Source organism: Haemaphysalis longicornis, unplaced genomic scaffold, assembly GCF_048455015.1.
Source record: "Haemaphysalis longicornis isolate Haplotype H1 unplaced genomic scaffold, Haemaphysalis longicornis Haplotype H1 scaffold_7, whole genome shotgun sequence".
Taxonomy (NCBI): Eukaryota; Metazoa; Arthropoda; class Arachnida; order Ixodida; family Ixodidae; genus Haemaphysalis; species Haemaphysalis longicornis.
Genome location: NW_027526422.1, coordinates 108,013,638 through 108,157,816, shown reverse-complemented (window position 1 = coordinate 108,157,816; position 144,179 = coordinate 108,013,638). Strand labels below are relative to the sequence as shown.

General features: G+C 46.3%; 2 long non-coding RNA genes across 2 annotated transcripts; both read left to right on the top strand.

The window, feature by feature from the left end:
• Positions 1-93,490: 93,490 nt before the first annotated feature.
• On the top strand, positions 93,491-106,103 carry LOC144146799 (uncharacterized). The gene is made up of 4 exons (XR_013317707.1): positions 93,491-93,623; positions 95,638-95,696; positions 103,293-103,382; positions 105,911-106,103. It is a non-coding gene; the product is annotated as an uncharacterized LOC144146799 (long non-coding RNA).
• A 14,120-nt stretch (positions 106,104-120,223) lies between these two features.
• Positions 120,224-125,884, top strand: LOC144144793 (uncharacterized). Its single transcript, XR_013317338.1, has 3 exons — positions 120,224-120,278; positions 122,611-122,688; positions 125,155-125,884. It is a non-coding gene; the product is annotated as an uncharacterized LOC144144793 (long non-coding RNA).
• The last annotated feature ends 18,295 nt before the right edge of the window (positions 125,885-144,179 follow it).

Below are 144,179 nucleotides of genomic sequence, written 5' to 3'. Positions count from 1 at the left end.
TTCATCGAGTCGTTCATTTCAAACTATGTACAGAGCTCGTACGACAACACCAAAGTACCCGACATCGGGAATTAGTATTGTAAGCGGAGGGACTGCCTCAAGCATGAACAATAAATCCACTCAGCCATTCTCCGGCACGACAAGAATCACTGAGATTACAAGAAACCGCAACCGCCAGACAGCTACAGAAAGCACTTCAACATCCCCTAGCTTCGAACCGTCGGAGCAGCACGCAAGTACTCGTCCACATTACGACGAAAAACATACTGAAGAACCAACTCGCACAGAAGATAGATCCAGGGGTCGTTCAAAAACGTTGGGCAGACATTTAACTACTTACCCCATCTCAGGCAGCGACGCCCCGAGCGCCACCCACGTAACTGAAAAACCAACTCAAGGTGAAAGTGGCTCCTCGACCCGTTCAGCGTTCAGCGGGCCTCTCACAACACCCACTGTGCCAGCCAGCGAAGCCTCAAGCACCATCCCCGCCGACGCGTCCCCCAGCGTGCTCAGAAATAAAACACCTGGAGTCACAGCGGCCGGAAGTCAACCTGCAGACAATTCAAAGGGCACCACACCAACTCCGACAACAGACGCTGCATTTTTATCGGTGCGGCATGGAGGCACTTCTGCATCACCAGACACAGATCGGGCTGCGACCGTAGTTTTCCACGAACACATGTCCGATCGTCACCCCAGCACGACCTGCAGCGATCTCGGCTCTAACGTTTGGTCAACCCGTTATGAGTCCAGAGCTGTTTCTGGGGTCCCTGGAGTAACTTCCAGCACGAAAAAAGATATAGCAACTGAGACTACTCAGGGCAGCAATGAAGTCGCAGAAAACGGCTCTGTCCCCACGGCTAGCATGTCTGCTGTCACCCCACCTACGAACAGGGTAGCTCTACTTCAGACCCGAGACCCGTCCTCGTTCGAGTTATCAATCGAAATTAACGTAAAAGGGAGGCTCCCTTTTCTGAAACACCAGCAGGTGTAATTATAACGCAACTATAAATATGAGAAAGCATGCAAGTGAAAAACGATATGATAGTACTCGTGGGTAAAGAGTAAATAGCAGAATACCATAGGTTAAAAACCCTTAGTAATAAAGCAGAACGCCAATATTTGTAGAACGTGCGAATGAGTGACTAACGCTAGGACTAAATTTACGACCATTCGCTGTAATAGAGGTGTGCTATGTTATTGTGGGTTACGACATTCATCCCATCGACATAAGGGGAATCCGTATTACAAAAAAAGAACAGAAAGAGAAATAAATAAATAAATAAATAAATAATCAAATAAATAAATAAATAAATAAACGGGCTTGAACACCAAAAGCCTCAGGATTTGTGGTGGCCAGAGCTCAAATTTTGTTCTTTTCTTCGCGAATATTCAACAACGTTGAAGATTAGCGTCGTGTGTGTATAGTATATGAAGACTGTCAACGAAGGGCGCATGCCATTGAGACTCTGCCGACCGCCTTTGCATTTGAAGAGAGCCAGGTATCTCGAAGGTCTGAAGGGGTGCTCGCATGAGAACTGTTCTCCATGGCTGACTACTCCATAATGACGTTTGTTTTTTCCCGACGAAAATAAATAAGGCGGTGCTTCAAGTCGACCACTATGCCACACAGCCACAGTGTTGCACATAACAACGGAGGTGTACTTTAGAACGCTTTATAAAATTTCACTGATTTAACAAGTTTACTCGATAAATCAAATGACCAGCCATGTCCAATGGAGTGTGCTGTCAGGAGATATATATTGTGGTGATTTAATCCTCAACAGGCGACGGCACCAGCCAAGAAAGCGCGCTAAGTGAGCATTCGACTCGCATCGTCTGCTACTGGAAATATCCAAGTTGAGCTCTCCCCGATCGATTATTGGTCGTCGGATTCACCCATTGTAGAAGGATTGTAAATTTTACCCGAGTGTGTGCCTTCCCTTACGTCGGAGAGCCACGCGGCGGGTGGATGAACCTCTCCGGGAAAAGTTCAAAAAGGTGCAAGACTGAAGACAGCGAACAACAGCCACGGTGGAATACTGTAAGTAAATGGGCTGTCTTGAAGCAGGCATAATTACGATGCACCGGCTACGGTGGCTCAGTGGCTACGGAGTTGTGCTGCTGACCACACGGACGCAGGTTCGATTGAAGCCGCTGTCACCGCTTTTCTGATAAAGGCGAAAAGCCAGAACGCTCGTGTGGTCGAGATCTCGGCGCCCGTTTAAGATCACCAGGTGATGAAAAGTATTCCTCAGCCCTTCACTATCGCCTCCCCTAGCGCCACCGCATTAAACCTCAAAAGCAATCAATCAATCAATCAATCAATCAATCAATCAATCAATCAAAATCAGGATTGTGAAGTCTCAAATCGGCCGCAGGAATTCAGGAAACAATAGTAAAATAATTATAATCAATGATGACAGAAATAACATAAAGTACCCGGACGCGAAACACGGGTTCACATCGTTGAGCGACATTTAATTTTTTTTATGCAGAAATGCATTATAGTCGGGGGTTGTCGTGCGTCCCTTGGCCGGCGTGCGCAGCGCGTCTGATGATGATTGTGGCATGATGCGCCTAGGGATTGGCCAACCAAACAATCCATCACGAGATAGTTTCGCGTTTAACCACCATCGTCATCTTCCCGTAGGGGAACCGCTGAAGAAGAAGAAGGAGAAGAAGACAAAGCTGCGAAGAGGAGGGCTGCGTGAGTTTTGGCTACCGTTATCCTCCTCGGCCGGCGCATCTTCCCGATCTGAACCCGGTTGAAGAGCGGCTCATCGCGCCTCGATTCACCTTCATGAGCACCAGGTGGCTGACTCGAGGCAACGGGCAGTTTGAAATCAAGGGACAGGCGGTGAACGTGCCCATCGACGTATCGAAGGTTGTGCGGTGCCTTCCCCGCATGGTACCCGAGGACGTTGCGTTCGACGTTCGCATTTCTGCATCCTCACAATCCCCCTCGGGGAGGTGCGGGGGAATTTTTTTGTTTCGCCCGCTTTACTGTTGAGCATTGCTTGCCTACTAATCGCACTTCCAGTAGACCAGCTGTCTTGCTTTCTAGCCTAAAAACTGTTGGAGTTCATGGCAGTAAGACGACTGTTAGTATTATGTGCAGTTGATTCCTACAACTTACACTTCTTGCACATGCATTTTGAACTCTGCTGGATTATTTCCCTGTAATCCAACGATGCTGATCTTTAGACTCCCGTGACAGAACAGCGAGTGATTTTCTCAAGTTAATGGATGCTTTCAATTCAGAGACAATAGTGGATTATACTTCTCACTACAATAGTTACTCAAACGAAAGAAGGCCATACTGATATGCCTTAGGTAAGCTGTCCAAGCTCCGGTAACAACTTCACCAACGAGTAAAATTATTTTTGTCTGGATTGGCGGAATGAATAGGAAACATTTCCCTCCCTTTTAATTTTCCGGAGAGCAACTCGTGGAACACCTGTGTCATCAAAACGAACCTGAAGCCTCGGGAGCTCCCGGAAAAGGTACTGTAATGATTCAATGTTGTATGGAAACACAACTACTGAAACTATCTTAGGCAGCTTGAACCTTGAGAAAAAGACAAAGTTAAAGTTTAATCACTGACTAAGACAGGGGCTTGGTTTGAAGCATTAGAGAGCCTTCCTCACTCCAAGGACCATACAGGTGCGAATACTACTCACCGAACAGAGGACAAAGCAAGAGGCGGTTAGTCTGCTCTGCCTGTCTCTGAATTTTTCGCCTTTTCTCGCGTTCATTGGAAGTGTGCTTAGTTCTGAAGTTTGCGAAAGCAAGGTAATGACCTCCGAGACGGGCGCGGCACCACACGGTCCGCTGCCTGGTTCTTCGACTGGCCAACCACCTGGGACACTGCCGGCCGGCCCCGGCCCCCTACCCGCTACCGTGCCGTCAGTGCCTGCGCTGCCTGTGATTTTCTCCGCAACGGCTTCCTCTACACCGGTGATTATCGGACATGCTCCCGAAGCTGCCCTGGACCTAGTAATACGGCGTCAGTGCCGATACCTGCTGGACAGGTGTCTCATGTATCCGCCGATTCCCCAGCTAGCCTCCCTCTGCCGGATGGCGACGATGCATTCTCTGACATATCGGATACGTCTGCTGCCACAGTCATGTCTACTGAAGAAGCCCACGGTACTGCGGAGGCCTCCTCGGGCTACCAGCTCGTGCTTCCACGCAAGCGCCGCCGTGAATCTAAGAAGCTACAGTTGACTGGAGATGGCCACTCCGCGATACAACCTCCGAAGCACGGTCTTACAGTTATCTTCAAGCCAATCAAAGAAGCTCAAATAATAACTAAATTCAATCCGCTTGCAATGAAAGACGGTCTGGAGTCCATGGCCCCCGAAGGAGTTCTCCAGGTAAGCCCGAATCATCGTCTCAACCTCTTAGCCGTGGACACGCGGAATATTGACTCCACCAAGTGTCTGCTGAAAGTGACCAGCATTGCCGGCATCCCGGTGAAGGCGTACGAGCCTCGTCCTAGCAATTGTGGTGTGGGAGTCATAAAAGGAATACCGGTCGGTATCACTGGTGCCGATATTTCGGATGCCCTACTCCAGAGAATACCTGTGAAATCTGCCCGGCGGCTAGGGGGAAAATCTGAAAATGTGAGAGTTGTTTTCGCCACGGAAACGGCGCCTGAGCACGTCACTGTGGGTTATACGAGATACCGCGTCTTTCCATACGTTGAAAAACCGCGACAGTGCACAAGGTGCCAGCGATATGGACATGTGGCCAGCACATGTAACCTACCCGAGCGGTGCCCTCGTTGTGGTGGTCGTCATGACCGTTCAGCCTGTACAGCGGAAAACCTCCAATGTCCCAATTGCGGCAAGAAGCACGAGTCCACGTTCACGCACTGTAAGGTTCTTCAGAAGGAAAAGGCTATTTACAAGATGAAGAGCATGAATAACACCGATTACAAATCTGCGAAAGCTGCTTTTGAAGAACAGCGCGAGGACAAGTCCATTTCTGCGAGGGCACATGATCGTAAAAAAGAGCCTCCTAGCGGACAGGACAAAACACCTATCAAGTCTTCTCCCGGTGTGAATATGGACAAGGAATTCCCACCACTGGTAACGGCAGTACATACGCAAGAATCAGCGTCGACACCTGTTCCTCTGTCTGCAACCACACCTGCAGCCGCCACCTCACGTTCCCAGGCATCAGCGAAACGACAGCGTGAACGGCCGCCAGCAACAAACAAACTCCGTAAATCTCTGTTCAGTTCTATCCTCACTTGTGGACACACTGCGTGCCCTTCTAACCCCCTTTTCGTCCTTCCCTATCGCTCGGGCCATCTTGAGAATCCTGGACTTTGCCGCTCCCCTTCTGTCCCAGTGGCGGTAGAATGCAAGATATACAGAAAAAGGCCACCATTCTCCAGTGGAACGCTTGCGGACTCCGCCAGCGCCTTCCAGACTTCCATCACTTTGTGTATAAGCACCGCTTGCCAGTGATTGCAATTTCTGAATCACGGCTGCTTGACGACATCCGGCTTTCCGGCTACACGGTATTTCGATCATCAACTGGTGCGGCACTCACAAGAGCTCTACTCGCTGTAAGAAACGACCTGACCTTCTTACAGCATAATCTGCCTCCAGATGCCTCAAATGAGTACGTGGCAGTGACTGTGAACACCGCTTGCCTTTCATTCACCGTAATTGCTGCATACGTTCCCCCTCGAGCAGGCTTCGACACTTACCGCCTCCACGACATCATCCAGGCTACTCCGCCCCCCCATATCCTGACTGGGGATTTCAACGCGCACCATCCATCTTGGGGAAGCCTTAAAATATCAGTGAGAGGAAGGCGCCTTTTTGACCTTTGTAATCAGAATGGACTGGCGGTAATTAACACCGGTGACCACACCTTCTATCGCGGCAAAACATCAAGTCCTCTCGATCTTTCCTTTGTTTCGCTCCAGTTGCTGCCCGCGGTGCATTGGCACGTAGATGTGGAGGCACATGGGAGTGATCATGTACCTACGTACCTTTGTCTCTATGGTGTCCCTGGTTGCCATCGAAGGCGCGAAGTCAGCTGCATTAATTGAGGGATGTATGCTGCTGCTATTGATGAATCGGAACCATCTCTCACGTCGTACGAAAATCTCATATGCGAGATGAAACGTGTTCGGAGTGCCTCTACCAAAGTTCTACAGCTGCCGAAACCACACTCCGTGGCCGACTCTGAGTACGAAAAACTCCGCGCCTTACGTCGTAGAGCAGAACGACGTGCTCGGAAAACGAAGTCATCAGAAGACATACGCGCTTCCAGGCGTGTGCAGAAACAAATTCAAAGACACCTACAAAAATTGGCCAAACGAGAATGGCAGAAATTCTGCTCCAAACTGGACCCTCGTAAGACTCTTTCTCAAATATGGAGCCTGATCCGAACCCTTCGCACTCAGCCGACACAGCGGCGTCCCTTTGAGTCTATAGCTCTCAAGCGGCGTGTTAGTGTTGTGAATGTAGCGGAAGAATTTTGCGTCAAAATCACTTCCGCACCAACCACCGCTTCAGCACTTCGTCCACGCTGCATCGACACCTCACCATCTAATGCTGCTAGCACAGACGTTCTATTCACAATGGCCGAACTGTTAGCTGCGCTTAGGTCGGTTAACCGAGATTCGGCTCCTGGCCCTGACGGCATTACGTACGCAGCACTGTCTCACCTGGGCAACAAGGCCAAAACATTCCTACTTGCCATTTCCAATCGTTCCTGGGAGTCCGGTTGTTTAGAGGCTAGCTGGAAATTGGGTCTTGTTGTACCTGTTCTGAAACCCGGAAAGGTACACACGGACATCACCTCTTACAGACCGATTACTCTACTGAGTTGTGTCGGTAAACTTTTGGAGAAAATGGTGCTCCTACACCTAAATTGGGACTTGACGAACAGACACATATATCCTCAGCAGATGTCTGGTTTCAGAAAAGGCAGGAGCAGCATTGACAATGTCCTGGCCCTCGTGAGTCATGTCAAGCGAGCCAAAGCCTTGCGTCGCATCACCATTGCAGTGTTTGTCGATGTTAAAGCAGCGTTTGATTCTGTGTCGCACGAAGCTATCCAGATAGCCTTGAAGTCCGTCGGAGTTCAAGGCCGAATGTATGCCTGGCTCTGCAATTATTTATCCGACAGGTCACTGTACATGTCTACTAAGGATGGTGACACTGGACTTCACACTGTGCGTCGAGGTGTCCCCCAGGGAGGAATTTTAAGCCCGACGTTGTTTAACATTTCCCTAATTGGAATCCAGCAGTGCTTGCCGCCATCCGTTCAAATTTCTCTTTATGCTGATGATATATGCATTTGGTGCTCAGGAAGCAACCGGCGGATTTTGCGTGCAAGGCTTCAAGGGGCCATTAACTCAACGGCAACCTTTCTGGCAGCACGTGGCCTCGAAATATCGGCGGAGAAGTCTGCTGCGATAGCTTTCACCAGGCGTGATCTCTCCCGGTATCTTCTTGAACTCGGAGGCGTTCCTATATCTTACGTTGACAGCCACAAATTTCTAGGAGTGACTTTTGACAGGAACATGACGTGGTCCCCACATATACGACAACTGAGGCACAAGCTTGAGGCGTACGCATCGATCTTTCGCATGATCTCCAGCAGTGCGGGAGGTTGCTCGGTGGAGTCTCTCATCAAGCTCTACAATGCACTCTGCGAGGGATTGCTTCGCTACAGCTTGCCTGCCCTCGAGCCTCTCACAAAAACGAATTCACGGCTACTAGAAGGCTTACAAGCGAAAGTGCTTCGTGTGTGCCTTGGGGTACCTAAAAATACTTCAACCCTTGGGACTCTCAGGGAAAGTAGGCGCCTCTCTCCAACGGTTCTCTGCCAGCAAGAACTCCTTCGTGCACGCTTGCGGTTTGTGACCAGGACTGTCGGCCATCCGCTGGCTTGTGACTCGGAAGCCGAGGTACGTGCCTTATTACCAGCAGTGTATCAGAGCCCACCAGAGCATACCCAGCCACCATGGAGATTTGCCTCCTGGAAAATAACATTAACCGTTCCCGGCATCCAGAGCAAAGCTAAGTTGCCTCTGCCTGCTCTTAAATTCTTTTCATTGGAGCACATTGCTACTACCTACCTAAATTACACTCACATTTTCACGGATGGATCAGTGATGGATAAGTCATCTGCCATCGGAATATGGATCCCATCAACCCACACAAAAATTACCGCAAAACTAGGTCACAAAACTTCGTCGATGGTTACTGAACTCACGGCCCTACGTGCTGCATTGGAATACATTTTAACTGCTCCAGTTCAGGCATGGGCAATCTTCACCGACTCTCGAGCAGCCCTTCAGCACCTCATGGTGCTGCCACAAGAGCAGCTTGCTCAAGAAATTAATGGCCTGCACACGCAGGCAATAAACAGCCACCACGTCGTTGCTCTGCAGTGGCTTCCATCTCACTGCGGTGTGGCTGGCAACGACGAAGCCGACAGAGCTGCTGCATCAGCGCATTCCAGCCCAATTATTACGCCAGTGCCTTTCACAAGGCGAGACGGAGCGACTCTGGCGTCATCGCTTGCCAAGAGTTCTCAGCGATTGCTGTGGACCGACCCAAATAATACCTACGATCCGTTGCACACAATAGACCCAGAGTGTCGATTTCGGATGCCAAGCGGTCTGTGCAAGCGAGATGAAGCTGTCCTGCATCGAATACGACTGAATGTGGCGTACACTAAGCATTTCCTTTTTAAACTACGTCGAGTTTCCTCACCTCTGTGCCTTACCTGTACAGTTCGCGAGGACCTGAAACACGTTCTCTACGCATGTCCTCGCTACGAACTTGAGCGTACCACGGCAAAGCTTTCTCTGGGCCTGCCCGCGTCCGCCCAGATCTCTTCGAGTCACCTCCTTGGGCCCTGGCTTACAACCGGCATGGCAAGTCGCGCAACAACAGTGCTCCTAACGTTCCTCCGAAGCACTGGACTTGTCAGTGAGCTATGAACTCTCAGACAAATAACTATATCGCCTGATTGTGCGTGTGCTTTTTGTGTGCGTCTGTGTGTTTGAGTATTCATGTGTAAGTGAGAGTTTCCATTAATCTTCATCACACCTTCACCCCCATTTGGTGTAGCAAGTCGGGCGCCCCGCCTGGCTGACCTCACCTGTTCATTAAAGATGTTTCTCTCTCTCTCTCACCGAACAGCATACGTGACTGCTGTACTTGTGAGCACATGGGCACGTTACGTGAGTTGCGAAAAATTAAACAAAAAGTTTATAGCTTTAATATCGGTTTTACGTGCGGAGATATAACATTTGCTCTCGAAAATGCTCCGTAATGAAACGCGGAGGAATTTCTTGGACAAACTGGATATGTTTTACGTGCGACACAATAGCGACACTGAAGCTTTTTTGCTTCAAGCCTCCATGATGGAAACGACACTGGCGGCCGCAAACGCAACCAGCAACATCGTGCTTAGTCGGCAAGTTCGCCTCAGCCACTGCGAGCCTAGCACACGCGGAAACAAACACGAAACTTTGTACAAGTGGCGTCAGCACCATGTACTTGAATACCATTTTTGCCGGCACTAAATATCAAGGAGCCTTTTATCTTTAACGCATCGAAACAGTGGAAAAGCGCTGGACTACGTCGGGAACCGTAGATAACTTCGCCCAACGCATACCCTATGCTGACGTCGTGTATGAGGAACGGCGAGTTAGCGAAGCGGAATGTCTACCTGTATTTTATATTAGGCATACTTTTTAAGCATGAAATGTGCGAGTTGACTCCCCGCTTCGAAACCAAAAAGGGTTCAGATTTTGGAGTAATACTCAGTTGTGATTGTTTCAGAGCCTGCGCTTGGTGCGGCTTTGATTGATCACCTGGCTTGACAACGCGAAAAATGCGGCCGTTTGGACGCCTACAGTGCAGTTACGTGGTTGGCACTTGGATACAACGGTGTTTCTCTTATCTCACAAGAGCTGCTTTGTCTGTAAGTAGGAGGGTTGAGATATGCTTCTGGCTTAGGGATGAGCGAGTGTTCGGGATGACTTGCTTCAGATTGTGTAGCAGGGCGGCGATGTTTTACGGGGCTAATCTCATAATTTTGGAAAGAAGGCCAGATAAAGCGGATATCTTTAGTGCAGAAAAAGCTAGCACGAAGGAGTTCACGTATGAGTTGTGCAAAAGCAAAAATATCCTAACATTCTGTGGACTTGCGCTCACGAATCCGGAACGGTTCAAAATGCAGACCCGTATATAACCTGCAGTTTGCCTTTTCTATACTTGTCCGTATAACCTGCGTGGGCCTATCGCCCAACTTGAATCTTAAATCCGCAATTCAAGTTAGCGTCCCCACTTCAAACTGTGCACTGTTATCTTCGTTCGACTCGAGAGAACTAAGACGAAGTTTGCGTTTTTTAGTTTTCAGTTTGCTGTTTTTGTGGCCTCAATACATATTTGAACGATAAAGTAAACTTTTCGCTGTGAAGCATCAGGTGCCGCAAATACTTGTGCACTAGAAAGTCTTCAGAATGAGGCATTGGACGTTTCGCATAGGTATCCAATGTCCGTTTGGCAACAAGGCGTCGTCGAAACGGAAATGCGGGGCGGATCAGCTCTCCTTTGAAGTTCTTTAAATACAGCTGACGGCTCCATCGCATGCTCTGAGCAGCCTATTAAGTTATGTCTGACATCACTAAGTGCGCCGTGCCTTAAACTCAGGAGAAAAAAAGATGAGACTACACTTTAAATCCACATCGGTGTTCATGCTAAAGTTTTCTGGAGGCGGAATATTACTGAACGTTCTGCCCGTTTTATTTCTTTGTTAATGAAACGTTGTTACCATGGGCTCCAAAAAGACCAAAAATGGTTGATAATCACCTATCCCACAAAGTAACTTTTCTGTGGTTCCACTTTTAAGAATCGGGTGTGAGCTTCTATGCCCACTTATCAGACGGTGGGCACTGGGCTGAGGGGTTGGGCAGAACCCAGATGAGTATCCAATGGGTGGCCACCGCGAGGTTGAAGAAAACGTTTGTCTCTCTATCTCTGACCTGAGCAAACACGGTTTCGTGCCCACGCAGCTATACCAACTGCACCCACACGTCTTTCCTAGGGCATAAAGCCTGATAATTAGAAGCAGAGACACCGATCTTATCAGCATTCAGCCAGCCACCCCGGCGTGAGTATCCTACTAAAACAATATTCTACAATTCATAATGAAAGATGAAGTAAGATAAGGCGTCCAAAGCGGCTGGCTTTCACGCAATTGAGCGTGGCAGTTACTAAGGTCACGTTTCTCGGAAGGGATCCCTTATCATGCTTTTGTGGGTAGTATTTAAGGCTTATTTAAGCAGAAACGATAGCTTTGTCACGAGGTGCATGTTTTTAAAGCAGAGAAGAATAAAAAAAGTTCTCATTGTTCCATCACCCGTGCAAAGATCAGGAATATCCCGTGGCCGTAGCGTTCGCATTTTCCAAGTGTTGATTCGGTGATTGCATGCTAGGCTAGCATAAAACCGACTCACTGAGCGTTTTCAATCGCATACGGCGGGGCTGCCCCGAAAAAAATCAGAAGAAATGAAACGTCTGGTGGCAGTTCTGTTTGGCGCAGCGCACATATTCTGCACCCTGGCTGGGCCAGGTAAGAGTGTTCTTTTTTGCGGAAACAACGGCCGCGTTTGCATGGCTGCGAAAGAAAATTATACTACGGCAACATAACGTGGACAAGTTTGGTGACGCCCTGACTTACCTGCCGCTTCCCATATCAGCGTGCCGCTTACAAAACGTCGGCGTGGCAGAACATGGGCTCGTTGTGATTGTGTCTCAGCATGTAACCACTGCCATCGCTTGGCGACCCAGACTAAAATCGATTCCCCGTACGTAAGACTCGGTATTAATACCTTGGTTGCCCAAGTAAATGTTTTACTAAAAGTGGCCAGGGTCTTGATATTTTGACATAAGCACGCTTGTATTGTCTCTTAGAAGATCCAGCCGCGGAAATCAATTTGTGTATAATGGTTGGTGCCGACATTACCGGGGTTCAATACAAAGCGCTTCATACGGATATATACATCAATGGACTATTAAATAGCAAAAGGCGCTGGGCCCTTATACTTATGTCAAACTTCTTATGTTTCCTGTAAAATTTATTCCCAGAAACACAGTGTATGTATAAGTGAAGCGTGCCAATCAAGGGTGCTAGCAAATTGCCCATAGTGGCTGCCGAAAAGCGGCCAGAAAGAATGCCCACGCGTTATACAATTAAACCTAATATCACGGAGTTGAAGAAACTTCTCAAGGTTTCGTTACATGGACGGTTTCGTTACACGCAGGTTTCGAGTTAAGGCTCGCGGGAACGAAGCAGAAACAAAAACAGAATGCTAGATATCAGTGCAGAGGAACTCGCCCTTCAAGGGTTTATTTAACGGTGAAAAACTGTGTAACTTGCGACTTCATCTTTTGAATGAGCTCCCCTACACGGCGCTCCAAAGGAACAAGGGGTCTCACTCCCGTATATTTACAAACAAAACTTTGGTGTCACTTATGCATTGTGACACTTTTTGGTCACAAACGCCTTTCAGGAGCCAAGCGTATGCTGAAAATCCCCTTTTTCCCGAACTTCATGCTCTTTTCCGTCCTCATAATTGTTGAAAGAGTGCTAGATGGGATACTGTACCAGGTGGCGATGGCATTTAAAGTTGCGAGCCTGTCTTGAAAACGTTTTTTTTTTTTTCGTGTTCTGGCAGCAGAACTCATCCTTGCGTAACAGACCCCGCATAGCATTAGAGACGCGCGACTACACGCCGACAGGCAGGCCTAGCTCCTCAGGCCTAGCACCTCGAACCGACACCGCACTCACACGTTAAAACGCGCGGTACTGTCCAGTAAGGCCTAGCACCTCGAACCGACACCGCACTCTCACGTTGAAACGCACGGTACTTTCCAGTAAGGGCGGAAAAACACATTGATGTGTAGTCACCTTTTCCACCTGGTGTCACTCTATACAATCAAAAGCTACAGTTGGTTGGGTTCGACGTTAGCCATGGGATGGCTCTAGCCACTCCGTTCGTCACCATCATAATGACAAATTATGTTTTTTAGATGCAAAGCATCTCTTAGTCGACCCTCTGTCCGTCGGCGTCCGGCGTCCGCACCTCTCCTTCTCGTCCCTCTCTCCACGCCAGCTGTGATAACGCCACTCTCCTCCTCGCCGCTCGGCTCGTCTCGTGCCGGCTCAGGAAGACACCGGCAACACTGTCGCTCCAGGAGCGCTAACCATCTCTGATAACGTAGCTGTCCTCCTCATCGCTCGGCTCGTCTCGCGCCGGCTCAGGAAGACACCGGCAACACTGTCGCTCCAGGAGCCCTTAAAGGGGAAGCGTGCTCGCTTCGTGCCGGTCCAGGAAGACACCGGCGACACTGTCACTCCAGGAGCCATCTCATGGTCGGGGCTATGTCCCTCCCTTGCTGCGCCGTCCACACCCCCACTCCGCATGCGCGTCTCTCCTCCATTCTCCTCTCCTCCATCTGTATAAAAGCAGGTGCGCCCGCTGCGCGGCGTTTAGTCTGCTCCGAGGCACCGCCTGCGCTGGTTCTGAGAGAGAGAATGCTCTTTAATGTGAACTGGTGAGGTCAGCCCTGCTAGTGACAAGGCTTGCTACACCAGATGGGGGGTGACTACGTTGATGAGTGGTGCATATCAGACATCAGGGTTACAGTAGGAAGAAGACAAACATGAAGCGTTAAATAAAAATGAAAAAAAGGACAAGAAAAACAAGAGATTGCTGCTAACAGAGTCCGGACAAAAAAAATACAATTGAAAAGAAAATCGTTAATGGAAACGCTCAAAAGCGCTGGTTCTGCTCCGGTGTGCAACCTACACGGAACCCCCATGTTTTGCATCACCACATAGTTCCCTTCGGGGAGATGGTGTAGTTTTTTGGTGATTCTAGACGTTTCATAACTGCTGGCTTCTTAACGTAGTGCCAGTGTTGGGTGGATTACTGCATTTCTCCGGCCGATTTTTCAGTAAAAGTGCGAAAACCAATGGCTGATGAGCTTAGCGAGTTCGTTACATCAAAGTTAACCGCCGCAATGGCTTCGTTACATATAGGTCTCCAACACATGGGCTTGAATGGTGCTCGCAAGGGGGAATTTAAAAACTTCGTTAAATCCAGGAATTTTTTGTGTCCCCAGTTAAATATACTGAGAAACTGCCGAGCGCGCGTACGTCAGCCCGGGCCTCGCGGCGACCGCCCGGCAGTTACAAAATCATCAAAAAGCCTAGCCATCGTGTGTACGTTCCTCCCGAACACCGCCCAGCGTCCATTGCGCACGTTTGTCAAACCAAGCATACGCATTTAGGCAGATTGACCAATAACAGCAAAAAAAAAGCTACAAAGTTCGCCGTAATCGCGGCAACACTTGCTCGGAACGAGAAATACACGTCATGAGCCCCTCCAAGGTGGTGTCCAAGGATTATCACTTCAAAAAAATTAAACAAGTGCACACTTACAGCAACAATGCAATAATGCAATAGCAATATAGCACACTTAAGCAAAGGCCGTTGCGGCAGCGAAGAAGGAGAAAATCGGCTGCAATCGTGGTCTTAAACCTTCGTGATAGTCGTGAAGGTTGCGTACAGCTCCGCTAGCTTCAAGCCTTACGCGTTAGTGTGAGCTTCCGTCATTGTTTATGGTATTATTCACATACAAAAACATTTGAGGTAGTTTGAATTAGATGAGGCAGCCTAATTTGTGGCCCGAAATAAGTCCTTCATAGCTACGGAGCGTCCGCTATTAAGAATAAAAAATTAAGAATGGATTAATTAAGAATAATGGGAATTTAAAATATTAAGAATAAGGGAAATTAAGAATAAGAACAAAGAATATTAAGAAATAACAATGCCCCCTTCCTTGTTTCATTAGCCCAATAAACTGTTCTTTTCACAAATTTCTATGTTACATGCAGGATGATTAACCGGGCTATACATAACGGGTCTGGTTACCAGGAATCAACACAAGAACAGACACCACGCTGTCTAAAATAGATGCTTTGGCTACATTTGCTTAGCGTTTTAATGCGGCGCTTCAAAAAGCCTAACCAGTAAAATTTTGAAATTGAAAATACCGTCCTCTTGTATCATCCAAAGAAAAAAAAATCTGTTGGTTGCATAAAACGCGAGCGAGATTCACAAAACAATTATCACATGGCTGAAATTGGAGTGAATGAATGAAGGAATGAAATCTTCAATCAACACAAGGCGGTGACCCTGTGGTCACCGGGCGTGTGACCACAGGGAACGGGCACGATAGAGGGGATTCCGAGTCCGGGATCCCTCGGCTGCGAATGGCTCCACGGGCTTTCTTCAACAACGAAGCTGTAACGTGGATCCTTGCTGGTCACTCAGGCACTCCACTCTTGTAAGGAGGGGTTGAGGAATGGCTGCAGATGTGTTGCCTGGCACCACCATACCTGACGGTTTACGTCGCCACGTGCTGGGCAGTAATTGCAAGTAGCTTGATACTACATTTGACAGAAGGCATGAAGGAGGTGCGGTGCGGATAGGTGTCAGCCTAAGGTCGTCCAAGTTTGGGGCTTTAACTGTTGTAAGTTGGTGCGGTGGGTTCGGAAAAATTCGCCGTTAGTGGCGGTAGTCCGTCAATATGTCCGTGTAGCGCAGGAGAGCTTCTGGGCTAGGAGCAAGGAGTAACGATTCCGCCGTCCCGGTGTATGTAAGAGTCAGGCGTGCCGCCTTGTTCGACTCAAAAGACTCGTGTTATATTGTATAAAGCATATAATTACCTAAACCTGTGGGATGGTCATCCTCGTTCGAAACAAAATGCAATGGCGTTTTAGAAATGAGCCATCGTTTGCTGACCGAACTGGCGAAGGACAAAATCGTGAAAGCATAAACTACCGAAAACAAAACTACGCGTTCAAAGTATTCGGAAGCTTGTGTCCCTGTAGAAAAGGAACCGCATAAAAAACGTGAGCACAGCGGTGATCCAAGAAAAGTAATTTGTTTTACAATTGGATGTCAAATGTAGAGGTCATCAGTGTGAACGTGTGTATATTTCGCAAATCATAATTCTGGCGATGCAATAGTTCTTAGCCCATGGCCAGTGCGCAAATTCTGGAGCAGTCGGTTATCACGCACAAAAATTTCTGCTTCCATACTGTTTAGTGTGGGAAATTATTTGATTTGATGTTTTTGGACATAACAAATGCCTTCCAGCTTTGCTAAAACCTTGCAGTTCAAGTTTGTTATAGAAGCGATATCTACAAACCTACTGCAGGCCGTTGAACCTCCTGTGGAGGAGCAATTTTTAAACAACCAGGAAATACTTAAACGCTGCTGAGTCGACCTTCTCCATAGCTAAGCTGGCAGTTGTATATCGGGTGTCACTGGCTTTCCTTTTTCAGCGCATCATTTTACGCAAGTTTCGAGCCTCCCTTAAAGTTTTCTAGGCAACTATTTGAAATCGTGAAAATAAATGTCATTGCAGCAGAGGTTAGGAAAGGGCGATGTACCTGTTTAGGTAGTACGTAAAATGAATCCCCTAGCGCCTTTAAACATAAGGACGTCACATTTGCTTACCAACGACGCCTTTAGAGGATCATGACGCTCTGTTTATTATAATGAATGTTAATAATCATTTTTTTATATTGCAGTTCAAGAAGCTCCTGTACTTTCATACACGCGGAGAAAGTGCGCCAGGATGTTTCCTTGGGTAAGAAATAATTATTTTGTGAAAAAACACGAAAATGCAAATGGGGCCATTAGGCTCCATGAGACGCCATCCTCACTCAAGTGACCGGCCTATGTACGCCCACTGCCCGACAAAGGCTTATTTACTTGACTTTCAACTGCTCCGATGCTCTGCTATGTGAAACCAATAGCCCCACCCCGATTTTTTGTTTTGTTTTGTTTTTTACCTCAGTTTCCGTTCCTCACAACAGTGGACGTTCTGTTATACGGATGGTTCAGCTATTTCAATCCTCCGCATTGCATGACCCACCAAACTGCTGCTTCGACATACATATTTGGATAGGCAATCCACAACTCTACTTTTTTCCCCAACGCATCATGTTTCCTTTCCATTCCTAATCATTACTCCGATCGGCCTGTTTTCTTATTTTATTATGGTCCCAGTAGCAATAAAAATAACCCAAAATATGGTTTTCGAAAATCCTGAACCAGCAAGCTATCGCGGTTCGTTGGGCATACCTCAGAGCCTTTCGACGTTCCCCAAGTTCCTGCATTGTATGTAATCACCGGGAGGTTTCATTAGTTGCATGCCATGCTTTTGAGTGACACAAGTAGCCTACTGTTTCAGTATTTAAACGCCGCTGCAAACACCAGCTCCCCCCCAACCCCCGACCATACAAATTTGGAACGTGATTTTTGTTTTGCTGTTTGTATCAGAACTGACAGCATTTCCAGCTTATGTATATTCATCAACCTATTCGAGTAGTCTTTTCCCGAAACTGAAGCAGAGGTTCTCCGCAAGCTTCTTCAAATTGCTTGGGATTTCTTCACCCTCACTATCTTCCCAGAGGCTGACACTGAAAGCTCAGAGTACAGTTCCTGACGCATTTCTTGAAGTTATTACCTCGACAAACAGAATAACACGATGATTTGTGCTTATGTGAAGTGGAAACCATATTTTTTTAGTCGTATGCCCGACTTCCCTCCAATGAAGGTTCAGAAATACAGCAATTCCAAGGGCACCAAGAAATTGCGGGGATTTCGTCGCTCTCTGCGCATATCCAGGAACCAATTTGGGCGTGCTTTTGAATATAAAGCCTCCACTAACACTGCTTCTTGCAGACCAGCGGGGCCTACTATAGTAAATATTTTTATGTTCTCTCTGAATGGGATGGAAATCACTTGACCATACTTTGTGTTTTTCTTGATTACTTGGTGGGTAGCATCATCATTATCAGCCAGCCTACGCCCACAGCAGGGCAACGGCCTCTTCATAGATTTTAAATTATCCCGGTCCCGTGCAAACTGCGACCAATTAATTTCGATCTCATCTGCTTGACAATTATTGATGTCATCTAGACCAATTCTTGATCTCATCTCCCATCTAAATTCTGCCGCCCCTTGCCACGCTTGCCTTCTCTAGGGATCCACTGCGTTGCCCTTAATGACCAAAGATTATTTCGCCTTCGCAGTACATGTCCTGCCCGCGCCCATTTCTTCTTCTTAATTTCTACTAATATGTCCTTAACACGTGTTTGTTCCCTGACCCACTCCGCTCTCTCCTTTTCCCTTAATGTTACACCTACTATCTTCCGTTACATTGCTCGCTGAGTCGTCCTCAGTTTAAGTTGAACACTTTTAGTGAGCCTCCAAGTTTCTGCCGCGTAGGTGACTACCGGTAGGATGCAGCTATCATACACTTTCTTCTGAAGGGACAATGCTAGGCTGCTATTCATTATCTGAGAATGCCTCCCGAATGCACTCCACCCCATTCTTATTCTTCTGATTACCTCTGCCTCGTGGTCGGGATCCGGTGTCTCTACGTGGCCTAAGTAGTGAGCCCGGAGGTTGGCATCGGTGTGATCAAACGTTCAGAAGGCGTTCCCAGATAGACGCTGTCTCCTTCGATCTATAAGAAGCGCCGCCTCTAGAATGCCGCCCGAAGAAGAAACTCGCCTCCCTTAACAAAACTTAGAGTAACCTCCGCTGACTTTATCCAGCCTAACGTCGCCTACCCTAACATAACCCGATTTACAATAAGCTCACCTATACCAAGAGAACCAATTCGACGAATCATCTGAAACAAAAACAAACCAAAATAAAAATTTTCACAACGACAAAGACTAAGAAATGAGAACCATGCAAGCACCGCTTTCGAACTTTCGACCTACTCATCACGAAAATAAGATGTAGACGCTACAACAAAACAGTACGCCAGATATTCTATAACATGCCAGGCCAGCCTTAAATTTCGAAAGCCGTCGTAGGGCACTGTAGCCATTGCTTTAGCGCTGAGCTAGAGGGCGGAACATGGAAGTATGAACATTGCGTATTTCAATTCTACCGCGTAGCTAGGCTGGTTGAATTTCAGCTTCATATGCAAGTTGTATACACAAGCGCGTAGGCAGATGGGTTTTTAATTAGTTTATTTTTCATTTAGGCTCTTCCTCAGTTAAAACCAAATGAGAATTCTTTAGGATAATGGTACCTACAATTTCCTGGTAAATTCTTCGAATATTTTAGGATATTGTCTTGTACAATATAGCATTATTCTTTAGTAGAGCCCTGGTAAAACCACCGTTTTCTGTGAATTTCGCGGTACTCAACCATTTACATGCCTTTCACGTCGTCTTCAATCTATGTTGGAACTTTCACCACTAGGGTAGTCCTTTCAGTACTGTATCTTGTCCAAGAGTCGCGGCAGCGCGCTAGTCGGCGTAGAACCTTTTAGAAACTTTCGCTGTCTCAATAACATTTGTTATAATGTGCCTTTTGTAACTGAGTGCACAAATTCCATTTTGCTTATGACAAGTTAAACACGGAGCAAATAATAAAGGTTTCTGTATGCCTTAGGCTTCTTTTCCTTTTTCATCACTCTTTAATTTTTAGAGTGTTTTAGGTGCAAACTTCACTACCCATTCTGCTTTGGAATAATTTTGAAACTCTGAATTTGATATGATTCCTCGAGCTCGTGCTTCATATATACATATCCCTGAGCTTCTCATAGTCAGTCTCCGATTCTTACCACTTATTATACTAGGTTCCCCCTATCCTAGAGCTCTGCAGCTACTACCCCTTCTGCGGATATGCTAATGTGGTTATTAAGCATGTCTGATATATTTTGCGCCCACACTGGTTAGAACCGCACATCCACCATTAAGCATTAGCTTGGACATATACTGCATGTCTCTTTATCACTGCGAATTTTGTTCCATTTTTTTGCTTCAGTCAATTCTCTCGTAAAACCTCCTGTAATATCTTTTGTCTACATCTTGTTAACGCTGCTTTTTAATTTTCCTCGTATCTTACTATCCCGCCCAATACGTTAATTAGTTATTATAATAAAATTGACTCAATTTTTCACTGTGTCATTGAAGATTTTTCGAGGCACTTTCACATGTTGTGTTCGCTGAAAAAATGCACTAATTGTTTTCCGCCTAGCTCGCATCAAATTGAACGCACTGTGACAACAGTATACACAATTGGTTTCTTCTAGCATTCACTCGGAATTTGAAAACTCCATACCAATGACTAATGAGGGAATAAGGGTGTTAAATTCATAGTCTTAAAATTCTGCCAGTCTGCATAATTCCAGGGAGGAGATTTCGTACTGGAAAAGCCTGCTCCACTATTTTCTGAATGCTTAACAAACTTCCAGTACTTCCTTCGCGCTCATCCCTGTCATCGGCTTTTTATGATCTTTTTGCAACACATGGTTTTTATCAATTCGTGGAGGGACCAACACGACGCCACGGCAATGCCGCTTCCACCTTAGATCTTCTGATATCAAACTCTCCTTCGTTGCTTCAATCTGTTTCCATAGTTCCCGGAATAAGCGACCATGATGCCGTGGTTGCCCGTCTCGTTGCTTCCAAGCCGTACATACCGCCTCCGAAACCCAGGAAAGTTTATTTCTTTGATAGTGGAAATTACTCTCGTATTTCTGAAGCACTTGAGTCAAGCTTCGATAGTTTCTCGGAACAAAGCAGCACTGTATCTGTCTATGAGTTATGGCTGCTGTTTAAAGAGCAACTTTTAAAGCTCATTGACTTGCATATCCCGTCTAAGCTTCTTTCGGCGAAACACCGAAAAAATAAACCTTGGTTTGATAAACCCATAAAGGTTTTGCTTAATAAGAGGAATCGTATATTCAAACTGTATAGAAAAAATCCCGATCCACTGCAATTTTCTAAGCTTCGACAGCTTGGTTCCGAAATCAAGGTCAAAGTCACAGAAGGAAAAAAGCGGTATTTTGACTCTCTTGGTTCTAGAACTAAAGAAAATCCAAACTCTGGAAATTGGTGAAATCTAACAGCATAAACCATGTTGGTATCCCTCAGTTAATTCACAATAGTGCAGCTGTTACCAATGATAGAGATAAATCAAGCTGTTTTAATGATTACTTTGTCTCAGTGTATTCCACGCTAGTAGCTCAACATGTTGCAGTCTTCTTGAGCAACGCACTTCATGATATGCCGGATATCGCTATTCGCTACTCCGGAATAGTCAACCTTCTCCAAAAATTAAAACCACACTCGGCACCAGGTCCAGATAGGATACCCAATCTTGTTTTGAAATCCTGCGCACATGTCATCTCAAAGTATTTAGAAGTACTGTATCACAAGTCTACTGAAACCTCAGAATTACCTGAAGACTGGAAGATGGGCGACATTGTTCCGATTCATAAAAGTGGGCCCCGTGACAGTGTCATGAACTATAGACCCATATCTTTAACATCTGTGTGGAGCACATAATTTACACTAACATCTTTACCCACCTTCAAAACGACAGTTTCTTTGTTCCTTACCAACACGGGTTTAGAGCTGGTCATTCATGCGTAACTCAGTTAGTGTAATTTACCCATGACATATTTACATCATTTGATAAAGGTTTACCAACAGACTGCATACTATTAGATTTCCAGAAAGCGTTTGACAAAATGTCCCATGTTATCTTACTTCATTAGCTTTCACTTCTTGGTTTACCAGATAAGATCCTTTTTTGGCTCAAAAACTATTTGACAGGTCGTTTACAAAGAGTGGTAATTATTGGCGCAGAATCAGAATATGCATGCGTATCTTCTGGCGTTCCGCAGGGTTCCGTCTTAGGTCCTCTTTTATTTCTTATATGTATAAATGACATTGGCACAGGAATCACTTCAAAAATCCGGCTGTACGCCGACGATTGCGTCCTTTACAGAGAAATTAATAACGATTCTGACCGAGTAGCATTACAAACAGACTTAAATAAAATTTCTTCATGGTGTGACAGGTGGCTTATGTCCCTGAACATCTCAAAATGCAAGCATATTTGCTTCACGCGCAAGCGTCAACCAATCGGTACACAGTACTGCTTGAACGGCTCCCCATTATCAGAAACAAGCGAAGCAAAATACCTAGGTGTCACGTTTTCCGCCGATCTGACATGCAATCTTCACGTTCAAAGCATCACTTTAAAAGCAGGACGAGTACTAAATTTCATTAAACGGAACTTTAAGCACGCGCCAATAGATGTCAAGAGAACACTTTACCTAAGCAACGTTCGCCCGATTCTGGAATACGCGTCCGTTGTGTGGGACCCGCACACACAAATTCTTGTCAATAGCTTGGAAGCGATACAGAAACGTGCAGCCCGATTCATAACCGGCATTTACTCATTCCCAAGCAGTGTCACAGAAATAAAACGACACATATGTTTGGAAGATCTTTCCCTGCGCCGTGTTGTTTCCCGCCTCTCTTTCCTTCGAGATGCCGCCTTCAATCGCACACCACTAACCAAAGAGACTTATCTACAATCACCAACATACATATCCGGGCGCCGGGACCACTTCCTTTAGATAAAAGAAATGTGCGCGCGCACAACCACATACCAAAACTCCTTTTTTCCCGTACAATACGCGAATGGAACCTGCTGTATCCTGAACTAATCGAAGTTGCTTCTGATGTGGCGTTCTCCACTGTCCTTCAAGAATATATTTATAGATAAAAATGTACTCGCCATTTGAAACTTTCTTTGATATTTATGCTTTGCAATGTTAGCCAGCGTGCTGTATAAATGAATGTATCTTGTTACCTGGCCGATACTCGTTTTTAGTGCTGTCTCATGTGCTCCCTCAGCCTGTACAACATGTGTGATTAGTATTGTACTTACGGTCTGCAGTGTGTGGCTTACTAACGCAAACCTTGTATGTTTTCTTACAATTGTTTTTTTTTCTTCAACCTTTCAAAGAGTGTGCAATGTTGTATTTTATATCGATTATTTGTCCCACCTACTATAATGCCCAACGGGCGAAGTAGGTATTAAAATAAATAAATAAATAAAATAAATAAAAAAGAGCCCATATCCTGGAAAAATGCCAATAATATTCTTATATACAAAAAGGGAGATACCATGGACCTTAACAATTGACGATCCATCAGCCTACTCTCAGATGTTTACAAATTGTTTACCAAACTTACAGTTGGCCGCATAGGTGACAGCTGGATTCCGAACAACCCTGATAGCAACTTGGTTTGACAAAAGGGTACTCAACCATGGATGATAACCATGTGGTCAATCCAGTACTAGGAAAAACACGGAGGACACAGAAACCCCTCCACGTGGCATGTATAGACTTTGAGAGAGCGTTTGACTCATTACACACCGCAGCCATGCTAAAAGCATTAAAAGGCCAGAACATTGACCAAACCTACATCACAATTGCAGACGACATATATAAATGATTTACAGGCAGGATAAGTCTTCACTCCGCCACATAATTGGGGAGTGCGACTTCAGCTCAGAAAATCCACCCCTCCTCCATCCCCCCACCCCCTCTTTTAGAGAGCAATGGGAGATTTTGATGTCCAGCTCCTCACTCGCGACCCAGCTAGCGCTGGTCGACCGGGCGCAGGCGGCCATGACATCATATGGGCTCCAGTGAATAAGGAACCACTCCCAATTTAGACGCTCAATAAATGTATTCTCTCTCTCTCTCTCTCTTGTGGGAATCGTGGAGAACCGCGACCTGCGATCCCGAGCCAGCGCGCGCTTCGGGAGAGACGCTTGTGCGCTGAAACCGGTCCGGCGCTCCGCGGGTTCGTCGGCGTCCCCCGAGAGATGGCGCCACCGATGTGTGCGGGGATGGGCGCGCGGGCGCGGGCGGCGCGAGCGTGCGCGCACGGGAGTCGGGAGAGTCTCGTCGGAGACCCGGTTGGGACGAGATCGGCGGAACATGGCGGCGGTGATGGATACTTGTGTCTCAGGTGGGAGCTTTGTTTGTCGCGCGCCGTGAGTGTGCCTGCCTCCCGTTCGCGGTCACGACCCGGACGGCGTGATTCGTGAACGCCGTCGAGCCTTGTGCTCGAATGCTTTGGGATTCCCCAAATAAACGGCTGTGCTTCGGCACTACTGTCTACTGTGTTCTCGTATCGGCGAACCTCGCTGGGCTGCCGTAGGCATGGGAGCCCGCGTGGTTGACACGCCGGGAGCTAGCGTGGTGACCTTACGCCAGGACTGGGTGAGGTCCCCGAGGAACCCCTCATATCCCACACTCTTCACAAGCAAAGCGATAAATTCCCGATCCGAAAGGGAGTACGACAGGGAGATGCCACAGCGCCGGAACTGTTCAAAACATGTATGGAGGGGTATTTAGGCTTGACTGCAAAAACACGGAATTAAGGATAAATGGAGAATACTTGAGCCATTCAAAGATTAAAGACGACAAATTCTTGCTGAGTGAAACTGCAGAACACCTGCAATACTACAATCAGAAAGCTCGGCCGTGGGGCTAAAAATGAATGTGAATAAATCATTAAGTAATTAGGAGTAAGCACGCCGAAAGCGCCCTCTCCAACCAACAGAATTAAATACGAGTACAAGTAAAAAAAATAAAACTAGCTTGGTCAGATGGTTAGTGCTGAACGCATCTACGAAAGAAAAGTCTGGCACACAATTCGTATGGGCTGGGGAACACTCAGTCAACACTTCCAAATAATGAACAGTAAGCCACCTCTAGCACTCAAAGGAAAATCTACAGCCAATGCATAGTGCCAGTGACGACATACCCGAGCTGAAACTTGGCGCCTTACTATACAGCTGGAAAGCAAACTTAGATAGGCATGCTTAGATGGGCGATGGAACGAATAATGATAGAAATAACACTTAGGGACAGGAAAGGGCCTTGATGGCTTCGGGAATAAACTGGAGCAAATACTAATAATAATAAGAATAATAATAATAATAATAATATTAATCAAACAATCTATCAATCAATCAATCAACCTTTATTTTCGGTGCCCAGGAACAACCCTAGGGTCTTGGTACTGGTACACCATATACAAACATTCATAAAAACCAACTATAATCAAGACAACACAGCACAGAAAACCATATGTATGAAATAAACAATAAAATAAAAATAGTTACAGAGATCCCAGAAAGCAAAACAGCAAAAAAAAGGAAGCCTAGTGTCAGAAGCCATGACACCCGGCCAGCAAAACGTTGAAGGCACGTGAAAAATTGAAAATACACAAGCAAATACTCAATGAACATGACGGAGATAGATTATACACATAAAACGAAGGTTTTGTAACAAAATGATAGGAAGTTTCAAAATGGAAAAACGAAGTTCAGCGTTGCAAGCACTGACACTCAAACCTACAGAAATTCAAGCAATACAAAACCAGGAAAAGTGAAAAACAAACAAGCAAGACGTTGATTTGCATAAAATAAATACGGCACATAAATGACATAAAGGCACTTAAGCTACAACAGTTTTCAATTCATTAGAGAACAAAGACAAAGAGCTCTGGAATATATCAAGATGATCGGAATATTCATTATATGCACATTGCATTCTGCAGATGGACGAGCGTCGTCTACTTAAAGCATCTGTTCTGAAAGTTCAAAATGTTCGCAAAAGTTTGTTCGGCAAGTTGACATTGATAACAATAATAATAATAATAATAATAATAATAATAACAATCACCACACTATCTACGCCCCCTGCAGAACAAAGGCCCTCCCATGTACCGCCAAATCTACAGGTCGTCTGCTAACTGCCACCAATTTATCCCCGCAATCTTCTTTACTTTATCTGCCCACATAACTTTCTGCCGTCCCTACCGCGCTTGCCTTATTTGGGGATCCACTCTGCTATCCTTAATGACCAACAGTTATCTTGCCTTCACATAACATGCCCTGCGCACACCCGTTTCCTCTTTGATTCTACTAGTGTGTCCTTAACACGCGTTTGTTCCCTGCTCCCCTCCGCTCTCTTCTTGTCCCTTACTTTTACACCCATCATCTACCGTTCCATTGATCGCTGAGTCGCTCTCAAATAAATCGTTCCCTTTTAGTGAGCCTCCAAGTTTCTGCCCCGTAGGTGAGCACCGGTAAGATGTAGCTTTCATACAATTTCTTGTTCAGAGACAATGGCACCCTGCTTTTTATTATCTGAGAATTCCGGCCGATTGCACTGCACTTATTTTTATCCTTATAATTATCTCTGCCTCATGGTTGGGACATGGCGTCATTACTTGGCCTAAGTAGATTAATTTGCTTACCACTTCCACTGCCTCGCCACCTATCTCAAACCGCTGTGCTCTGCCGATGTTATTAAGCATCACTGTAGTTTTCTGGATATTCATTTTCAGGCCCCCGATTCTACTCTGCTTGTCCAGTGCGGTAATCATCCTTTGCAATTCGTCCCTCGATTTACTTAGCCATTGACGAAGTCATGAGCAAATCTGTGGTTGCTAAGGTATTCTCCATTAACCCTTACGTCCACCTGTTCCCAATCTTGTTCTGAATACATCTTGTAAACATGCTGTGAAGAACATTGGGAAGATTGTGTCTCTTTGTCTGACGCTTTTCTTTATAGGCATTCTACTGGTGTGTTTAAGGAGAATGATGGTAGTTGTAAACCCAATATAGATATCCTCTAGTATTTTCACGTCATTCTCGCCTACACCCTGCTTCCGCAATGCCTGAACGACTCGTGAGATTTCGATAGAGTCAAATGCCTTATCATGATCTATGAAGGCTATACATGGTGGTTGAGTATACTCCGCGGATTTCTCTATCACCTGGTTGATAGTGTGAATATGGTTGATTGTTCAATAGCCTCTTCAAAACCCTGTGTGATGAGGCCAATGGTCATGGCGGCGAGGAAAAGAAGCAGTAGTGACGACAGATAAAAAACCGTTTTGTAACCGAGAAAAGAAGATGAAGACGATAAAAACTTGGACATAGCACATATGTTCTGGCACCACCACCGCCACATGGGAGGAGGCGCTGAAGAAGAGAAAGAAAAGAGCGGTTCTCGGAATCCCGCCCCCGCCTTACGCCCGGTTCGAGGGACGGAAACACTGCGGCAGTCGACCGGGTTGCCAGTGCAAAAGGCCTGTCGCCGGCTGCTGATGTTCTGCCGCAGTTACGCTGCCTGCTCTCGGTCGCCGCTGCCGTCACCCGCCAAGTCTGTGGCATTCGACACGAGACTTTGAGACTGTCGTTTTTTAATCATTTCTTGGATTTCGTGGGCATAAACCGTTTGACGCATTCCTACCGTGGTCCGCCTCTGTCGAAAATTGCGCGCCACCACCAAAGGTCAACAGATCCTGCCGATAAGATCACACCCTGCTTGTTCATTGGTTTGACTGAAATCAAAGGTGGCAGAAATTCTGTTTGCGATTACTTCGGTAAATACCTTGTAGACGACGGACAGTAAGCTGATCGGCATGTAATGTTTCAAGTCCCTCGTCTCCTTTCTTATGGATTAGGATGATGTTCGCGTTGTTCCCGAAATCCCGGTACACACGCGATCATTATGCATTGCGTATACAGGTTTGGCAGTTTTTCCTACTACAATTTACCCGCCATCCGTCAAGCTGTCTGCTGTTATCTGATGCTCAGCAGCGAGGTAATAATATCATAATTCAAGTAGAGAAAAAAAACGAGCTTGGGCTGCTCATGTAGTGAGATGAAGCGACAACGAGAGGACAATTATGGTAACAGAACGGATACCAATGGATGGGTATAGAAGGACGGGAAGTCCGATAACGCCATGGAGGGATGAAATAGTGAACTGGGTAACCAACAGTGGACTCGAAAGGCGGAGGTAGGAGTGGTCGGTAGTGATTGGGAAAGGCCTTCGCCCGGCACTTAACCTGAGTAGGCTGTTGTCGATGATGATGTTTAGAGATAAATTGTAATAAATGAGGCATATCGACAAAACATGTCCCCCATTTATTTGTCGAGGAGCCACAAAGAGGGAGAGAACACGATAGGGCGTAACTGTGGTAACGGTCTTTTCCCTCCACTGCTAGTGTCGCGGATAGCGATGTAAGAAGGCAACCCTACAGCAGGTCGCCCGTTCGCTGGGCTGGTCACGAGCCACTGCCTGCGCGGGCGGCGCGAGCTCGGCCCGTGCCCCCGTTCCCGTGCCAGCGGCCCCCTTATTACAATCATCAACACACTACCCCGCCGTGAGTTTCACAGGTTCAGCTAGAGGAATTTGTGGTAGTTAGGCATTAGTGGTAGGCATCTTTAACTTGAGCCAAATCTCGAACTCACGGGCGTTTTCGCTTTTCGCCTTCATTAGAGAAGCGGCCCGCGCGGCCAAGAATCGTACCCGCGGTCTTGGGCTCAGAGCACAATGCCTTATCTGAGCCCCCATGCAGGGTGAGAGCGGTTTTACGCACCTGATATAACATCCACTACAATTGCTTCTGCACCTGCGGGGCAGAAACTTGGAGGCATAGTAAAAGGCTTCAACTTAAATAGCGGACTACTCAGCGAGCACTGGAACGAACGATGTTAGGTGTAACATTAAGGGACAGGAAAAGAGCGGATTGGGTCAGGGAACAAACGCGTGCTAAGGACAAATTAGTATAAATGAAGAAGAAGAAATTGGTGTGGAGAGGGCATGCAATGTGAAACCAAGAGAGAGAGAGGGAGAGAGTAAATGTTTATTGAAAAGGAGAAGAGTTCGGGCTGAGAAATTGATCTTGGGCCTGCAACTTCCCTCTGGAAGGAGGGTACTGAGGACAGAAAGAGAAAGGAATGAATACGGAAGGTATGGGAAATGACAATGAAAGCGACAAATGAACTATGTACAAGCAGTAAAACCAATAAACGTCTCACGTACAACGGGGCGCTGAATCAGATGACTACAGTTCATGTTACAGCACATGACTATCATCCATGAAAAAAAAACTGCTCAGACATTATTTCGCAGTCTGTTCAACTTTGTCGCAACCTAGAGGCGAGAATTCAAAGAGGAGTCACCAAGAAATGTAAGCAAACCAAGATAACCGTTGGTCATTAAGAGTAACAGAGTGGACCCTTGAAAAGACTAGCCTGGGAGGGGGCCGCATAAAGTTACCTAGATGGGCAGATGAGATCAAGTAGTTTCCGTGGATAAATTGGTCGCAGTTAGCACAGGACCGGAAAAATTGGAGATTTATGGGAGAGGTCCTTGCCCTTCATAGGGCGTAGCTAGGCTGATTATGAGTATGATGATGATGATGGCAATTGTTCTGGACAGTGAAGACCGGTAACGCTTAGGCCGGTCGGGTCAAAATCAAGGCAGTCTGCTTCCATCGAGTTCTAAGCTGCCTGTCTTGATTTTTACCCGATCGGCATATATTCTAACGGTCACTGAGTAGCCAGTATCACTGTAGTGAGAGCGAAATTAGGTGCCTCTACCACTCCCCCTGGAATAGCGGCATCAGCATGGTGCGCTTTAACAAATATTTCAACAAATGTCTCTCTTAGGCTGATGCGAGTGTCGTCGCATTACACTGAGCAATTTGATGTTTTATCATTTATGGCGACTTCTCTTGGTATAGTTTTTAGAATCAACAGTAATAGGCAACCTCAAGTGGCGCCACTTTTGAGAGTCAGTTCACACGTGAAGGCATGTTGCAAATGGTTGTATGCTTGTTTTACAGAGGACGGGCGAAAGGGTCTCAAGGTGCACATACCGCTGTATGGGGTTCTCCTTCCGTTGGGAAAACGAACAGGACGGGGTTCCCTGCGTGGTAAGTAACTGGAGCCGGACGTATAGCACTGAATGCTCTATCCCCTGAAAACAACGATTGGCCAAGGAAAGACGCACAGCTTAATGCAGCTAATCCACTTTTTGAACATTTCGAGCATCGTATAGGTGATATTTGATGGTTGGTGACGTAAGCACATGAAGTGCTCAGAAAAATAAATCCTACTGTGCGCTCTTCAAATAGGTGTACTTACTGTTACCAACATTCTTTAATGCTTTTCTGCTCACGAAACGCCGGGCGAAATTTCATTCACGGACAAAGCTGGCCTCTGGGGGCGCCCCCGTCAATGAGAAGGGTGCGCCGGCTTTCCGCAACGTTTGCGGTACTCCCTTTTGACAGTCTGCAATACTCCTACATTCTGCTGCTCTTGGTTTCCACGAGTAAAAACGCGAGCAAAGTATGCATATTTTAGTGTCGGGTGGTATCGCGCAGCTTAGCTTTGAGAAAGGTGGAATACCACGCGAGTTACAAAGGCATCTGGTGGTTGTCGTTAGTTGCGAGATGCACGGCTAACTTTTCGCTTTGCGAGGTCACAAATTTGGCACTTTATGTTTTGCCTAGTATTCGCTTTGCCACCTAGATTGACATGGAGATAATTGGTCTCACAGAATGTTGAAAACCGAGGAAATAAAAAAAATAGAAATTGTCACAAAAACGATCCGACTAAATTAAAAATAGTTACCTTGTACGTCTCCCCCCAAAACCCAGCAATGAGCGAAAATGTCAGTACAAAAACCTTGGAAATAGTAAAAAAACCGAGTGAAAATTGTGAATTATGATTTCCCTGCGTTTCCAAAAAAAAAAGACATTTGGCAGATGTAACACCTGTACCGTTGTATAAGTGTAAATGGAAGTATTGGGGAACAATGCAACGGAACAAAAAATAACAAAAATGAAAACGAAAAGATTTTCACAGAAATGATCCAACAAAATAAAAAATCTGCAGTCTTATCCGCCTCCCCACGAAACAGGCGAATAAACAAAAAGACTACAAATAACCTTCAAAATACGAATTATTAAGGCGCTTAGGACAGGTACCTAATTGTTCTAGACAGATGCTTCGACATTTCAACAGGTGCGAATATTTAGGCGCAATGAGCTAGCGATGATGTTTTACGAAAATTGCAGTGGGTTTTTTGCTTGAGGGTACTGGCAGAATTCCAAATGAATACTGGTGCTCTCGACCAAACATATACTATGCTCACATGGTGGGAACAAAGATTGAAAAACACCAGAAAAATTTTGTCAATATTTTGAAGAAATAATCGCGTGACCGTAAAGCATAAACACCTAAAAACTTCCTAAATTGCCTTTTTCTACGCATCTTTCAGGAATTTCCCAATGGTGTCTGTGTAAACGGAAGATGTGTGGATGGTGACATATCTCGAAGCAGTGCCACTGTTACACCGTCACGTGCCTCCCTCACGAGGTCCTATACAAACGCACAACCCAAGTGGAACTCGGTTGCCGGCACTGATGTCCCGTCTATTCATGCACAAGACTCACCTGTAACCATTAACAGCGATGAACACCCATCTTCTAAGCCCGAAGTACGATCAACCACACAAAAAAGTTGGACTGGCAAGCGCTGGACTGGCAGGCGACGAACGAGTCAGCCAGTTTTCACTACACCTCGTCCTGACAAGCGTTCATCGAGTCCTTCGTTTCAAACTATGTATACAGCTCGTACGGAAACACCAAAGTACCGGATATCGGGAATTGGTATTGCAAGCAGAGGGACTGCCTCAAGCATGAACAATAAATCTACTCAGCCATTCTCCAGCACGACAAGAATCGCTCAGATTACAAGAAACCGCAACCGCCAGACAGCTTCAGAAAGCACTTCAACATCCCCTAGCTTCAAACCCTCGGAGCAGCACGCAAGTACTCGTCTACGGTATGACGAAAAACATACTGCAGAACCAAGTCGCACAGAAGATAGCTCCAGGGGTCGTTCATCAACGTTCCGCAGGCATTTAACTACTTACCCTATCTCAGGCAGCGACGCCCCGAGCGCCACCCACGTAACTCAAAAACCAACTCAAAGTGAAAGTGTCTCCTCGACCCGTTCAGCGTTCAGCGGGCCTCTCACAACACCCACTGTGCCAGCCAGCGAAGCCTCAAGCACGATCCCTGCCGACGCGTCCCCCAGCGTGCTCAGAAATAAAACACCTGGAGTCACAGCGGCCGGAAGTCAACCTGCAGACAACTCAAAGGGCACCACACCAACTCCGACAACAGACGCTGCGTTCATATCGGTGTGGCATGGAGGCACTTCTGCATCACCAGACACACATCGGGCTGCGACCGTAATTTCCCACGAACACGTGTTCGATCGTCACCCCACCACGACCTGCAGCGATTTCCGCTCTAACGTTTGGTCAACCCTTGATGAGTCCAGAGCTGTTTCTGGGGTCCCTGGAGTAACTTCCAGCACGAAAAAAGATATTGCAACTGAGACTACTCAGGGCAGCAATGAAGTCGCAGAAAACGGCTCTGTCCCCACGGCTAGCATGTCTGCTGTCACCCCACCTACGAACAGGGCAGCTCTACTTCAGACCCGAGACCCGTCCGCGTTCGAGTTATCAATCGAAATTAACGTAAAAGGGAGGCTCCCTTTCCTGAAACACCAGCAGGTGTAATTATAACGCAACTATAAATATGAGAAAACATGCAAGGGAAAAACGATATGATAGCACTCGTGGAGAAAGAGCAAATACCAGAATACCATTGGTTAAAACCGTTAGTAACAAAGCAAAACGCAAATATTTGTAGACATTGCGAATGAGTGACTAACACTAGGACTAAATTTACGACCATTCCCTGTAATAAGATGTGCTATGTTATTGTGGGTTAGGACATTCATTCCATCGACATAAGGGGAATCCGTATTACAAAAAAAGAACAGAAAGAGAAATAAATAAATAAATAAATAAATAATCAAATAAATAAATAAATAAATAACTAAACGGGCTTGAACACCAAAAGCCTCAGGATTTGTGGTGGCCAGAGCTCGAATTTTGTTCTTTTCTTCGCGAATATTCAACAACGTTGAAGATTAGCGTCGTGTGTGTATAGTATATGAAGACTGTCAACGAAGGGCGCATGCCATTGAGACTCTGCCGACCGCCTTTGCATTTGAAGAGAGCCAGGTATCTCGAAGGTCTGAAGGGGTGCTCGCATGAGCACTGTTCTCCATGGCTGACTACTCCATAAAGACGTTTGTTTTTCCGCCTTTATCCGAAAATAAATAAGACGGTGCTTCAAGTCGACCACTATGCCACACAGCCACAGTGTTGCATATAACAACAGAGGTGCATTTTAGACCGCTTTATAGAACGCTTTATAAAATTTCCTTATTTGACAAGTTTATTCGATAAGTCAAATGACCAACCACGTCCAAGGGAGTGTGCTTTCAGGAAATAAATATTGTGGTGATTTAATCCTGAACAGGCGACGGCACCAGCCAAGAAAGCGCGCTAAGTGAGCATTCGACTCACGTCGTTTGCTACTGGCGATATCCAAGTTGTGCTCGCCCCGTTCGATCATTGCTCGTCGGATTCACCCATTGTAAAAGGATTGTAAATTTTACATGAGTGTGGGCCTTCCCTCACGACGAAAAGCCACGCGGCGGGTGGATGAACCTCTCCGGGAAAAGTTAAAAAAGGTGCAATACTGAAGACAGCGAACAACAGCCACGGTGGAATATTGTAAGTAATTGGGCTGCCTTGAAGAAGGCATAATTACGATGCACCGGCCATGGTGGCTCAGTGGCTACGGGGCTGTGCTGTTAAGCCGTGGTCGCCGCTTTTCTGATAAAGGGGAAATGCCAGAACGCCCGTGTGGTCGAAATCTCGGCGCCCGTGTAAGATCCCCAGGAGATGAAAAGTATTCCGGAGCCCTTCACTATCGCCTCCCCTAGCGCCACCGCATTAAACCTCACAATCAATCAATCAATCAATCAATCAATCAATCAATCAATCAATCGCTCAATCAAAATCAGGAATGTGAAGTCTCAAATCGGCCGCAGGAATTCAGGAAACAATAGTAAAATAATTATAATCAATGATGATAGAAATAACATAAAGTACCCGGACGTGAAACACGGGTTGACATCGTTAAGCGACATTTAATTTTTTTTTCTTTCGGCCGCTTTACTGTTGAGCATTGCTTGCCTACTAATCGCACTTCCAGTGTACCAGCTGTGTCGTTTTATAGCCTAAAAACTGTTGGAGTTCATGGCAGTAAGGCGACTGTTAGTATTCATGTGAAGTTGATTCCTACAACTTACACTTCTTGCACATGCATTTTGAACTCTGCTGGATTATGTCCCTGTAATCCAGGGATGCTGACCTTTAGATTCCCGTGACAGAACAGCGAGTGATTTTTTCAAGTTAATGAATGCTTCCAATTCAGAGACAATAGTGGGTTATACTTGTCACTACAATACTTCCTCAAACGAAAGGAGGCCATACTGATATATGCCTTATGTAAGCTGCCCAAGCTCCGGTAACAACTTCGCCAACGAGTAAAATTAGTTCTGTCTGAATTTCCGGAATGAATAGGAAACATTTCGCTCCCTTTTAATTTTCCGGAGAGCAATTCGTGGAACACCTGTCATCAAAACGAACCTGAAGCCTCGGGAGCTCCCGTAAAAGATACTGTAATGATTCAATGTTGTATGGAAACACAACTACTGGAACTATCTTAGGCAGCTTGAACCTTGAGAAAAAGACAAAGTTAAAGTTCAATCAGCGACTAATACATGGGCTTGGTTTGAAGCATTATAGAGCCTTCCTCACTCCAAGGACCATACAGGTGCGAATACTACTCACCGAGCAGCATACGTGACTGCTGTACTTGTGAGCGCATGGGCACGTTACCTGAGTTGCGAAAAATGAAACAAAAAGTTCACAGCTTCAATATCGGTTTGACGTGCGGAGATAAAACATTTGGTCTGGAAAATGCTCCGTAATGAAACGCGGAGGAGTTTCTTGGACAAACTGGGGATGTTCTACGTGCGACACAATAGCGACACAGAAGCTTTTTTGCTTCATGCCTCCGTGAGGGAAACGACAGTGGCGGCCGCAAACTGACCCAGCAACATCGTGCTTAGTCGGGCAAGATCGCCTCAGCCACTGCGCGCCTAGCACACGCGGAAACAAATACGAAACTTTGTACAAGTGGCGTCAGCACCGTGTACTTGAATACCATTTTTGCCGACACTAAATATCAATGAGCCTTTTATCTGCAACGCTTCGAAATTGTCAGGCACGGGGGCATCTGGCGCATTTTACCATCGCCCGCAAGCGGAACAGCGCTGGACTCCGTCGGGAACCCTAGATAACTTCGCCCAATGCATACCCTATCTGACGTCGTGTATGAGGGACGGCGAGTTAGCGAAGCGGAATGTCTACCTGTATTTTATATTAGGCATACTTTTTAAGCGTGGAATGTGCGAGTTGACTCCCCGCTTCGAAACCAAAAAGGGTTCAGGTTTTGGAGTAATACTCAGCTGGGATAGTTTCAGAGCCTGCGCTTGGTGCGGCTTTGATTTATCACCTGGCTTGACAACGCAAAAAATGTGGCCGTTTGGACGCCTACGGTGCCGTTACGTGGTCGGCACTTGGATCCAACGGTGTTTCTCTTATCTCACAAGAGCTGCTTTGTCTTTAAGTAGGAGGGTTGAGATATGCTTCTGGCTTAGGGATGAGCGAGTGTTCGGGATGACTTGCTTCAGATTGTGTAGCAGGGCGGCGATGTTTTGCGGGGCTAATCTCATAATTTTGGAACGAAGGCCAGATAAAGCGGATATCGTTAGCGCAGAAAAAGCTAGCACGAAGGAGTTCACGTATGAGTTGTGCAAAAGCAAAAATATCCTAACATTCTGTGGACTTGCGCTCACGAATCCCGAACGGTTCAAAATGCAGACCCGTATATAACATACAGTTTGCCTTTTCTATACTTGTCCGTATAACCTGCGTGGGCCTATCGCCCAACTTGAATCTTAAATCCGCAATTCAAGTTAGCGTCCCCACTTCAAACTGTGCACTGATATCTTCGTTCGAATCAAGAGAACTAAGACGAAGTTTGCATTTTTTAGTTATAAGTTTGGTGTTTTTGTGGACTCAATACATATTTGAACGATAAAGTAAACTTTTTGCTGTGAAGCATCAAGGGCCGCAAAGACTTGTGTACTAGAAAATCTTCAGGATGAGGCATTGGACGTTTCGCATAGGTATCCAATGTCCGTTTGGCAACAAGGCGTCGTCGAAACGGAAATGCGGGGCGGGGCAGCTCTCCTTTGAAGTTCTTTAAATACAGCTGACGGTTCCATCGCATGCTCTGAGCAGCCTATTAAGTTATGTCTGACATCACTAAGTGCGCCGTGCCTTAAACTCTGAGGAAAAAAGATGAGACTCCGCTTATAAATCTACATCGGTGTTCATGCTAAAGTTTTCTGGAAGCGGAATATTACTGAAAGTTCTGGCCGTTTTATTTCGTTGTTAATGAAACGTTGTTACCATGGGCTCCAAAAAGACCAAAAATGGTTGATAATCACCTATCCCACAAAGTACGTTTTCTGTGGTTCCACTTTTAAGAATCGGGTGTGAGCTTCTATGCCCACTTATCAGACGGTGGGCACTGGGCTGAGGGGTTGGGCAGAACCCAGATGAGTATCCAATGGGTGGCCACCGCGAGGTCGGCTGCGGTCACAGATACACTGGTCAGCACGCCCCCTAAGGGCCTTTCAAGGTCGAAGAAAACGTTTGTCTCTCTATCTCTGACCTGAGCAAACACGGTTTCGTGCCCACGCAGCTATACCAACTGCACCCACACGTCTTTCCTAGGGCATAAAGCCTGATAATTAGAAGCAGAGATACCGATCTTATCAGCATTCAGCCAGCCACCCCGTCGTGAGTATCCTACTAAAACAATATTCTAGAAGTCACAATGAAAGATAAAGTAAGATAAGGCGTCCAAAGAGGCTGGCTTTCACGCAATTGAGCGTGGCACTTACTAAGGTCACGTTTCTCGGAAGGGATCCCTTATCACGCTTTTGTGGGTAGTATTTAAGGCTTATTTAATCAGAAGCGATAGCTTTATCACGAGGCGTATGTTATTAAAGCAGAGAAGAATAAAAAAAGTTCTCATTGTGCCATTACCCGTGCAAAGATCAGAAACATCCCGTGGCCGTAGCGTTCGCATTTTCCAAGTGTTGATTCGGTGATTGCATGCTAGGCTAGCATAAAACCGACTCACAGAACGTTTTCAATAGCATCCGGCGGGGCTGCCCCGCAAAAAATCAGGAGAAATGAAACGTCTGGCGGCAGTTCTGTTTGTCGCAGCGCACATACTCTGCACACTGGCCGGGCCAGGTAAGAGTAATCTTTGTTGTGGAAACATCGGCCGCGTTTGCGTGGCTGCGAGCGAAACCCATCCTACGGCAACATAACGTGCCCAAGTTCGGTGACTCCCTGACTTAGCTGCGGCTTCCCATATAAGCGTGCCGCTTACAAAACGTCGATGTGGCGGAACATGGGCTCGTTGTGATTGTCTCAGCCATGTAACCACCGCCATCGCTTCGCGACCCAGACTAAAATCGATTCCCTGTACGTAAGATTCGGTAACAATACCTTGGTTGCTCAAATAAGTAATTTACTAAAAGGGCCCAGGTGCTTGATATTTTGACATCAGGACGCTTGTATGGTCTCTTAGAAAATCCATCTGCGGAAAGCAATTTGTGTATAATGGTTTGCGCGACATTACAGGGGTTAATTGCGATGCGGTTCTTACGGATATATAGAGTCTCATTGGGCTATTTAAAAAAAGGCTGTAGGACCTTATACGTATGTTAAACTTCTCATTATGTCACTAAAATGTTTTTCCAGAAATACATTTTATGTATAAGAGAAGCGTGCCAATCAAGTCTGCCAGCAAATTGCCCATAGCGGCTGCAGAACAGCGGCCACATAGAATGCTCACGCGTTATACAATTAAACCTAATTTCACGAAGTTGACAAAACTTCTCAATGTTTCGTTACACGCAGGTTTCGAGTTAAGGCTCGCGGGAACGAAGCAGAAACGAAAACAGAATGCTAGATATCAGTGAAGGGGAACTCACCCTTCAAGGATTTATTTAACCGTGAAAAACTGTGTAACTTGCGACTTCTTAGTTTGAATGAGCTTAGGCCCTACACGCGCTTCAAAAGAGCAAGGTTACTTACTCCCGTATATTTACAAATGAAACTTTGGTGTCACTTATGCATTGTGACACTTTTTGGTCACAAACGCCATTCAAGAGCCAAACTTACGCTGAAAGGCCCCTTTTTCCCAAATTTTATGCTCCTTTCCGCCATCATAACTGTTCAGAGGATTGCTACATGGGATACTGTACCACGTGGCGATGACATTTAAAATTGCGAGCTTGTCTTGAAAAGCGACTTTTGTTTCGTGTTCTGGCGGCAGACCTCATCCGTGTATAACAGACCCCACAGATAGCATTAGAGACGCGCGACTACACGCCGACAGGCAGGCCTACCACCTCAATTCTTAAAGGGACCCTGCAACACTCTTCGTGCAGTGCAAGTAAACCTGCGCGACGTGTAGATTAGACTTCCAGGTACACCCGAGCCAAATATTACACGTGCACCTAAAGCGGTAAGCATGCAAATCGCCGTGAGAGACGCGGAAAAACTAACCGCGCTCTCTTCGATTCTCCTCATTATGCATCCCTGGCAGGCCTCTGCGACGTCAATCGGGCCATGGCTGTCCTGGCTGTCCTATTGTCTGTCGCTGGTCAACTTCGCGGCTAAATTCTGGCATTTCCTGCGACGATCAGCCGTCGTCGGCGCTGTGCATTAACCTCTTCTATGTCTGAACCTGTCCGCATGCTTTTGGTATTTCTTTTGTTTTGAGTACGCGTGGAGTTTGAGTGTCGAACTAAATATTCCACTTTCAACAACCCCACTCGACAACAAACGTTTATTGCTCCAAAACGTCCACCAGCCTGGGCGCTTGCTTGCGAGCAGGCCACCATGCCTGCTTTTTTGTGGCACCAGACAGGAAATAGACCCCTCCACGTTACGGGGAAAAGGACGAAACTCCCCGGCCTGTGACATATCGAAGGCCGCCGAACAGAACGCCGCACGCCGCCCCCTCTCCGGGAGAGAGCGCGCAGCTTTCGTCGCGTTGTCCGCGGTTGAGTTGAGAGGGAACATTTATGCGCGATTTTTCATCGCGCGTAGTTTCGGTGATAGTGAACGGATTTTCATAATTCTTGCGGGAGGAGATTGCTTGGACAATAGACTTTACCCCAAAATACATTCCGAGTAGTCGATGGTAAGTGTTGCAGGGTCCTTTTAAGTCCCGAACCGACAAGAAAGTGCGAAAAAAAAAACAGGGATGTGTTGTTACCCTTTCCGTCGGTGTCACTCTACACACTGAAAAGCTAAAGTGGGAGCCGCGTTAGTCATGGGATGGCTCTAGCCACTCCGTTCATCATCATCATCATGAAGAATTATGTTTCTGGCGATTCTAGACGTTTCATAGCGGCTGGCTCCTTGAGTAAGTGCTAGTATTCGGTGAATTAATGCATTTCTGCGGCCGATTTTTCAGTAAAAGTGCGATAAACAATGTCTGATGAGCTTAGCGAGTTCGTTACATCAACGTTAATCGGCGCAATGGCTTCGCCACATAGAGGTCTCCAACACATGCACTTCAATGGTGCTCGCAAGGGGGAATTTAAAAACTTCGTGAAATCCAGGAAGTTTTTGTGCCCGCAGTTATATATACCAGGAAATTGCCGAGCGCACGTACGTCAGTCCGGGCCTCGCGGCTACCGCCCGGCAGTTGCAAAATCAACAAAAAGCCTAGCGCTCGTGTGCACATGCCTCCCGAAGACTGACCAGCGTCCATTGCGCGCGTTTGTCAAACCAAGCATACGCATTTAGGCAGATTGGCCAATAATGGCAACAAAAAAAAGCTACAGCGTTCGCCGTAATCCAGGCAACACTTGCTCGGAACGAGAAATACACGTCATGAGCCCCTCCAAGGTGGTGTCCAAGGATTATCACTGCAAAAACATGAAAGTAGTGCACACTTATAGCAACAATGAAAAAGTAAAGGCCGTTGCAGCAGCGAAGAACGAGTAAATCGGCTGCAATCGCGGTCTTAAACCTTCGTGATAGTCGTGAAGGGTGCACGTACAGCTCCGCTACCTTCAAGCCTTACGCGTTAGTGTGGGCTTCCTTAATTATTTATGGTATTATTCACATACAAAGAGATATCCGGTAGCTTGAATTAGTTAAGGCCGCCTAATTTTTGGTCCGGAATATCTATTTCATAGCTACGGAGCGGCCGCTATCAAGAATAAAGAATAAGAATAAATTAATAATAATTTAATAAATAATAAAGAATAAATTAAGAATAATAGGCATTAAGAATGTAAACAATGAGAAAATGTAGGAATAAAAATAAAGAATATTAAGAATTAACAATGCTTCAGCCTTTCTTTTTTAGCCCAGTAAACTGTTCTTTTCCCATTACTGAATGTTACATGTCGGATGAATAACCGTGCTGTATATAACGGGCATGGTTACCAGGAATCAACACAAGAACAGACACCACGCTGTCTAAAATAGAAGCTTCGGCTACATTTTCTTAGAGTTTTAATGCGGTACCTGAAAAGTATTAACAGTAAAATTTTGAAGTTGAAAACACTGCACACTTGTATTATCCTGAGAAAAAAAATTGGTGGTTGCAAACAACGCGAGCGAGAGTCACAAAAATTTATCTCATGGCGGAAAAGGGAGTGAATGAATGAATGAATAAAGGAATCAAATCTTCAATCAACACAAGGCGGTGACCCTGTGGTCACCGGGCGTGTGACCACAGGGAATGCGCCCGGTAGAGGGGATTCCGAGTCCGGGATCCCTTGGCTGCGACTGGCTCCACGGGCTTTCTTCAACAACGAAGCTGTAACGTGGATCCTTGCTGGTCACTCAGGCACTCCACTCTTGTAAGGAGGGGTTGAGGAATGGCTGCAGATGTGTTGCCTGGCACCACCATACCTGACGGTTTACGTCGCCACGTGCTGGGCAGTAATTGCAAGTAGCTTGATACTACATTTGACAGAAGGCATGAAGGAGGTGCGGTGCGGATAGGTGTCAGCCTAAGGTCGTCCAAGTTTGGGGCTTTAACTGTTGTAAGTTGGTGCGGTGGGTTCGGAAAAATTCGCCGTTAGTGGCGGTAGTCCGTCAATATGTCCGTGTAGCGCAGGAGAGCTTCTGGGCTAGGAGCAAGGAGTAACGATTCCGCCGTCCCGGTGTATGTAAGAGTCAGGCGTGCCGCCTTGTTCGACTCAAAAGACTCGTGTTATATTGTATAAAGCATATAATTACCTAAACCTGTGGGATGGTCATCCTCGTTCGAAAACAAATGCAATGGCGTTTTAGAAATGAGTCATCGTTTGCTGACCGAACTGGCGAAGGACAAAATCGTGAAAGCATAAGATACCGAAAACAAAACTACACGTTCAAATTATTCGGTAGCTTGTATCCCTGTAGAAAAGGAACCGCATAAAAAACGTGAGCACAGCGGTGATCCAAGCAAAGTAATTTGTTTTACAATTGGGTGTCAAATGTAAAGGTCATCAGTGTGAACGTGTGCATATTTCGCAAATCATCATTCTGGCGATGCAATAGTTCTTAGCCCATAGCCAGTGCGTATTTTCCGGAGCAGTCGGTTATCACGCACAAAAATGCCTTCTTCCATACTGTTTAGTGTGGGAAATTATTTGATTGCATGCTTTTGGACATAACAAATGCCTACACAGCCAGGCGCAAATCAAGTCATACAGCTTTGCTAAAACCTTGCAGTTCAAGTTTGTTATAGAAGCGATGTCTACAAAGACCTACTGCAGGCCGTTGAAGCTCCTGTGGAGGAGAAATTTTTATACAACCAGGAAATACTTAAACGCTGCTGAGTCGCCCATCTCCATAGCTAAGCTGGCAGCTGGATATCGGGTGTCACTGGCTTTCCTTTTTGAGCGCATCATTTTACGTAAGTTACGAGCCTAACTAAAAATTTTCTAGGCCACTATTCCAAATCGTGAAAATAAATGTCATCGCAGCAGAAGTTAGAAAAAGGCGATGTACCTGTTTAGGTAGTACGTAAAATGAATCCCCTAGCGCCTTTAAACATAAGGACGTCACATTTGCTTACCAACGACGTCTTTAGAGGATGATGACGCTCTGTTTATTCTGATGAATGTTAATAATGATTTTTTTATATTGCAGTTCAAGAAGCCTCTGTACTTTCATACACGCGGAGAAAGTGCGCCAGGATGTTTCCTTGGGTGAGAAATATTTATTTTGTGAAAAAACACGAAAATGCGAATGGGGCCATTATGCTCCATGACAGGCCATCTCATGAGCGGCCTATGTACGCCCACTGCCGGACAAAGGCCCATATACTTGACTTTCAACTGCTACGACGCTGCTCTATGTGAAACCAGTAGCCCAACCCCGATTTTTTTGTTTTCTTTTGTTTTTTTTCCCTCAGTTTCCGTTCTTCACCACTGTGGGCGTTCTGTTATACGGATGGTTCAGCTATTTCAATCCTCCGCATTACATGACCCGCCCAACTGCTGCTTCGACATACATATTTGGATAGGCAATCTACCACTCTACTTTTTTTCCCAACGCATCATGCTTCCTTTCCATTCCTAATCGTTACTCCGATCGGCCTGTTTCTTCTTTTATTATGGTCCCAGAAGCAATTAAAATTACCCCAAATATGGTTTTCGAAAATCCTGAACCAGCAAGCTATAGGGGTTCGTTGGGCATACCTCAGAGTCTTTCGACGGTCCCCAAGTTCCTGCATTGTATGTAATCACCGGAAGGTTTTATTAGTTGCATACCATGCTTTTCAGTGACACAAGTAGGCTACTGTTTCAGTATTTAAACGCCGCTGCAAACGCTATCCCACCCCCCCCCCCCATTCGACCCCCGACTATACAAATTTGATGCCTGATTTCCGTTTTGCTCTTTGTATCAGCACTGACAGCGTTTTCAGCGAATGTATATTCATCAACCTATTCGAGTAGTCTTTTCCCGAAACTGAAGCAGAGGTTCTCCGCAAGCTTCTTCAAATTTCTTGGGATATCTTCACCCTCACTATCTTCCCAGAGGCTGACACTGAAAGCTCAGAGTACATTTCCTCACGCATTCCTCACGACAAACAGAATAACATGATGATTTGTGCCTATGTGAAGTGGAAACCATGTTTTTCTAGTCGTATGCCCGACTTCCCTCCAATGAAGGTTCAGAAATACAGCAATTCTAAGGGCACCAAGAAATTTCGGGGATTTCGTCGCTGTTTGCGCATATCCAGGAACCCATTTGGGCGTGTTTTTGATTATAAAACCTCCACTAACTTTGAATAATGTCTTCCAAGGGTCATGTGTAAGTGATTTTTCTTTGTTTATTCAGGGCTTATTGCAGACCAGCGGGGCCTACTAAAGTAAATATTTTATGCTATCTTTAAATTCGATGGAAATCACTTGACAATACTTTGTGTTTTTCTTGATTACTTGGTGGGCAGCATCATCATTATCAGCCAGCCTACGCCCACAGCAGGGCAACGGCCTCTTCATAGATTTCAAATTATCCCGGTCCCGTGCAAACTGCGACCAATTAATTTCGATCTCATCTGCTTGACAATTATTGATGTCATCTAGACCAATTCTTGATCTCATCTCCCATCTAAATTCTGCCGCCCCTTGCCACGCTTGCCTTCTCTAGGGATCCACTGTGTTACCCTTAATGATCAAATATTATTTCGCCTGCAAGTCCTGCCCGCGCCCATTTCTTCTTCTCAATTTCTACTAATGTGTCCTTAACACGTGTTTGTTCCCTGACCCACTCCACTCTCTCCTTTTCCCTTAATGTTACACCTACTATCTTCCGTTACATTGCTCGCTGAGTCGTCCTCAGTTTAAGTTGAACACTTTTAGTGAGCCTCCAAGTTTCTGCCGCGTGGGTGAGTACCGGTACGATGCAGCTGTTGTACACGTACCTCTTCAGTGACAATGGTAGGATGCCATTCATTATCTGGGAATGCTTCCCGAATGCAGACCACCCCATTCTTCTCCTTCTGATTATCTCATCCTCGTCGTCGGGATTCGGGGTCACAACTTGGCCTAAGTAGTCAGCCCGGAGGTTGGCATGGGTGTCATTAAACGTTGAGAAGACGTTTCCAGATAGAGGCTGTCTCCTTCGATGTAAGAAGCGCCGCCTCTAGAGTGCCGCCCGAAGAAGAAACTGGCCTTCCTTAACGAAGCTTAGAGTAACTTCCGCTGACTTTATCCAGCCTAACGTCGCCTATCCATACATAACCCGATTTACAATAAGCTCACCTAACCAAGAGAACCCATTCGACAAATCACTTGAAACTAAAACAAACCAAAATAAAAATTTTCACTACGACAAAAACTAAGAAATGAGAACCATGCAAGCACCGCTTTCGAACTTTCGACCTTGATTGATTGTGGGGTTTAGCGCGCCGACGCAACGCAGGCGATGAGGCGCGCCGTAGTGGCGGGCTCCGGATTTATTTTGACCACCTGGGGATCTTTATCGTGCGCCGAAATCTCGTACACACGGGCGTTTTTGCTTTTCGCCTCCATCAGAAAAGCGGCCGCCGCGGCCGGAAATCGAACCCACAACCTCGTGCTCAGCAGCGCAACGCCTTAGCCACTGAGCCACCGCGGCGGGTGAACTTTCGATCTACTGATCACGAAAATAAGATGTAGACGCTACAACAAAACAGTACGCCAGACATTCTATAACATGCCAGGCCAGCCTTAAAATTCGAAAGCCGTCAAAGGGCACTGTAGCCATTGCTTTGGCTGAAGTAGAGGGCGGAACCTGCAAGTGTACACATTGCGTATTTAAATTCTACCGCGTAGCTAGGCTGGTTGACTTTCAGCTTGATATGCAAGTTGTATACAAAAGCGAGTAGGCTGATTGGTTTTTAATTAGTTTTTTTCTATCGGGCTCCTCCTCAGTTAAAACCAAATGAGCATTCTTTAGGGTAGTGGTACCTACGATTTCCTGACAAATTGTTAGAATATTTTAGGACATTTTCTTGTACAATATACCATTATTATTTAGTACAGCCCTGGTAAGACCGCCGTCTTCTGTGAATTTCGTGGTAATCAACCATTTACATGCCTTTCACGTCGTCTTCAATCTCTGTTGGAACTTTCAGAACAAGGGTAGTCATTTCAGTGCAGTATCTGGTCCAAGAGTCGCGGCAGCAGGCAGGTCGGGGTAGAGCCTTTTAGAAACTTTCGCAATCTCAATATCATTTGTTTTAATATGATTTTTGTAATTCAGTGCACACATTCCGTTTTGCTCATGACAAGCTTAAACACTGAGCAAAAGGTTTCTAAAGCTAAAGGTTTCTGTGAGCCTTAGGCTTCCTTTCCTTTTTCATCACTCTAATTTTCAGAGTGTTTTAGGTGCGAACGTCACTACGCATTCTTCTTTGGAATAATTTTGAAACTCTGTGAATTTGATATGATTCGTCGAGCTCGTGCTTCATATATGCATTTCCCCTGCGCTTCTCAATGTCAGTCTCCCATTCTTACCACTTATTATTCTAGGTTGCCACTATCCTACAGCCCCGCAGCTACTACTCTTTCTGTGGATGTGGTAATATATGGCGATTAAGCATATATCATCTATTTTCGTCCACAGTGGCTAGAACCGCACATCCACCATTACGTATTAGCTTAAACAGATACTCCACGTCTCTATATGACTGCAAATTTTGTTCCCTTTTTTTGCTTCAGTCAATTCTCTCCTAGTGTCTACGGTAATAATTTTTGTCTACATCTTGTTAGCGCTGCTTTTTAATATGCCCCGTATCTTACTATCCCCCCCAATACACCTATTAGATATTATAATAAAATCGACTTAATTTCTCACTGTGGTATCGAAGATTTTACAAGGCTCTTTCACATGTTGTGTTCGCTGAAAAAAATGTACTAATTGTTTTCCGCCTAGCTCTCATCAGATTGAACGCAGTGACAATAGTATACACAATCGGATTCCTCTAGCATTCACTCGGAATTTGAAAACTCCATACCAATGACTAATGAGGGAATAAGGGTGTTACAGTGTGTAGTCTTAAAATTCTGCCAGTCTGCATAATTCTATGGTGGAGATTTTATACTTGAAAAGCTTGCTCCGCTATTTTCGGAACGCTTAAGAATTGAAAAAGTGCCTATATCCTGGAAAAATGTCAATATTATTCTTATATGTAAAACAGAGATACCATGGACCTTAAGAATTACCGATCCATCCGACTACTCTCACCTGTTTACAAATTGTTTACCAAAGTTAGAGTTAGCAGTATAGGTGACAGCCGGATTCCGAACAACCCAGATAGCAGCTTGGTTTTACAAAAGGGTACTCAACCATGGATGATTACCATGTTGTCAATCAAGTAATAGGCCCCGCACGGGGCACCTTGAGTATTCATGGTGACGGTGAGCAGCGACACCGCGGACCCCGAGCTCCCAACATAAGCCGTGTCCAACCGTGGCGAGGTGTTTAAAGGTGAAGGGTAGAAGCCGTAAACGGTGGCCGTCGGAGCCTTGGTCAAGCTCCGGCCGATGGGCTCCCTGCCTGTCTACCAGGCAGGGAGCTCCGGGACCTCTTTGACTACCAGGGTAAGGTCAAAGGACAAAGTACCCCAGTCTCCCTGCTTTCCAATGTATCACATGGCATTTTCCAAACCCCCCTCCAAATGTGATCGGCCCCCGAAAAGGGGCCACACCGAAGCTACATTCCCACCCTTGCCAACACTTGCACACCAAAAGCCCGATAACTATCCGCGATTCTTGATTGTTGAATCTCTTAACAAGTCGAATCCTATCTCCTCCCAGTCAGTGTTCCTTATCACCAAATTCCTTGAAGGCATCCTGGGCAAGTCTTTCAAAGCCAAGAAACTGAGAACCGGCGAAGTCCTGGTCGAGGTGAACACTCACCAGCAAGCCACAAGCCTCCTTACCCAGAATCGCATGGCAGATCTGGACATCAGAGTCACACCCCACCGTAGCCTCAATAGCTCTCAGGGTGTGATCTCTGAGCCAGATCTGATAAATGAGACAGAAGCCGATCTGCTCGAAGGTCTGAAAGGCGAGGGTGTGACGGCAGTGAGGCGCTTCACCATGCGGCGAGATGATAAGCAAATCATGACAAAGCATATAATCTTAACATTTGACCGTTCCTCACTCCCCGAATCCATCAAAGCAGGTTTCATTCCTTGTTCTGTCCGGCCGTACATCCCGAACCCGCGGCGCTGTTTCAAGTGGCAACGGTTCGGGCATGGCACCACCTCCTGTCGTGGAAAAACAACGTGTGCGAAATGTTCATCGCAAGATCATGAGACAGATAACTGCCAGGCTGAACAATTAATGTGCAGCAACTGTCATGGACCTCATGCTGCGTACTCCCGCACGTGTGAAATGTTCCAGAGAGAAAAAAAGATAATCAACATCAAGGTAACGGAAAACATCACTTTCCCAGAGGCGCGGAAGAGGTTCGCCTCTTTCCCTCTGGGGAGGTACGCCGACGCAGCTCGCCGGGGGGCGGAGCGGCGTCTGGTTTCTGCGGGGACCCAGTACCGCGAGTCGGACTTGGTCCCGCCCCCGCCCCCCCCCCCCCCCCCCCTGGGTTGCCTCAGGCAGCCCAACCCGCCTCCGCACCGCTCGCTGAGCCAGCAGCGGCTGTGGGGGCAACCACGTCTGGTGGAAGCGATGCTGCATCCTCCACTTCCACTCCAGCGTCCCAAGCCACAGGCGAGGGCGCGGAGGAGATGGACTTGGGGAGCCAGCGGCAGCTCCCACCACCACCGCACCGCCTGCGCCATCCGAGGCGTTCCTGAATCCCTCGGTGCTTGCGGGCAAGGAAAAGCGCGCCCCAAAGGGTTCGCGGTCTAAGGAGCCTGATCCCTCAGGCGCTCCGAGGACATCCGAGGATGAAATGGACGTCGGTCCGTTCTTGTCTGCGGTGCACCGCAAAGAACGCGTCCCGACGCCAAAGCCTCCCGATAAGCCAAAAAAGACGAGAGTCACAGCCCCGAAAGACGACACATAAACAACACAGTCCAGTAGCTCCGAACACTTCATAATGGGAAGAGAGAACATAGTACAATGGAACTGCAGAGGCCTTCTGAATAATCTTGACGACGTGTATGAGATTCTGCATAGCAATCAGCCAAGTGTAATGTGTGTTCAGGAAACACATTTGAATTCTAAACACACAAATTTCTTGAATAGCTACCTGGTATACCGGAAAGACAGGGATGGCTGCACACACTCTTCTGGCGGTGTGGCCATAATCGTCCGGAAATCATTAGCATGCCACCCTGTCACTTTAAACACTATCCTTGAGGCTGTAGCAATACGCTTAATAATATTTAATAGGTTGATAACGGTATGCTCCATATACATTCCTCCTGATGTTTCACTTTTGAGTTCTGACTTTGAGGCGCTGGTTGACCAGCTGCCCGAACCATACATTCTAACAGGCGACCTTAATGCTCACAATTCTCTTTGGGGCTCTTCTCGTACGGATGCCTGAGGTCGCCTGATAGAGAGGTTTCTTACATCTTCAGGAGCATGCCTTTTCAACAATAAACAGCCTACATACCATAACATAGGACCCAACACATACTCATGTCTTGACTTGGCTATTGGCTCCGCAGTTCTCTTTCCTCTCCTCGAGTGGGGTGTGGGAACTGACCCATACGGCAGTGACCACTTCCCCACCTCACTCACATACATAGGTAAAGGCCCATGCAGTCCATCTTCGCGTAATAGGTTCAATGAAGCACGAGCTAACTGGAATACATTTACAGAGACATCCAAACTACACCACACATCCATAGGACACCTACACGTCGAAGAAGCTACCCAACTCCTCACGGCGCACATCCTCGACGCCGCCGAAAAGTCCATTCCCCACGCCTCTGGTGCCCCGCGCAACCAGCGGAGGCCGTGGTGGAATGATGACTGTAGGCGGGCGCGAGAGGCCCAGAACAAGGCGTGGGGTATCCTTCGTCGGTACCCCACGTCGGGTAACGTCCTCTTGTTCAAGCGGGCCAAGGCGTTAGGAAAACGTGTGCGCCGTGAGGCAAAACGGGAGAGTTGGCGTACATTCATAACATCAATAAACTCCTACACAGACACACGGAAAGAATGGACACACATACGAAAACTCAAAGGACAAAAGACACACAGCCTGCCCCTGGTCAGTACAACAGGGGACAAACTGGAAGACCAGGCTGGCAGACTCGCACAACACTTCCAACACGTGTCCAGTTCAGCACACTACACAAACACTTTCATGAAACACAAACAAATGGCCGAAAAGAAGCCTTTACATGACAATGACAGGTCAGCCACTTCTTATAACTCTGAGTTCACACTTCATGAGCTGAGGGGTGCTCTGAGCACGTGTAAACCCTCAGCCCCAGGCCCAGACAACATTACATATACAATGATACAGAACGTACACACAGACACTCTTGTAACACTTCTTCACCTTTTCAACAAGATATGGCTTTCGGGGCACATTCCAAAGTCTTGGAGGGATGCCATAGTTGTAGCATTTTTGAAAGAAGGGAAGGACCCTTCTTCTCCCGCTAGCTATCGACCCATTGCCCTGACCAGCTGCCTGTGCAAGCTTCTCGAGAAGATGATAAACCGGAGGCTTGTGTACTTTTTGGAGTACAACGGTCTTCTTGAGAGCTGCCAGGCAGGCTTCAGGGCAGGGAGATCCACAAACGATCAACTTGTGGCACTAGAGTCATACATTAAGGATGCCTTCATTCACAAACAATTCTGTCTTACGGTGTTTTTTGACATAGAGAAGGCCTATGACACCGCATGGCGTTATGGCATACTTACTGACCTTAAGTCGTTCGGTGTCTCTGGTAACATGTTAAATACCGTTATTAGTTATTTTTCGGGGAGAACCTTTCGCGTCAGAGTTGGTTCTGCACCGTCAAAGGTACACGTGCAGAAAATGGCGTGCCGCAAGGTGGAGTTCTAAGCTGCACTCTCTTCATAGTAAAGATGAACTCCCTTGGGAAGGCACTGCCGCCTACAATTTCTTACTCTATGTATGTAGATGACGTGCAGATATCGTTTAAATCTTGTAATATGTCAATATGCGAACGTCAAGTCCAGCTCGGCGTCAAAAAACTTGCCAGCTGGGCAGACAACAATGGTTTTAAATTGAATCCTGCAAAAATCTCCTGCGTTGTGTTCTCTAGGAAGCGCTGGATCCTTCCAGACCCAGACATTACACTTAATGGCGTGTCGCTTCCTGTGAACAAGGAGCAGAAGTTTTTAGGTGTTGTGTTTGACCAGAAACTCACATTCATTCCACACATCAAGAAACTTAAACATAAATGTCTTAAAACAATGAATATCTTGAAGGTTCTCTCCCACCATTCGTATGGTTCCGACAAAGAACTCCTACTACGGCTCTATACTGCTTTGGTTGGGTCTCGTTTGGACTATGGCAGTGTGGTATATGGGTCGGCGAGTAAAACAGCATTGCGAATGCTTGACCCAGTACTACACTTGGGGCTACGGCTTGCGTCGGGTGCTTTTCGCACTAGCCCTGTCGAGAGTCTATATGTTGAATGTAATAAGTGGAGCCTTGAGAACCAGCGAGCGTACATGGACTTACTTTATGCTTTTAAAATTTCATCTCAGAAAAGCCACCCTTTTTATCCTGTCCTTAACGATACATCCACATCTGTGCTGTTCGTAAATCGCCCGTCCGTTACTCCGCCTTTTTCACTTCGAGCGAGAGAGCGAGCCTCGGATCTGAGTGCTTCGTTTTTAGACGTGTACAGGTCATCCTCTTTAAACATTTTACCACCTTGGCAAGTTCGCCCTGTGTTCTGTGACCTTTCTTTTATAAAGGTTGACAAAAATCGGGTACCGCGAGCTGCAATACTTCAGCACTTTCTTTCCTTGCAGTTCAAATACCCACGTGCTGAATTCTACAGTGACGCTTCCAAAACCTCCACTATGGTGTCGTGCGCTGCTCATGGTCCAAATTTCAATGCAGCCAGAACCATGAGCGTGCACACAACAGTTTTTTCAGCAGAAGCGTACGGAATTTTACTGATTGTACGACATATCCTTGAAAATCAAATTCCCAATTCGATCATCTACACAGATTCTTTGAGTGTTGTTCGCGCATTATCATCGTATAAACTCCCCAAAAACCACATAATTAACCTTGTATTCAACACTATCATGTCGGTGTATCCGGAGAAGCATCGGCTGCTCCTCTGCTGGGTCCCAGGACACGCTGGGATCGCTGGGAACGAGTTGGCAGACGAGAGGGACGGTGCTGCTGCACTCAGGAACACTGTAGACATTACAACGATACCGTACACAGACCTCAAGCCTCACATAAAACAACACCTGCGCAGAACATGGCAAACACACTGGGACGAACAGACAGACAACAAACTACACGTAATAAAGCCACACTTGGGACGGTACACAACTGACTCACACAACAGACACACGGAAGTCGCCTTGGCAAGGCTGCGGATAGGGCACACCTATGCGACGCACTCGTATCTGCTGACGGGATCTCCTAGACCCCAGTGCGGCAGGTGCGGAGAGGCCCTATCCGTAGTGCACGTACTAATAACATGCAAGGCACTTCACACAACACGACACAAGATCTTCAGAGAACTCTACAGACAACATATTCCCCTACACCTATCGCTGTTTCTTGGTGACAATGCCATGGTTTCCCTGAAACGTGTGTGTGAGTATTTGTCAGATGTTAAGTTTTTAAACCTTATCTCATATCACGCATAATCAAATCTGGCCCTATACACCAGCCATCACCATTACCTTTAATTAATTTTACTATGTTTGGTCTACATGTTTTGATACCTACCTTTTTGTGGTAATCACCTCGCTTCATTATATAACTTCTTTTGTGGCGCTCTTTGCCCTCGTTGGCCTTGCGCCATGAAACACCAACCATCATCATCATCAATCAAGTAATAGGCAAAACCCGGAGAACACAGAACCCCGTTACATGGCATTTATAGACTTTGAGAGAGCGCTTGACTCAGTACACACCAAAGCCGTGCTAAAAGCATTAAAAGATCAGAATATTGACGAAATCTACATCAGAATTGTATACGACATATATAAATGATGTACGGGCAGGGTAAGACTTCACAAGCAAAGCGATAAATTCCCGATCTGAAAGGGAGTACGACAGGGAGATGCCACCGCACCGGAACTGTTCACAACATGTATGAAGGGGTATTTAGAAAGCTTGACAGCGAAAACACAGGATTAAGGACAATCTGAAACTGTCTGAGTCATTTGAGGATTGAAGAAGACAGATCTTGCTGAGTGAGACTGCAGACCACCTGCAATGCTACAATCAGAAAACTGTGCCGTGGAGCTAAAAATAAATGTGAGTACAAGTAAAAAAATAAAACTAGCTCGGTCAAATGGTTAGTGCTGAACCCATCCACGAAAGAGAAGTCCGGCACACAATTTGTATGGGCCGGGGAACACTCAGCCAGCACTCCCAAATAATGAAAAGTAAGCTACCTCTGGCACACAGCAGAAAATCTACAACCAATTCATAGTGCTGGTGACGACACACCCGAGCTGAAACTTGGCGCCTTACTAAACAGCTGGAAAGCAAACTTAGGTCGGGAAGCTTAGGTGGGCCGTGGAACGAATAATGATCGAAGTAAAACTTAGGGACAGAAAAGGACCTTTATGGATTATGGGATAAACTCGAGCAAATATTAACAATAATAATCACCAGACTATCTACGCCCCCTCCAGAACAAAGGTCTCTTTCATGTACCGCCAAATATACGCGTCGTTTGCTAGCTGCCACCAATTTATGCCCGCAGTCTTCTTTACTTTATCTGCCCACATGCCTTTCTGCCGTCCCTGCCATGCTTGCTTTATTTGGGGGTCCACTCTGCTATCCTTAACGACCAGCAGTTATCTTGCCTTCACATAATATGCACTGCGCACACCCGTTTCTTCTTTGTTTCTACTAGTGTGTCCTTAACACACGTTTGTTCCCTGCTCCCCTCCGCCCTCTTCTTGTCCCTTTTACACCTATCATCTACCGTTCCATTGATCGCTGAGTCGCTCTCAAGTAAATCTTTTTCTTTTAGTGAGCCTCCAAGTTTCTGCCCCGTAGGTGAGCACCGGTAAGATGTAGCTGTCATAGAATTTCTTCAAGGACAATGGCAGGCTGCTTTTTGTTATCTGAGAATTCTGGCCGATTGCACTGCACTTATTTTTATCCTTATAATTATCTCTGCCTCATGGTTGGGACCTGGCGTCATTGCTTGGCCTAAGTAGATTAATTTGCTTACCACTTCCACTGCCTCGCCACCTATATCAAACTGCTGTGCTCTCCCGATGTTATTAAGCATCACTGTAGTTTTCTGGATATTCATTTTCAGGCCCCCGATTCTACTCTGCTTGTCCAGTGCGGTAATCGTGCTTTGCAATTCGTACCTCGATTTACTTAGCAATTGGCGAAGTCATTAGCACATCTGTGGTTGCTAAGGTACTCTACATTAACCGTTACGCTCACCTGTTCCCAATCGTGTTCTGAATACATCTTGTAAACATGCTGTGAATAACATTTGTGAGATTGTGTCTCTTTGTCTGACGCTTTCCTTATAGGCATTCTACTGCTGTCTTTATGGAGAATGATGGTAGCGGTAAACCCAATATAGATATCCTCTAGTACTTTCACGTAATTCTCGCCTACACCCTGATTCCGCAATGCATGAACGACTGGTGAGATTTCGATAGAGTCAAATGCTTTATCATAATCTATGAAGGCTATACATGGTGGTTGAGTATACTCCGCGGATTTCTCTATCACCTGATTGATAGTGGGAATATGGTTGAATTTTCAATAGCCTTAACAAAAGGCCAATGGTTATGGCGGCGAGGAAAAGAAGCAGTAGTGACGACAGATAAAAAAACCCGTTTTGTAACCTAGAAAAGAAGATGAAGACGGAAAAAACTTGGACATAGCACATATCTTCTGGCACCACCACGGCTACATGGGAGGAGGCGCTGAAGAAGAGAAAGAAGAGAGCGGTGCTCGGAATCCCGTCCCCGTCTTACGCCCGGTTCGAGGGACGGAAACACTGCGGCAGTCGACCGGGTTGTCAGTGCAAAAGGCCTGTCGCCGGCTGCTGATGTTCTGCCGCAATTACGCTGCCTGCTCTCGGTCGCCGCTGGCGTCACTCGCCAAGTCTGTAGCCTTCGACACGAGACTTTGAGACTCGTTTTTTAATCATTTCTTGGATTTAGTGCGGCATAACCGTTTGACGCATTTCTACCGTGGTCCGCATCTGTCGAAAATCTCGCGCCACCACCAAAGGTCCCCAGATCCTGCCGATAACATCACACCCTGCTTGTTCATTGGTTTGAATGAAATCAAAGGTGGCATAAATTCTGTTTGCGATTACTTCCGTAAATACCTTGTAGAGGACGGACAGTAAGCTGATCGGCATGTAATGTTTCAAGTCCCTCGTCTCCTTTCTTATGGATAAGGATTATGTTCGCGTTGTTCCCAAATTCAGGTACACACGTGATCATTAGGCATTGCGTATACAGGTTTGGCAGTTTTTTCTACTACAATTTACCCGCCATCCGTCAAACTGTCGGCTGTTATCTGATGCTCAGCAGCGAGGTAATAATATCATAGTTCAAGTAGACAAAAAAGTGAACTTGGGCTGGCCCTGTAGTGAGATTAAGCGACACCGAGTGGACAATTATGGTAACAGAACGGATACCAATGGATGGGCATAGAAGGACGGGAAGTCCGATTACACGACGGAGGAATGAAATAGTGAATTTAGTAGCCAACAGTGGACTCGAACGGCGGAGGTAGGAGTGGTTGTTAGTGATTGGGAGAGGCCTTCGCCCGGCACTAAACCTGAGTAGGTTGTTTTTGATGATGATGATGATGATGTTTAGAAAGAACTTATAATAACTGAGGCATATCGACAAAACATGTCCCCCATTAATTGGTTGAGGAGCTACAAAGAAGGAGAGAACACGATAGGGCGCAACTGCGGTAACGGTCTTTTCCCTCCACTGCTAGTGTCGCGGATAGCGATGTAAGAAGGCACCCATACAGCAGGTCGCCTTCGCTGGGCTGGTCACGAGCCACTGCCTGCGCGGGCGGCGCGAGCCCGGCCAGTGCCCCCGTTCCCGTGCCAGCGGCCCCCTTATTACAATCATCAACACACTACCCCCGCCGCGAGTTTCACAGGTTCAGCTAGAGGAATTAGTGGTAGGTGGTAGCCGATCAAAAAAATGAATTAGTGTAGGATGTACAAAGAGGTAGTAGCAAGCGGCAGTAGGACTACAGTTTAGGCTGCGCTCAGTGACGGAATTAAAAGTGCAGAAGCCCAAGGTACCTAAATGTACTTGCTGAGGTAGTTCCAGGGTGAATCTCTCGTTGCACACACAAGGGCGGTCATAGAGTTGAGAATAACAAAGCAAAGCTTATCGCAGAGAACTTGGTGCCGGTGCGTCGCCCGTGGTACTCCGGTGGAGGGACGAGGCGTTTAACAAGATGGCGGTTGACTTTTTCGCTGGTGCGAACCCCGCTTGCGGCGTCTGGATGACCGGCATGAACATCGGCTGAGGCGTATTAATGATGTCCGACGGGAGACCCCAGCGATGAAAAGCGAAGTTCTCTGAGGCAGCGGCTCGGAAGAGGGCAGGCGGGGCCACGCGGCTGTCCGAGGGCGAATAGTTGCGCTGTGGAGGCATGATGCTGCTCGTGCCCCGCGCTCGCGTGCCGGCGTTCAAGGCGTGATGTCGCCGTCGGCCGATCCTAATGCATACTTGTTTGACTGACGTTCCCGCATGGCATTCCCGCGGCCTGGTGTTTTGCATGCGGACCTCCTCAGTGCTGTAGGTGGTGAATTAGAAGGCTTGGGTACTTGAAGCCCACATGTCGCAATACCGGGAGCTGGAGAAGGGCTCACCGTGTCTTTGGTCTCTAGGGACCCCGGCATAACGTTCGACAGTGTCGCATACTTGGGTAAGGTCTGACTTCTCGGATGTCGACTTTGTGCCGTGCGCTTCTGCCCACAAATGTCCGGAGTACCTTATGCGGGTGGGCAACGTTCAGGTTTGCGTGGCCAGTCCTGCTCTGCAGAGGACGCGGCAGTCGTCGGGTGGAACAGTGGGAACTTGTTAGAGGGTATCCGTGGTGTCTGCGGTCACCACCCACGACATCCCTAGCCATCCTTGCGAGGGGCTTAGAAGCCCTTAAATCTTACCTTTAAGTTTATCCTGCCTCATTTGCAGTTCATTTTCTGACAGCGAATGGGCTCTGCACCGTCCAAGCGTACAATGTTTTGGGAGGAATCAAACGCTAGACTCTTCCGGACTAGACCTTCCAGTAACAGTCAGCGCCGATCAAGATGCTATCTCGGTCCTCCGAATACATGTCGGACGGGTAACAGTCGGCCGCGGCTCGACCGCGGGATTTAAGTAATCGGAGAACCTCGTCGTGGATGGGCGGACTTGTCACGACGCAGATTTGAGGCTCTTCCGCAGCATCGATTGCTATAACCTGGTCGTCACGCTGACTCTTCACTGTCACTGAGGCTAGATTGGACAGCATGGTTTCCGCCGCAGCTGTTGTCAAACGTGGGAAAGAAGAGCCACTCGGCTCCCTTCATGGGCAGACAAAGTGACAGGAAACATCGCTGCGAATGAACATGCGCTGGCTGCCAGTGTTGAGAAGAGCACGCAGAACCAGCTTACCGGTAGGCCCCTTCGTCGAGGTGCGTACGGTCAGGAGATATATTGGGGTGAGCAGGGTGGCGCTGATTCCTGGTGCGGGCGATATCCGGTTCCCGGATCGCCAGTGACAGCGTGGGAAGTAACCAAGGTGCTCATCGCCAACTCGACACGCGTATGAATTTCCACTACATTGAAGTCGTACTCGCAGGAAGCAACCAGGTCGACACAGAGATCTTCATCGCTAAGGCCCTCCTTTATCTGGTGGCCGAGAGCTTTCATTCCTTCATACCTCATTCATTTCTTCAGTGCCCTCGAATAGCAACGGCAGGGATGTTTCGATCCAGCACTAAGGATTCGATAGATGCAATTTGGTTTGTTCTCGCGGCCCGAACCGCACCATGGTGGCGGCGCAGTCAGTCCACGACTGGAGAATCGGCAAAGCCAGGCAACCGGGTGTCGTCGGCAGGAGCACCGGCGACGGAGAGCGTTCGATGACGACGCCCGAACAATGGTGCAGCTTCGGGGGAACTCCAGGCCTAGCGTCCTCGAAGTGTGCGCCGCGTCAGGTCAGGTCAGCTCGTTGGTTGTCTCTCTGGTTTCACGACACCAGAATGTCACGGATAGCGACGCAATACGAGAGCCCCAAAGAAGGTCGCCCGTTCGCTGGGCTAGTCACGAGTCACTGCCGGAGCCGGCGGCGCGACCTCAGCTCATGCCCCCCTCCTTGTGCGAGCGGCCTCGGTAGTACAATCATCAAAAGCCAGTGTTGCTACGAGACCTCAATGTCGAAGTGCGGCTTTCCACCCGCCTGAAGGCTATGCAAGGACAGGTATACAGCAAAGGCGTTATACTTCGTCAGTAATTATAGCCGCATTAAAACTTTGTATTACACGTAAGAACTTCGTATTAGTTGTGAATATGAAAGCTTTATTATCCTGTTCAATGCCTCAGTGTGTTTCTTCGAGTGTATATGTTGACAGCAAAGCCCAGTAGGAATTGGTGCAACAGATGTGACGTTCGGAAGGCAGGCGTCATCGTCTTTGGCCAATCCCAGCGAGTGGAGTAGAAATGAGTGTGTGAAAGGCTTTATTAGGACGAGAGGCCATGAGGCCCTGTGAGGAAGTGAGGATGGTGGAGGGGGAAGAGTAAGAGAAAGGTCACAATTCATCACAATTCACAGTGTTCACAATTCTAGTTTTAAGGTCCCATTCACAAGATGCACAGTTCACTCTGTCAGTGGCACCAAAACGTACAGTTTGCACTGTTGACATTGGTCGTGTATGGGTATGGCCAGTCCGGGACAGTCTGTCAGACCACTACACCAATTTCTACAGACCGTTTTCAAGCGCGTACTGGGTAATTATTTATAGAGTAGCGGGGTCGTCACGTACACGACTAACGTTCCCCAGTTCAGTCGCGGGTGCAGGATCTACAGTTAGCAGTTGACGGTGGTTACGGGTGAATATATGACAGAGCCAAATTGAGTGGAAGAGATTTAATATTGCATCACTATTGCAGGGGGGCATCGGTGCAATTGAGAGCCTACCGGGGATGACCACTTATGTACAATGTGTGGTGTATACGCTGCATTTGCATACACCTTATTGGCGAATACCTCGCCCGAACGCGAAAAGGGCTTGAGAGGTGCAAGGATGCCAACCGGAGTTTCAGCTTGCAAACGCTAACTGCTTTCTATTTTGAGGAGACGTAGCTGGAGTTGCCATTCTGGTTGGAGAAAGGGGACGGGCGTGGTGGGAACCGTAGGAGGTGATTGTAGCCTCTCCGTGGCAGCGTCGTGAGCCATGCGGTTGCCTTGTGCACGGGAAGTACGTCCCGGAGTCCAAACAATGCGAATTTTGAATCCTTCCATTTGTAGGTCTCGTATCGTGGTAAGGATATTTGTCGCCGTAGTGTTCAGGGAAAACGAATGGTTCAATTGTCGGACAGCAACATAAGAATCCGTGATAACGCGAACTTTCTTCGCGGTGAGATGGGCGGAAGGGTCATAAATTTGCCAGGTGGCTGCCAGAATGCCCAGAAGTTCTACTTCTTCTACAAGGCCGTATGTGTGGCAAATTTGCCGGGATCCATTCGATTCTGGTAAGTCTGGAGATGTCCAGGCAATGGCCGTGGTCACCCCATTCAAAGACGCGTCGGTGTGAATGTCAATTTCGTCGCCTGCATTGACATCTGCGAGCGTGCGAACGCATTGTTCGCGTACTATTCGGTTATTGCGCCGGATCGGGCGTCGACGTGGAATACTGATGGAGGGGCGTACCCACATAAAGATTGCTGGCGGCGAATCGTTGCTGTCAGAGCCGCTATTTAGGCGGTCCCATTTCTGGAGTCTTTTTCCGTGTGGCGAATGGTCCAGATGATATTGGAAACGTAGTTTCGTCTCTTCAATGACGTTAGTGAGAGGCGGAAGAAGAACTGATTCGTGGAGAGTATCTACCCGGGTGAATGAGGGAAGGCCACTAATCTCACGGAGAAGGTGCCGATTCATCTTGTGAAGAGCATTAACATGTGACTGTCATAGCTCATAGACCGGGAAGCCGTAAGTGAAACGTCCATGTGCCACGGCACGCGCGAACATGGTACAAGCTGCTTGGTGCGCCCCTCCATATTTATTAGATATCCGTGTAACGAGGTGTAAGGTGGAATGCCAGGATTTCTTAAGTGATGCTATCCACTGTTTTGGGCTATTACAGCTGCTGACTGGAACACCTAGCAGTCGAATTGTTCCGTTGCAAGATTCAAGGAGTGTATCCCCCACTTAAATGGAGATAATCTGTTCCTTACTTGTACGACGTTTACCATCGACGCTGAGCAGTGCTGTCTTTATCGGGGACAACTCTAGCTGAAATTGGGACAGCGTATGTTCCAAGCTCACGACTGCTGCTTGCAACTCTGTTTGCATAGCTTCTTTCGTGTCATAATCGGTGGCTTCTGTCCATACCACAATGTCGTCTGCATAAACAGCGAACCGGGCGGCAGTGTCCTGTTCAAGAGTTCGAGCAACGCGCTTCATGGCCAGATTGAAGAGGAGAGGAGCCAGAATGGACCCTTGCGGGACTCCTCTGTCCAGGTAGAAAGTAGTGGGCTGGTGGGTTCGAGGGTTAAGATGGATAGGTCGATGTTGAAGAAAGCTGCGTATCCAGGCCTGAGCTTTTTGGCTGGGGAAGGCGAGGGCAAGTTCCTGAAGGATTCCTGATTGGCTGACATTATCAAAGACGTTGTGCATGTCTAAGGCGAGTACGTAGTCCTGCAAGGCCTTGCGCGAGGTCCGATCAATAACCCTCCGGAGCAGCCACAAATAATCGTTGGTAGTAAGGTTGGGGCAGAAGCCCATAAGAGAGGGATGAAACCAATTTGTTCCCTCCAAGTGGTGTACGAGCCGATTGTTAAGCATGTTAAGCATACGCTCGATAAGCCTACATATGACTGGGGTAAGAGCGATGGGGCGAAGATTGTGAGGATGACGAGGATCTTTACCGGGTTTGGGTATTAGATGAATAACCGTTACTTTCAGGGAGTCAGGTATCTTACCTGTGTCCCAGGAGTGGTTGGCGAGATGTAGTAGAGCATCGAGGCCGTGTAGGGGAAGGTTCCGGAGATCTTTCAATTTAACTTGATCGTGACCAGGAGCAGACGTGGGCTTGCCTCGAGAAATGGCTACTTGCAGTTCGCCCAGGGTGAAAGGGGAGTCGAGTTCTGACAGGGGGTGATCAATGTTGATGACCGGTAAAAGTGGGTGGGTTGAGGGATCCGAAACGGCGTGAGGGAACAACGCGTGAATGATGGTATCTTCCACTTGTGTGTAGCCCATTTGAAGGCACATCTCATCCAGGATCGGGAGACGCACATTCGCACGGCCGTTTACGCTGCGGAAGCCACCCCAAAGACGATAGAGACCAGGTTCATGTCCAAGACCGTCACAGAAACTCTGCCAATTCTGATTTTGTAATGTGACCTGATATTCACAAATAATTCGATAATGAAGTTTCAGCTGCATCAGGTGATGATGTCGTTTTCCTTGGGCACGATATCGTTTGGTTAGCCGTTCTGCTTTGCGAAGTTGGAGCATGTGGGACCTTGTGCACGATATCATTTGGTTAGCCGTTCTGCTTTTCGAAGAAGTTGGAACATGTGGGAATCAGGACAGTCCACACCTGCCGTACTGGTGAATTCTTTAGCTGCAAGCGACTGTGCTTGTGTTATGGAGGCGATGAATTCGTCGAGCGTAGGTTGAGAGGAGATTGCGAACTGCGAGCGATATGACGTCCAGTTTATCTGACGATAAGCACGTGTAGTGCGTAATTTCTTGCTGTTAATTTGGAGCATGACTGGGTAATGATCACTACCCCATGTTCTTTTAAACGTGTTCCAGCTCTTCACCGCCACAGGAGTAGCAAGAGTTAGGTCCGGTGTAGTATCCTTTTGAGCGTAATAAAGGCCAATGCGGGTAGGGACGCCATATTCGTTTCTTAGTTGAAGGGGGCTGTACTCAAGAGTTTGCTCTAAAAGCCGGCCTCGACGGTTTGTGGAGGACTAGCCCCAAAGAGTGTTGCGAGCTTTAAAGACTCCTCCGATAATGATGGGACCGGTAAAACGCAGTGCAAAAAGCTATGGGATTCAGTCATGTTGAGTTGAGGGAATAACATTCGAACTTGGCTTGCAGTAAACCTACACAAGAAGCGTCTGTTGGCCTCCTGGTCTTCTCTGGGACCAAGCATGCAATGGAGGCAGAGAAGTGGAGTAGAAATTGTGTATGGGTATGTTACGTTTTATGCAAATGGGAATTCTTCATTCAGACCACCATAGTTGCCGTGGGATGCCTGGTGGCTTCCAGCTTCTTCACAGAATAAACACGTTGACATACTACATCGGCCGTGAGCTTCGGTAAACAAAAGTGATCGTCATTGGTAGATCCCAATGAGTGGGCATCTTTCCAGACCTATAACAGCAGTAACCAGTCGTTATCTTAACATTGACCGAAACAACGTGCGGAGCAACGTCAAATGCATAATGCGACATCTGGTTGCACCATTCGTCGACGTTTTATGAGCCGCAGACCTCAAGACAATCACAAGGAATACCTTTAGTCAGCTAACACCACAAAGCGGAAGGGACGTCGACGTCGACGGTAGGAGTTCAATTCGTATTTCTTAGGCCCTTAGTTTGAATTCACCCTAATCACAAATTGTTCAATTTTCGTTTAACTCAATTAGCTTACCGCTACTCATTTTCAACGTCAGGCATATGAGGAGCCGTTTAGATGCTGCAGGCGCTGTAGCTTGGTTTTCCTGCGCATTGGTCAATATTTTGCTTTCACAAAAGCGAAAACAGCTCCGCGAAACGTTTTCGAACCTGCAGCACACCCAATGGGGGCAGCGGCAGAAAACTTCCTTCTTAGAACTAGCGCAAAACTCAAAAGGTGGAATGATTGCGATTGTGCTGTACAATCACCGAGTGCCGGAACCGAGAGTGGATTTGATTGATTGATTGATTGATTGATTGATTGATTGATTGATTGATTGATTGATTGATTGATTGATTGATTGATTGATTGATTGATTGATTGATTGATTGATTGATTGATTGATTGGGGGTGGTGATGCGCTGACACTACACCGGCTATCTGGGGCGCCGTAGTGGTGGGCTACCGGATTAATTTTGACCACCTGGGCATCTTTAACGTGCGCCCAAATCTCGAACTTACGGGCGTTTTCGCTTTTCGCCTCCATTAGAGAAGGGGCCCGCGCGGCCGAGAATCGTAGCCGCGGTCTTGGGCTCAGAGCACAATGCCTTATCTGAGCCCCCATGCCGGGTGAGAGCGGTTTTACGCACCTGATATAACATCCACTACAATTGCTTCTGCACCTGCAGGGCAGAAACTTGGAGGCATACTTAAAGGGTTCAACTTAAATAGAGGATTACTCAGTGAACACTGGAACGAACGACTATAGGTGTAACATTAAGAGACAAGAAGAGAGCGGAGTGGGTCAGGGAACAAAGGCGTGCTAAGGACAAATTAGTATAAATGAAGAATAAAGGGTGTGGAGAGGGCACGCAATGTAAAGCCAAGATACCCGTTGGTCATTGCGGCTAATAGAGTGGATCCCTAGAGAAGACGAGCCTTGGAGGGGGCGGCAGAAAGTTACCTAAATGGGGAGATGAGATTCCTAGGTTTGCGGGGACAAATTCGTCGCAGTCAGCACAGGACCGAAATAATTGATTTATGGGCGAGGCCTTCGCCCTTGAATGGGCGTAGATAGTCTGATGATGATTACGATCATGATGATGATGACAATTTTTGTGTATAGTGAAGACCGGTAAAGTTTAGGCCGGTCGGGTGAAAATCAAGGCAGACTGCTCCCATCTAGTTCTAAGAGCAGCCTGCCTTGATTTTTACCCCATCTGCCTATATGTTATCGCTCACTGAGTAGCCAGTATTACTGTAGTGGGAGCGAGATCAGTTGCATAAAAGCACTCTCCCTGGAATCGCGGCATCAACATGCAGCGCTTTAAGAAATAATTCAACAGATTTCTCTCTGACTGTGACGCGAATGTCGCATTACATATAAAAACCTAACTTTCTTTATTTATGAATACTTCTTTGTTTAGTTTTTACAATAAGTGGTAATAGGCAACCCAAAGTATCGCCTATTCTAATGGTCATTTCGCACGTGGAGGTAGGTTGCAAATGTTCGTATGCTTGTTTTACAGATGGCAGGCGAGAGGGTGTCAAAGTGCGCATACACGTGCAGAGGATGGCCCTTCCGACAGGAAAACGAACACGACGGGGTTACCTGCGTGGTAAGTCAATGACTGCGTAAGTGTAACTCTGAAAACTTTATACCACTGAAAACAGAGTTCCAAGCACCGTTCTGGTGATACTTGATGGTTGGGGATGTAAGTGCAAGTTGTCCTCGCAAGAATAAAAATTCCCCGCATTTCCCCGAGGGGAAGAATGTGAAAGTGCGAATGCACGAGTTGAATTTGCGCGGTTCGGTAATGTTCGCGAAAGAGAGATCACACACACACACACAACTACAAAGAAAGAAAGATGCATTTATTCACAGACACCTATTTGTGTTGTCGTTGTACTTGATTGCTAGAGCGGATCTCAGCTTTGAAATTTCGTGTCAGTACTCCTTTAAGCGGGTGCATTAGCCCTTCTCACGCCCGATTCCTGGCCAATCCCCCACGTGGGTATGTGCCATGTCAGCGGCCAGGCAGCGCGCGCCCATCTCCCCCCGATGCCAAGGAAGACGAGGAGATTCCTGGCCAATACCCCACGTGGGTATGCTATGCGGACATCGCCGGTGGACGCAGGTTCAGGGTCGCTTAAGAAGTGCATTCGCACTTAAAACCTACTTTATTAAAACGGGCTCAAGAACTGAAACCCTTCCCGTTCCACCGAGGTATAACGGGTAAATTAAATACATTGAAAATGGGTGTATGGATTTAAAATTAAAAAAACGTAAAAAGGTAATTAAACAAGATAATTACACAGAAAATAACTTGCTAAAGAACAATGGTAAATACAAAAGATCTAAAGGCTATTATCGCGTTATTTGCCTCTGCGTGTGATTGAAATTGTGACAAAATATTTGAGGGGTTAGTATTGTTGAATATTAGCGTTAACTAGTATTGGCATTTCTTCTAAAATTTTTAATGTTTTTGTATGTGTTATTAGCTCCGGTTGTGCGCGCTCTTTCCATACGTTTACTTACTTTTACCAGAGTCATTTAATGCATCTCTGGTCCCGAAACGCCTGCCGAAGTTTCATGCAGGTACAAAGCTGGCCGCTGGGGGCGCTCCCGTCAATTAAAAGGCTGCGGTGGCCTTCCGCAACGTCTGCTATCCTGTTTCTTTATTGTCGGTAACACTCCTACATTATTCTGCTCTTCGTTTCCAGCAGTAAAAACGCAGCAGAGTATGCATATTTTTGTGTCCGGTACTGTAGCGTAGCTAGGTTTGAGATGGGCGCAAAAGCGCTCGTTTCAAAAGGCATGTGGCAATTTTCGTTAGTAGAGAAACGCACGGATACGTTTTCGCTTTGGGAAAGCGGACATTTGGCGTCTTCGGTTTTTGCTTAGTGTTTGATTTGCTACTTACATTAAACGGGTTGAACAGTGCCGCAATTAAAGCGGCATACAGCTTGTTGTCCTGCCGCGCTGTTCATAGAGGTATACCAACGCGGCCTCTTAGCAGGTTGGTTTAGCGCCACATCGACTCCTCTTATAGTCAGGCTATAATATAATAAAAAATAATAGCAGTCTACAGTTGGAAAGCGAGCATGAACAGCAGAAAAATACGCCGAAAATAAAAGCGGAGGGGTATAGGTGACAGCCTTGTGTGACTGCTAGGCTGAGCACATTGGTAGGATTTCAAGCCGATAAAAATAATAACTCACACGTACAGCGCTTTCCATCTACCCATCTACCCAAATGTGCAAGTTAAAAAAATGCAGGCACGGTCAGCCATGTCCGGCGTTTTAATACACGAAATCACTGATTGAATTAGCAAAATGTGGCCACCGCAAATTTTTGTGCCCAACACAAATGACAGGAAGCTTTGACCGTTGTCTGGCCGCAGCAGGCAGCTGCCAAGCGTGTTAAGGAGAGACTACACAAGGTCATCACGACTGTGATGTCCAAGTGTTTATTGACACAAGTTTGTGGGAATAATTGGATAGATCTTGTAAAATGAGAGACATCAAACAAGTATCAGAGTAGACATCATAGTAGCTGCCGTTGAATCGTCGTTAAGCGACGATAACCGACGTGGTTGTGCAGGCGGGTTTACTAATCGTGACGGCGACCATGACATCCGATCGTCAGAGGTTTGGAATATTAGGGGGATAGCAGCCACGCTGGGCTTTGGCTTTTCGCGCGGCAGGGGCACAGATTGGCCGCTTATATGCAACCGTCAGCTCGAATGCCATCCGTGCAGTCTAAATGTGTCTCGCACATGCTAACGTTCTTTGACTCGAAACTTAAAGTGTCCGTGTTCTGTCGTGAAATGGCTCCCTTCTACCTGTTGCGCTGTTCGCAGTCGCTAGTGAAGCAGAACAGCGAAGCTTTTGATGCGTATGATGCTTTTCCTAGAACTCTTCCTCTCCCCCTTCCCAGCCAGGACCGTGTAACGCCCTGCATTTCCACAAAAATAACGATTCGGGGGACGTAACCCTTGTAAGGTTATAATAGTGTCAATTGAGATAATTGGTCGAACAGAGGAGGAATAAACATTTAATTGAGCAGTCAATCAGATTTTAAAAATACCCACAATAAGAAAGGTAAAAGCAATAAAATTTGCACAATGTTGATCGGAAGAAATCAAAACTATATGCTTCTTATGTCCTCTTAAAACGGAAGAGTAAACATAAAAACACGAGATTTGCGAACCGTGCGACGTTCTGCATTTCCATAAAAGTGAGATTTTGCGAAGGTAACACCTGTAATCGCTATGATGGGGTAAATGGATCTAATTGTTCCAACAAAATTTGGTAAACACAGGAAATAAAAAATAGAAAAAATTAAATTCTAAAAAATGATCCGACAAAATTAAAAATATGCATCTTACTCATGTCCCTCCAAAACTGAAGAATGAACAAAAAGAGGCGCGAAATAGCGTTCAGCCTACGAATAAAATATTAGCGAAAGTGGCGATCCGTGTAACGCTCTGCATTTCAGGAAAAATGCGGATTGGGAAAACTACCTCCTGTAATCGCTATAATGACGTATAAATGGTCGAAAAAAAATTTGGAAAAGAAACGAGACTTAGAGAACAAAATATTCACAGAAACGATCTTTCCAAACATAAAATACTCATCTTATACGTCTCCCCCAAGAACAGAGGAATAAACAAAAAATATCCGCAAGAAAAACCTTGAAAATGGTGTAGAGAGCGGAAATGGCGAAACGTGTAACATGCTGAATTTCAAAAAAAATCCTCACTTGGCCGAAGTAGCATCTGTACTCGTTATAATAGCGTAAATGGAGAGAATGGTTCGAACAGAATTAACAACAAAACCAAATAACAAAAATGGAAGTGGTAAAATATTCTCAAAAACGATCTGACAAAATCAAAAATGTGCAATCTTATACGTCTCCCCCAAACCGGACAATAAACAAAAAAGACCGCAAAGAACGTTTAAAATATGAATAAATACAGAATTGCGAACCGTGTAACGGCCTGTATTAGAACAAAAATGCATATTTAGCGAACGAACACCTGCAGTCATTAAAATAGCGTAAACGGCTATAATTGGTACAACAAAATTTTGAAAAACAAGAAATAGGGAAAAATAAAAAAAAAACAATTTTCTCGGAAAAATGATCTGACAAACTTAAAATATGCCTTATACATCTCGCCGGAAATCAGAAAACCAATTAATAGAGGCCGCCAAAAAAAGTTCACAATACCAATAAATGAAGAAAATGGCGAATCGTGTAATGCCCTGCATTTCCACAAAAGTGGAGATTTGGAGAAAGTGTCACCTGTAATCGTTACAGTACAGGTAACTGGAGATAATTGGTCCAACACAATGTTGCAAAACAACTATAAAGAAAAAAGAATAAATAAAAATTTTACAAAAATATTTTGACGAAATCAAAAATATGCATCTCATACATCTTCCCTCCCACCAAAAAAAACGAAGACTACACAAAAAAAGTCTGGAAACAAACGTTGAGAATAAGAAAAAAAATAGCGAAAATGGTGGAACGTGTAGCGACCTGCATTTCCAACAAAATACAGATCCGGCTAAAGTAACACCAGTAATTGTTTAATAGCGTAAATGCAGATAACTGGGAGAACAGAATTTTAGAAACGCAAAGAAAAATACAAGAAATATAATTTTCCCAAAAATGATCTGAGGCATGACCGTTCACAGAACTGTTTTCACCTCATAATATATGCGGCCCATTTCTGCGGTACACCACCGGTAAAGCGAACAAGCCCGGCTAGTACCTGCGGGAGCGTCTGCTGCGGGCTGTACTTCCGTTCGACCACTTTCCCGGCTGCTCTACGAACAACACCAGCGCCGCGACGCGGCGCCATTGAACAGTGCACAAAGGTCTCCCATAGACTGGCGGCGGAGGTTCATGAACAGTAAACAATTGAAGGAAAGAGACAGAAGGCTCTTTATTGAAAAAAGCAGGGAGTCTTGCCGCGCGTTTGTTATCGCCTACATGCTTCTCTGCTAAGGGTCGGGGAAGTAGAGAAAACAGGCACTAGAAAGAGATGGACAGAAAAAAAACACTGGCGTGGCTTGACGGGCTTGACAGACTATTTTGTAGATTGTGTCAAAGAATTCACAATTTTGAAATGTGGCCGATGTCCTCCATATAAGAAAACAAACTTTTCAGAGCCTGACGCTGCTTTGAGGGGCAAGTGCATTGTCCTAGGATGGTCTTCAAAGTTACCGGCCCTTCATGTAGCTGTTCAATATCTTGGTGCCACGTAGGCCACACATTCTAATAGAATATGTTCAACGATTTCTACAGAAGAACAGTTATCGGTGTAAGGGTTGGTCGTCAGTCAGAGACGAAAAAGGTAACTGTTGGTGTAAGCCGAGTTCAGTCGTAGGCGATGATATGTCTCCAGTCTACGAGGGAGCTATCTTTGAAGTCTTGATTTCAATTTAGGGTCAATCGCGTGCAAAACAACTTCGTTTTTCGGTTCGTTGCACCATAGCCGGTTTCTTTTATTACTGCGAAGTGATGGGCCATGGTAGAAGCCTATCTTTTCGTAAAGTACACTTTGCGGTATTTCCTGTGGTCAAGGCCCATACGGTCCGCTGCATCGGCTTTTTGATTTCCAATAATACCACAGTGGCCAGGTATCCATTGCCATTTTATAGTGTGTCCAGCAATGCAAGCGAGGTGGTGAAGATAGGAGACATCGGAGACTGCGGTATGGTGGCGGGAAGACCTGCTCCTTCTTGACAAAGCTTGCAGAGCTGCCTTGAACTCTGTAAAGATGCTCCATTGACGCGGCTGGTGGCGTAGGACGTAAAGAATTCCTTCTTTAAGGGCATAGATCTCAGCCGCTGTAGATGATGTTGGTCGCTCCAGACGAAATGAAAACATTTCACGCGTAAGTGGCATGTACATCTTTCCGGGGATGATGATCCATCCGTAAATCTGTGAATTCTAGCCGAATGAATTTTATTATACATGTATTCTAGCACAATGTGTATTATTTCAGTTTGGGGCTCTGTGTTCTTGGGGCCAATTCTAGGGATGCGACTTTAAATTTGTAAGGGAGTAACGTTCCAAGGAGGGAAATTTGGAGGCAATATTTGTTTCAGCTGGTTCGGAATTAACAGGGGTATAGTGCCAATTGCTTGGGCGAATCCAGAGCTAGAGCAGCTTGAGGTTACCCGACTTAAAAAGTTACTTCTGGAGTGAAGCCGATGTCTCAGGTGCACTCGGAGAGTCTCCTGTTTTCTAATCACGTCAAAAGTCAAAAAACGTTCCTCTGGAAGGGTTCCGACACTCTGAGATCCCTTAGGAAGCCCAAGACAGACGCGTAAATTGTTGTTCCTTGCTGCCTCAAGACTCTTCTTGCTTGTGTATGATATTCGTTGTAGGATAGGGCGGCTGTACCTCAGCACACCATCCACATAGCCGTTGTGCAGCATGACCATTTAATGGCAATCACTGCACCAGCGTAAACCCGCGAAACATTTCAAAACCTGAGTGGACGAAGAAATGCGGGCCTGTAACCGTTTAACCTCGGGTGGCTAGGTGAAGTTGCCGTCTATTGAAATTCCAAGAAATCTCTGAACTCATGCATACGAGTGCGCATGGCCGCCTAGAATCAGGGAATAACAATCCATCTTTTTTCGTCAATGGCTACACTCTTATCGGGGGACAGTTGAAGGCCACGGGCTGCGAGGTAGCTAGAGATGTTATGGAGGGCTTTCTGTAGGCGCTGCAGTGTAGATCGTCAAGAACGGGAGGCACACCAGATACAGGTGTCATCTGCATATAGCGTAATCTTCACTCCACGGGGCAGGACTTGCTTGAGTGAAATGAGGGCTAGGTTGAATAGCAGTGGACTTAGTACAGCACCTTGTGATACACCCTCTTCTAGATCGTTATAAGATGTGGGCCCGCTTAGAGTAGACATATTCCGGCTGCACACCAACAGCATTGAAGGACTCTCCTGAGAGATAGGTTGCGAACGTCCTTGAAAGTTACCCGGCACGTCGGATGACGGCTGTCACGCCCAGACTACATAAAAAGGGGCTGAGATGCTCGTGCTGTAGCAACCGTCTCTTTATTTTTTGTGTGTGCTCCAGGCTCTGCTTCTCGCCGCCGGCCATGTCCCTGCAATCGGGGATTGGTTGTGCACGTGCTCGTGGCGTCACCTTGAAACTTGCGTATGTCAGACATTCACGCGATTTTTATCCGAGAAGACGTCTTGACTTCGAACAAAAAAACGCGCGTTTTTCTCTGGTTCACTTCCTTGCTTTTTGATTGCTTTAGAAATGGTTAGAGAATGTCAGCAAAATTTTCACCGCTGATGCACGGGCCAAGTGCCATGGAAAAACATAGAACGTAAGAGCTCGTGTCAACAAAGCTTTCGTCATGCCCATCGGGCGGTGCGGCGGTGTCGCAGCAATTGGGCCTCTGGCGGCTCATGTTAGTTAACCGGGGTAACGTCAGCCCAGTGTAGCGGTGGCTCGAGCGCGGGTTTCCGCGTCTTCGTGGGTTTTTCACGTCGAAAGTGTTTTATTTCCCTTAGTTCACGCTTCAGTAAAATTTAGTTCAGTAAAAGTTAGGAGTTCTGGGCTCTAATACAACGAAGTACGGCCTGCGCCAATTTGCCCAGGACGCACAGTTTGCCAGAAGTGCAATTTTTATTCAAACTGTTAGCGGAATTTTGCGAACTTACTGATGCACTCGTTACGAAGAAAAAATGGGAAAGAATTAGTAATCATGTGCTGATGAACCATCATCAGTTGGACTATCAGCATCATTCTTTTTTTTTACTTTTTTCTTTCCTACACGGAGACTTGCCATCCGGTTGTCCATTTTAACGGCTTACGCGCTATGCTTTTATTTGTATATTACAATTTATTTAATTCAATTTAATTTCCCCACGTTTGCACCGTTAACGCACGCCATTTGTTTTAGAACACGGAATCTTTTGTTTAATAGATTGGGGTTATGCTCAAAGCAGGTCCATCACATGGCTTTTGTATTTTTGTTTGCTTTCATCTTTGACTAGTGTCTGACGCTATTTTTGCTCCGCTGTTTCTTTCTATTTGCCACCCTAAAATCATGCCAAAGTGTATTCTCAATTAGGCGAACACCTGCCACGCCGATATATTTTGCCTCAACTGTGCCTAGTATTTTTTCTGTGCTAAACAATTTCGACATATATGAAGAAGGCCAGCAGTTTTAGTAGCTTAGTGCTGTCTTGCCTCTGCAAATCCCGTGCTCACGCATTATTTGACCATGTTTTTTATTCCTCAGCGGTCAGCCGGTTTCTGTGCCTCCTCTGTTGAAGCCGGATATCTCCCTTATAAACTTAACTACGTTATTAAATTTGTAATTAATATCGGTATGAGATAATGTGCGTAAAGTAAAGTAGTACCCATTACGTTACATAAAACGGCCCCGCAATCGTTTTGATGTCGAATCCAACCACACATTATGAGAGGAGCATTTTTTGGGGTTCCTATTTCGCGGAAGTAAGTTACGACGCAAAAATAGGTCGCTCTTCGCTTGCCATAGCACGTGCAGTAAGGTCCAGTGGGACATGCGTTAGGAAAACCAAGGCAACCAACTACCATAGCGCGAGCAGGAAGCCTTTTATTAGCGTTCTTTTGTTGGCAGTTTGTTGTGAAATGGTTTATTGTTCAGCAGCGATTTAGATCTAGCACTTCACAGTCCACCAAGTTCGCGCATCACAGTTCCCGCAGCACCAACAACCCAGTCCCGTCGGTCCCGTCGACCCGCACACAGCACCCGACTACACCACCATCTCACTCCGCCATACTCCGTTGATGTCCCTGCCGCTCCGATCTCCGGTGGGCTCCCTCCGCTTGATCGCGATGCCGCTGCTGATCTGCCGATGGGCTCCCGCCCCCTCACAATTCTCCCCCCCTTAATCCGTGCATGAGGGCTTCCACGGGGGGTGGTACGTGGCAAGTTGGTCTGCGTTTGCCAACCCTTTCTGTTTCCCTGTGAGGGGATCTTTGAGGGCATACGTGTTTTGCCCTACACGGGCAGTCACCACGAAGGGGCCTAGCCGTCTGGGTGCAAGCTTTGCGGTGAAGCCTGTCCGTGCATTGCTCAAAGGGTGAGCAGTGCGAAGCACGAGGTCTCCTGTCCTGAAGGCAAACGGTCTACGTGTCCTGTTGTACTGGCGCTGCTGGAGCTCCCTAGCGTGGTCTTGATGCTGTTTGGCCATTTCAAGAGCATCTTGTAGGTAGATCTCCAGCTCCGCTGCCAGTGCATGAGAAGCGGATGGCGAGGTGTGCTCACTGCTCAGCTGCTGGCGCTCAGCCCAAGGTGTTCGCAGCTCCCGTCCATAGCAGAGGAATGCAGGAGTGAAGCCTGTGACCACGCTCTCTGTGGTGCGCATAGCAAAAGCTACTTCTGGCAGTCTCTTGTCCCAGTCTCGGTGAGATGCACAGTAGTTGACGATGGATTGCTTGACCGTGGCATTGTGCCGCTCCACTGGCTGGCCTGCTGGTCTGTAGGGCACAGTGTGTCTTTCGTCAATGCCCCAATGCTTGAGGACTCCTTTCCAGAGTTTGCTGACAAATGGCTTGCCGTTGTCGCTGGAGATGGCACTGGGTGTACCATGACGACAGAAAACTTCGACCATTTTGTCAATGATAGCCTTGGAGGTTGGTGCTCGGAGAGGGAATAGCTCGACAAATTTTGTGAATGTATCGAGCACAACCAAGATGTACTTGTGCTGCCGAGGCGTTGAAGGCAGTGGCCCAATGAGGTCCACGCTCAGTTGCTGCATGGGTTGTGTCGCCCAAGTGCTGTCCATGAGGCCCTTTGGCTTCTGTCGGTCCGGCTTGAACCTCTGACACTGCTGGCAGGCTCTGACATAGCGAGATGTGTCAGAGCGGAGGCCTAACCACATAAAACGGCTCCGGATCCGCCTCAGGGTTTTGAACAACCCTGGATGGGCGCTAAGTGGGTGGTCATGTTCCATTTGGAGAACTAGGGCCCTCAAGTGTTGTGGCAGCCAGACAACCCGCTTCAGACCTGCTGTGTAGTAGAGAAGTCCCTCCGGTGATACAGAGCTGTCCTGAGCTAAATCTCGGATGCGTTTCGCCTCCTTGGTGTCATCAGGCAAGCACCCCGTCTGAAGATACACTAGCAAGAGCTGCAGCAATGGGTCTTTCTGCTGTTCTGCCACAAGTTTGTCCGGCTCGGAAAGCACAGAGGTGTCAGTCGAGCTTACCAGGGCAGCCTCTTCCAAGATGATGGTCGGCGGTGGCTCTGGTGTTTCAATGGGGAACCAGTCCTCGGCTATGCCAGGCGGCGTTGGGTCAGGAGAGCCGGTCGGGACCCGGCTCAGTGCGTCGGCCGGTATGTTGGCACGGCCTCTACGGTGCCTGATCACGCAATTAAGACCCTGTAGTCTCAGGACCCACCTCCGTACTCTGCATGATGTTTGCTCCGTGCTGAACATCCATGCCAAGGATGCATGGTCGCAGTGAACCTCAAAGGAGGAGAACTCTATGTAAGGCCGGAATTTATCAACTGCCCACACCACGGCCAAACATTCCCACTCCTGAACAGTGTAGTTCCTCTCCGCCGTGGTGAGAGTCCTGCTAATGAAGGACACTGGTCTGAGTTGGCCATTCACCTCCTGCAGCAAGACTGCTGCGATTCCTGTGCCGCTGGCATCAGTCTCAATGATGAAAGGCCGGTTCAGATCTGGCAGGGCTACAACAACATCACTGGCCAGCGTTTCCCTCAACTCCTGAAAGGACTGCACTTGTGAATGCCCCCAGCTCCAGCGCGTACCTTTTTTGAGGAGCGTTGTGAGAGGCCTTGCTTTGTCTGAGAAGTGGGGTATGAAGTTCCTGTAGTAACCCACTAGTCCAAGGAACCTCTGGAGTTCCTTGACTGTTTTGGGCTCTGGGAAGTCTGAAACAGCCTGCACTTTGTCTGGATCTGGACGGCAGTTCCCAGGAGAAATAACGTGACCCAGGAACTTCAGTGACTGCTTACAGAGGGACACCTTAGCTGGATTGATCGTAAGATTTGCTGCTTCAATCCTGCGTAGCACCTCTGAGATGTGCTCGAGGTGCTCTGCAAATGTGTTGGAGTAGACCAGTACATCATCCAGGAATGCCATACAATAGTGGTGCTTAATGCCCTCCAAGACCTTGTCCATTAAGGCCTGAAATGTTGCTGGACCACCTGCAACGCCAAAAGGCATCCTTTTAAACTGGAACATGCCCTTGTGGCATATAAAAGCAGTCTTAGGCCGATCTTCAAGAGCAATGGGAACCTGAAAGAATCCCTGGGACAGGTCCAGGCTCGTGAACCACTTGGCTTGACCTAGCTGTGCGAGCACCCAGTCAGTACGGGGCATAGGGTGCACGGGCACTTTGGTTCTTGCATTTAGTGCCCTGTAGTCAACAGCCACCCTGTAGCCACCTGTTTTCTTGCCCACCAGAACAGGCGCGCTAGCCCACGGCCCCGTGCATGGTTCGATGAGATCTTGGCTCAACAATTCATCCACACCCTGATCAAGAATCTCTCTTTTGCGGCCATTGGCAGGGCGTAGCTTGCAGCGTACGGGGGAATGTGACCCAGTGTCGATGTTGTGCACCATTAGTGTTGTACAACCTGGTTGTGCAGTGAACAGATGCCCAAAATCATGTAGGAGCTTCTGCAGTTGTGCCTCATCTGCCACGTCACCATCAGCTGCACTGTGGGACTCTTGCAGTTCAGTATCCTCTTGCTGTGTGGCAAACAGTACCGCGAATGCTTCTGTCAGGTCTAGGTCGTCTTCACGATCCATTTCACTGCTGCGGCCCCGTGAAGTGACCACGGGCATGGACTCTGTAGCAATTTGTCGGGCCTGTGGTGGTTTGTCAAACTTTACAACTGGCTGTGGGTCAATGCCCAGGGTCCAGCCCCCTAAGCCCATGTGCAAGGAAATGTTGGCAACTGCCAGAAAGTCTCGTCCAAGCACAACGTCGTGGCATAACTCTGGCATGAACAGAAAATGCTGTTTCCTCGAACCGCCTTCCCACTTAATGCGGCACCGCACTGCTTGAGCCGTCTCCGACCATCCTTTTGCCAGGCGAAGCGTGCGCTTTTCCTCCCTGATGGTAGCCCCCGATAGCTTGGCAGCACTTAAGGCCCGCGCACTCATCAGGCTGACACTAGCCCCTGTGTCTAGCAGCGCATAAAAGGCAGTTTGCCCAACCAGAATCTCCAGCAACGGTTCTCTGCCCCCAGCTGTCGCCAGTACTTGGAGGGACGATGCGTAGCTGCTTGCCGGAGGGGCAGCTACGCCTGCCCGTTTCCCGGGCAATCCGCTTGCCTGTGGCCTGGGCGGTTGCAGCTGAAGCACCGCGAACGAGTCGCACAGGCCCGGGCCATGTGGCCCCATCCGCCACACCGGTGGCATTTCACCTCGCCTGCTCCTGGGTTGCCTCGGGGTGGAGGTCCTGGTTGCCTAGGAGGTGTGCCGCCGTGGTAGTAGCCCTGTGGCCCCGGCGGGGCCAGGCGACGCGGTCTTCCTCCGGGTGCCTGCTGTGGTGGGAGGCTTTGCAGTCCGCTGGCTGTTGGCAGCACAAGATGCGGCTCCGGTGTCTGACCAGAGGCCATCACTGCAGTCGGCTGGAGCGACCACATGTACGGCGTCGAGACATTTGGCATGGCCGCCACGTTAGTGCAGGGCGCACAGCCAGCAAACGCAAGGTCAGCGGCTGCCTGCGTGCTTCTTGGCGGCGGCGGTGCATAGCGGAGGCGATGCCACGCCCGTTCCATGATGGGCCCTGCCGCCGCAGCCATGTCCTTCAGACTAGCGAAAGTCATCCCCGCTGTCAAATCCTGGAATGTAGGGTGCATTTGTCGGCGGACCCTCTCCACTTTGTCCGCTTCCGGGACGGATTCGCCGATGCGGTCATAGTATTCCGCGATCACGTGGATGAAACGCTTTAAATTTTCGGAAGGGTGCTGCGTTCGCTGGTCGAGCTCAGCCTTTAGTTTGGACTTGTAGTCCACACCCGCGAACTCGGCCTCGAACGCCGCCGTGAACGCGCTCCATTCCGAGAATCCCCCAACAAAGCGCCACCATTGTTTGGCCGTGCCGTCCAACGCCGCTGGCAGCAGCTGCACCCGGCTCTCCGTGGGGATGCCGCACACGTCGCAGTATTCTTTGAAGCGCTCAAGGAATTCTCTTGGCGACTGTCCGTCCTCATAGCCAACGAATCTGGGGAGTGCGATGGGAGCACCTTTGAGGTTCAGAGAGTCGTGGCCAGCGTGGCTGAGAGGCCTAGCTGGCGCAGGCACTCCCGTGATGGTGGCGGTGGCATCGTCCGCTGACGGGGCCGCGAGTAGCAAGTTGCGAATTTGCGCGGCAAGGCGCTCCAGTTCTATCGGTGTGCCCGACGTGCTGTCCCGTAGCTGCTGTAGTAATTCGGGTGGAATTAACGGCGCTGGTGGCGTTGCTTCCGAGCCGTCGATGTTATTCATGGTGGCCGGCGACCGGACGAGCCCCCACTTGTTGTGAAATGGTTTATTGTTCAGCAGCGATTTAGATCTAGCACTTCACAGTCCACCAAGTTCGCGCATCACAGTTCCCGCAGCACCAACAACCCAGTCCCGTCGGTCCCGTCGACCCGCACACAGCACCCGACTACACCACCATCTCACTCCGCCATACTCCGTTGATGTCCCTGCCGCTCCGATCTCCGGTGGGCTCCCTCCGCTTGATCGCGATGCCGCTGCTGATCTGCCGATGGGCTCCCGCCCCCTCACAAGTTTTATTGCAGCGTACAATGAATTATTTCCCTTACTTGAGTACAAAGAGCGACACCGGCACCAATTCATAAGGACAACTTGCTTACAGATTACATTACGTATATATCAAGGTAAGACTGCGATAAGAAAATCGAGGTAATAAAACGTGTAGAAACTGTGACACCAAACGCAAGAAACTAGAAATGCGAATATGCAAGATACTATTATCGAGGATTCATTATGCAAAGGTGGACATGTAGGACACTTACACTATGTCAAACGTTTTGATAAACATTTAACCTGTATTTTCTCGGTTCATAGAAAACGCCAATAGCACTACCTTAGCCTAAAAGGTTGCTGTGAACCTTATGAGCAACACCACATGTCTTTTGTGTTGACTGTGAGCTCGTGGGAAACGATTCCTAAATATCTGTTCTCTTGTATCTTGCAGGGCGGTGACGGCGACCGTGTTTGCATGAATGGGAAATGCGTGAAAAGAGATTTGTATTTGACCGTTTTTTCTGAAGCTCGATCATCCCCGACTTATCCAACAACATTTATGAATGGTCCAACCACGTCCAAGTCGCCTCCCAACGGTGACGTGCCACCTGTCCATGAAGATACCATGACGAGTACACAATTCGCAGACACCGATTTTTTTTCTGGACATGGATGGGATACTTCTCCTGAGGTCACTCAAAGCACAAGCCAACCAAAGACCACGGAACAAAGTTTTACAGCACCGGTTCCTGGCACGGATGGGCACTACAAGCCTCAAATTGAACAGCAAACTACCGTGGCCTCGGTAAACTGGGTAAGCCAGGCCTCTACTGGTAAGCCGACAACACTTAATCGGGACTCAACGGGCTCTGCTGAATCAAATAATGCAGATATCTCATCGAGTACCGCACACATGGGAACGCCTTTGTCTAACTCGTATGCCAACCCGGATTTTGTTCTTGTTAACGACGGAAAGTCAAGTGCTGCTACTCACAGTGATGACCAACGATATTCTAAACCAGAAGTACGATCAACCAGACACAAAACTTGGAGTGCGGTCCGGCAAACATCAAGGCAACCTTTCTTGACGACACTTTCTTCTCACCTGCATTCAGCGGCTCCTTCATTTCAAACTACGCACAGCGCTCGTACGACAACAATAGCAGACCCGATAACTTGGCCGGAAAGTTCAAGTGGCTTTAGAAAAGTGAGCGAATGGACTGGTCCAAGCATCAACAATAAAGTCACCAATCTATCCTCCAGCTCACGAATCGATGAGGTAACAGCAAACCGAAACCATCCGACGGTTTCGGAAGACAATCAAAATTCCCCTAGCTTGAACCTCTCGACGCAGCACGGAAGTACCCCGCATTACTACTGGAAACATACTGAAGAACCAATTCAAACAAAAGATAGCTCCAGGGGTAATTCGTCAACGATGAATAGGCATCTCACAGCTCCGCCGACGCCAGCCATCAAAGCCTCAAGTGCCACCCACGCTAACGTGTCCCTCATGTGGGCAAGGGGTGAAACACCCGGAGTCACAGTGATATCCAAAAAACCTCCTACCTCAACAGGCACGTCAACAGCCCCCACAAGGTACGCAGGATTCATATCGGTGCGGCATGGAGGTATTTCTGCGCTTCCAGACGGAAATACAGCTTCGACCGTGATTTTCCATGAACACGTTCCTGAACATCAATCCACAACGTCCAGCAGCGGTCTCAGCTCTAACGTTCGGCCAAGCGGTGATCAGCCTACTCTTACGTCAACGGTTGCTAGGCCAACTGACAGCACGGAAAGGGATGCTGTGTCTGAGAAGACTGTGGGCCCCAATGACATCATCGAACACGGCTCTACACCATACGGTCCCCTATCTGGTGCCACCGCTGGAGTAACTAAGGGCACGAAAGAAGATGCTGTACTTAAGACGGCTGGGGATGGCAGTGAAGTTACAGAAAACGGTGGTATGCTACCTGCTGCCACTTCGGGTACCACGACACCTACGCACAGTGTAGCAGCACTTCAGACCCGAGACCCGTCCTCATTCGAGTTATCAATCCAAATCAACGTAAAAGGGAGGATTCCCTTCCTGAAACGCTAAGCGTTATTATTATTACGGAACTATAAAATTGAAGGAATATACAAGTGAAAAAAGTGATGTTTGTGTTTTTTTCTACATACTACAGCCCAATTGAGCTACCGCAGGAGTGGGTATGTGCTCAGAGTGCAATAGTACTATTCTTCAGAGATCAATACAGACATAATTCCCAACTCATTAAAACCTGCACATGTTTCGCGAAATTAAGACACAGCAGGTAACTACAAATACAACGAAGATTGAATGAAATTATACAAAAATTCACTCCGCACGATGAATTTAAATTACTCAAAAATGTACTTAAAGGCAATGACCTAATTTAAGCGGCTACTACATTCCATTTTTCAATTGTTAAGGGGAATAAGCTGTACTTAAATAGGATAGTATGTCGTTTAAAAGGTGCCACATTAAATTTGTGGCTATTTCTAGTACAGTTTACTTTACCAGGAGACAATTAGTTTCCTTCTAATAAATAGCGTGGAGTATTCGTAACAATATGCAAAAGTTTAAGACCTTCGCAATCACGGCCTTCGGAGAGGGGATGTAATCGTAGTGTGGCAAGGTGGACTATGGTGACAAGCTCCAACCAGAGCGGTGGCAAATGAAACGGATTGATTTCTTTTGAACTTATACAAGCGTGTTAATTTCACATATTTTATAAGGGTTCCACATGGTGCAAGGCGTATTTAGCATATGCTGGATGAGCGATTTATATGTCGGCAATTTGTTTAAGTGGATCTTCGCCAATGTGTGATTTAGGCAGCCTAATTTTTTAAATACTTTGTTGCATGTATATGCAATGTGCTTAAACCACGAGAATGTGGGATTGAAGATGACACCTAGGCACACAAGCTCAAACACCCGCTGTGGGCAAGAGCCATTGAACGCACAATTAAAGACCGAAACAGAACTGCGCGCACTAATGAATAAAGTCACGGTTTTTATATTAGTTTGCCATCTGTCGCACTACTTGCAAAATTGTGTAAAATAGTCAATAAGTGAAGTATGGTCATTATTGCTGTAATTACGCTGTATATAACAGTCGTCAGCATAGAGACGGATTTTTGCGGATTTATATATTTTGGCAGATCATTTATATGCAATAAGAACACAGGTGTCCCCAGTACCGTGCCCGGGGGGAACACCGAAAGACCCATTCACTCGAGTCAGACGAATTAAATGAAACATACTTCCAGCGCTCACGTAAAAAGCTGGCAATCCTATCAACCAGGGCAAAGGAATTAAGTGTATTGTAAAGTTCATGGAAAAGTTTTTTTTGGTTAATGGTTTCGAACGGCTTAAATAAATATATGAAAATTGCCGGTGTTTGTTTTCCCATCTCAAGAGCTAATAGGAAATGTCATTAGAAAATTCGGCACGCTGAGTGATTGCGCTGAATCCACCGCGGAAGCCATGCAGGTAATCATACAAAATGATATTACTTTCTAGAAAATCCCTAATTTGACTAATCATTATATCGTCAAGAAGTTTACATGATTGATTCTTTTGGCAATGTTAATGAAATCGGACGATTGTTCAATGGTGACTGCTCGTTGCCGGATTTAAATATCCAAAAATCTTTTGCCAATTTCTATACCAACTAGGTTGTCAACGTAGAGAAGTATTTTTTAGAAAGTACGGTCAAGTTCAGGCCGGTTCCTACACAATCTCTAACCAGCGAATCATTGTTAGTTCTATCAGGAAATTAGGAACACAGGATTTGTCATTGTCCTAGAGCAAAATTACATTAGAAACCCCCTAATTGTGTACAGTAATATCGCCAATTAAGTAATGTGACTCGTGTGGACAATCGGGTATGTTGGAGTTGTGTGTTATGAATGCTGACTGAAAGTACTCAGCGAAGTCCGTGGCGATAACCAATGAGTCGCTTGAAGGGATATTGTTTATTAGAGCGGTATTAGTAAAGGCCAAAGAGGGTAAAATAGAACTCCAAGATGTTCTAGGGTTACTTTTCAGCAAACCTCGCCATGTCACCCTAAAGTAGATCCCTTAAGATGAGTTTATTTAAAGCGGAGCTCTTGGCATTCTTAAATTCGGCGATTATAAGTGCATCACGGTATCTTCTTGCACGCCTGCACTGCCCAACACGACGCGACAGGTGAAGTATGGGATGCGAGATACGAGGGAGGCAAGCATTTTTTTTATTTTCGGTGGGAGAATCGCTGGAAAGAGGTTGCAACATTTTTCTTAGAAAGAAACCGCCACGAAATTTACATCATTAGATTCATTGAGCTACTGAAAATCGTCAAAAGAATCGCTTCAATAATTGATAATGAAAGTGTCGTTGGCGCGTGAAGAATAAAGAAATTATGAGTAAACAAAATGACTGCGTCGAACCTGAACGGGCACAACAGCAAGAACGGCCCGGTGAACTGAAATGCCATCAGTAACCTCGCATTCATAGCCGTTATCTAATAATAGGAACTAACAAAACCTAAATGCAATACTGCGGCACCTCGTGTGTTTGCTTCGACAATTTATTTTCAAATATAATCAAAATCTAACAGCAGTTTGCTTGTTTCTAGATGATAACTGGTAAGTACTTGTGGGAAAAAAGTAAATACCACGATAACATAATTTAACGATGCTCATTAACGAATCAGAACACATACAGTTTAAGCCATATATAATGTCATAATTCTAGCACAATACGTAGGACCATTCCGCGCTATAGTCATTTGTTATTTGTTTGTGACTTAGGACACCTATCCCATCGATATAAATAGTTAAAACAAGAAGAAATAAATAAAACAAATAATATATTACACGAATAAATGAATTTTGAATAAATTATTATCTAAATAATACAAAACAGAATAATAACGAAAAAAGTGGGCTTGCCTCGCAAGAGCCTGAGGCATCTGGTAGGCCCACTTTAACTTTCGTTCTTCACGAATTTTCAGTTCGCGTCGTGGGTCTGTATATGAGGCTTGCCAATGATGGGCGAATGCCATTGTTTGCTTGTGAAGAGAGTCCAAGAAGCTGTACGGTCTCAAGGAATCCTCGAATGAGCTGACCACTCTATCAAGGAATTTCTTCTTCCGCCTCCATCGGAAAATCAATATAGAGTTGTTTGAAGCACAGCACTGTGCTACACAGCTGCAGTGTAGCACAAACCAGCGCAACTGTATTTTACAATGCTTTGTAAAACGCCGAATAAAATTAAAGATCGCACTACGCAAACGTGTATTCAATGAACCAAACGATAAATATATCAATAAATTCCAAGGGCGTACGCTGTCGAAAAATAAATCGGCCAGCGATTTAGGTCTCATCAGGCGACGGCAGCAGCCGAGAAATCGCCCAACTACGCAACGCGTTTCTGTCGCACTGTGAAACCGTTCAAAGCAATGCCGCATGAAAAAGAATACGGATTGATAGGCAGCATCCTGAATAGTTTGTCTGTGGCGGTCGAAAAGAGAGCATTCCAGGCACCTCGTCTGCTAGAGGGCACATCCAAGCGGGGCTTCTATTGATCTACCATTATTTTTCGCATACACTTTAGTGAAATGACTGCAAATTTTACCTGTGAATGTGAATGCCCTAACCTCAAAGAGGAGCGTCGCGGGTGTATGAAGCATGGTGAAGCGAGTTAAGCAAAACGCCGAGAATGAAGACAGCGGGCAATAGTCATGGCGGAATATTGTACTTCATTATTCTATCTTGAAGTGGGCAGAATTCCAAGTCCAAGAAGCATTGACAGACAATACTTTTGAGTGCAACGCTTACTCAACCATTCTGCTAGGTTTTACGTAAGCTTCCCAAGCTCCGGTAACTCCCTCAGAAACAAAGAAAATAATTCATGCGTCGCAACTGGTAGAATCACTAGGGAGCATACCGCTGCCTCTCAATTCGGCGCAGGGCAACTCGTGGGCGGTCTGTGAGCAAAAAGACCCTGATGCCTTGAAAAGTACCGTAACTGATCACACCATACTTCACTGCATAATTCACACACAACCATTAAGACTAAACTTAGCTGACTTTCACTTTGGGCTTGGGATGGGCTTGGCTTGAAGCATTAGAGAGCCGCCCTGAGTCCAAGATACGCATAGGTGCGAATACTACTTAGCGAGCGCAGCACGTGACTGCCGTACTTGTGAGCACGTGGGCACGCCACGTGAGTTCCAACAGAGGAAACAACAAATTCAGTTTCAGTTTGGGTTTTGCAAGCAGCGAGGTCACACCTGCGCTATAAGGCCCGCTGTAATAGAGCGCTTCGGAACACCTTGGACCCACAGGGGGATGTTTGACGTGCGACAAAAGTCGACCAAGAGGATTTTTGTTTCGTGCCTCCGTCGTGAAAACGGCAGTGCCGGCCGGGAATTAAATTAGAAAGCTCGTGCTTCACCTCAGCCACTGAGCGGCCGTCACATGCCGAAACCAAAATGAAATTTCTAGAAGTGGCGTCAGCACGATGCACTTCAATCACACTTTGCCTGCAATAAATATCCGTGAGCCTTTTATGTTTAACGCAACGAAAATGGCAGAAAAGGGGGCCTTTGAAACATAGGGAGCATTATCATCGATCGCGAGCGCTATTGCCCTGGAATCCGTGAGGAACCTTATATGACTTCGCCCAGCGCATACACCATACTCACGTCAGTGGAAGGTAAGGTGAGTCTGCGAATCTGAATTTTGAACTACATTTTTGTGGTGAGGCTTAGTTTTTCAATATAAAAAACACGAGTTGACGTTTCCGCTTGGAAATAAAAAGGATTGATATCATTAAGAAGTACTCACTTTAGACAGATTGAGATTCCATATTTGTTGAGGCTTTATTTTTCATCAAGCTTAACAAAGGATGCTTGAGTCTGCCGTTTGTACGACTCCATCGCAGTTACCTTGGCGGCACTCTGATCTAACCGTCTTTTTCTTTTTTGTTAAGTGATGCTTTATCTTTAAATGGTAGATTTAAGATGCTTCAGATGCTTCTTGTTTAGAGATAATCTCCTGTTCGACGCAACTTCCCGCAGACAAGGTACCCGCACAGTGAGCTTGTAGACTGGTCATCACGGGGTGTTCGAAAAAGGTCCAGATAAAGCTGATGTCTTTAGCGCCGAGAAAGGCCGGAGTAAGAAGTTCACGTATGTGTTTTCCAATAGCAAGGATCTCTTCACCCTCTGTAAACCAGCGCTCCCCGTAAGAAGAACGATTGAACATTGTAGACCCTAATCTATTCTGTACCTTCACCTTCCTTATATAGGCTGTTCGCGAAACCTTGAATAATAAATCCGATATTCAAGTGTCCGGCGTAACTTAAAACTGTCCACCTTCGCTCGACCCGCACGAACTAAGAAGAATTTTGCTCTTTTCCGTATTTCCCAGCATCCAAACCATGTTCACGCTTTTGTGAAAGCTTAGGATTTTGTTGGTGTTTTTGTGGACCTATTTGAACTTTTGTGACCAATGGTCAGGACATTTGTGTTATTTGAAAAATAGGGGACGAGTAATAAGACATTTCGCTTTCGGTATGCACTGTCCGGTTGGGATCTTCTGTACGTCTCCAAAAAAAGAATGCGGGGCGGCCCTCCTTGTCAGTTCTTTAACTGAAGCTGACGGCTCCATCGCATGAAGATCTGGGCATCCCATAAAACGTTTCCTGACGTAACCAACTGCCCCAAGCTTTAGACACAGTGGCGAAGAGATGAGAATAAACTTATAAAGTCACAATGGTGCTCGTGCTGAAGTCTTCCGGAGGCGGAATATTATTGTCGCCTGTGTCGTTTTTATTCATTTAATAACATAGTTGCTTTTATGGGCTCCATACGGACCTAAAGTGGTTTGTAATCACGTGTCTTACAAAACACCGTTTCTCTCGTACCACTTTTAAATATGGACTACGCGCTTTGAAGCCCTATTACTGGACGATGGGCACTGGGCTGAGGCACCGGGCAGGTCTGACGTGATTATCCAGCGGGTAGCCACAGCGAAGGGCGCTGCGGTCACCGGCACATCCGTCACGACAAATCTTTAACCGGCCTTTGAAGGCTCAATAACACGTCTCTCTCTCTCTCTCTCTCTCTCTCTCTCTCTCTCTCTCTCTCTCTCTCTCTCTCTCTCTCTCTCTCTCTCTCTCTCAGCACGTGAGTAAACGTGGCTACATTACCACGCGATGATTTTAAGCACACCGCCATTTTTTTCTATGGCAACATTTCTGCTGCTCAAAAGCGAAGATAACCGTCGTATCAGCATCCAACCGACTCACTGGGCCTGATTGTCGTACTGAAGCAATATTCCACAAGCCACAATGAAGGATAAAGGGAGATAACACGTTGTAAGAGCCTCGGTTTCAAGCAATTTTGCCGTGCCATTTAATAAAGGTAGCACAAGTGGTGTCTTGTCACACTTATCACGGCGAAAGCATCTGACAGTGTTTGCTGAAAGCGGAAGGCACGTGGGGCATACTAACACTCCCCGGTGCACAATCGAAAGCGCGCAAAGCAAACAGTTATCACACCTGTCTTTGTGTCTGGTTTTTATCGCCTGACCCGTTATCAAGAACAACAGACTCTTGAGGTGTACAGACGGAGTGAAAGCGCGATCTATGGAAAAGTACCGATATCCTGGAGCAGTGCTCCGGATTTCGTGCTATGCATACAACACTTTGAAAGTAAGCAGCTTTGTTTATTGCGGTAGGTAAGAAAAATTCGGAACTAAAAGGAAGAAACTGAGGATTACGCTATTGAAAAACGAACGGTCAGAACATTTGTGATGGCATGCCTTTTGTGCCTCTTTCATAAAACATAAATTGAGTTCAAGAGAGCCTTCAAGGACTAAGGCTATGCATTCTCCATATAGCTTCACCTGAAGAGACACAAAAGGCAAGCCATCGCAGATTCCTCCCATCCCAGATGCCCTACAAAAGCCCCTATAGCTTATAGGGAAGTTAGTCTTTCGGATGGAGCAGTTATTTACAGAGAAAGTCGCCACGGCCAACCTCCAACTGAAGTGTCTCCGCTTAATAAAAATGATCATGTAAAAGTGCGCGCAGCAACATCATTCATCAGCCTTTCTTAGATTCACTTTCGTTCAGACAATTTACAAGTGCTTACGTATTTCGCTGCAGTGAAAGCCTTTGAGAAAGGAGTGGCGTATGGCCATTGCTAGCGCGATAACTAGCGTTGAACAGAGAAACTGAAACATGAAAGCTAGAATCCTGCAGCGAGTCATGTTCCAGTGGCAGTGTCGCTCGGTTGCGATTCGTGTCATACGAGTGGACAATTTCAGCAAAATAAACCAAACGTTCCTGTTTATTAGCGCTGTTCTCAAGGAGCATTCCTGTACCACGTGATTACCTCTTTACAACCGTGCGCTTTGACGTCAATTGCCTGAACACTGCGAACTTTCGGTAATATTGATAATTGGAAACACTAGAAAAATGAAGGGTCAGAAACAAACCCGTGATAAGCGTTTATTTATTTTATTATTTATACAATACTGCAGACCTTGGGCGGCCCAAGCAGGAGTGAGGTGCTCATTCACCAATGAGGTAAACCAGTAGTAAACAAGAAAAAGAGGGACTATCAGAAAAAAAAAATTTAAAGCAAGAAAAATTAAGCAATGAACAGTCGAAGGAAACACAACACAAAAAGAACGGCCGTATCAGTCCATATTTCATATACATATATCGCTCATAAGGATTTAGGGAACAGGCAGTAAAATAAAAAGCCACGCAAAGAAGCAATCACCGAACAAAGTAACACAAATCATGCACAGCTGGCTATACAAAACACAGCACGTGATGTTGGCAGCATTACATTTTATTGATGAGTTGGTTAATAAACTGAGGAATTATCATTTGCTAAGAAGGCTTCGGCTGGCAAGGCATTCCAATCACTTATGATACGGGGGAAGAAAAAATCTCTGAATTTGATTGTGCGTGCAAAAATAGAGGTAAATTTCAGAGGGTGATAGTTTCTCGTGGGTCCGTGGGGCAAAAGATTCAGATAAGGTGCGGGGTCAAGCACAAGTTTACGGTTCCAGAGTTGATAAGGAAATTTTAATCTTGTTATTTTTCTGCGGCTTTGTAACGTCACGATGTTTGTTTCCATCAAGCTGGTTGGCGTGTGGCGCCGGCGATAACAATTTTAGATGAACCGGACGGCCAGCCTTCGAATTTGTTCAAGTTTGTTGATGTGTTTTTAGTGTGTGTCCCAAAACGATACACGCGTATTCTAGACGAGGCCTGATTAGCCTATTATATGCAAGAAGTTTAACATGAGAGGGGATTTTTTTTTTTCAATTTGTGTCGTAAGAGGCCGAGGGTTGCCTGTGCACGTTTCTATTTGGGCACTCATGGGAACGAGTGTGCTCCACCCTCTGTCCACCCTCGGCAAACACCGTCAGATGTTTTTGCCCGTGCAACGCGACAAACTTATGTATCAACAGTTGTGACCAAAACTAAGTTCTTCATTAAGAACCAAACTGTCTGCCGGAGTCCGCTTTGATTTGGAGGTGTTTAGGCGTTTTTTCAAACGTAGGCCAAAATTTCAAGTGATTGATTTTGAGGTTTAACGCACCGACGCTACACAGGCGATCAGGGGCGCCGTAGTGGAGTGGTGCCGATTAATTTTGACCACCTGAAAATCTTTAACGTAAAAGTTTGAAGTGACACGAGGTGACGGGTTTTGAAGAGCTAATTACAGGGAGTTAAAACCGGAGAGAGATTTATTTTAACTTTATATAGCTGAATATACCCAAAAATAGATTAGTTAAGTATGGTCATTTTAAATTTGGTGGATTTATATTAGTTAAGATCTTGTTACCCTAAAATCCTGACTTTTTGCGTATCAAGTAATATACAAAAGCATTAGTAGGAACTTCATCAATCCCTTGGCGTTACGTGCTTACGAGGAAGAACTTTCTTAGAATATTGCATTTCATTGAGTAGCGAATTTTTTACAAGAAAACAAAGCTGATGGTTTCCGCGTACTTGCGTCCCCTGTTGCTGCTCATTGTCTGGCGAACTGCGTCTATTTTAACCGAACCACATAACTGTGAACTACGATTAGCCACTTCAGACGTTTTACTGAATTTGAGCGCAAGTTTGTATGCAAGGGAAAATAATCCACTACATTCACGGGGATTTAAAGAGGTATGGCTAAAACCTTCCATCTTTCATCCATGCACTTTTTGGGGTGTTTTGTATACAAAACGCCAGTTCTTCAATATATCATATTATTTCAATAGTTTATCACCATCTTCATCAGCCGGTCTACGCCCACTGCATGGCTAAAGGCCTCTCCCATAGATCTCCAATTATGGCGGTTCTATGCTAACTGCTACCAATTAATCTCGGAAACTTCTTGATACCATCAGCCCAACAAGCTTTCTGCCGCCCCTGACACGCTTAGTTTATACTCGAAAATAAAAGCATATTTTGGCGGGAGTGCTTCGGAGTCATTATTCGGTTCCATTGGTTCCTCGCTGATCTGCGACGACTTAATTCATCTATTGAAGGTACAATGCAATAATTCACAGACACAGGACATTTGGGGCACGTACATGTACCAGTTTAAAACGTGGCCAAGCATCTAGACCTACATAATCGTAGCACCCTTTGGCTCTCTGTAGCTACATTGGTGAGCTAATGGAGATTTTCTGCCACCCTTCTGCCTTGAATCAGCTGGTGTTCAGGAACACAGCTCGCTTCCGCGAGGGCTGAAGTAGTGTTGGTAATGGTTTTGCTTCTGTGACTGATGTTATGACAAAACTCGATGACAGGGTACCATCGAATTTTTCCTTGACATCAAATCGGCGTATGGCTGTGTGCTTCGCGGAGCTATTCGCATGGCAAAAAATCCCGCAGTCATTGTAGGATATGGTATGGACGTCTGATTGAAGATGCATATGCATATCCGCGACAGATGGTAAGACATTCACGTACGACGTGACCCGCGGTGTGCCTCAGGGTGGCCTATTGAGCTTGATGTTTACAATTCTCCATTATTTGAATGTGAAGTGTCTGCAGGTTTTGTTGAGATTCCAATATATGCAAACGATTCCTAGATATGGTACTCCAGCCATAACAGGCGTTTGCTGCGTGCGTGTCTTCGCCATACGACTATTTCAATTGCTACATGCTTTGTGACAAGTGGCCAGCAGATCGCTGCAAATGCGCTATAACAACCTTCACGGACCGATATTCTTAAACTACTCTTCCCGTTATATTGTTGCAGCCATGAGGAACACTCCTAACTTATCCGACCTGTCATCACCCAGCAATGCACAGGTTCACGATCTACGGTTTTCTACAAATCCTTACCCATAATGCCACTTTTAAATTAACAAAATACCATGAATTCGCCAATGTCGGAATAATATCGAATTACAAGTCCTAATAGCAGAGTCCTTCAAATGAGGACTCTGCCAATCGCTTGGCCCGTTCTTTTAACAAAGCAATTATTTGGCGGTCAGCTACTTATTCTTCCGACGTAGCGTAGGTACCCTCTGGCTTTCAGCAATGTCGCCTAGGTCCAGCCGGTTCTGCAGACCCACCGTTCAAATTTAGCACCTCGTTTACTCCTACTCCGCACGATTCTAAAAAAGCAGATCGTGGTTACTGTGCCTGGCTTCAAGTGTAAGGAACAAACCCTTGACCCGCCTCTAAAGGGTTTGTTCGTCATGGCACACTGATAACTATTATTGCGCCAATTCTCGACGTATGTTTCACTAATGGCTCAGTGATTGCTATATTGTCAGATATAGCGATATGTTTAATGGCTTCCCCCAAACCCCGACTTAGCCTTCGGCTGAAGTGCTTGAACTACGCCTGCATTAGGTGCACAGGGACACCTCAAATCTGACTTACCCCTTACACAAGGATCGTAAAAAGGCGACGCACTGGTTGCGCACTTTCTACATGAGGCCGCCGCTGACAGCTTGGCTGCGCTTCAGTCGAACTCCCGTATAGCGTTTAGGGCGATGACGTAAGTACTGCTCATACAAACCCAGGAAACGGCTCATTTCTCGTCAAGGTCACACCAGCGCCTCGTTGATTCCGGTGAGAGAATATCTAATCGCTCGTTCGTTCCAGAGGGAGGGGACACATTGAGGACCTGGATGCATCCACGTTCATGGTGCGTTCGCACCCACACTGCCGACTGCGCCGAGCAGCGTATGTGTTTTGTATCGGGGTCAAACTGTGTGCCCGTTCACTGTGCGCTTTGCGCGCGAATACCGAAGGAAAGTGTTTTCGTATTCATTGCAGCGGAAATAGGCTTCCCTTGCAGCTCTAGAATTAGCACGCGCGCACAAACTACTGCCCATGATTTGAAGCGCAAGAAAACAAAAATACGGACGGTGAACGCAGGGTAGACGAGGCAGGCGCTGGTTGCATAGCGCTTGTCTTGTGCACTCTGTGTTCACCATTCGTGTTATTTCGTTGCGCTTCAAATCATGGGAACTACTCACCAACTAGACCAGCAGAAAGTTCTACACGCACAAATTACGCAGGTGTTCGAGCCGCTACAATTTCTGCTAACTTCAAGATTGGCATATTTCGCAAGCTGGGTTCCATGGGAAACGCACTGAATTGATAATGTCCAAAGTCGTGCCATAATTGATTACGGGTTTTTTGGCTATTTCTTTGACGTTTTATCAAAGAACTATTGTGCATTCAAAATGAATATCAGCGAAATGCCCCGTAGTGACCGGCTTATCGTGAGCCAAGCCCTACACTCTTATAGGCATGGTTGCATACCTTTTTTCAGCGATAAGATACGCACAAAAAGTATGCCTAAAGCATTGCTTAGAAGACAGATTAAATGTGAGCACTGATCAGATATCGACAGGAATTTGAGTGGATTTCGCTGTGTTCTACGTATTACACCCCGTATAAGAATGTTCCGGCACCAGTCACAGAAGCGTTTACAAGAAAACTTTCCAGAGGAGGATTAAGGGCAGGGCAGACTGATAGGGCGGCGGAAGAGAAATTTATCCCTTACACACATATTTCCGTACTCCAAATATCACAACGAGTCTGTAAATGCTACAGACTCCTTAACCGTAGAGTGGATTGAAATATGCAGCTGTGAAGGTGAAATAAGTGAAGTTACGCTTTAATAAATACTAAATTTTTCCGCTGGATATCCTCACATTTGGCACAATCACATCAATGTGACGGTATATGCCTTTTACATTCAACCTATTATAAGTTTAAATTGGTCATTTTCCGATTAGCGCCTTAAAGCATGGTTAAGTGGCATTGTGCATACACAAAAGGATAACATTGGTGCAGTCGAGTTTCATGGAATCCCCTTTTCATCATAGGCAGACTGAAAGTGGCAAATTCCACTTTAACAAATTCACGAGTGATCTCTTCTAGCGGTGCGCATAAAACATTAGCTCCGCCGATTGCGCAAGCCCGTAACAGAAATGGTGTCATATCTAAAAAAACTGTTACTTTCAGGTGATTTGTTAAACGGCTAGCCGTGTTCATTTGCTGCTTGAGGAGAGGATATATAATATGTGGATGTTAGTTATGTCCTTGCTACGGTCACTTCGGTCGCAAAGACGGAATCAATAGGATTATTCCTTGTGGGGGCAAACATAGTTACATGCAACAGGAAAATTTCTTGCGTAGAGTCAAATTTTAAAGGCAGATATCTTGTGAGACTGTTATGACGAAGCTGCCGATTGCGATAGGGATTCTTAAAAGGATGAGTGTCAGATGCATACAGGGATGTTTTACGCTGCCACCAATATAGAGGCTAGGCGATATGCACATCGCATGCATTTATACTGGCCCGTAAGCTGGCCATGACTGGTTGCTGTGACACTCCGGCGGCATTTATGTGTTCTTGGGACTTGTACAGCCAACAAACTCGTCGAATTTCGCCTTCCCGCTCATGCAACACAGGATGTCGATCGACCCGTTTAAAGCTGATAAGAGTACAGGCAGGGATTTCTGCTGCATATGGGTGATTCCCTTCGTGTGCATACCTCGGTTACGCTCCAGACCATGGAGGAAGAAAAAGTTAGGAGACGGCATGACGTCACGCAGCTAGCCTTCGCAAGCCCAGCTCCGTTGAAGCCGCTCCCTCCGCCGTTTCTCTTTCTCAAGCCGCCGAAGTCGGCCCAGCACGTGACCTCCATGGTCGGGTGGGCCGGCGGCGGTCACCCGACTCTGGCGCATCTCTCGTGTTTCGTGTTTGGTTGGCGGTAGCTTTTCCCCGTCCTTCCTGCATTTGTTTGCTCGGTGATCTCATGCCCGCGTGCGGGCAGGAGTGCCGCGTATGTGCGAAAGACAAAAGCCGTGGGAAAAAAACCAACATATAGCAGGCTCGAGTTTCGAGCAGACGAAATTGAAGAGCTCGCGGCGGCAGCACGGTGGGGTCACGTGGTACAGTGACGCCTGGGCCGACTTCGATTTTACTTTTTATGTATAGGCTTCACGTTTCTCCGGTAGCGCCGTCTCCTAACTTTTTCTTCCTCCATGCTCCAGACCACTACCTATAATTCACATGGGCGGGGGATTCCTCTCTGATGCAGAAGTAAAGTAGCAAACACGCTCCTGTCGTTCTTACATATACTCTTCCAACAATTTCGGCATATTGATGGTCAGCAGCGCTCGCTGATTCCTCCAAAGCGCGCCTTACTGGCGCCAAGGCTACGGTTTGTTTGCCTACGTGCTGTTGGCTTACAGTTTACTAGCACCAATGCAACATGATAGCCATTCTAATGCTGCCACAAGCCGTACTCGGCGTGAGGTGATGAAAAATGAAGTGGGAAAACGTGTTATCGTTTAAAGCAAAGTAACTGAGCACGGCTGGATGCGTTGCACCCATGGCTGGAAAAGAAGTGGTCACGTCCTCATGTGTAAAGGAACACAAAAATTGTACCCTGCGCCTCCCTGGGGCGAAAAAATTATGTCGGCTATTACCCTACTTCTTACAGAAGGGAGGAGCGGAGTAATGGTCAACAAGGAGCTAGGGTATTATCCGCCACTTCTTCAGAAAGGAGACTCAGTACCCCTAATTTTCCAGCATTAGGCCTACCCTCTGATGACTGCAGAATTAATAAAGTGCAAGCATTCCTACACTTCACCCATTTGCTTCGCATCATATGTTAACTCGCCAGACCGTGAGAAATCCGCTCAAAAGCCGAAATTCCTTTGATAATACCAGTGCATCCGTAAATGGGTTCAGTTATCGCGGTCCTGTGGCTTGCCCGCTATTTCTCCCTCGTTCGTTTCGAGCTCCTAGCACTGGCTTCAAGGATTGTTTTATTTCCATATGGAGAAATCAGAGCTGTAAAGTACATAGCTCCTGCCCACTAGCTGATTAGAAAAGAACAGAAGAAGAGTGCTTTTTCGAACCTATGCTATACAAACTGTACATGCCGACATTTTCTGTACCATGGCCACAGTGTAGGCCTGAACAAAAATGGCGTGTTTATGAACTCCTACTCAATCGTAGGCGGCTGATTACTCCACCACCACAACTTTTTAGTAGCCACAAAGGCGATCAGGTATTTCGCTAAAAGAACCAGACCCTTGCTGCAGTTATCGGCGTTTTTAATTAAATCCCCATGTTTTCCTTTTCTGCTTCGATGAAAGATACCATATCTTGCTTTTGTTGTAGTTATCGGACTACGCCGTATAATCAATCTACGTATAAGCTTCGACATTAAATGCCAACGCGTATTTCAGGGTGATTCCACAATCTTGCCAATATCCGGGCAACAATAAGCCATTGTCAATGGACATGAGGTGAGCGCAAAGAAAGCACTTTTTTTTGTATTTGTAGCCGGCATTAGCGTTATAAAGCTGATTCGAGCAGCTTTTCACTCGGATTCCGTGGAGGTACGCCGGCCAGAAATAACAAAAATGAGATTCCACCCGGCCGTCATACTCTTTGCAGCAGCTTGCTTATGGTGCGTCGCAGCTGGGCCAGGTAGGGATGTTCTCTTTTGTTTAGTAGAGTGTGCTGCGTGTTCTTTCATTGACCCGTCCATATTTTCACGAAAACGGATGTAAATCTTTATAATCCTCTAAAAAGATGAGAGGAGGAGCGAGCGTGCCGTAACAGAAGTTGCCTGATAGCGTCCATGCAACGTTGTCTTAATCCTGCAGAAGAAAGGCGCGCATAAAATCTTTCGGTTGGACTTTTCAGTGTCCACCAGTCTTCTTTTCTAGTGCAGTAGGGAATTTGACTGTTTGAGCCCACAACCCCGTGTTTACATAACGGGTACTGCTAGAAGTTTTGGGGAACAGGGTTTAAAATTATTCAAAATGTTAACTTGAGAAACCGCTCTACAATTCTCATTATTTCGGCGTAGTAACGTCTAGAAACGACTCCTATTAAATTCAACGCAATAAATTAGTAGCGGTGTTAAACTCGCAATAGCGAGGTTTTACAAATGAAGCGTACGGAGCAGTTGAGGGTCTATGAATAAATTTTACACCTATTACAAAATTCTCAAGGCTTTCTGTAGGCCAATGCACCTCCATCGGACAAACTGTGACCACGGTATTGCTGTAAACCCGTGACCGTATGCCGAGTACACTCCCACACAAGACACTCCCCTATTGCAGCAAATTTTCTCCGTGACAATACCTTCAAGACCGCTGATACATATTATTTAAACATTGTTGAGGAATGAACCGTTCCCCTTAGACTTCGCAGTACTGCCTTTGTTCTCTTCAAATTACATTAGTCTTGGGCGGTTGAAGGCCAGGAAAAAAAAATGGGGTGCGAGCGTAAGTAAACGGCTACACATCTACACAAAGGAGATAATTTTACTAAACGCTGTATTAAAGAACATCAGTGGGGCTTGTTTTTCCAGGACATCCGTCATGCTCGGAGATAATAAGAATATTTCAGAAGTTTTCAGTTACCAGCGTTTTGAAGTAAGCGGCCAGCGTTTTTGACCGTCCTCCGCCAGTTTATTACAGCTGCTGGAGCGAGGTGTGTGTAGCTGCGGGAACATTTGCTTGTTATGTGGAATCCTTCTGAGGGGAATTCTAACACCGAAATCTCGTGGACCTGCCATGATACGCCTCATTACGATGAGCAGAAATCTAACTGAGCTTTGGATTTTTTGTGAGGAATGAACGCGAAGTGCCTGAAAGAAAATGTTTCTCCATAGTATGCTCCACAAATCGCCAGTGTGAAAGGTGAAATGAAATATAATGCAGTCGTCAACAGCGGCCAGGCGTTATAGACGACATCGGCTGGCAGAATATTCAAAGAAACGAGATCTTGATGATTTTCATGGCATTGTGGGGTACCTGGCACCGGCCGTTCAGGTCTTATGTGGAATAATCTAAGCTCATGTTTTCGGAAACGATTATTAATCCGGAGGTCTCCACTACGGCGCGCCTCATCGCCTGTGTGGCGTCAGCGCGTTAAACCTCTTAACCAACCAATATAAACTACTAAAACTCCTGGTATGCCATGTATAAGACAGAATTGATCAGCGAAAATAAAACACGGGGCATACTTGAGGAAACACCCGAGAACAGATCAAGCCGTACACGTTTTGGAAAAGTTAGCAGCTGAAGTTAATTATAGTAGTGGAGTACTGTGTAGACCTACTGCAGGGTGTTAGAGATCCTTAGGAGGACCAATGTCTATAGAACCAGAAAACGTTCACACAGTGCTGTGCTGCACTTGTTCATTGCTAAGCGGGCACTTGAATATCGCTGGCCACTACCTTTTTCCTTTTCAGTGCCATTTCACATACGTACGTCCCGGGACTCCCGGAAATTATTGGGGGGAAATGCTCGCATACCTGAACACAACTGTGGTAACAACTATTAGTAAAGTGTCACTGACGCTTTTAGGTAATACGGGGGCCAAAAACATGAAGACGTACACGGGCTTACAACGAAGGTTTTATAGCATCATGATACTTTAGCTGGGTATGTCAATGAAATATAATAAATGTTTTTTTTTTATTTTGCAGCTCCAGAAACTTCAGCGCTTTCCTACGAGAACACTAAATGTAGCAGGTTGTTTCCTTGGGTAAGATGTTTCTGCTTTCGGAATGAAGGGAAAAAGGCCCCCGCCATAAGTTTCAAATTGCTTCCATCCTGAGCTATCTCGAACCACTATTTTCCACTCCCCACTTTTTTTTATCATTCCTTCGCCTAGTCTTCTTCACAAGGCTTTATTTCCTGACCAAGGTAGGCATTTGATTATTCGGATGCTTAACCTGTTTTCAAACTCTCGTCTTAACATGGCCTATATATGTACCTTCTATTCTTAATCTTGATTTGTGACACAGTGTCTGCCACCCGCCTTTGTTCCATAAGCTAAGACGCTCGCTTCCTCTCTGCATTTTTTACTCATATCATCTTCCTTTAATTGCGATGTTCAGTCTGACCGAGGTTTCTTCAAAGCTGCTGCCGACGCCCAAAATGGGGCCCCGTAAGTTACCCCAAGCAGTAAGCACGGGTTGCACACCATGCTTCTCAAAGACAGCGAGTTGCCTACTACTGTTTTAGCATTGTAGACTGCTTTTCAGTGCAGACTAAATCTACGCGCGTGGTTCCCTTTTTGTCGTTTATAATATCACTGAGTGTTTTGCCAAACTATTTGTATTCATCCACAACGATTGTAATACTTCCCAATCTAAACGAGAGGCTCTACGAAAGCTTTTTGAAGAATACTTTTGATTTCTTTACATTTTCCTTAAATCACGCATTGATAATATCTGAGTACTGTTCATGAAGCCTTCTTTTCAGAGGTGGACCCGAGAATGGGGGATTCAATTTTCAGTCATTTCTGGGCGCAGCCCTTTTGCAGCCGTTACTTGGGCTTTGCTGGGGCGGCGTCTGTTTTTTTCCGCTTAACCAAGTGAGCGAACCCAGGAGGGACGGTAGAAAATAAGCGGACAGGAGCGTCTGCCGAAGGATAAGGAGGAGGGCGGCACGCACGGTTATGCGGTCATCTATAGGGACCGGGCAGCTGGACGGGTGGCGCCACCACTCGGCGCTCCCCTCGTCAGTGGAATCAGCCGGTGCATTGGACTACACAGCCTCCCGTTGTTGTTGTCGTATTTGCTTCGGTGTTTTGAATGTTTTGGTGGTGTTGTGGACGTATATGTGCGTTGAAACAAAGTTTAGGCAGATGTGTTGGGTTCTTAGATGCAGTAATGACTACGTAAACTTGTCGGACGCTTCTAAAGTTGGGCGTCGGTGCAATGGCATGAGCGCTTTTTGCAGCGATCTGCGCTTGGCTACACCCGTTCTGAGTACGAATAAAACTACTATTAGTAGTATTATTTTCTTCTTAAATTCACTAACGGCTACGCAAACTTATTGGATGCTTGAATGGTTGGGAATGGGCTACATTGACACGAGCGCTTTTTGCAGCGGTCTGCTCCTGGCTCCGCGCGATCTGAGTAGGAATAAAAGTATTAGCAATATTATTATTCATTTCTACCACTTTAAATTATTTTCACTGGTTTCAGTGACTACGGTTTCCACGCCAGCCTTAGCGCTGGGATACCTCGATACGGGTGCTTTAAATAGAAAGGCACCTGCATACGAGATCGATTACCGTGTAGCCGTAGAAATGTTGCAGTAGTTTACACTTTCTGTAACCGTGAGCTTTGTGCCTTAGGTTTTGGTGAGCGACAATGTGACAGCATGGGAGCGTGAAAACCGAAGTGGAAATCTCACATTTGTGGTGGTCATTTTATCAAGAGCCAAAGTTATTCACGAACTCATCCCTCCTCCCCCTCCCGTTTTACCACTTGCGTAGAATAAATGCTGGCACCGATAGTTAAAACATGCGGCAGCGTTAACGTCAGCCGGTGTTTTTTAATGCTTAAGTATTCTTTACAGAGTACCTAAAAAATCGTATAATGCCTGGTGAAGACATCAAAAACGCGCGATTAGTTGCCTCAAATATGGGTGCATCAGCCCGAGTCCTCCAGCACAGACACATTTCCGACACGCTGGACAAAGTTTAGATTTGGAGAGGGGGCATGGAAGTTCAAAATTAAGCAGCAAAATCATCTAGCCCTTCGTCTAATGATTATTATGGTGAACGCCAAGCATTCTTCCTGCGAAATCGAGTGGGAAATGGTCAAAGTCAAAGACGCTGCGATAAAAAGACCAAACTGCGTACTGATCAAATTCGACGCTCAACTAGTCAAGGTTTAAATCCAGAAGGCAACCAAGGAAACGTATACGATACAGCTTTGCGATAAACCCTCATCGTCGTTAGACGAAGGTGTGCATGATTTTTCAAGCGTAGGTGGCAGCTTGTAAACCGACCGCAGCATTCAGTTGTGAAGCTGAGTACAGGTTTCGGGCACCCTCCTTTCTTGCGTCCTTCAGCCACGCAGGAATTGGTTTTTGAAAAACCATTTGCCAACCAGCCAGCAAACATTCCAATTCTTGTAAAGCAATGCTTCTCCACGACAAGCAATAGCGTTCTACTATCATGTGGTATTTATTCTATCAACGATTCCCAATGACTGTAGTAAGAGCATTTCTGTGAAATTAAACACGTTTCAGCCGTAGGTAATGACGTTACGGAAGCGTCGTCCATCACAATTTCTGTTTTGAGGTAAATCTTAGAAGACACCCCCCAACTTTGTCTTTCGCTTGTGCACGACGTCGACACCGTTTCGTCATCAACTGTCCAAGGCCAGCGCCGCAGCATTCCTAGATCGGTTGCACACACAGGCTTTGTGGGAGTATTTAGCTGCAGTATACTCCTCGATACGCGAAACTGCATGCAGGCATAAAAAAATTGCATGAAGCAACACACTTTCACTTCCAGCTTGACTTCCAGCTTGGCGTATTGAGCGTCGTCTGCTATTTGTAAATACTGAGTATGGGCGTAAATCACACACATGGCATGCCTCGTAAACGTCACATCCACGCTCGAGAATTACCGTTCTGAAAAATGCACGTGGGGTTACGTACGCTTTGAAAGCCGCACTGCAGAAAAACGACAGAAAGCCATGCACAGTTACGCTGCGCTGACCGCCACCGGCATTCCACTGACGACCGGTTCGCCACGGGCGGCGCTATTCGCTGAAGCGACGGTGGTGCCACACAACGGCCGCCTGGTCCCTATGCTAATGCCCCCTATTCAACCTTGTTACATGCGTCGCTGCCAGGGACAACCCCCCCTCTCCCCCTGACACTTTCCCCCGACGCTGTTCCGTTCGACGCTAATCCAAACCACGCACCATTTGCGCGCGACGTTAAAACAGGATTTACGACAACACGCCAGCAGGCGGCGACGACGCACTGCGAAATAACAGCAGGGTTGCGCCCGCCGCCGTGCATCCGCCGATCAAGCGATCACTTCCTTTGACGCAACAGATATGTGCCGTGGTCGAGAAGGCTGCAGCTCGCGCTGCACACAAATTTCGCGTTAGAGAGTGTAGTAATCGTCAGTGCATTTTTTTTAACTTGCTCGTAACGTAGGCTTCTTATTTCATCTTTATCAGCCGATTGAGGTACAGTTCAGGACGAAGACGTCTCACCCACCAAGGTGGCTAAGTGGCTAAGGCGTTGTGCTGCTGAGCATGAGGACGCGGGTTCCATTCCCGGCCTCGGCGGCTGGTTTTCTGATGGAGGCGAAAAGCAAAGACGCCCGTGCGTACGAGAAAATCCCCAGGTGTTCAAAATTAATCCGGAGCCCTCCACTACGGCGCGCCTCATCGCCTGCGTGGCGTCGGAGCGTTAAAGCTTACGATCAATCAATCAATAAATAAATAAATAAAACAATCAATTAATCAATCAATCAACCAATCAATGAATCAATGCCTCAATCAATCAATGAATGAATCACTCAAGCAATAAATGAAATAATGAATTGATTAATCAATCAATCAATCAATCAAAGAAGACCTCTCCCGCTAAGCGGGCATTAAGGCGGATGCTACACCAGAGGGACCAATCTTGTTGTGAAGGCTTAATATATACCACCAAAAACAGCTTCGAAATCAGTACTTCTAAATGCGGTCCACGAGCATGAGTCCCCGAGAGCATTTCAGAGGTGCGCAAAGCCCTACCCGGCACTCTCTCCCCCCCTATGTTTGGTACTTTTTCCGAAACATTGGCTTATAATGATTATCATTGATAGTGTTATGTCCTTTTTTAGTGGGGTGATAACGCGTCATCTCACAAAAAAAATTAAAAAACAAACTAATATGCCTATGTTTTACACTCGTCGTTTAAGACTAGCGCCGCTTTTAGGTCAGGCACAAAAACTTATTAGGCTAAAAATACTTTTTTTTCTGTTACAGGTGGTAACTGTCCTAGGCAATATTCCCCTCCCTGCTTTTCGTCCACCAGCATTCTAAGCTTCTTTTCGGCGCCTCGACAGCCTTGAAGTTAACTCCCTCTGTGCTACCCTTGAATCGTAGGGCTTCTGGAAGCCGAATATTTCCCTCTAGATTTGGATGGATACCCTCGCACTCGTAACACTATCTGCCGCATAGTTTCTGTTTCTTTTCGGCAAACCACACATACCCCATCGTTTTGTGTACACTTCCCCACAAACTTCTTAGTTCGCAAGTAACCTGCTCTAGACTCAAAAAGTAAAGCACTGCCTTTGAAATTATCGTAGAAATTTTCCTTTGTGATGTCTAATTTCTCACCCTTTTACATCTCTAACGAAATTTTATCTTCCATTTTTTCTCTACATTTATTCGTCTCTATTCGCCTTGCCTTTTTTGGTTACCTTGGCTGTCTTTGATTCTCCGCGGTTATTTCTGTATTTCATCGTTAGCCTGCTCCTCTTCCTTAGCCACTGCGTATCCGCGCTTTTCATGCATACGTACCTAAACACTTGAACTGTCCACCTACGTTGATTCATCGCCTTCAAATTCCTCTCAAAGCATATTTTACTCTGCGCTTCTAGAACTTCAAATGGCGCTCAGCCCATATGTCCCAGTGCTGTTTCATTAGTTGTTTTACCATCTGCTCCTAAGGCCAAACGGCCTACCGATCTCTGATTCACTTCAAGGCCTTCCAGAGTGGGTGATTTTAAGCAGAGTACTGTATTTGCAATTGTGAGACCCGGAACCATTACTCCTTTCCACATTCCCCTCACTACTTCATAGTTGTTATACTCCCACAGAGCTATACGCTTCATTATAGCTGCGTTTCGCTTTTCCTTACCCTTAAGTTGCTCCTCGCGAGTACTTAAGTAGTTATCCCCTTCGTTTATCCACACCCCCAAATATTTATATTCCTTTACTCTGGGTAATTCAACATGCCGGATTGACACTGCGTCAGTGCTAGTGCCATCGAAAACCAATATTCCTGATATGAAAACCATTCTTCCTGATATTGTGCCTATACGAGGCTTTAGTGGCAAGTGCAAATTGTTTTATACTGACACGGATCAAGATAGTGCATCATAAGGTTCCCCATAAACGTTTCGAGCCCAGAAAGATCACACGAAATAATCTGGGGACTTTTATCTATGTGCGACGCATTTTTGGTCAGAGAGTTTTTGAGCTTGTGATGGGTAATGGTGCTCGTGCATCCCCTGTGTATGTCCCCCTATAGCAATGTGCAAGTACCTCATACTTTCAGTTTTCTCGCTGCTTGCATTATTCCTGTTTTGGACGGAATCTACCACTTTTTCACAAATACTCGTTCATTAACATGTATTCGTAATGAAGAAGATCCATAGTTTATTAGCCTTCCGAAATGCAGATTCTTCGCTGGGATGTTGAAAATCTAAGGTGGCACAAATGCAGCTGATAATCACCTTAATGAAAAACCAAGCAATAATCTCATGGGATGTGATTCTTAAGCAGTTTAAAATTGATCTTCTTAATTTACTTTCTGCTTATATTAAGCTCGGCATTTTTTGTGGCTTGTGTCCTCTGTTTTTTCCGAGGCTTTTCGTAAATATTTACGAAGCTTTCGTTGTACAACACATCCCGCTTCGTTTCGTAGATGCACCGGAAATTTGCCTTCTCCTGTGGCTTTCCCCCTTCATCATCCCTTAACTCTTTTCACCTGGTCTTTGTTCAATGCTTTAAACATGGGTTTTCAGCGAGCCCTTCCAGTACCATCTCCTTGCCAAGATTTCCTATAGCTTTCAAATATGCAAGTAGTCTTTTCGCTGCTTCCACAATACAATTCATGTTTTTAAAGCAAATGTTTCTCTGTATCACTGATGGCATTCAATGTTCCGACAAAACGCACCGCAGAAAAGCCTGCTTTATGAAATCGGTTTCACAAAACGACGACGACGAAAACAACGACGATGATGATGACTACAGTGATGACGATGATGATGATGTTGATAAGAGAAGGCACATGAAGCGCTTCAAAAAAAAACGCTTTCCGTAGCCGGTACCGAACCTGCATCCCTCGTGTTACAAAGCCGACGTCTCTCCGATTGCCCTATCCTACTCCGCCAAAGGGACAATTTGCAAGGCAAACGGCATTGATGCTTCGTCGATTGCTCCATTCCGACATCGTCGAAGCAATTTTGATTTTAGGGTAAAGTGTAAGCATGTAGTAACATCTAGGCTACTCTAACTTCCAAAGAAATCGAATTCAAACAAATCAACCGCAGTCGCCCGCGTACTATATTTCGCCCAGAAAAAGCTACCCGTTGCAACCATTTTTATAGTTAGATGAAAGGGGTTTCGAACGTCTTACGTTGTACATCTGTGTCTGAGTGCATCCGTCTTTTATTAGCCATTAAGAATCCTTTTCTTCATTGCGGCCCTACCCCGTACTCTTTACGTGTGTTCAACCTTTACATATAGTTAGCCCAAATGACATAACCATCCTTCTATTAAATAATTCTGACACTCCGCGCTTCGCATTGAAACCTGCGCATAGATATTTTCATCTTTCAGCGCTTCTCAGAAGGCCTTTCGACTATCAAACTTTTTACCCTTTCTATCGTTGGTTTTTCTCCGCCCATAACAACCGGTGATTTTGTAGCTATCGTAGTCGGATGACGTTTAGCGTGTCTTGTATTTTTGACCACACCGTTTGCGACCCTGAATTTATTTCTCCAGCTCTTCTTATCGCTCAATTCCCTGGCCAATTCGTTGCCTCGGAATATTTCTTTTAATTTCGTTCGTTCTTCGAGTGACTGTCGTCGTCTGCTTATAATCCCGTCTCCCGGTAGCCACTCCGTTGCCCTAATGGTCCATCAATTGGCAGTTACCCGCATTGCATGCACAGCCCAGGTCCACGTCTTCTTAATTAGAGCTATGAGCTCTACAGCCGCCGTGTGTGCTCTCATATTACACGCTCTTTTCTTGACACATTAGCGACACATCTCTTATATTTCTTTCCATTGCGCATTGCACTAACCAAAATTTTTCTTTAAAAGGCTTAGTAAGTAGCAACGTTTCTGCCCCGTAAACCATCACTGCCAGTGCACGCAATGTTTGCGCGCCTTTATGTAAAGCGACAGATGGGCAATTAAATGGTTTTCTGAGAATGCTGCCAATTAAACGGATTTCTGACATTTCTGCAAAATAAATGGTTTCTGTCAGCCTAATTTTCTACAATGAAAAAGCCTTCGACAACCAAAGAGGGCACACTTCTAGTGCGTGATTTTCGGGGATAAATGTACGTTGCAAATCCTTGTATGTTCATTTTGCAGACGGAGGGAGAGTGGGTGTCAAAGTGCACATACTTCTGCAAAGGCTGGCCAATCCGTAGAGAAAACGAGCCTGACGGTATTTCCTGCAAGGTAAGTCTATGGTCCTGTAAATGCACCAGCGAAAATATCTTGCCATTCAAGAGAGTCTTACACCATGACCGACAAAGTCCTTGCGTCTGGTAAACACTCCTGAAAATTTCAAAACACAGCAAAAAGATCAATGATTATACGTCGTGTAGTGACGTCTGCGTGGTGAAAAAACAACAAAAGATGCGTGACTTCGTTACGTGTGATACTTTGTTCTATTCCACGCTCCTCCAACCTCTTTCTTTCAATCTATTGCCCCATTTCAATGGATTGTTTGTTGTACAAGGGCGTAATCCTCCTTCCTAGCTTTTACACTTTAAGGTGCTAAGAGAATTGTATATGCCACTTACACACTACTAGCACACATTAAAATCACCCGTTGGTGAACACATTTTCAGTGCGTTTGGTTAGACGCTCATGCTCCTAACGTAAGGTTAAAAACCCTCCCTCAACTTTACAGCCTACAAAGTGGGGTGAACAACACACCTTGTTATCTTAATGTTTTCGTCACAGGAATAATTCTCCCGGATAAAAGAAATATGCTTTGGGCAAAGCAGGGCAATTAAAAAGCCGTCGTTGGAGCAATGTTAACCCTACTACATTGGCATAAAGCAATCGTAAATGTGGAGAAGTGCTCCACCGTGAGTATTCTGTTTGGTTCAAGCGCTTATATTCACACTCAGTTTGTCTGCGCCCCTGCGGACAATGCGTACAATTTTTATTTGGTTAGGAATTTTCAACCTGAAACGTGAATACGAGGTCTTCACACCAAAATCCCTTCTACGCTCGTTTTTTTTCAAATGAGTGCTGTGATAAGCTTGCTTAATAGACACCTCTGAAAAGCACTGATTATACAAAGTGTACGGTCATCGTTATTGCTTGGGATATTTCTGCCGGAGGCGGCAGTTCTGTTAGCACCTATTCGGACGAACCTTTTTCGTATAATTGGAATCAACTAGTGTAGTACGTGGCGCGTTGTGTACCTGTGTAGTGCGTTACAACTTTAGCGCCTCAACGTTCCTTCTCTTTTGTTTAGCCCTCCTGTTCACCTGCACATATCTGTTGCGGTCCGTAGAGTAATATAGATACGCCGAAAGTAGCGAACGTTTTCTTTTGCGGCAATAGTTAAATCGTTTTCTGATTCCGCATTGCGTGCCGTAAACACATAAGATGGCCACGCCTCACCTGCGTTGTAAAATGACGCCGCAAACATTACCTCTTAGTTTACTATGTCTCATCAAGCTATATTCCGGAAGCCAGATATGTTCCAATATTGCGTCACGGGCAAGCAATGTTAAGCTGCATAGTTACTTATTACTCTAAGGCGAATGAAGGAAAAGCTAGCGTGTTTTACTGAATAACCCGCTTTTAAAACCGGGTCGCTGTCTTTGGATTGAGAACGTATAAGATTTCCCATATATGTCATCGCTGGTTGCATCACCTGAAAATAACTAAACAGGAACTTTTCTGCTTCTCTCGCCTGTCCATCCCCGCCAGGTAGCCTTTCCGTGTGCTCCCGCTTTGGGCACTGGCTACAAAGGAGCGTGGTGTCACAGAAATTAAACTTAAGGATTTAGAGGGTTTTTCCAGCCATCGCAATGACTCGCTTTGGCGTACCACCGCGGTGGCTCAGTGTATAAGGCGTTGTGGTGCCGTGCACAAGGAGGCGGCTTCGTTTCCCGGCAGCGGTGACGGCTTTTCTGTAGACGGCGAAAACAAGAACGCCTGTTTGTTGGAGATTTTGTCTCATGTTAAAAATCCCAGGGGCTCAAAATAAATCCGGAACCCTCCACTACGGCGCGAAAATTTGCCTGTGTAGTGTCGGCGCGTTAAACCTCATATTCAATACGTCAATCAAATTGGTCCTGCGGAGGACGGCAACCAACATCACTAGGAAACACTACCTTTGCCACAAACGTGCTTTTCGCACAATGCGCCTACTTTTCTGTCGGATAACGGAGTGTAGAAGGCAAGGAGAAGGTAAAGCGCGTTAGCAGGCCGCTGGCAGCCATCGTAGCAGCCTCAGGCATCTGAAGAGGCACTTGAGTTCTAAGGTAACGTCAACCAGCCACCATGCCACCCACAGGAAGGTTTGTGAAACGGAGCGCCGAGAGCGGAATTTTTGCGGAAAATTCTAACAGGCCGTGACGTAGTAGCTTCACCTCAATATATTACGGAAAGTGGTGCCTGCTCCAGTTCACAAGAATAACTTGTCTGGAGACAAAATTAAATATATTATTATAGAACGATCTAAACGCAACGGGCACAACAATGCCACAAAAACGCACGAAACAAAAATACGCACAAGCGAAAAAAGATTTGCTTATTTTGCAAGAGAGTGATAAGTTTCCTTTATAGAGACTAAAGTAGTAACCATCAAGGTGTTTAGGCTGACGCCTAGTTATCGTGCTTCACAGATAACCAGCAGCACTTTTCACACTCAACAGACAGGCACGAAGTAAAAAAACAGGCCTCTTTCGTGAATTGCTACATACTACGGAGTGGTTTCTGAAATAACGCTTTTTTTACAGGGTGTCCGCCCAGGTGTTTGCCTGCACGGAAAGTGTGTGGACGCTGATGAGTTTATACCCGCTGAGTGAAGTGTCATGACCCATCACCTACGCAATAGCCTATGACAGCGTTCAAACAACGTGGACGTCGCCTACTAGCACCGACGTGCCTTCTGTCAATAAAAACATGACAAGCAAGCATCACACCGATAAATTGTCTCCGAGTTATCCACGTGCCCCAACACATGCAGTTGTGTGTGCCAATCGGCAGAACACCAGACAGTAATCTTCAACTACACCTCGAATCAACCCCTTTGTGCTGTATTAAGTGGTTCCCTCCCTTTAAAAAACAAGCTCACACAACAGCACGGGGAGAGAGAACTCATCCCCCGACCCGGTGGGGCGAGCACTCAGTGACTAGCGCTAAAACAGCACCGGAACAAAAAGCCATACTCGTCATATTAAGGTGAACGACTGTCTTTTGCACCGAAGACACCAACCCTGCATAGTTAACTTTGATCTGCACTCCCGAAAGTGGTTCAGATTTGGCTTCGGTGGCGCCTAGTTTGGTGACCTGGGTGCATGACGGAAAAACTCGCGCGAACTAAACGTCATGCAAAACATCCTTCAACATCACAAAAGCGGCTTCACGGAAGGCCCAACAACTGTGAGCTTGCGTCTTATAACTTAACTTAGTACAAATACCGAAGAGTTTACGGGCAGACCCACGCACGCCACCGTGCACTTTGGCCCGGTAAGCGACGATGTCCATGGGGTAAGATTGAGAACTGAATAAGCAGCGCCGTCTACACCTAAATCTGCAGTGCCTGCAACATGAATCTCGAAGCAGTGTGTAAGTTCTTCAAGGTTTCCAGATAAATGTGACACTTGTCCAAAAATCCGACAAGAGAACGCCCCTACCCATCACCCCACTTCTCCTAGAACGAATCTTCCCACTACCATTTAACTAACCAAACACAAGTCCAGAGCAACATCCGCAGAAAAGGACAATGTATGCGACTCAATGGCGAGTCGTAGTATCACCCCTTCTGATGCCTCTGTCATAGCTAGCAGTACCACAACTAGTCACAAATAATTCACTCGTACATCTTTAGACAAAAAACTAGCTGTTAATGAAGCACAGAGGAAGACATCTGCACGAGATTCGCCGAGAATGTCAGATCAGCTGCTCCCCGATTCCATCGCATCAGCCAAACAGCATATTCCATCAGGTTCCATAGACACGTTGGAGCATTCTACAAAGATAAGCTACGCAACGAAAGCGGTACCTGAAATCAGTAAGTAACCAGTAATCACAGAAGAATCTCGAGATATATCTGTGTCTATTACATTTAACCTGCGAAGAGGTACTGGTGTGTCACCGATTGAAGTGGGGATTCCCACGAAAACTTTATACTAGGGCATGTCGTCATATAATACGATAAAGATAATAGAAGTTATCCAGCTCTGCGTGTTCACCTAGTGCCAAGATGTCGTCGAGCACCGCAGCCATCAACATTTTTTCCGGTAAAAATTGTGGCGCCCCTTTAAAAGTCACTAAATCCAGAAGCCAACCATCTCTATGGCACCAGCTTTTACAGAACCTGCCCTTAGCATGGATAAACACTCCGTGTCTCAAGTAAACAGAAAGGTGGGGTTGCCTTCGCAAAGTGGAAAAACAAGCGTCAACGCAAGGCATGGAAATACCAAATCGGGAGTCAACGAGCTCTGCGTGATTAAAGAGTGCCGCTATCTCATCGAATTCCGCACACATGCCAATGTCTTCTACCAATGAAGGAGATAAATCAGCAGCAACAACTACAATGAAAAGAAATCAAGTGGCGACACATTCATCCCGGATTAATATTATGCGCCACAAGAAAACCAAAATGTCTGGCACAGTAATGCCTCACCTAACGTCAGTCGGGAGTGAGAATGCCATTCGTTTCAAGTATTCAACCAGTACAAATAACCCGGCAATCTCCTCAGTCATCAGTATTATCTCCAAGGCGAGGTCGGGGGCTAAAAGCACTATTCTAGCGTGGACCACAAAAAAAAGTTTTACATCCCCTGTTCTTTCACCAATGTAGACTATGCTCCTGATAATACTCAGGAGGCTACCATCGCCACTGAAGACGGGGAAAATGATTTGTCTATGCATCAACGCACAAGGCCCCATCAGGAGTTCAGAAGCTATGCCAACTCCACCAAAGAAGAGACCTCGTTGAGCTCCGCGAATATCGAACTTTCAGCTAGCAAGCAGATGGGCGCACTACCAGTTGTGAGAAGCACTAGTAAGCCATTGAACACGGACGCGACATTTGCCAATTAGTTTGAACCACTAATAATCATTACACGTATCGAAATGAAGAAAGCATTACGCCTGTAATCTTGAATGAAATTGATTCCGCGCATTAACGATCAACAGCCAACTATGGCCTTTTAACTTTTTCTGTGTCAGTTATAGAAAGCCCCATCACCGCAAGCCATCCAGCACTAAAAAGGCTGCACATGAAGAAGGCAGTGAAAACAATAGCCAAGCCACAAGTACACAAAATGTGCCAATGGCGTCCATTTTTTTTTTCGGTCAGAATACTATACACTGAAGCATTCTTCTTCAAACGGAGTAGAAACCGCCGCAAATACGTTAGTACAAGATGGCTCTTTGCGGAGCTCGGCAACCTTGCCCGCACAGGCGAAAACTCTATTTCCTTCATCCAGTAAACAAGAAAGGTTTACTCCAGCATACACAGTCAATTCTAGCACGTAAATGAGCGGCTTTCTGAGCAGAAAGGAAGCAGTGACGAAAAAAACACTATACGAAAAATGTCAACTCCGCAATCGTAGGCCGTCGCAACGAAGTACACAGTTCCTGCGTTAGTGCTTTATTGGAAACGCAATATAAAGGCTATAGTCAGCTTGGTTCTTCAACAACCAACCTGCACCTGCCCCATTACACTTCCCAATGGAGAAGTAAAGATAGCAATTGAGACTCGACGCCACTCCGACAGACCGCTGTGTTATGTGAGTTCGGTGCTTTGTTCGTGTTTGTGACTATTTATTTAAAGTTTCATTCGGATCAACAAGAACTTCCTTTATTAAATCTGGATACATGCAGTCTCATTCGCAATTTCATTCGAATCTCCCTATTTCAACCTCAATTAATGCCATTGTACACTAAGCTTCCGTGGACTACCTGTTTGTCTTTTGTTATTTATGTGGCCGAATGACTACTAAAATCAAATGCGGCGCTTCTGAAGGCGGCGAACAAATTGCACATAATCTGGGTGTTACTATCCATGTGATTGTTACGTGCGGCATTGTCTAGCTCAATGTTTTCCCCAGCACTGGCGCATGTCTGTAAGACACCTTTCAAGCGCTGAAGGCCACGCTCCCTCATCAGGAATTCTTGTGTTGTGGTGGCGGGAGTGTGCTAAAAAACGGCGGCCATCAGGGTGTTCCGTGCTCGTCTTGCACTGTGGAAGATCATTTTTCGAATCCTATCGAGCGCACATGTTACGTAACCGACTTTTAAACTCAAATCGTTAATTTTTTAGAGGCGCTTACTCTGGAAATGCGGCGTCGTGCTGAACATTGGTTTACCCGTTTGTTATCCAATGAGCAGTAGGCCATTTTGTGCGCCATCCGTCGGCCTATTTGTGTGCCATGAACTCTGAATTCTCTGCCGACACAGTTAACTAATGCTGTCGCATTAAAACACATGCTCACGTACAACGTTTGCTATTGTCTTATTTGCGGCTTGATGTTGATAACCTTCAAGCCACCTTTAGGAAGATGAGGATGACGGTTTTAATTGTAAGACCTTTATTCACAAACAGGGAAGCTCCACACAATCTGGGGGAATAAATTTCTCGGGAACATATTATCGGCCTTGAGAAGGGTTCATTTACATTTTTGGCGATCCGCAGATGGTGCATACAGATCGAAGCGCTTATCCGGCTGCAGCGATCTGCGTTGCACGTGTGATACGACTGGGTAATGCGAATTTAGTATACACCTACCGAGTATCAGTCGACAAGATTGGTGGTATTGGAGGTTGGGGAATGGAAGTTTATATATCCCTTAAATTTAGGGAAGTAGCATGTGAGATTTTGGAAGATATGCTGAGGTTAATGACTTATAGTAAGGATATATTCTTGTAAGAGTACGGTTGTACGACTTACGAATAGTTTCGGTAGCGTTTAAGGAATGTATTAGTAAATAAATTGTTTAAAAAACTTCCAGCGAATCGGATGAGCCGTGCAAGGGATGAGTGTGGTCGGTGAGCAATAGTTATGAAAGTAAAACTTCCGGCCCTCCTTGAATCACTGCCCGCATCTTTGTTTTGATGCGAGACGAGAGGTCATACATGATAAATTCTAATGCATGAATGGTGGCTTGAAACTCTTCTTCAAGCGTGAAGGTGTGCAGTAGGGATAAATGTTGGCAGCCAAAAATTAGAAAGATCAACCCGAGAGCTCCACGTAGTCCCAACGCGTGAAGGCGTGAAAGTAGCATCTTTACAGACGGCAGTTTTGCGGAGTTGTGTAATTGCGCGAAAGGGAATAAGTTTTTACGGGTGTCCAGGCGCGCTAGGGATCGGATGCCAAGCTGTAGACTCAGTAATAAGAGGTGTTTGCAGGGGATGGATAAGGGAAAATAGGCTTGGGAGTGCCAGGCGTTGTCTTAAATCTCAAGTTCTGAGAAAAACACCGTGATCGTATACGATTTCTTGAAGTTGTTTTGGTCGGCCTTCTCTTTGTTTAGGCTCACACAGGAAGAGCGCATACTCTCAGGGTGATGGCTAGTGCCAACAGAGATATTGCGCATATGGGTTGCCTTTATTCAGCAAAACACTTGCGACGGCATACAAATTGCAAAAGCTGAGGTCGCATAGCTCCTCTCAGTGCTAATTTTTTCTACTCCGTCAGAAAAATGGCGACTGAAACAGGGATAAAACACGAGTAACTGTAGACTCCTAAAATCTAAACACATCTCATGATAGACTAAGGAAGAAGCAAATGTTGTGCGGGCTCTCACTGGAACACACCCACGGGACGTCCATACGGCAATGCTGATAAAGTGTTATTACTCACGAGGCTTCATAATTAACTTGATGACAAGGGCGATCCGCATTCATCTATATACAACAATCACGGTCAGTTATCTCAACGGTGACCCATACCGAAGTGTTCACCCTAAATCTGAGGATTGTTAATGACGTGCGCTTATACAGACACTCCTTCTGCTATGGAAGAGAGTGCAAAACGAAAACAAACACCTATGGGTTGACACTCTACATACGTATGAAGTTTTGACACGTTCCCTCGGCCCCGTCCTCCTCCTTTCTCGGCATCACGAGGAAGAAGCATGTTCCGGCTCCCGCCCTAAAGTTCTTCGCTCTGGAATATATTTCGCGGAAATACGAAGACCACACTCGTGTACACTGATGGGTCGGTGCCATCCACATCATCCACTATAGGGGTGTGGATACCGTCATCACGTACCACATTAACTGCCATGCGCATTCACAAAACATCCACTACGGCTACAAAACTTGCAGCTGTGATGGTGATTGTGGCTCACATCACCAAGCAGCCCGCATGAGAGTGGGCTATCCTCACAGGCTCCGGGGCAGTACTGCAATGTCTAGCGTCATTTCCACAACACCGTCTTGCGTCTGACATACACGCCCTACATCTCCAAGCTCTACAAGCGCAACATGTCATAGCAGTCCAGTGGATTTCAGCCCTTTGTGGGATAATTGTAAATGTGAAGGCGGCCATTGCTGCATCCATTGCGCATAGCCATCGTGCATCGGCAATATCCATATCACTCTCCAGGAACGATGCAGCTGTCCTTGCATCTAGACTGGCAGGGAACAGCTGCGAGCAACCTGGGATGACGTATTAAGTCATTACGTTCCGCTATCTTCCATCGATCTAAACTACAAAATCAAAATGCCACCAGGACTTTTCAAGTGGGTAGAAGCCATTCTACACCGCATAGGGATGAATGTCGCAACACACGCAACTTCATCTGTAAGGTGAAACGAACTACGTCGCCGCTCTGCCCACACTGCGATGTGCTAGAAACCCTCCACCACCTACTCTGTGAATGCACTCGATTTATTGCGCAAAGAGTGTCCCTCGCAGTTTTTGGGGGGATTGCCGCTTTCCGTGGACATAAACGAAATGAAGATTTAGGACCGTGGGCATGTTCCAAACCTGATTTACGGGCTACAAAAGCTCTGATAGAGTACCTGCAACCCATAGGTCTTGACCAGTCGCTAAGTGACTCAACGTCTCTGTGCGCATCAAGTTCTTCAACCTCATCTCCATCGTCTTCATCACGTCATCAACTGCCTTAGCAAGTTAGGCATTTTAGCCCGGTTAACATCGCCAGACTGCATTAAAGATCGTTCTATCTGTCTCTCGGCACCATAAGCTCGAATGGTTAGGTTAATAAGGACATCGCAAAACGATATGCTTATGCTAAAGCATAAACCAGTTGGCTTACTGTGTCAGTTCTCTGCGCTTAATGCAAGCGTGCTTCCTGTGGCTAGTCTTCCTAAAGTGCCACCAAACTGGCCTCATGGGCAAGTTTGACTGAGCGTACTGGTGATACAGGCCGTGACAGCATCAGGAGGTAAGCCACCAGACGCTTGCCACAACATTCGGGAAAAATATATAACGCACGTAACACCATATCGGAGTTTTCAGGGAAGATTATTTTTTTAAATGTTGGCTTTTGGGGGCAAAATTGCTTTTCTTTCGGAGCACTGATTAGGGGCCGTGCCGGGCGCAATAAAACGAGTTCCCATTTCTATTTGTTGCAACAAGTAATTAGTAATTGATAATACACTTTTTAATTATTGCAGTTCACATGTCATTTGTATCGTGGAAATTGTAGAGGATCATCAGTCAAAACGATTTCCGATTTCAAAAAAGTGATTGCCTGCCCACTATGGGTTGAGTACTTCAGTCCTCCGGACGCGCTCATCTTAAGCTGAGCGGCTGCAAAGCGCCGCCAAGCCACGCACCGATGATGACGTCACCGAGAGCTGTAAACTTCACACGAACGCCGGGCTACTTTCCGTTCGAGACAAAATAAAGCCACGCCGGACCGTGATAAAGCGCGACGTACACGTGACGCGTAGAACTCTAAGGGACATCAACATTGGGGCATAGCTTTGCAGCACTTTGCAGCCTCCGAGCTGCCAGCTGCCAGCGAACTGAAGTACTCAGCCGATTGTCCGGCGGGCGATTTCCTTTTTGGGAAATCTAACGCTGGGTATTGGTTTGACAATTCTCCACAATTTTCACAGTATAATCACTCGCTTAACTGCAACAATTAAAACTGTATTTAACAAGTAGGTTTGTGATAATAATTGTGACAATAATTGTGACAATAAATAATTTTTGTGACAATAATTAGATATTGGAACTTGTTTTATTGCGGCCGTAACGGCCCCTGATACTTTCGCGCAAGAAAAGCAATTTTAACTCCGACAGCCTATTTTTTCACGTTACTTAAAGTCTTTTGTGAAACACACCGTATATTACTAGAGAACCAGCGAGCAGTTTGTAATCAAGTCATTGGAACTGCCCGCATTAAAGGCGGAAGTCCCGTTGTACCAGCCTTGTGGAAGACCTCTTGGAGGCTTTCGGGCATAAGTCCCATTAAGCCGCTCTTGGGCAAGTCCTGTGAGCAGAGCTCATGGCAGAAGTCCTGCTGGGCAACCTTAGGGCACTTCCTTTAGTTGAGGGTTGTACAGAAGTCCCCTTAGGCCAAACTTGGGCAAGGGTGGTTTACCGGGAAGAAGTCCCCTGATGTGCAGCTCCTGGGGTCGAATGCTCTAAAACGACGGGACGTCGCTTTGAAACGACGGGGTAGCGCCATGCAAATGCATGTGTTCTAGGGTTGGGGCCATCGCTTTGGGGTGTTTGCACAGGGACTGAGCCGCAGAAAAGCAGTGTGGCAAGGGCATGAAGTGACACCCACTGCCCCCCGTCCTTTCGCTCGTAGCTTCGCGCCCTTGCCACACTGCTTTTCTGCGGCTCAGTCCCTGTGCAAACACCCCAAAGCGACGGTCCCAACCCTAGAACACATGCATTTGCATGGCGCTACCCCGTCGTTTCAAAGCGACGCCCGTTTTTTAAAGAATTCGGCCCCCGGAAGGAGAACTGGTCGTGCGGCTTTGTGCACGAAAGCAGGGCATTTACTCATTTACTACTTGCTTCCAGTGACATTCGCCGCCGCAATGGTTACAGCAGTGGTCTCCTGTAATTGAGATAGATGAGCTGTATTACAAGGCTGAGTTCCGAGGCGGCGCCTCGGTGCTTGGTTGCGCTTCGTACCGTGCACATTTCCTACCCTTTGACAGGGCATACAGCTTCTGTGGAGCATTTTCTTCTTTAGAATATTGACAAGGAGGGGGAACACTCATATCAAGTCTGAACTAGTACATCAAAGCTCCCTCATCTGGCAGGCTGGGATGTGTCGCCCCAGTGCTTCTTTCCCCCTGAGGACAGCCGGGGGCGTTTGCCCACCAGGCCTTCTGAACGAAAGTTCATATGGTTGTGTGACACAGTGGATAACCACTAGTGCCAACAAGTTCGTACCGCTAGGGTCAACGGGTACCCCTGGCGGTTCGAACGACAGGGGCTCTGGGGAAGCGCAGCCGACAGGCACATCCTTGAATGCACTCAGAACATGGAGGAATGACCAGTTTCAATGTTTGAGCTTCGACGTGTGGGTAATCTCTCGTCCCATTCCTACAAAGGCTATATACCTATCAAGAAGGTGAGGGCTCATGGACACGGAGGAAAACCCCCAGCGGATAACATCGCGCGTCCGCTCCTTACGGCTGGCTCATTTGGTGGCATGTAACAGTAGCGACATCCGCCACTGATGGGCGGACGTCGCTGCAGCTTTTTTTCTAATTTTTGCTGATTAATGTATAGCCGCAAGAGCAAATTTTGCAACTGTCGGTTGCAGAGATATGTTCCGAAAGACACATATTTCAGCCTCGGTAAAAACAAAGATTCTTACTACGTGTTTTTTTAGGCGTTTTTATACAGCCGTATTACCGGAAACACACCAGCTCAATATCTGTATGCGCGCCTAAAGAAGATTCGGATATTGCAGAGGAATTGTTTTATCACAGTGTTTTTGCTCTATTGGTGTGAATAAACCCATGAAAGCCTTATATTTGGTTATTAGATAATGCGAAAGAAAATGCGTTCTTTCATTTCCGTCGAGTCGTCACTATATTTGTTCGGTAAATCAATAGCGGTTCACAGGTCATAAATCCATTTGTTTATACCAACCGTTCTCGCTGTTTTGAGGCATGCATATTTTTGCTCGGGCTCTCATTTCTCCTATCTCGTGTTGTCCTTAAAAAGGTCATAAAATATGCAAATTGGTTTACTTTAAATAATTGGCTTTTGGTAATTGCCTGGACTACATTCTTGTGACGAAGCCCGTTTTCTGAACCTTAAACACGCAGGAAATATTGAAAAACTTTCACAGTTCGCGCTCCAGTGGCGTGATATACATGCGAAAAAGGTAATATGGCCCAGCCCTAAAATGCATTTTTATCAATGCGTTAACTGCGAGTTTGTATTCAAGTGTTACTGTCAAACGGAAATAGATGACCCTTTAAAACCGCCCACCCAGCTTTGTTGGTGGTGGCGTAAATTTGCGGCAGCCAATGGGTCAAAGAAGATTTTTTGACGTCATATAAAAATTTCCCGACAGTGGATGGGGAGTCGCCACTGCGTCACTTGTTTTCTTTATATTATTATTGGTGTGAAGTTTACTACAAAATTGGTATTGTTTTTATTGGGACAAAGCTGTGTTTTTAATCAACTAAACTTGTATTTTTTCTTCACGGCTCCATTAGGTCCTATACACGGTACCAAGGTTTCTTGGAAGGCGGGAACTGAGAGTTAAAAAAATTAACAGTGACCGTCGGCCTAATTGGTGACAAAAACAATGATGAAACATGTTTTTGTGTGCATGCGATTTTTGTAAGTCCACAGATTAATTTTTTCAGTGCACAACGTCACATTGGTTAAAGTATAGCCAACTTTCTTATCAGCATTGAACGTATTATGCGTGTCTGGTCATTGTACAAGAACTAAATATCGGGGGTACAGCGATAACGTCGGGATTAGGGACAATCGTTCGGTGCCATTTCTTAGAGCTAATGCCTTATCGCGCTTTTGTTCGTGTTATCCAACTCTTATTGAAACATAAACAGTATTAGCTTGAGTAACCAACACTAAATATTTAAACTGGGTGATAGCAGGACAAGCTCAGCTCTCTATAATGCACAATCCCAGCTACGATAAGAGATTTCCGATGGGCGTAGCGTGGTCGTTGACCCAGCGTTAAACTATTTGGTTATTCCGCACAGGCAGGTATAAAGCAGGTACAAAGAGTAGTTTCCGTCCCATTTCGAGAAGCTGTGTCGACAAGAATCAGCAGAAATGAGATTCCGCGTGGCGATTGTTGTATTCCTTGCTGCCGGGTTTTGCTGCGTTTTGGCAGAAACAGGTGGGTATGTTCTTTTAAACTTTTTATAAGGTGTTTTTACGGCGGCAGCCGTCAAAATCTATGTGACACCTAAGATTCAGTAATATATCTTAGTGCCGTAAAGACTCTATGTTGAAAGGTTCCGAGGTATTGATACAACCGAAAGCCTATAACCGACAGCTTATAAACGACAGAACACGGCATTTCAAACTGCATTTTTTGTATCGCCGAAGCCAGCTTTAATGTTGCTCGGTGCGATGTGGATCTTACGAAGGTAATATTAAAAGAGGCCCTGGGGCCATATTACGTAATATCTGATATATCAAACTTTTAATATGATAGTTGCTCTTGGGCTGCCCGAACATTTTAACGTCTGTCTTTGTGTCTGTCCCTCGATTTAGCCTCCCAGCCAAAAGATAAAAGAATTCTGAAGCCATAAGTTTATGTAGGCAAAACCTTTGCAAGCCACTAAAGCTTTTGCCATGCTTCATACTCGGTAACCTTTTTGAACAAAAAGAAATTATACATAATTGAAGCAAATTATCAATAAATAGTGGTACCAGGGCTTCGTGTATAACGGAATGGTCGGAAAGAACGCTGAATGTACCACAAATTGGGAGTTTTTGGGGATGAGGTTTATTGTACTGCGTCACCGTTACTTTGTTCTTCATCAACCACTTTGCCTAAATGTTGATATTTTTGGTATATTACCCCAACAAGGAAGCAGTGGTAATTATAAGTAGAAGAGACTGCCTAATTAGTCAGTGTTGCTTTAGTGGGGGCCTCGCGGAAGGAACAGTTTCATTACGCATTTACACAGAGTTCGGTGTTGGGGACACGCATTTTCCGCCTTACTACTGTAAATGTTAATCGTCGTTGTCGCAGTCTGATATTTTCACGGCGGCATTATTTAAAGCAGTGTATACCAGGCACACCGAAGTGGTCGAGGCTACGAATGTGATATAACGTGCCTTGAACGCCCGGTATTCGCTTAAATTTATTTTTGACCTTTTTAAGGATACAACCACATCGTCCTCGGATCGAGCAAGAAGCTTCGTTAAAGGGGGGAGCAGTAAAACGAAATGGTCGGGAGATGCATATAAAGGCCGGGGACGTGTAAAATTTCAATCAGTTAAAATTCAAGGTCATTAAGGAATTGGAAGACATTGAACAAACTTTCCTAAAACCTGGGATTTTAATAAATTCACTGCATTTGGATGAACCAGCTGAAACGAAAAATGTACGTGCTTCCAAAGTAGCTGGTTATTTTTTCTGCTTCTGAGCAAAAAAAAAGCGTTGCCATAGTCTCGCAGTGGCCTATACTAACAACAGCCCTTTCACACTTGTTGCGACGTCACGACTTTCTCGCCATTTGTGCAGTTTGCGAATTACGCCGAATATTTTTGGCACAGAAAATTACGATAGCCATTTTACGAGAAGTGTGAACTTGTATCCTATGCCCGCCGCCTACACGTAGCTCGGTGCGTCAAACTGGACCATTAGTTACTTCCTCCACGGGGAGCTGCAGACAGGCCCTCTGAAGATTCAAGAAAAGTTTATTCTTTCCTTCATGATATTTCCATTTCCCCCTCTGCCCAACACTCGTTCCCTTTCGCAATAAAGGACTCTACTACTACTACTTCAGGCTACCCGGAAAACCCTCCCAAGGTCGTCGTTATAACCGGTGTCACTTACAAATACGAAGTCGCTAGGTGCCCGCTTCAATGTTACAATCGTAAATTTTTCTAGGACGCAGGATAACACCGTGCCATTGCTTGCGTGTCGCGGAGTTAGGCTGCGTTGGGCACAGTAGTTACTGACATTGCACACCTCTCCTATTATTTTTATCTTACTTCTTTTCTCTTCAATTCCACTTTCTTTCTTCCGCCTTCTTTTATTTTTTTTCTGTAGACCCGACCTGCTGCAGCTCAGTGTGTCTTACGGGGCGAGAAAAATTACCGGCTCGAACGCTTTTTATTTCGCCTCATCCCGTCGACAACCCTTTGTACCTCACTTTGTCCGGTATAAGTTTCCTGGGTCGACCCCCGAAAATTACGGCAGGTATTATCTGGCCATACGTTACCTCATAGTGCATTCGACAGGTTGCTCTAAAATGGTCGGGGCACTCCGAATTTGGAGCCACATTCTGCTGTTGATAAACAAGGTGGTTAAGCATGTTCGGCTGTTTTTTTTAGGCCGCTCGCCTCTCACTATAAGCAACCAAGCACTGATGAAAAGTATCGCGTAAGGTAAGGGGGTTGACAATCTTTCGGCAGAGACCAAGCGGATTATGTCTAAAAAGTCGAAACAATCAAGTTAACCTCCTAAATGATTCTTACTTGCGCGCTGGCGCACGCCGCGTTTTACTGTACGAATTCATTCAACAGGCCGTTTTCATTGTCTTTAATTGCGGAACAAAAACTGGAGATGGCTTTCCAGATTCCATAAGCCTTGTGTTCTCTTCTGAAAGAATACAGCAACCTGAGAAACAGGTTTTCATACCACTGCGCTGGAACGTTGTAGCCGTTCGTACGGGGAGAAATGGACAGTGCACTTCGCAATCACTTCCATTTCCATGTTAGGAATGGTCCATGTTAGTTATTTTTGTGGTTTTATTTATTCGCTCTTTTAAGCAGTGTTTTTGGCACCGCGCGGCGCACAGCCCGACGCTGTCACATCCGCTATCCGCACTTTTTGATAACGGCTGCCTGTGGATTCACTACAGACACCCGACATTAACCGTTTGTTTTCACTTGTTCGTTATAAGATTTGATTCCTGTCTTGTAACACCCTTGCCTGGCACTTTCGCGAAACATATACAGTTTTCGTGGGAGCATATACCTTCTCGTTGTTAACTTTCAGTGTGTTAAACACCACTAGCAGGATAGTAGCCTTTCTTCGTGGCCGGTGCATGCTAACCATCCACATCAGGCTTGTCCGCTATGTCCCTATATCAAATCGCGAGAGGTGAAATCAGTGTGCTCTGGTTGAAATTGTCGCGGGAACAAGCGCAATGTGCGAACAGTTGCCAACTGTATGCGCACTGCGAGAACATTCCTAATGTGTCTGAAGGTGGCGCCACCGTAGTGGCCACAAAGCAAACCCCTCATGGGTCTAGTTTACACATACTGCATCTGCATTCCTAAGAGCACGCCAGGAAGGTGCGTTGGGGTTTAGCCAAAACAGGTGCCTCATTCGCAAATAACGACGGCAGTGTTAACTATTTCCACTTTCCCAGTAAGATACAAAGTGCCCAAATAAGGTTGGTATTGTTAAACGTGACCGCTACCTTGCTACAGAATAAACTACAAAAAAACGCATTTGTTGCTTGTATTCCCGTCTAACTCTCAGTTGTGTGATCATCAAGTTTAGACAATTTAGTCATTGCCGCTTGCGTTCCTTGATCTCCTTTCAAGTTTGTTGAAAAAAGTACACATAGCCTAGAAGTTTATTACAGTGCTTTCAAGGGAGCTGAAAAACAATAAATAAAAAATCTAGCGCAGCCAAGTCTGTCCGAAGTGGTAGTCCCCCCTCTAGTATGATGATGTCACCTAAATCCAAGAACCGCTTTGGTATCTGCGGAGTGTAAAATGGTAGAAATTTCCGTGCAGTGTATGTCAGTGTTTTCACTTTAAAAAAAAGAGTTGACAACTATTCTTATTGGGATGTTGTTTTGCTGCAGCAGAGTCTGTTCCTACAGCGTGCTATGGTTGTGTATAAGATGGAAATAAATCCACCACGAATAGTATAGTTTGTTGACGTTGTTTTACGCCGCTTCTGTACTGCAGCTTCCGACGTTGAAGGACGCCTGGCCGGAAAACCGAAGTGTCCAAGGCAGTATCCCCCGGTAAGAAATTGTAAGGCCGAACTCGAAAAAGGGTATGAGTGCCTTACGATCCCAAAATCAGTTCCCGAAATACGGGAACCATGATTTCTGATTAACGTTTTCGCCTGCTGCTCTAGTTTTCTGTAAGCTTTATTTCGCTTGATACACTTTTTGCGTGTGTCGTTGTGAGGAGTGAAATGCGTGTACGAAGCATTTGGGCGCTTTTCAATAACAACAAATCACATATTTGGGTGCTTTCAATAACAACAAATCATAAGAGAAAGGTGATCAACTTACCTCATTTTCGTTGCAAAACTAGGAACCAAGTGGAACTGATTGGTCTTTTTTCTGCCCACGTGCAAATTCTCTGAAAGTGACGACATCGCTGTCCCTTAAAAGATCTCGAGAAAAGTTTCATGGAAACTGACACAATTGTTTTGCTCGTTTTCTCTTTTGAGTTTCGGCTTTCTGAAAGGTATTGCAATATCCCAGATATCCACCTTGTTTTCTACATAACTGCCCAATGGTCACCACGGCTCATCAAACTGTTGATTGATTGATTGTGGGGTTTAACGTGCCGACGCAACGCAGGCGATGAGGCGCGCCGTAGTGGAGGGCTCCGGATTAATTTTGACCACCTGGGGATCTTGAACGTGCGCCGAAATCTCGTACACACGGGCGTTTTCGCTTTTCGCCTCCATCAGAAAAGCAGCCGCCGCGGCCGGGAATCGAACCCGCGACCCCGTGCTCATCATCAAACTGTTTCCACCCAGCATTTTCTTTATTACATATTGCACAAAATAGCTAGAAATTAAGAAAACTGAAATAAAGATACTTGTTCACCAAATGTACGAACCCGGCAATACGTAACATGTGCACTTAACCCCTTTCCAAGAAAGTTGCCACGGGAATAAACGGGAAAATGTACCATCGCAATCAGCAAGCAAACCAAGAAGCAAGTGGTGGTTTTTCCGCCATTCCACACTTATTCGACCCCATTCTGGTACGACGTGAGCGTCAGCATGTGTCATGCATGAAAATGTGGGTGTAGGTCTCTGCAAAGCACCTCTATATCCAAGGTATTGTATGGCTAAATGCGAGTATGCGCAAATAAAAATTACTCCCACCTCCCCTCGCGGGAACCCCTGTGTAGATGCGACGCATAGGGGGTTCCGTTGTTGTTTCCATTAGGTTGATCCTCCCATCGCGTGAAACGTGCTGTGAACCCCCTGCCGCGGCTATGACGCAACGTGGCGCGGCTATGACGCAACACAATCCAACACAATCCACTTTAATCCAATCCAATCCAATTCAATTCAATCCAATCCAAGCCAAGTGAAGCCAATCCAATCGAATCCAATCCAATGACCCTCGCGAGAGAGTGATCGCTATCGGAGAGGAGAGGGGGTGAGCGGCAGAGAGCGCAGCTAGTGCGGCGAGAATAATGGGGGAGGGGTGTGGACGGATAACAACGCCGTATGGAGTTACAAGGCGAGTGAATGAGATGCAGTCGCATCTAAAATTGGTCAGGTCGGCACAATGCCAAGTTCCTGTTTAATGGTTTGTTCAAGTGGCCACGAGGTAAGCGGCTTCGGCCAATTTTTTGCCAGAATAGTGACTACACCTAGTATGTTTAGCCCCACTATTGGGCTCACACTTCTCATAACTCCAGTAAGTGCTTTTCAGACCCCCACCGGAATCTACTGAAGTTTTCTTCCACCTACGTAATATTTGAATTATGCCGCAAATCTCGTATTTGCAAGCCCATAATTTTACCTACTCTTCAGGAAAAATCAGGGCTGATTGGACAGGGTGCTTGCATCGCGCGTCGGTAAGGCATCCGTTTTATCTGTAAACGTAAAAACGGGAGAAACCAAGTTTATTTTGCAAATAATTTTTGTATTATTTGTCAAGAACCTCCTCAGAGGAACCCCCGCGTGCAGACATTTATTGATAGTGTGGGTACTGCTAAAAGCATATCATGTCTGGTGCAGTCGAGGAGGCATCAAGTAATGTGTACTAGAAGCCCTTTTAGACGCTTTGAAAAACTCTGACCCGGATATATAACTTTGTCTTGCTGCTCGGAAAAGAATGAACATTCGGGCTCTCCCATTTTCGTCGAAAAACAAAGCTCGTACTCACTTTCGTTTTGACCGAAAGAATTTTCTACCTTTTTGTCGAGAGCCGTAACATTGAATAATAAATCTTTCATATTCAGCATTTCCAATGCTACATTCGGGAAAACGTTAAATGCAGCATTTAAATCAAACACTGCATGAACAATGTACCACTTTTCGTGAGGGATTTGTAGGCGTAAAATTTAATGCAATGTTATTGTGCATTCCTCATGCAGACGTATGGCAGTTGCACGTACTTCTGCAGCGGATGGCCATTCCGTTTCGAAAACGAGCCTGATGGGACTCCCTGTGGGGTAAGTGTGCCTTTACGATCGTGTATGTTAGATTGCGTCATGTCAAGCGTTCAGGTAGTGCAGTGCTCACATCTGTGAAGCCTTTCTCATGGTACTGGAAGAGCTGTGACCAGTCACGAACGTACAGTCCTACCTCTGTTCACGAACTTAAATTGTCCTCAGACCCTGGTCGGGAACTGACTCGGTTGCACGCGGATGCAGTGGTGTACAAAAGAAGCAATCCGCTCAGGCTGCTAGTATTCAAAATTGATTAGAACTAAAAAATATGGCGAAGAATTCAAAATGCAAATACAGTACGCAGCATAACAACACGAGTAAGAAGAAATTTCTCACAGGTATGATGTGGGTAACGGAAAGGTGTTTGTGGGAGCCTATTGTAACGAGAGCTCTTCTATATTAAGGACATCGTGGTGGTCCCTTGGGGAGGGTGTTTTCCCACTCTTTTCTGTCTCCATGCCGCAGTGTAAGCTTTTGCGGGGATATTTACACTAGATATTCAAAACCCGATGTCATGGGAGCTCCACACGCATATCATGCGAGCGTTGACTGCGGCGAGACCGTCGCTTGCGGAGGCAGAAATGGCGACAGGAGACGACATAGTTAAGAATCAGGGGCAGCTTTGACTGTACGGAGCACCACTATTACCACATTGACTATGTGCGTGGCATGACGATAGCATGAGAGCCAAAAAACAGCTCTGCAGACATGAGCTCATTCTCAACACCAATGAGGTACGGAGCCGCGGGAAGCCGCACCTGCGAAAGCGATTGCAGCTTGATTTCTGCGGAACAGAAGAAGGCTCGGGTAGCGTCAGTGCATCAAGTCGAGAGATCTCGTTTACTTTGACATCTAGCGAGCTGTCGTCCACCGGTGGGGGCACGTGCGACCAGTGCGGGCAAGGCAGTCACTCTAAGGTTGATGTCTGCGGGGCCCAAGAGAATGTAGAACTTGGTCTCGAAAATTTCCGTGAATGGGCCACATCATGATTGCTAAAATAGTTGTTCGTAATTAACGCTAACAATAAGCTGCACATCATCCCTGTGTGCCACCTATTGTAAATGGTACATATGAATATCTGTGTCAGCAACCATGAAGCTGTTTGTGATTCTACTTTAATAAATCCTCAACTCTGCTTTACACTAAAAATCTCCACGAGCCTAACCGCCTGAATGCGCAGTTCGCGAGCCCATGAACGTGTCGTCAAATGAGGTAAAATCTGGGCCTTTGTGCCCGTGAACGGAAACCGTTCACGAACAATGTGCTCGTGAACCGGGGGACTGAAACACTCTATGCCAACGTACAAGGTACAGGATGGCAATGTATGTGTATAAATACAGTGTCTCAAGAATAGAAACGACAGGCACAAAAATGTCAACTGTGCTAGTATATCTTACTTGAAAACACGTGTTCTTTTTGTGCAATGGTTCGTAACGAAGCAATACCCGTATAAACGTAAATCAAGCACCCTAATACTCCTGAGTTGACAAGCACAGTAATTACAAACGGCGCCACCAAGCTTAAATTCCAAAATAAACGATCTCCTCCCGGAAAAGGGCTTTCTTAAAGTTAAAGCATACCTTTTGGAGTTGCAATCACTAACAATACTGTAGTATTGTTGTGCTAAAAAATGGAATAATTTACCATGTTCCTGTATTTTCCACCTGCCTCTTGGGAAGCCATGCTACCAAAACAACCTCTAAGAGTTTCTTCATGACCACCTTGTCCGCTGTGTACAAATAAAAACGTTTGCAAAAGAAGTTTATGCAACTGCACGAACAACCGCCCGGGCAATTGCGTATCATTTGGACCGAAGCTTATAACAGGTACTTAGTTATTTTAAACAGATGTTCCGACGTTTCGAGAGGCGGGAATATTTGAGCATAATGAGCTAACAGTAATATTTTACAAGAATGGCAGTGACTTTCTGTTTAAGGGTGTTGGCAGAACGCCAGAAGACTACTTGCGATCTCGGCAAAAGAGAATTTATAATCACGCCCCGTGAACAAAGATTTAAATTATTCAAGAAGTTTACCAAACACTTCTAACAATATTGAAAATTGTTGAGGCCCACAACAAAGCGTCGCAGCAGTTTCACTGAAGGGATATGTGTACGAGCACCTACCACCGGTACCGCTACCACCTAGGAACAGCTGGCGTATGAGAAGGAAGAAAGAATGGGTCGTCGCCACCTACGAGGGTCACGTTACCAAACACCACCGCGGCAATAGCGCGCGCAAGTTTTGGAAGGACTGCTGCAGAGGATATTGAAAAGCGTGTGCTTTAGCACTGTATCTGGCGGAGCAGCTGCGAGAATTGACAAGGCGAGTTTTGGTCATGCCATCACTACCACGGCGACTTAGTGCTCACGATTTACTGTGTAAATGGTTGTTGAATAAACATGTAGCATTATCAGATGAGAAATAAAATAAAAAACTTCCTAAAATGCTTTTATTCTGGATTATGCAGGTATTTCCCAACGGTGTCTGCGTGAACGGAAGATGCGTGGATGGTGACCTATTTCGAAGTACTGACAGTGTAACACCGTCAGAGATAACCCTCACGAGTTCTTATAGAAACACTCCGACCATGTCGAACTTGGATGTCAGCACTGGTGCCCCTTCCATTCATATACAACAATCACGTTCGACCACTAACAGCGATGACCAATCCTCTCCCAAACCCGAAGCAAGCTCAACCACACACAAAAGTTGGATTGCTAGCCGACAAGCAACAAGTCAGCCTTTCTTGACTACGCAGCTGTATTCAGCGGGTCCTCCATTTGCAACTACGTATAATGCTCGTTCTACAACACTTAAGAACCAGATTTCTTCTTCAGAAGGTTCAACGAGCATTAGTATTGTAAGTGAAGGGAGTGTGTCACGCATCAGCAATAAAGCCACCCAGCCATCTTCCAGCACGACAAGAATCCGCGCGATTACAGCGAACCGTAACCCGCTGGCAGCTTCGGAAGACGCGTCAGCTTCCCCTAGCTTCAACCCCTCGACGCAGAACGCAAGTGATCGTCCAAGTTACGAAGGAAAACATACTGAAGGACCAACTCGAACCGAAGATTTTTCCAGGCATCCTTCATCTACGTTGAGCAGCCATCAAACTACTTTCCTTATGCCAGCCACCACACCTCCAAGAACCGCCCACGTAACTGAAAAAGCAACTCAAGAAGAACGTAGCTCCGCGACCCGTTCCACGTTCACAGAACATGTCACAACTCCCACTGTGCCAGCCAGCACAGCCTCAAGCACCATCCTTGCCGACGCATCCCCCCGCATGATGCGCAATATAACACCTGGAGTCACAGTGACCGGCAGTCATCTAACGGACAACCCAACACGCACCTCGACACCTCCGACAACGGATGCAACATTCACATCGATGCGGTATGGAGGTACACCTGCCTCACAAGATACAGACCCTGCAGCGACGGCAATTTCCCACGAAGACATCTCCGATCGTGGCCTCACAGCGATCGGCAGTGATCTCGGAACTACCATCCGCTCAACCCGTTATGAATCCGCAGAAATATCCGCGGGCCCTGGGCTAACTGCAAGCACGAAAAAAGATTTTGTAACTGAGACTACTGTGGGCAGCAATGAAACCACAGAAAACGGTTCAATCCTACCTGCTACCACGTCTGCTAACACCCCGTCTGTGCCGAGTGTAGCTACACTGCCGACCCGAGACCCGTCCTCATTCGAGTTATCAATCGAAATTCGTGTAAAAGGGAGGATTCCCTTCTTGAAACCCTAGGAGATATGATTATCGCGCAACTATAAAAATCAAATAATATGCAACTGAAACGAGAATATGAATGTACACCCGGGAAAAGAGCAAATTCTACGATAATATAGGTAACGCCCGCTAGTAACAAAATCAAAATGCATACATTTGCAGACACAGGGAATCAGTAAAGAAAAACAGTAATAAATTTAGTACCGTTTCGCGTATTGTAGATGTGCTATGTTACTGTGGCTTTGGACATAAGTCCCATTTACGTAAAGGGAATCGGATTTACAATAAAAACAGAGGAATAAAATGCATAAATAAATAGATCGGCCAAAATAACAGCTGTAGTAGTTAAATTAGCGTAAATGGAGATAATTGGTCGGTCGTAATTAAAAAACAAATACAAAAAAGAAACAAAGAAAAACAGCGATAATAGAAAATGGTTTAACGCCCTGAATTTCCCCAAACATTCAGATTTGTCGGAAGTAAAACTTTTAGTCGTTATAAAAGCGTAATTAGGAAAAATTGGTTCAAGCGATTTTTGAAAAACCAAGAAGTGCGAACAGCAGAAAAACATGTCAAAATGGGTAACCATGTAGCACTCTGAATTTCCAGAAAAATGCATATTTTGCGGAAATAACACCTGTAATCGATATAACAACGTAATCGAAGACAATTGGTCGGACAGAGTTTCAGAATTTCTGCACATTTTTTGACAAGAGAGTACATAATCTCGACGGTTTCAAAGGATCCTGAAGTGCGCACTCTTCCCGGGGCTGGCTGTTAAGTGAAGACGTTTGTTTCCCTGCCTGCATCGAAACATCAGTAACGCATTGTTTCAAGCCCAGCGCTGTGCTACACAGCCACAGTGTTGCTCAAATGAACGGAGTTATATTAAAGGGACACTGAAGTGAATTTGTCAAGCTCCCGTTTTTGCTTGCACTGCGTAGACTGGCTCAAATTAGCACACTTTTCATCGTTTATCCGGTTGACAAATCGGTAATTATTTTACAAAGCGCGAAAGAAGAAAAACTACCATGCGCGGTTTGCGGCGGCCGCACCAACTAAGGCTGTGACGTTGAGAGGAGGGGCGCCGTGATTGGACGATGCCCAAGGTTAGCAATCACACAAGTTTCGGTTTCGGTTTCGGTTCTGTAAAACATAACCAATGGCTTTGTTGGATGGGCATTCTCAATATCTCAGTAATCATCGTACCGCGCTTCTGCCATGTTGTCGGCTGTAAAATGCACAAGATAAGCCTCCCAGGACGGCTTGTAGTCGTAGCATTCACTAGCCGAGACCTACGCAGTGCATGAACGCCCTCCGCGTACCCGCAGACGCCCAAATGTCATGCGCTTTTCCCCCATAATTGGAGCTTGCCTCCCTCATGCCTGTATCGTAAAAAGCGTGTTCGCACCAGGCCAAGGGTCGGTTCATTCTGGCCTGTGCCCACTGCCTGCAAGCAGTCGGTGCTTATGGCAACAGCACGCCAACGAGAACTCGCTAGCGCGCCAGTGCCAGCCTGCGCGCGTTTTGTGAACTAGTTCGTGTAGCCATGAACGTTGCGGCCCCAAAAAAGGTGAACTCAATATAGAAAACATCGGCGGAAAACAAAAAAGTTAACTTACAAAAAAAAAAAAAAAAAAGCACGTACCCGCGGGGATTTGAACTCGTGACGCGCAAAACATTTACGGTGAATTCCTAACGCCCCAGACTGCTAGGCTACGGAGCGGAACGGGAATGTCTTGTTAATATAGGGTATATATTGTACAACCGGTTTACACTTTTATTTAGTTTTGGCATTTCAAGCCGCTTAGGTGACTATTTGTTGTACTGCGATCGTGCAGTAAGCGTCGCCCGAGTTTCCACAGTAGCTCACGTCTAGCAATTGCATTTCGTAGACGGAAAAGCGTTCGCAGATGCGTAGTCGTGCTGCTGACCGCTGTGCTTGTTCGCCCAGCGCAAAAATGTGCTTCCCGCGCCCTAGTTTTACGCTGCACGGTAAAAATATCAGTTGATTTTATTTGCTTAGTACCTATATTGACTTCGCTGACTCTTCTCCCGCCTTCAAGAGGCCTTATATTTTCCTACTGGCGTACCAGTCAGCGAAGCGCCGCATGTGCAGCGCTTGTGTGAAGCGACCTTGACTTGGAGCTAGATACAGTGTACAAACCAAGTAAAGAAAGGCACATTCTTCCATTCACAAACGTGTCCTGGCTTCGTTTCAACTAAGCGAACGAATTGCGACCAAGCAATTTTTTTTTAACCTCCTTGATTGCGACGACCCGCCGGCGGCCGGCGGACGAAACGCTGGGCCGACTGATCTGTCGGCCGGGGAGCCGTGCAGTAGCGCAGCCGTGGCGCAGCCAATTGCCAGCTCATCCCCTCTTGACGTCACACGAAAACGCCACAGAAAATGGGCGAGCGTAAAGAGAGGAGGACAGCGTTTTCGAATAAGTTTTTCTACCAAATAAAATCGCGTAAACGCGCCTAGAGTGGTCGAAACATGGCCTGGGGACTCCGGACTACAATTTGCGCTAGTAATCCCGCAATGTTTACATATCACTTCAGTGTCCCTTTAAAGCAAATTAACAACCTAGCCCGGCCGAGTTTCGCCGTCTCCAGGAAATTGACCTTCATTTGACCACAGCTACGCCGCAAAGTTGGCAACGCATGACGTGACCCGCCGCAATGATCTCCGCAGCCGCCGGCTTGACGCATGCGCTCTCCGTAGGTGGGTCGACGCTTGACCACGTAACTCGTCGCGCGCCTCGCTGAGAGGGACGGCGCGCTGGCCTAGTCAGCGCGAGCTTGTCCATGGATGAGAGCAAGCCCGGGCCGCCTTCTCTGAGGGTTGCGCCGGAGGCGGAGGCTTTGAGCCGTTGTCGGCTTGCGGCACCGGACCACCCCGCGGATATCGCCCGCCATGCTGCTGTACTACAAACGTTCCGCAATGCCAAGCATCCGAAGCTAGCCACGCAGACTAAGAGCGAACGGTTCGGCTCGGAAAATAGACTTAGCCAGGCTAACCAAGCTTTCGCATTGCATATCCAGGGTTAGCTGGCCTAAGCCGTAGCCCATTCCCCAATTTTGTTAGTACTCTTTATAAAAACCCAAATAAAATCAACAATTTCACTGAGTTAACAAGACTAATCACTCAATCAAATGATCAGTGCCTTAATGAATTCCGAGGGCGTGTGCCATCCGAAAGCCAAACCTTTGGTGATGTAAGCCTCATCAGGTGACGCCACCAGCCAAGAAAGCGCCGTACTATTCAACGTCGTTCTGTCGCGCCGTGAAACCCCTCAACGTCTCGCCGCACAAGAAAAAGACGTATTGATCGACAACATTCGCGATAGTTTGTGGCGTTTAAAACGAGTTTACACGTGGTTGCGCTTGCCTTGACCTCGAAGATGCGCACGGCGGGTGAATGAAGCTGGGTGAAGCGAGTGAACGAAGTTCCGCGAATAGAGACAGCGGGCAATAGCCACGGCGGGACGTTGTATTTCAATATGCTTTATTGAAGCCTCCTTCTGCAGTTTCGAATCGACAGCAGGAATTATTAGAGAGACAATGGGGATATAATTAGACAAACAATAGGCTCAGTAAGAACAAGTAATCGTGACCTAAAATACGGATTAATTTCGTAGAGCGACATTTTATTTTTGTTTTAATTGTTTTTTATCTGGAGCGATGCTTGCCTACTCATAACGGTTTCAATAGGCCAGCTGGCTGGTTTTCTAGCCTCCTTTCATAAACGTGCCCGTGAAGGGTGTTCCACAGCCCAGCAGTTGCATGTCATAGCAGTAAGGCAAATGTTAGCATTCATGTGAAGTTTACTCCTAGAAGAACTTGCACTTCTCGGCCTTGTACTTCGGGGTCAGCCGCATTTCCTTCCTGTAATCAAGGGATACTGATCTTGCAAGCCCGTAGCAGTATATATTTTCTCCAGTCCAAGAATGCTTCGCCCTGGGAGGCAATACTTTTGACTGCAATGCTTATTCAACCATAGTGCTAGGTTTCAGGTAAGCTGTCGAAGCTCCTTTAACTATACCTCAGCAACGAATGAAATAAATCTTTTGTCGCAACTGGCGGAATCATTAGGGATCATATTGCTCTCTCTCAATTCGCCGGAGAGCAACTCCTGGATGGTCTGTGGGCAAAGGGTACCTGATGCCGTCAAAATTACCGCAAACTATCACATCATCCTTCACTGCATAATTCGCGCACAACCATTAAGACCAAAGTTAGGTGGCTTTCACTTTGTGAGATCTGAGTGACTAAGAGACGGGCTTGGTTGGAAGCATTAGAGAGCCGTCCTGAGCCCAAGATACATAAAGGTGCGAGTACTGCTCACCAAACAGCACGTGACTACCGTACTCGCGAGCACGTGGGCACGCCACGAAAGAGGAAACAAAAACTTCAAAATTTCAGTTTGGGTTTTGCATGCGTTACTGCTACCTTGTTTTCGGCAACTAATTTTTTTGCAATGGGCACCTTCTAAACATATAAATGACATATCAGTTTTCCTTTAATTTCTTTTGTCAGTTCTTCGATGTGTATTGGTATCAATTCTTTTTAATAATTCATTTAGCTGTTATTAGTATTGTGCGGGTAGACATGTCCTGTTTGTGAGAGAATGCAGTTTGGTGATGCTGACGAGGTCTGTCCAGCAGAAAGCCGAACATGCTACGCCAGGTGAAGAATAAGACAAATAAAAAAATGACACTCACGTGGAGCCTGGAGACAGAGTTCGGGAGTTCAGAGGGAAAATAAAAGATAGCCCAGTTGGGCTCAAGAGGACTGTGATTTGGGCGAGTTGGTGAAAGTTCATGATTGACAATCCAGCGCGCGAAAACACGGCACAAAAAGAACGAGAGTTAGACAGGACAGCGCTGCACTCACAACTGATTTATTTCGAAGAAAACATTGGTCATATATACAGATCAGTCTCCCACGTGGCGGTAACTTATTGCACCCGCTAACCACAAACAAAAAAAACGCAATCATTAATCGGTTTGCACATGTGTAGTCTGGTTTACTTGGTCATGCAAAGGCGTCACTCAGATACGCGTATTCTCGGTCATGCAGCACTATTGAGGGCATACTTATACAACGGTCAGCAGCTCGCTGATTTGAAAGGCCTCGATAATTTCCCGTGTTGTTTTATCTTTGTGTCTCGACAACACAGTGGTTTCATTGAAAAGCGGCTCACAATCTTGTTTGCAGCAGTGTTTAACCAGGTGGCTGTTTGGATTCGTTTTAAATGAACGCTGGTGCTCGGACAACCTGGTGTTCAGACACCTCCCGGTTTGTCCCACATATATATGTCCACACCGAAGTGGTAACATATACACGACACCCATTGCACATTTCACAAATGGGTCTGAATGATTTATCGGGCACACTTTTTTTTGTATTCCGGAAAGCTAATCTTCGGTCAACCCTACTGCACAATTTTCCTAATTTATTTGGAGCCGAGAATACCACGTCGACAGCGTATCTTTTTGCCACGTTTTTTAAGTTATGAGAGAGCCAGTGCTTATACGGTATCACAACGGGGTACCGTTGTGATACCGTTGTGATACCGACTACACATGTGCAAACCGATTAATGATTGCGTTTTTTTTTTTTTTTGTGGTTAGCGGGTGCAATAAGTTACCGCCACGTGGGAGACTGATCTGTATATATGACCAATGTTTTCTTCGAAATAAATCAGCTGTGAGTGCAGCGCTGTCCTGTATAACTCTCGTTCTGTTTGTGCCGTGTTTTCGCGCGCTGGATTGTCAATCATGAACCCAGTTGGGCTATCGTTGGGTGACTGCGGAGTGATGTATTCAAGAGCCGCATGGAGGGCGGCCAGCTCAATCACTGTCGATGACGTCCTGTGGCTGAGGGTTCTGGTTATCGTAGTGCACGACGCAGGAATCAAAACACCGATCGTGGATGATTCTTCTGTGACTAAGCCATCAGCATATACATTTTATAGCCGGCGTATTTATAGAAGCTGTAGGTTGTAATACTTTAGAGCTGGAGCAGGAACATTTGCTGCTCGGGTGACTTATTGCATGGATGTGTAAATACTCACGGGCGGAAGAAAACATAATGGGTACGAAGGCAGAGATGGGATCTCGTAATGTTGCGGTAAAAGGTCGTGCAGATCTGAAGCAGAGGTCTTAGCCGATGGATGGTGGCGTTGTCTCGTGACAAAACGCACCCACGCACGAAACGGTTCCTGTTTACGCAGCACTTTCGGCGTCAAGCGTCTACATTTAACGATAGTTCCCAGAGTGGATGTTGTTTTTTTTTCGGACGCCGATGCACACCCGGAGTATGCGTGCCTGCGTGTTTTCCAAAGCCTTAAGATTTCCCGCTGAGAGAGGGAACAAAGCAGGAAGGCTGTAGCGGAGCAGACCTTCGCAGAGACAAAGAAGCGAGTAAACTGTGCAGCCTCCAGTGTTGCTAGAAAGCATTCGAAAGATGTTGAAAAATGAGGCGAACTTTTTTTTAAACTGCGAATATGAGGTGTCCATGTCAACAATCTGACGAACGTGACACCTAGAAATTTGTGATTTGCGATATATGGTGTTGGTATCCCCATTGCCGTAAGCTCGTACCGCGTGACGTCTCGGTTTCCCAGAAACCGAGACAGCCTGTCCCGCACCATGGTCTCCATCAGCTTTCCCGAACAAGACGTGAAGGGGATACGGCGGAGGTTGTCTGTGTTTATGGCTTTGCCGACTTTCGGAATGAAAGTTACCAGGGCGGTCTTTCATTCGATTGGTAGGGGTGCCTCACCAAGCCAGATCGAGTTGATGAAAGCGAGGAGGGTCTCATAGGCGGGGTCCGGAAGATTGGAAAGCAGTTTCACAGTTATCTTGTCCCGGCCCGATGCCGTTCCTCGTTTCATTTTAGCTAGGCCCGCCTTCAGGTCATATAGCTGGAACAGCTGATCCAGCTCCGCGTTCTCGGAACCTGCATACGAGTACGCGGGCCCTCGGGGGTCCTGCTGAGTGCAAAGATACTGGTCGCGTAGTTTGCACGCTAATTTTGAGGTATCTCCATCGAAGATATGAATAGCTCGTTAAATATGTTTTTGTGTCTCGGCACGGGTTTGAGTCGGTTCAATTAGGGCGCGGAAGAGGCGCCACGTGCTCCGGCTAGACATTTGTCTGGCCGCCGTTTTACAACGGTCCATCAAGTTCGAGTCGGCGAGTCAGGCCGCGTACTCTGCCGCTCGCTGGGTGAGCTCTGCGATACGAATTTTAAGCTTTCTATTATGTTTTTGGCGGCGACATCTGCGGGAGAGGCTGTGCCGCACCTCCCAGATATGCTATAATATGTACAAGGCAGGTGTGTTTCGTGGCACCGGAGGTTCGTACGACAACTTGTATCGGGCGTGCGGAGCTGAGGATCTGCTCGCGGCCTGCGTGCTGCTAGCGCAGGCTTGCCTGGACACCAGAAACCGAAGAAGAACCACTGTAACGTCGCCTAACACATAGACCGCGTTGTAAATAACTAATAAGACTTGAGACAACTCGATCATTGAGCATGATTTGCAGCGCTTATAACGCCTAGAAGGTTCTCCTGGGTTTGTCTACTCATCTCAGAAGCCATATGTTCGAAAGTCATCACCAGCTTTTATTAATGAGCTTCCAAGTAAGGCAATAACTATATTGTAGACCAATACTTATACTGGGTGCAAAGAATGCAAGAGAAATCTGTCCCAATTTTTGTTACAGGAGGTTCTGTATAGCTGATCGAAGTGCATTCTTTCTCAGCCAAGCCCAAGGCAACCTGTTTTTGGAGGGGCCATCTATTATCCAACTTAAAGCCAAAAGAAAGAAAGTTGGCCCAATATTTCACTGTGTCATACTGCAGGGCATGGACCAATTTCTTGTTTGCTGCTCTTCGTTGAATCTCGTCTGCTCAAGTCCGACTTTGGGAAACTCATAAGACTCTTATTCATCCATTCTTCCACCAGGAACAGGCGAAAACAATGTTAAATAAACGTTTCAAAACACAAAAAACGTCGGCGAAAATATCTGCGTTTAGTCTACCTATACCAGTAAATGTGGCGTGAAAGGAACGCACGAGTCATGATGCTACCATAGATGTTGGCTGCTTTACCTGAAAAAAGTGCGCAGAAGTTTCGCTTGGAAATCAGACCTATTTGGAGGGCGGACACTCTAGGTGCTGCCTTAACACCGGCAACTGCACTCACGATTTGTTTTCGTAGCGATATTCACCTCATGTTTTAACATAACCGGGTCGATGCATCTTGTTCCGAGTATCGAACGAATATTGGTCTCGGGAAGCGATGAGAAGTCGCTATTTTGCCAGCAAGCTGTCACCGACATGGTGGAGCTCGTGACAGAGATGCAGTGGATGTGAACCATTTTTGGCTTGAAACAAGTGATACCTATAAACATTTGGTGCTAACAATACTCGTTCTACTTCCCTGTACATATATAAGACAGAGCACTGGTAATAAGGAGAAGAAACATAGAGATCTTTATTTTGCTTCTTTGCGCTTCTTTTATATGGGCTCACGACAACTTTCGCAGATGTTACCCCATTCCAGAAAACATCCCTTGCTTCGAGCCGCTTCCTCCATAGATATTTTATTCTTGCTTCTTGGTCCTATGACTCGATAATATAGCATGCATCGCAAGTATGCGCGTAGGCAAAAGATTGATTGATTGATTGATTGATTGATTGATTGATTGATTGATTGATTGATTGATTGATTGATTGATTGATTGATTGATTGATTGATTGATTGATTGATTGATTGATTGATTGATTGTGGGGTTTAACGCGCCGACGCAACGCAGGCGATGAGGCGCGCCGTAGTGGAGGGCTCCGGATTAATTTTGACCACGTGGGGATCTTTATCGTGCGCCGAAATCTCGTACACACGGGCGTTTTTGCTTTTCGCCTCCATCAGAAAAGCGGCCGCCGCGGCCGGGAATCGAACCCGCGACCTCGTGTTCAGCAGCGCAACGCCTTAGCCACTGAGCCACCGCGGCGTAAAACCCTACAATCAATCAAATCAGATGGGCATGTCGGCGAAATTTTCTGTAAGCTTTGTCGCCAGAAGGAGCGTCGATCAGTCATTTGCGCGAGTGATAAAAGAGCACAGAACAAGAGCGTAAAAAAATGAAGCTCATACTAACGCGTAAGACTGGAGGTATCCAAGCTGTACGCAAGCTTCACCACAATCACTACTATTGAAGTCCCCGATTGCAGCCAATTTCTTTCTTCTTCGCTGCCGCAACGATAGACCGTCATTGTGGCTTTACGCGTGAGCTTCTTTCATTTTAAATGCAGAGCATTTCAGTAACTCACGATGTCACCCGCGTTGACGTCCGTAGTCGTAGTCCGCATCGCTCCCCGTCGGTCTGGCATTGGATTGGATTCGATTGGATTGGCTTGGCTTGGCTTGGCTAGGATTGGATTGGTTTGTATTTGGATTGGATTGGATTAAATTGGATTGTGTTGCGTCATAGCCGCGCCACGTTGCGTCATAGCCGCGGCAGGGGGTTCACGGCACGTTTCACGTTTCACCATCGACTTCATCGACAATGTCTACGCTGGAAGAGAAGGTGGCGCAGCGGCGTGCTGCGGATGCTGAGCGCAAGTGCCGCAAGCGAGCCGCCGACGCCGAACTTCGCCAGCGAGAAGCCGCAGCCATTCGTGAACGTCGGGCGGCGATGCGGGAGGGAAAACAAGCACAAAAAAAAAAAAACAGAACTCCTGCTGGCGCAGTTTCAGGCAGGGGGCGCGCAAGCACTGCGAAGGCGGAAAATTTGAAATGCGTCGGGTGGTAGCACTGAGCGGATAACGGCGCTACAGCCCATTATGGCGAATCAGTGCTCTGCATTTCCGACAGTTTTCACGTAGAGTGGAACGGCTGTAACTTTGTTACTGTGCCGTACCATGTAACCCTTCGGCTGCTTTTCTTTTTAAATGGTAATCAGTGGCGTACACTATTACGTGTATTTCTTGTTCCGAGCAAGTCTGGAGTTTCTCTTTTTGGGGGGCAAGCTTGGCCAATCTTCCTAAGTGGGCATACTTGTCTTGACAAATGTGCGGCGGGGACGCTTGGTGGGCGCCGGGAGGCACGCACACACGAGCGCTGGGCATTTTCTTGGTTTTGTTAACTGCCGGGCGGTCGCCGCGAAGCCCAAACCGACGTGCACGCGCTCGGAAATTTCTTGGTATTTTTAACTGCGGACACGAAAAATTACGATTTGCTAAACGGCTTCGCGGTTCAGAAGGCATAGGGGCAGCAACCCACGCAACGCTGGAGACGTTGCTTTGAAAACTATAAATCGGAGCGCAGACCAGTTGCCCCTTCTTCGACTGGTATCTGCACTCCCGCGCCATTGCTTGTACGTGTTTTAAAACATAGTTTGGAGCCACAGTGCGTGCCAAAAATAAAGAAATGAGAAAGACTATACTAATTCGCAACAGAAGCGATGGTCATGCAACGCCGCTAAAAAAGGAAGCAAACATTACATTTGGGGCAGCTAGAGCGCTAAGCAACGTTGGGACAGTGTACGAGGGACGCGCGAGAAACGCCAAGTTCCTCACTTTCGAAGTGTAGGGAATGCGTGCACATCCTTCCGAGCCTCGGGTTCACGAGGGTGAGTGCCGAAATGCTCGCACATTAGAAAAATCCTCCAGTTGATAGCCACCAGGACGACGCCGAGGCCCGCGTCGCGGCGCGTAAAAAAGTCGTTCTGCCGGCCTAAATAAAGTTTAATCAATCCAATCCAATCCAATCCAGTTGATTTTCAATTAAGGTTTCACTTTAGAATACTGTCGGTTGTACACGTAATTCTGAGAAAGCATATCTTAAGCAACTGCGCAACAACACACGTAGTGTGCAGTGCCGGAGAGAGATACTGGTTGCAGTAAGCTTCGTTTTCGGGAGCATAACAGTTCACTTAACGGAGTGCCTTCAGGCCATCTTTCCACCCATTGCAATGATTCTGGTTGTACGCATTCCCTTCATGATACAGCACTACTGCTCCGGCACGGTGACCAAAAGGCGAGGGAAGTATTTGAAGCGTATAACAATCGAAAAATGTCTGACTCGTGTGTTAGCGCTCCGCCTTTGTCACTTTTAGATGCAGACTGCGCGTATCTTGATGAGAGCAGTAGATGAGAACGTGCGCCTGCGCAGTTGCTTTAAATGGGTTGACGTGTCAGGTTTTTATCTTTGTTTTATACTTTCGATGAATTTATGTTTGTGTCCAATAAAAAAATTTACTTTTGCTTCTGCGCTTGTCCAGTGTTAACCTGTTCTTTGTTCCGTTATTTGTGCGCTGTGAAGATTAAACGCCCGGGCCACGCACCTTTAGATAGAATAATGCGCGCATTATAAGACAGTCAGATGAGTAACGGATAGGTTGAAAATACAAATTGATGCCGTTAGGGTGTCTGAAGCAGCAAGTTAAAGGTTCAGATTAAGGTAATCCCCGGAGATAAACAAAAAATGCATCCTGCATTTGATACATGATATATGATTTGATTTGATACATCGTTACATTTTGATCATAGTCAAAACGAGCCATACTTAGGTTTAAAATTTAAAATGATGCCGCGAGGGCGTGTGGGAAATCAAATTCAAGGTCTAGATGAGGGGAATCATGTGCGACAAAAATGCGTTATAGTTATGCCATGAGATAGTGATTGGTAGTCATAGACTGAGTTAAAATTCAAATCGATGCCGCTAGAGCGTGTGGCATATCAATATAAACGTCTCGATGAGGCGAATCACGTGGCACAAATGCAAAAATTATTCCTGATTGATGTCGTAACATAGTCATAGTGAGTCATAGAATGGGTTAACATTCAAAATAACGCCACTGAGGTCTGTGGGGAATCAAATTGTAGGTTGCAATGACTGAAATAACGTGGGGCGAAAATGCCTTGTGTTTATACGTGGACTTAGTCATGGTCAATTCATGATTTGGTTCATTTATATTAATACGCTGGGATGTGCTGAACATCAAAATAATGATCTCGCTGAGGGAAATCACGTTGGACAAATAAAAGAATACTTCCTATCTATTGTCATGACATTGTCATGGAAAGTCATAAATTGGGTTAAAATCCAAGGTGATGCTGCTAAAGCATGTAGGGTATGAAACTGAAGGTTTTATTTAGTCGATACACGTGGTCATATAATTAATGCGTCCAGGTTATAGTCATAAGGGAGTCATGGTCAGTCATATTAATTTTAAAATTCCAAATTATGCTGCCCTGGTGTTTGAGGTATCAAATTAAAGGTCTCCGTTAGGGGAACCACGCGGCGCAAATTCAAAAATGCTTTCTGGTTATAGTTATGAGATGTTCAAGGTAAGTCACTGGTGGGGATAAAATTGAAGGTGATGCCGCTAGGGCGTCTTAGATATCAATCTAATGCTTTCGATCAGGGAAATCGCGTGCAACAAAAAAGGAATGCGTCTTGCGTATCATCGGGATAAAGTTTGTCATGGGCTTGTCATAGATTGCGTTAAAATTCAATGTGCTGCCGACAGGACGTCACCATCGTCATTATCATCAGCTTATCTACGCGCACTGCATGCAAAAGCGTCCCCGATATCTCCAATGATCCCGGACCTGTTCTGACTGCGACCAATTTAACCCCGCAAACTTCTTGATCTCGTCTGCCCACCTAACTTTCTGCCGCCCCCTGCCATGCTTGCCTTCTCTATGGATCCACTCTGTTACCCTTAATGACCAGCGGTTACCTTGCCTTTGCATTTTTTGTCCGGCCCACGCCCATTTCTTCTTCCTAATATATACTAATATGGCCTCAAACCGCGCTTGTTTTCGGACCAACTCCGCCCTCTTCTTTTTCCCTGAGCGTGACACCTATCATCTTCTGTTCCATTGCTCGCTGAGTCGTCCTCACGTTAATTTGAACCCTTTTAGTGAGCCTCCAAGTTTCTGCCCCGCCGCCAAATACCGGTAAGATGCAGCTTTCGTCTTTAGGGACAATGGTAGGCTGCCATTCATTATCTGAGAAGGCCTGCCAAAGGCACTCCACCCCATTCTTGGCCTTTATAGCATCTCTCCCTCATGGTTGGGATCCCGGGTCCCTACTTCGCCTAGCTAGGTATAACCTCTTACCACTTCCACTGACCCCTCCATCTAGCTCAGACCGCTGTGCTCTGCCTGGGTTATTGAGCATTACTTTTAATTTTCTGCATCTGAATTTTCAGGCCCACGATTCTACTCTGCTTGTCCAGTGCGGTAGTGATGCTTTGAAATTCGTCCCCCGAGTTACTTAGCAGGGCAATGCCATCAGCAAATCTGAGATTACTGAGGCATTCTTGATTAACCCTTGCGACCACCTATTCTAAATCCAATGCTCTGAATACCTCTTGTAAACATGCTGTGGATAACATCGCAGAGACTGTGTCTCCTTGTCTGACGCCCTCCCTTAATTCACACAATTTTCGCGGCCCGTTTTAGTACAAATTTCGCTTTAAGTGGAGAGGTAACTACATAGCAGTTGTTTCTGGGTGATGGGCAAGGTTTTGAAACCTCTATGACTGGTTAAATGAACTGTAAAAGCGAAACCTCGATTTTACCAAATTCTCGATTTAACGAAATTTTCGCCCCCAAGTACGACTTTGTTACATCGATGTTTAACTGTATATACATCTGCTACATTTATGTCTTTCCAAATACACTGTATGTCATTACGAACGTAAAACAAAAACTTCTAGCAAAGTTTCTCAGGGGGACGAAAACACTATACTCCGACGCAGAAACATGATGGTCACATTCGTAAGCTCTTTCCATGCCCACATGTTGAAGTATTCATGCGCCCAATTCTATAGGAGCGGAAGGCCTCAGCCGTTTGAAATGCTGCAGGCTACCCAATAAATACTGTTCCGAGCTATATGAAACAACCAACTATGTGAGAATAGAATTGTAGCAGCCACGTTTTTCTCAACCACTAGCACCCTTCACAATCATCATCAGATGCAGCCTTAGCATCAGCGACGCGTTTACTCGGCTCGAGAGAAGCCATGCAACAGAGAACATCGCTCTGTATGGTCGCCACCTACGGCCACTCTATGGTTCACGGGCCCATGTTGCATTGAGATGCATATGGAATTATATCTGTTGTGCCACGCTGCTTAGTGGTCGCCTATAAAGGAAGAACAAAAAAAAAGCACCCCGGTGATTTTCATGTTTAAACATGCCACAAATTTTGTTTCTGCAGTTCTCAGAGGTAGTCTGGAAATACTCCAGTTGCACAGTGTTAGCCGACGGAAGGTGGAACGTAACGTAGTGCACTTCTCTAGACAGCACAGAAACCGGGTGCCGCCTAATTATTTCTTTTTATAGTGGACTGCGCTGACGTCAGGCCAAATGCTTATGGGGCTGAAGAGACGCGCATGCGCAGTAGAGTGCGGACGGCGGACAACAACGACAACAAGGGAGGGAGGGACACATCCCCGAGCATGAGATGCTTCGCATCTAATATCAATTCCATTTCTATGCTATTCTGCTCGCTACTTGCTTAGTGCGAGTCTAAATACAGGATAGAGCAAGATGCCGTTTGCTGCACGGCAATCGAATAAAGGCCATGGTTGATATTTAGAAGCCACGCTTACACATGGTTCGCAACAGACAGAAAAAAACAAGACTTCCTATAACACAAAGATTATAACAGTCATTTAGAATTTTTTAAACACAGAAGTGCCAGATGACGTATATATGGTGGTAAGCCTTGTTCTAGTCTCTCATTTAAGGCACCGAGCCTTGTTGCTACTTATAACGTCCCTATTTAAGGAAAACATTGACGAAAAATTAACAAATAATTTTTCGCATAATTTTTATATCTAAACACTAAGCACATTGTTGCAAGGTTTCGGTGTAAAAAACGGATTAGAAAGGTTCTTCTTTGCAAAAAAAAAACACCACAGGAAATTTGGATAATGGTTTTGGTCAGCATAGCAGCGCTCAGACTTCGTTGTAGACAGGTAGTAGAAGGTCTGGAGATAAAAGAAAAGACCCTCAGCCCCCACTAAGGTACACCTTTAAAAAACGTGGTGATTAGTGATGATGATTGTGGGATTTTTTGGCGCACTGCCAGATGGGGCAAAGAGCGCCAAACAAAAGTGGCAAAATAGCTGCGAGTAAGGGGGCTCACCTGATTAAATTCCTGTGTGACTTACTAATTCGTGACCGGCGGGCTGAAAACGCATCGTGCACTGCTACGAAAGGTTTGACAAGTCCATAAAAATGTTCGTAAGGGCCTAGTTCGCTTCTTCTGGAAATATGCCACCTTTGACTGAGCTAAAAATAAACAAATAACCCATTTCGTTTCATCCAGTTTTCACTAGCTGGCGACAGCTGCTTTGTTTATTTCAGTACTGAAGTGACATATTTCTAAAATACCTAAACTTGGTTGTTTTCAACATTGACATGTACTTCTAAAGCTTTTGGTATTTGTGCATGATGGTTTTTTTTAAGTCCGTGGGTACTGAACAAGGGAATATTACCAGCTAAGCCCCCCTTAAGGCGGTCATGCAGATAAAACATGTTTGGTTCATTCCAAATATTGCCTCGTTAGAATCATACTGACACCACTCTTAACGTACCCTTCGCTCAAATAAGCTATATCAATAGGAAAAATGGGAATGGCCATGCGACGCACACGCTCATTTCCCGCTACAGAACCTACGATGTCATATGTGCCCAGCTGTGCGATTGACTGACGCCGGCAAAAGCAAACGCAAATTAGGCACGGCTTATAAGCTTGCCAAACTAACTATTTGCGCTTCAATGTAATGCATATTCATTTACCAGCAATAAGAATAGTTCCGTAAACAAAGAAAGTTTCGAAAATAATCGTACGCATAGAAGTACCGATGCGCACTGCTGTTGATACTGGCAGCACTATGATTGTTTTAGCTGCACAGCAGTCCTCCGCTTTGGAGTTGTCTTACACGACACTGGCCGACTGGCGTAAGCGACGTTGTCTTACGTGACCCTTGTTATCGAGGATACCCCATGTTTCACGAAACGATTACTTTCTACGCTAACAAGAACAAGCCAGGTGAAAATACGGTCAAAATCAAAGCAACCGCGGACAGCGGTCTGCGGATGAGTATGGTAGCGCCATCTGGGAGGACTGATCGCAAGCAATGCTACAGAGCCGAATGACGCAGTGGAAATTTGTTTGAATAAGTGCACTTATTACTTCATTGCTGACGTCACGAAAACACACGATTTGCAGGAGTACCCAAATTTTAATCTAAATTGGTTAATTTATCGGTGAATACGGCATCATTTGCTGCCGGAGAAGCGCTGGGGGCACCATAAACCACGAAATCTTTCGAATAAAACAAACTTTTCTTTGCATGGCCCTTTTAAGGTTCCTAGCGAGGAAATCGCATTTCTTGCTTGCAGTAGACGGCTGGTTTCACAGCCATGGGAGTACGCTCCCAAAAGCCACCAAAATTCCTTTACGGAATAAACATCAAATGTGAATAAATTAATGTAATAGATAACTTTATTCTAGCAAAGAGGCCAAGAGGCCCTGATTTGGTATATGGAATCTAATGTTGCGGACGATAAAAGGAAGGGAATTATAACAGTCAATAGTTATTGCCTCATGATGAAAGGCAATGCTTTATGGCTATGCACTCCCATGCAATGGCCTATTCTAATAACGACAGGAGCGCCCAGATACAGCGCCACCGGTCCAGCTGTCCAGTCATATTTAGTTCACCTAGCAGACTTTGTGAGCATGTAAAACCACCCTGCTTTCCACATGTTTCATTGCTTAAAAGGACAGGCATTATTCGCTGTACTTTCATTGGTCCGAAGGTGGAATACACGCTGATACTATTTTCTGTTTCCTTCCATGTGTACGGCACGCGGCCGTACCATGGCAGAGCGAATTGGTGCCTTCATCGCGCAGAGATGCCTCATGTATATGGCCCCATGGAGCAGTTTAACTCTCCTCACCTTCAAAAGTGTGTAAATTCATGCGCTCTTGCAGCCATCGGATGTCATAACTTGCAGTTCGTGGTCACGTCTCGCGAGCACTGCGCGATAAGTCTCACCCGAGACGTACCCTTAATTCCAGGGCAGTGTTTAGAGTGCCTTCCGACGGCGCTCTAGCTCAGCGCTGCACGCATGGCTAGAATGCCGTCCGACGAGATTCGAATATTTGGGACTATCGACCAGATTTAGGGGAAATCCCCAAGGTGGAGTAAGTTTCTGCGAAGGAAAGTTTGACATCCACCTCAATGCAGCCATACGGATACAAAGGAAAGCTACACAGCTTCCTCAGAAACTTCGCAGTTGAAGAAAAATTCGTCCTGGTCCAGGATGCTAGCCTGGTCCAGGATGCCTGGTCCAGGGCCATGCTAGTACTGCCCAAGCGTCGGTCGTTGTGGTGCAGCGGTTCCTTCGTAGCTTCTTGATGCCAAGGGCGGTGGTTCGGGACACGCTCTTCCCTCTATTGTTTCTTCACCTTTAAATTGAATTATAATTTTCACGGCTTAGCTTTTTCGGCGTATTAAATAATTGCTTTGTGTTCCTGACATCCTGTTAGGTTAGCTTATGTTGGTTTATGTTAGCTTGCCTTTCCTTACCTTACATACAGCGATGTAGCGCCAGGTGCGGCATTTTCCCTCGAAACACAGGAGGACGTTGATATAGTGTACTGCTTTTAGCAACATCTGACGGCACTCTAGCCACAG